Genomic DNA, 144,179 nt, shown 5'->3' with positions numbered 1-144,179 from the left:
GGATTTTGCCTCTTTGTGCTTTACTAGCAGAAGGTTTATGGAAGAACATGGGTCTTTATCACGACCGTACTTTTCACTAGTTCAAAATTTTGTAAGATTATCTAAGTGCCCACTAGCTAAGAACTTTATATCACGTTAGATATACCAAAAACAGCTTTTTTGTTCCTTTAAAGCCATTTTAAAACATTTTAAGTTTTTAATATACATTCTAAACTGAATAGTTATTCAACTAGATTCGTTAAAAACTATATCATCTAATGACATCGACAATCACGGTATATTTATTGTTGGCATTCTACAGGCATAACAATATCAACAATATTTATTATCATCAATACTACAATTGTTATGTATTACGTATCCCTTTATTCAGTTCACTGCCGGCTAACATATAGTACAAGGAATTAGAATGTATTAGAAAATGTACAAAGGGAAAATAGAAAATATCCGATATTCGAAGTGAATAAGATGGAAGATATTAACGATTATTTCCAATTCATGTGGGACCGTAATCCATTTTGAGGGTGAAAATTCTATTCGATGTCTCGATGGCCCTTCAGTGATTTTTATTTGTTAGGTCATGTATTTGTTTAACGGCCCTTGGGGAGTGTTCTTCATTTTACGACTTAAAATTCACATTTGTATCGAGACGTACGATCGTAGACTCAATTAAGTAATATTCTAGAAAGTTTTTATTTGGTAAAGATGTTACGAGTAATAAATTAGGAAGTTAAGAAAAAATTAGATTAAAAGACAAGGAAAATAATTGTCGTTTCTAGTTTAGTATATTCGAGAATGCATTTATTTTAACTAACGCATTTGGCCAAATCTTATTTATTTATTTACACTTCGTTACACTACAATATAAAAAATTGAACATAATTAAATCAAAAGAAGGGCAACTGGCGGCCTTATCGCATACGAGCGATTTCTTCCAGGCAACCACTTCCCCATATCCAAATTGAGCATTCTGGTAAACGAGCAAGGTCCTGATATCAATTGTATTTATTTTTTCGTGTCTCAGTGTGCCAAGAATGTGCAAGATTTAAATTATTTAAAAAAAAACGGTTTTATATGTTGAATAATAAATTGTATTTATTAAATCAAACGATTTGATGCCCTAACTAACCAGCAAACATCCTTAAAGTAGATAATTTTTTAATTAGATTTAATTTTGGTTTTATGTTTAAAAAGTTATACAATATGATCACCAAAATCATCGCAACTACAGATTTATAATACAATAAACAATTTCTATTCCAATAGCTATTCATTCGAAAGCTTATGTAAAATCACTGAACCGTACAAAACATATTGCGTTTAAATTCTATTGTAGGCTTTAATCCGGTACGAAAGAGATATTGGTCGCCCCCTCTAAGTGGTTGTTTAATTTTATTGGTGAATTAATTGTCCGGCGTAGAGAGTGCAAATAGACGCAGCAAATAAACTGGTTAGAGGCTCAAGTGTCATTTGCACAGCTCTGGATTAAACTTAGGGTATAGCTTTGTTTAATTAAATTATAATCACATAAAGGGGTTGCTATAATCGATGTCGTGGCTTCGTACGGCTAAAAATTGATATTAAATAAATTTATTTAAACTGTAGTTAATAGTGTAATTAAAATAGGTTTAGTAGATTTAAAGTATTCGTTATAAATACAAATGTTATCGATTTATAATATTAGTATATATTACGTCTTTCCATACATATAGTAGTAAATAAAAACTATATAAGTTCTGTTAAAACACACGAGACGCTAATCATATTTTCCATATATTAGTGTAATTGCTAAATAATAACTTTGGACATACCTATTGAAAATCCTGTCACCAATAGATACTGAATGCAACGTGGATTTTGCAGACCTATTTCTGCGGAAGTTCAGAAGGAACTTAGATTGACACAATGTTCACCTTTTTTAAAGGTCAGATCATATGAACTTTTGTGTTAACTGTGTGTATATTTAATATTAATTTGATAACATAATAATATTTTTTAATCGTGTAATGACGTAGTGATAAGAATTGAGTATAAAGATATGATTCATAATGTAATATGTAATTTACACTATGTAAAATTCTATCAATTAAGACAAATTTGCAGGCAGCATTATGTGAGGCCATAAATGGTAACTTTAGATTGTACCGCCATGACAATTTTGTACCATTTATTTATAATAAATAATTTATTATAATTTTTAAATTATTTTATTTACCAGCTAAGAAAATTTATACCTGCAGACTCTGAGATGGACGCAACTGTGTACAGCAAAAAGCAGCCTCTATTTTACCCCATATTATTTACGCTTTTACGCAATCGCCTCTGTAAAATCCTTTCACACGTGACAAAGGACAACTATTATTACCGCACATTAACAGAACATCTTCTCATCAAAGACTCATCTAGTTTCAAATAAAAAATTGCGTCATATTACTCATCCTAGACAATACTTCATTAACTTTCTTTCAATAAAACTGCACATCGCTGAAGGAACGTGAATTGCATAAATTATTTACAAAGTCGCTCCGATTCACCCTTCGCTCCCCTGTGTTTACATATACATATAAATCTTTAGTTAATAACAATAAGGACAATCGCTCTCACCTCAGTTATAAGTAATATGTTAATTTATATTTAATGTAATAAATTCGTGAGTGAACAGAGAAATGTCCGGGCACAAGGGATATTGTAGTTGACACACAATGTTTAAGCCTTCAATTGGTTTAATCCATTTTATTTCGTGTCACGAGCAGCTTTTATAATTTTTTTGTAGTATTTTAACTATTACTTGTACTGAGTACTGGATTTTTACGCCGTCAATGTTAATATTAATTTGCTTAAATAGATTGAGTATTGGAATGTTACCTATACCTATTTTTATGAAGCGAATGTTACTTCAAACAGCGTACGTATAAACGTACAGTTAATTAAATATACTATATATATGTCACTGTTAATACCAGTCGTAATTTTTAACAAGTGGATTTTAAACAAAAATAAACAAAACTTTCACGAAATGACCAACACTTTTCAATTGCATATGGAAATATATTCGTCTTCCATGAAATTCCCGTTAAGTTTTTACCGGGACCCATACATCACCTTGGCTCATAAAACTTGCATACATGTCCCCTAAATCAAATTTAATTGTCATAGAAAAATCAGATCTCATGTAAATAAGGCCTAGGTGGGATTAGCTCACATTGAATACTTGTAATTAGGAGATTTATATGCAAAGCTCCGTTGTGGTACCTTATAATAATGCAGTGAAAAGATGGTGACCATACACTAATGGTAGCTTGAGTGGGCCATTGTGATACCAAATTTGTGGGTCACACCCATTGCAATAGATTTATGACGCGTAATGATTTAATAAGTACATGAAAAAGGATTAAATTTATGGGATGACATATTCTCAAGGATTAGCCGTTGGTCAAGCATAATTTTGCTGCATCTGTTCTATCTTTGTATTAACGAAGATGCTGTCTCATTTTATCATAAAACTCTGCCCAATAACTCGATTTATTGGTGTAGAACCGTCCGTTTTCCTTATGTTTTTTATTGCCGTAAACAAAAAATTTAATAACAATTACAATCCATTCGTAATGAAGCAGCATAACTGAGCAGTGTTCGTTCGTAGGTCGTAGGTTCGATCGCCGGCTGTGCAACAATGGACTTTCCTTCTATGTGCGCATTTAACATTCGCTCGAACAGTGAAGGAAATTACCGTGAGGAAACCTGCTGCCTTAGACCCAAACGATGGCCTAAGTTCCCTATTAAATTGACAAATGATCATAAAACAGATACAGAAATCTGAGGCCCAGAACTGAAAAGGTTGTCACTGATTTAATTATTATTACCTACTGCAGCAATGTGCCGCTTTCTCAGAATACGTTACGAAAGAAAAAATAACATGGGTATGATTGACAGAGATTCTGGCATTGTTGCTAAAACACCCAAGTTCATAGGTCGACGTGGACCGAGCCGCGTCTTTGATGTTTCTTTGTGATCATGAATACTCGATGTCAGCCGTGATGGCTAAACAAAAGGAGCATTGTAAGTTCCTTCTTTGTGATCTTTGATAGTGTCCTGATTTCACGGCATTCATGTATTTTAATTTCCATGATGTGCAAAAAATTACTCAGTATGCATTACAAGGGTTTTGATTTAAGTTTTTCATCATTTCATTTCAATAACAGCTAACGAAACGAAATCTCACGAGCCAGAAAAACAATCTGCATTTTCCTAAAGCATTTTCCAACTGTTCTTAGCTAAGGCATTTCTTCTAACTTTAGATTACGTAGCGAAGTTCATCAAGCGGAACCAATACTCCAATGTTTGCAGAGCGAAATTAACAGAAAAAGATCTAGAAACAAAAAAGTAAAATAATGAAAACTTCGCCAGCGCAGCTAAGACTGCAACATTTAAGTACAAAACTTTACGGCTGCTAAATTATGCTTTTTGGAGTCAGATGTATTTTACCTTTTTAGCCTTAGTAACTTTGTTCAGCTTTGTTTTCAGTATGCAACAGCTTTTATTTATTTAGTTACACTTCGTTACATTATACAAAATCGTACGTATAAAGTGGGCGGGCGGTAAACAAATAACGTTACACATACAAATAATAAGGCTTGTATTTGCGAACTTATCCCTTCCAGGCAACGCTAGTATGGAAAAATAAAAAAATAATCACCTACAGAAGGTAAAGTACAAATGCATAAATAATTAACATAAAATAATAATAATAATACATATTTTGTATTACATGTTACAAATGAATCCGTGAGATAAGCTTATTAGTTTTTGTATGTTTTTAGATTAAGGTGATGCTTTTTTTTATAAAATTTGGTTATGTACTTCACCCATCATATTTTTATCCCTACTAGGCTTGTCTGGCAGAGATCGCTTGTTAGCGATAATGGCGCACGTTGCATCCCTTATAATATTTATATATAACGTTATTTGTTTTCCTATAAATATGTAGAAGTGTTAATAAATTTACATGTAACATTATAACTAAAATAAAATAACTAAATTAAAATTAATGACCAAAAATGTATATAATTTATACAAGTATCTAATTAGCTTCTGCGTATCGAGATGTATTCAGCAGGTATATATATATTATACGTTTACAAAAAATATGTAAGTATTTAGTATGTTTGGTTATTATGTATTAAAATGTTTGATTTAATTATAAAGTACATACAATGAGTGGAATCGACTGTATACTTTTAAACAATCATAATATATCAAATATTAATATTATATACTAAATTTTACTACAACATTTCAAAAGTCTAGAAGGCGCGCTAGCCCTTTTAAGAATTGGTACACTATTTTCTTGTAGGACCCTAAGTCGAATAGGCTCGGAAAAAATCTTCACTGGGCAGCTGGTTCCATATGATTGTAGTGATACAGATAGTATTTTGAGTTCTGCCTTGACAAAATGCTAGTATTTAATTACGTACGTATATGTTCAGTGATGGTCTTATTGCGTGTCTTTATTGTACACAATTTCATTATGAAAATATAAATTACATTCGTGTGCTATTAATACGATAATAATTTATCGTATTTTGAAGGATTTCCTCATTCCAAATAAGATCTTAATGATCAAGATGGGTCTGGTCCATATTCGAAGACGTATATTGATAATAAGTCATCGGGTATTTAAATAATAAAAATAACAATTCAATTCTATATTTCTTTAAACTAATACAGACATTTTCTGTTAAAAATTTGTAAAGCATAGACAAACAAGCAACCCTTCCTCAAATATCTAAAATCAGTGTACCCTAACGGAGTGTGATCACAAAGACCATTTTATCGAGGTCTCTTGAAATGTAAAGCATTTCTCTTTAGTAGTGCTATTTGAATACTGGTGACAGACGAGTGGAGGGCTCAGAGATACTGGTCCAGGTTCAATCTATTTGTCTTCAGGCCGTGTACGTACCTGAGACAGGAAATTAGGTTTCGATGTTTGAATGTGGTGCCCCACGTAACTATTGAACGGTTGTATGCGTCAGGTATCAAATATTAGATTCCATTTTTGAGTGTTTAGATTTCAACCCGATTTAATAAATAATTTGTTAAGTAACATTACATAGCAACGAAACATTCAAAAACTATTAATATTTCTTATAAATTTCCCTTAATTATTTCAGATGAAATAGATTTTGAAAAAAAACGAAGCAAACATTTGACTATACAATATTTAATATACTGTAGAATTATTAGCCACAGAGTACAGGATGGTTGCACAAAGAAAAAAGTTGACAACAGACAAAGAAATTACTCTGGCTAACAATTAAGGGAATTTACTAAATTAAAGATATGATCAAATAAGATGCAAATAAATGTAACGTAATACAATAATATAAAGTATTTGCAAAAAAAACAAAATACAAAATTAAGCAATCCGTTTGACCTACAATTATTTAGAAAATATGTTTATCATTGACCTGCGTTATTAGTTCACTAAAACAGTAATATCTTTGAATTATTTCCCCACAGACTACTTGCTACAGATTACTGCGTGTTTACATAATTTTATAATAATTCTATTTTGGTATGGTTTGGTTTAGTTTGCTATGCACTTATAAACAAGATAAATCGCTTGTTTATAATAATAAGACACACACCTCCAATACGCACCTAAAAGACATAAAACTAAATGAAAAGAAATTACTGTAGAAGTTCTTTAAAGTTTTTAGTTAACTTTTCTTTGGATTTAAGTTGGCGATAGATAGTACCCCTGAAGCTGGTGTTTTCCTTAAGGAATATATCGCAATACAGCGAGGAAATGCTGCCAGCTTTAAAAGTACACAATGTTTTGATTGGCACAGGGACCAAACTTTTTAAATTCAATAAATATTTTTTCATTTCATCCATTTTAATAATTATTAATATGCAGGTTAAGAATATTGTAAATAATTTATATTGTCTATAATGGTGAGCATTGCGTGGGAATGTTTACCCCTAAGGATTTTTTGGTTGTTGTGCATTACAGCATACAGCCATTCACTACATATTCGGTCACCGTCTTTTCATTCACAGTGGTTTTCCCGAGATAAGCACAGACGTTGGCAGAACCAATGGAATGTCTGATGTGATAGAATTGGTCGGTGATGTTTATATAAAGGAAATAATTTTCTCACAGTTTTCTTTAATAATTAAAATGGATTATTGTGAAAGAAATATCAATCTTCATAGACGAGACCTACATAGAATCGACGTTTCATTTTCCTCCAACGTCTTCCCTACACTCTCACCAGGTCATCTGTACACCTATTGGGATGCCATCCAGTGCTACACAAAAAAATACATAACAAATTATAATATTCAATTTTTAATTTTTCACGCCTCTGAAATAATTTCTTAATTTTAACTACTTACTATTATTAAAATCTTACCGACATGGCCTCCTTAATATGTTTCCAGTATTGTCTTCCTTTGACGGCTTCCGTGAGTCAGCATTAATATTGTTCTGATGTGTTATTCAGTGTAATTAATAGGTGCTAAATAATTTCATAATTTCACGCATTTTAGGAAATCATTAAGATATACAAAAAAACTAAGCTTTATGGTAGTGTGTCGATGGGCGTTTATACCAGCCTCTTGCCCAAATTATTTTAGTGAAAATTCAGTCATTAAAATTCAGGTGATATAGTTTTTCGATTAAAATTGTATGGTATTAATTGATCATAAAATTGATGATTTTTTTATAACTCAGGATGGTCACAGTCACAGATTATAAAAATGGTTCTTATACTATAGAATTATCCGCCACATAGTATATGACGGTTCTACAACTAATAAGATTTGTAAAAACAGACAATTAAATTACTTTTCCTAAAAAAGAATTGAATTTCAATCAATTTCATCAAATCTTCATGACTGTTGATGTACTAATAACAATGTTGTTTTCAAATATTTTTAACTTATTTAACGAGTTAATAATATCTAAAACTGGCAACACTTTAGTATAGTTTTTTTCAATAAGTGACACCCTGCACTCACGCTTTGCCACGATCTATAATCGCTATAGAATTTTAAATATGGAATTATACCTAGTGATGTCCACATCAGCGTGAAGTGACGCTCGTCGACAATCAGTGTCTCCGCGGGGCGTCCCACGTGGCTACCGCGTACCGGGGCGCGCATCGACGCGAGAAAATCGAATGATTGACAACCAACTCTATTCGTTCTGAAATCACCTTTATTGTAATAGTTAGAAAATCTAAAATTCACCGTTTAAGTTAAATGTTTTGAACACAGACGGATAGAGATCCTGAGTTTTCCGCTAATTATGATGCTAATATGGTTTCATTGCACACGCTCAGTGATTTTTAATTTAAGAGGCTCATCTCGACCAACAGATTTTAAAGCTTGTTTAATTCAAATTATAACGTATTAAGAAGAATTTTATTATTAAATTACAATATGTATAAAAATTATTCAAGCAACGACACAGGTTTCATAAGAACAGGTTTGCTGATCAGACAGTGTATTAATGATATGACAAAATCAAATCACAATGCCATTGTTTCGATTACTAGGCGGTATACAGTAGATGTAGAGTGCTCAATCATTCATAGCAACGTCTACATGAAGTGGAACAAAAGTATTTGCAAGTAATGCACCTAATAAACTAACTGATTACTATTTTCCTTTCACAAAGCGAAATAATCTACAAGAATAGAAGGGGCCAAAGAATGCTATTAACGGTACAATAATAGGATATAAAAGCCTGCCGATACAACAGGAGCAATCGAGATAATTCTAATTACACACAGTTCTATTCGTTGTAGTCGATCGATTCTGTAGCATTATGCATAGCGACGGGCGGTCTCGATTGTGACTGGCGCATCACTACCGAGCGGTGCGCGCTAAAATTCAAATGTCATCGTTCCAATTCGAAATTCAATTAGGTGTAATTAATGCACGGAACCGGAGGTGTTTGAAAACAATGATGGCGGCTGCTCAAAGTGCTCGCCCGGAATGCAACTCACGATTTTTTCTTTCTTTTTTTGATTTGTTTCAATGATTGTGGTAACGGAATATTACTAATAATATTATCGCATTAAATAAGTAAAATTGTTATTTTTAAAAGTAGATAAATCTGGACAAATATATATACAATGGACAAACCTTCATTACTTCGTTAAAAAATACGTAATAATTAACTATTTCTAATTTAATATTATTAACTTAAAAGTTATTTTCGCGTTTAGCCGCAGATAGCCGTTTGATCTTTGCACCCATCGATATAAGGGGGTTGTTGCATAATTTATTTTTATTTTTTATTAATTATGACCTAACCTAACATAAGACTAATAAGTAATTTAAAACTAACCTAATTTACTAAAAAAATTGTTAAGAAAGTATCCTGTAACCCTACAGTTAAGGGAAAGAGAGAGAAAGTTTGTTTTTGAGTTCTATTTTGTTGTATAAATTAGATAATGTTCAAACTCTGTCTAAATCTCTATTTCTATATCTTAAAGAAAGCTATATTTCAATCTCCCGGAAGAACATACGTTTTATCAGTGGCTAGCAATAAAATATATAAATAAGAAAACTATTACTGTTACGCAACAAATATTGAAAACAATGTTTCATTGTGTTTAACAAGAGACACACATTATACGACACGATATTGCTTATACAGAAATACATAGGTAATATGATGGAAGGACTTTGAATTAATATTTCAAAATAGCACTAATACTACATACAATCAGTGCATGACAAACTATTATTTTACGTTGTTCGTATTTTTTTGCACGTATCTTTGTATATCATATGGAGTGGCTTTCCATTGGAAGCATCTTCTCATCTGCTACCAAGAGCTACTGCTGGTCTTCTAGCTCTAGAATATGGCGTTTTAGTCGTCTCACATACTGTTCTATGGTGAGTTGACAAGCCAGTTTGTTCGGGTGACAGATTAACCGATAAACCTTTTTATTTTTTTGTCTCCGTATTTCCTCCTAAAACAAAACTAGTTACTAAAGCTACCAGAGCTCCTGAGATAACACTACAATGTTTCTAAACAACATCTTATCACCCTTCTAATAGTCCATGTAATATTTAAATTTCTATTTATAACTGATCTAAACTCTATCTATAAATGATGTCATCGATACGATTCAATGAAGAAAATATCGTATGATTTAAAATCAAAGTAGCCAGTAGCCAAAGTGAGCATACGTAATTAGTTCGTGGGCGACTTATTATGCCTGACAATGTGAGGGCGGGGCCTCAGCATCCGTCGGTGTTCAGGTGTTAGAACCATTGTTCGAAGCTTTTTTTGGTCAATATTGTAATGAAAACAGTGTTCGAGTGGGTTAAAGCCTTCTGAGTCGCTCTTTGTTTTAAACTGCATTCCAAGCGGGAATAATAAACATCATACATTTTTCGCATTATATTTTAAAGCTTTTCTAAAATGTTATTTGAGCTTTCTAGGTAACAAGTGAGGTTATGCAAGAATAATTGTTGGTCGAATTAAAAAAGAAATTTAAGTAAGTGGGTAGGTAAAAAAACTGCGAAACGGAACACTATTTTGTAAAAAACCTACCTTATAAATGAAACATCTTAATTATGCGTCGTACTTGAAGTCAGCGATGACAGATCCCATAGAAGTGAGAAATCGATATGAAAAAGGCTTGTTCCGCACAACGGGTCGCAAGCAAACATTCACGCTTCTGAATCGCTTAAGCCCTCAAAGACGGCTTTAGGTACAAAGCATCTCAGCGTTCAACATCACACCTACCTTGAAAGTGCCTTATTAACAGCTATGTAGTGTGGCTTATCAAGCCCAAAGGCTTTTTTGAAAAACTTCAAAGGCTGCTGGGAAATGTTTTGAGCCGGGGTTTCGCCTTTTTTCAATGGCAATTAGTTAGCGTTTCTGCCGACGCCTGCTCTTACGCGTTATGCAATTATGCTGTCGAGTAGTTGGGACCACGATCTGCGATATTTAGAGGTGGCAAATACTACTTTGGGGACTTGAATCAAAACTTTATGTCACTTGTACAAAGGTCTCAGAAAAGTATCAAAATTGAAGATAAATATTTTATGATGATTTATGATATATTTGATAAAATATCTCTTAGCTAATTAACATACTTGTTATTTAGTGTGACTGATTTTATTCTAATTTAAGAAAAACATCCAGATCGTTACATGTTAAGTGTAAATATCGAGGTCACATATTACATGAAGCAAATTTTGGAATTATTCTTTCAATTTATTTATATTCCTAATTATATTAGTTAAAATCGAATTGTAATCGGACGTCAAGGCAGAATATGCAATTCCATCGTATTCACTTCGACGATCGTTCCAGAACTCATCGTGTTTTAAAGCAATTTTTGCCACTCACTATGTGGAACCTAGTGCCCACTGAAGTATTTCCGAACCAATTCCACTTATAATTCTTCTAGAAGAGATCGAACGAATTCTTAAAAAGCCGGCAATGCACTCGCGGCTGTGTTACTTACTTAATATCAGATTAGTTTCCTGTCCGTTTGCCGCCTGTAAAAAATAATTACAATATAAAAAGTCATCCAAGGAAAAGCCATACAAATTACTCCATCAGAACATCCAACTCGATGTTTCGTAGCTACCTGTTATGAGTGAGGGTGTCTTAAACTAAAAATATTGATATAGAGGTCGTGTTAATTAAGCTTTTCACTTATTTAATTTTTTACTCAGTTGACTTTAACCTTTGGTTAGTGCCAATTTATTCAGCAATTAATTAGCAATCGCTGGTTTGATCGTCCAAGCGGCAGAGTATTGTGGCCGATTTCAATGTTATGAAATTATTCTACACCTGGACGGTTACAAAATTGAGCCATTTTGATTAAATATTAAATGGTGGCTTAATACATCTTAAGCGTTAAAAATTTATGGTGTGCGAGAAAGACAAAAAATATACACACTTCTACAATTGAATACGTACTGATTCATGTATCAGTATGTATTCAACTGAGCAATATTTGATAATTTAAAAACATGTCTTGAACTTCTTTTGCCAAAGTTATTGTATCGTAGTTATAACACAGGCTCCGGCTCGAAGGACCAAAGTGTACGGATCATCGGTTGATTTATATAATAGAGGACAATGGAATATATGCGAAGTAATGAAACGTTAATTGCTAAGACATGTATGAATGTAATTAAACTGTTGAAGAGAGTGCATGCGTCGTCGACAATTTAGGAAATCGCCACGCTTATAAAACTTTTTAAGAGACGGGATTTTTTTATAATAATTTTTTTTATAATGTGTGGTATGAATAGTAGTTTCACTAATTATTTATGGTAATTAGAGAACTTCTGTAGGTCAAAACAAATGTTTCATTTGCCGGAAATAGGACCCAAAACTTCCAACCTTAGCGCATTGCATAACCTGAGCTCGATTAACTCAACTTCATTAGAAGAATTAAAAACTTTTATGAAATTTCCACGTAACCATGGATTTTGCTACCAGTACGTGAAACAAATGTAAAAAAATAAAACTCTTTAAATTAATTGCTAGTAAAATGAAACATTTTGTTATTGCACTAACAGTTGAAACTTGCAATGATTAATACGATTTTAAATATACAACCGACTCGTTGGTTCGTCCCATAAGTCTTAGTTTTCCTCCAGGATAAAAATAAATTAAGTTTTATGGAAGCCGCAGTACCAATAGACTTACTTGACTTAATGTCCTTTAACCTCTAGATGGGGCAGTAGGCGTCAAGAGAGAGTCTTCATCGCTTACTTCAAGTCTTACCGCTCTCTTTGCCTCAACTGCATTCTGCTGTGTACGACGCCAGATTTACCACGCTTTGGCTTTTATTGCGGTTTCCAATCATGCTTAGGTATGTGATTGGGATCCCAGCAGAGAGTTCCATTTGCGTCGCTCGATCTACTGGCTAGTCGGGGTTTTTCGGCAGCGCTTCACACCACTAGTAATTCATTAAAATTAATATTATTTTAGTGGTGTGAATGATGATATGAATGATAATGAATTACGAATTAGGAATTTGTGATACATTTTTATGAAGTTGCGTCTGATCTTACGATGTTATCGTCGAGTCGGACATTTAGACGTCCGGAGTGTAAGAGTTATTTAATTGATATTTTCTTAGTATCCCTGCGTGTATCATAATAAATCTTACGTACATGGAATGTCTCATAAAGACAAATCAGACTGGAGCTATTATTGTTTAAATAAAAAATGCTGTTGCCATTTGAACCCACACTGGCTGTTGCTCCTGTATGATACCTATATAGTACATATGTAACAGTATAGAGTTAGTGGTGTATATATTTTCTATCTGCAGTAATATTAAATCATGGTTACAGACTAGACTTAGAGGTTCTCGAAAAAAAAACAGATTTAAATGAGACTTGCAATTACAGTTAACATAAATGTTTCCAAAAAATACCGCAAAGTATTATGATATCAAAAGAGAATCTCCAAAACCTTGTCAACACCTACAAAGTAATTAAAACACCAAAAGGTTTACATCAATTAAGTCTTTATGGAACAACGCCCCTAAAGCCCTCATTAAAATTGTACAAACTAACCATGAACTAATCGGTAAAGCACAAAATACCTTGAAACAGTATTCAATTCTAATTAATGTTATTCATCTCGCAGCTTTCAGGCAATTCTGGTGCCTTTGTCGTTGGCTTAAAAGGCAGTATTGTGTAATTCGTTTTAGCTAGAAGTTGATAGCTAGTATACCTAGGGCAGGAGGCTCACCTGATGTTAAGTGATACCATAGGGAGTTTCCAGCCTAATAAGAATTGGTACTTTCTTTCCTTTGGAATTGATTCGGAAATACTTCAGTGGCAAGCTGGTTCCACATGTTGGCGGTGCGCAAAAACTGCCTTAAATTACGCTCAGTTGTGGAACGACTATACTCCTCATAAAATTTTACTTTTCGTTAAAATGTTAAACGTTATTATGTAACGTATTATGCTTTTTTGCAGCGAAATGTTAAATAACATAATTTCCTTTTAATATAAGCTTTGTGTGTGACATAATAAAAACATTTGAAGTCATAATTGAGTCCTTTTAGGGAATCATTACAAAAATTAAAAACTCTTATATAAGTTATAATCCTTGTAAAACAAGGCATTATTTGAAACAAAACACTTCAAACAAAGATGAAGTAAATTGTGTTTTTTTTTTGTTTTAAACTTACGTAATAATGAGTAAGAAGTAACAAACAAATAAATGGAAAAGTTTCATAAAAAAAGTTTAAACATTACACAATACAATGATTACATTTTTCATGAAAATTGAAAGGTGAAGAAACCTTATAACTTTTAAAACTGTCAACTTAAGCTCGAGACGAGGGCTTTTTTACTTTTTAGTCGTCAGTCAGTTTTAAAAGATGCATAATAATTTAATGTGAGAATAGTAACAAAGACCGATGAACGAAGGTAGCAGGAGGTAAATAAATATACGCGTAGGTTACAGAACAATTTTGAACTAAATAATTTGACTTTGATGTTATTATATTATAATGACAATGGCAAATGGCACTGCCATTGCTCCGACATATATAGTATTTATATTATATTTTTTTAAAGAAATACTGTCATTTCTTTAGATTGGTAAGTTTTATAATTTTATTCTATGAATATTGTTGTTTCCGCGCTATTGGATTGAATGTTATTATTATTAATGATATTCGTTTCTTTGAGTTTTTCCTCAGTTTCCTCCAATTTAAATTAATTTATTATTATAGTTTGTAAGTATGAAATTTAAGTCCTAATATTATTAATTTTCTTTAGGTGTAACGGTAATATTATGAGAGGAATCCGTCGTATCCCATACTCAGATGGTGAAAGCAGAGAACAGAGCGTCAAAGGCTCAAATCAGTTGGAGACAAACCTGTAATTCTAGTAGCGCCATAATGCACAGTGAGATAAGCCGTAAAAACCACTTCCTTCCTTTTCTCACGCGCTTTTTACACATTACATCCTCGTAAAATTCGCTATAAAATCTACAGTGTCAGAGCAAGCTTACCATGAAACTTAGCGTTTTTGATATAATAACCGACTTGTGTTAAAGAGTGACAAGATGTATTTCCTATAAAGAGTAGCGTATTTAGTTGTATTTATAAACTATAAATTCCATGATTTAGGCTAAAGTTTTAATAATATTGTAATTGCAGACATGTTCGGTGCTAGTAACTAATTACACAATATGCATAAATTAAAAATGATTACAATGAGCATGTCATTTCACAGCCTCTCTCAACAATGCCTCCAAAGTACCATGTCAACGAAAAACATTTTGTACGACAAGATTAACGGATAACTTAGAGGTTAAATTCGATTTCATAATGCTCAATTCACTAAATTTATTTTAAAAACATGAATAGACACATCAACAAGCATCATTTGGCATTTCGCAGCGTGAGTAAGCTACTAGAAATGAGCTATACTTTCAAGTTTATAAGTCTCTATATAACACAAATGATTTATGACTGCGCGGACACAACAAAAACGAATGAATGGAAGATGTAAACGAATGGTTACAATACTTATAATTGTTTAGACAATGGATATATCACAATAATGCACTAACTAACATTGACGAAGTTATCGATAATGAAGCTTAAAATAGTCAACTATACTTTATCATTGTCTTTGACATATTCAAATTTATTACTAATGGAAGCGTTGTCATCCTTCACCCTCAAAGACGCCGCCAAGTTAATTCCTATGACAGCTTGACAATTGACATTTAAGGAGAAAGGACATTCTATAGTTCCTAACTCTATTATTCTAACTGTTGTCTTAAGAACAAAATCTATTGAATTTTATACGGTCACGCTTCGTTTTATGACCTGGCCATATTTATATTATTTCCACCATTATGTACGCATAATGGCTGTTTGTGGACATTTTTAATTGTTTAACTGTAGTTTTGTAAATGCATGACGCAATGCATGGTCCGTACGTTCGAGCCGAAAAGATTATTTTGTTTTCTGAGTCACGCTGTTTCGGAACCACACTAATGATACGCTTTGAAACTGAAAGTGCTATTTGGTTCTTAGACAAATACAATGACTGCTAGTTACTTAAAAACTATAACAGAATCGAGAACCCATTCGTTAAGTTGGACATTGACAAGTTTATAAACAGCAAGTGAAAATATTAGTAGCCAAATATTTTTACTATATATATGCCACTTAATTTTAATCTGTATTTGGTAGGATTACAGTATTGTTGGCTTATTGGCTTCAGCATGTGACTCTCATCCCTGAGGTCGTAGGGTCGAGCCTCGGCTTTGCACCAATGGACTTTCTTTCTACGAGCGCATTTAACATTCACTGCAAAAGTTTTAGAAAAACAAATCAATAAGTCATAATTAATATATGTACTACGAGTATAACTACGATGCAGAAGATAAATGTTCAAAAAGAAGATTCTTAAGTAAATTTAAAGACTAATAGTTCCAAAGCAGGATACTTTGTACAGTAAAGGATGAGAAATAGAAGCCAGTTTTATGAGTTAGTTTTTAAGAATTACATTGTCAAGAAAACAGCTGAAACTAAAATGTGATTATATTTGTCCAATTTCTTCGACTGACGTAACCAAGAATGGCTTAAAGAACTATTATAGAACTTCAATTAGTATTGAGACGCCTCCCGAAGCAATTGATACCCCAATCAAAAGTTGGGAAAAGTTCGACGAGTCGATTTTAAACCGAGATCGGAAAATAAAAAACAATCAATTAGGAAAACTGTCAACGGCAGGCGAGGGAGACCTTCGGAGGGATTGGAACGGTTCAAGATCTGATTAGAGAGAAATTATGCTCAAGTGTGGTAAAGAGATTGTCAAAGATGAGTACAAATATGACAGGGATTACGTAATGCATACGTATCGTTTGTTGTGCTTAGAAGTGTCCATCAATTGCTCTCAGGTGACCTTCCTACCCATTATAACAAATAATATAAACGGTAATTTTTGATTGTTACAAAATAGTATTATAGTTAAATATTTAGTTTTTATGGATGTTTCGAGATTCGTTGATTGTTGTAAATCGAGGGTACTTTCTTTGAGTGTGTCCGTGGGCGGTAGTATCACTCAGGTGAGCTGTCCGTTTGCCGCCTGTTACTAAACAGTTATCTTATTTTTACGGACGATACAATGTATGTCCTTAATTGTAAATCGAGGGTAGTTTTGCTAGTTGTTTTCAATGTTTCTGATATCAATCAAAAACTCAATAAAGCCAACAAAACATTGGATCTGGATTCACACCCTAATCTTTAGAGCTAATTGCACAAAAAGCGCCCTCGGTTTGTTACAAAACAAACATACAAACACAAAAGACAGATTAGGGAAGATCCTGATCGTATTTAAGATAAATATATCTTGCTAAGTGTACGGCCGGCTTTAGATCGACTGATAAGGGGCAGCTGTGACGTCATTGATACGGAAGGTAATCCTCCTTTTTTTGAAGGCGGATTGAATTGAACGTTTGGTGGTTTTGTTAACAATACTGAATGTTTATACTGTACTTTTGATAATTAGTTAAAATTGAACTTCCAAAGTTACCGTTAAACACTAATTGTGTTTTTTATACATTTAAGTACTACGTAGTATTTGACTGACTTTGCTGATGCAATATATAGGCAGAATACAACTACAATAATTAAAATAGACTGCTTAATATCTACCCGCTGACCGTCCACTAAACTGCTTCCTGAACTAATCTCACCCAGAGTTGGAGATGCTTCTTAGATCTGACTCACCTGATGATAAGCGATACCGCCACATGGACTCACATTGCCAGAAGGCTTGCAAGTGCGTTGCCGGCCTTTTAAGAATTGGTACACTCTATTCTTGAAGGACCCTAAGTCATATTGGTTCGAAAATACTTCAGTGGGCAGCTGATTCCACATAGTGGTGGTGCGTGGCAAAAACTGCCTTAGAAAACGCTCAGTTGTGGAACGACGGACGTCGAGGTGTAAGGAGACTGGTACTGGGGAGCTCCCGCCCAGAGGTGTTCCATGTGGGGAGAACAGTATTCCATGTGCAGAACAGTATTCTTCAATTTTAAGATGCTTCTTTCCATTGCATGCTGGCAATACATGAATTTTCTTGTTGTTTTCTTGCTGAATCCAGTTTGCCTTGCGGACAAGGTAGAATATTTTAATCCATTATTATCTTCTTGTGTTGTAGACTGTACTTTAATTGCAGACTTTCCTTGTGGGTTGATGATGTTCTTCCTTGTACTAATTATATTAACTAATTACATCTTTAACTTTTGGGAATGGAACCAAAAATCACAAGTTTTAATTTACACAAACAAAATTATGAGTATTAATATTATAAAAATGGCCCGGGCTATTTTACATTCAAAGGTGAGTACATATTTTTCATAAGTCCTTTAATATGCCATATGTTCCACAAAAAATGACCCAATTTATATCATAATGTCCGAACAATAAATTCAAACGTTTTATTATAGAAGTTCAACAATACGTAGAGGATTAAGCTCTACCTTCGTCGCTTAATTGCTGACAATGGGCGGCCATTTTGGATTATAATGTTCGATATTTAAAATTTACACGAGGTATTATGGCAAGAAACTTCAATAGAAAAAATATTACACAATTGTTACGGCAAATTTAAGTTTATATGTAAAAGTAAGTATTGAACAACGGTTTCTGTCTAGTGCCTCTCTTGTTACAGTTTTGAGGATGATGAGCCTTTCACTGGATTGGTCCATCCATCTGGTTAGTCAATAACCACGTGAGCTTATGCCTTGCGTCTTACCAACCACGATCAGTTTCTCCAAGTTCTGATCGCCTCTGCGCATTGTACGGCCGAAATATGGTCGGCATGTATACAGGCGAGTCCATGCCGTCGTCTATATATACTAAACAGACACACAGTTAAATATTAAAAAAGAGTATAAAATAATGTGTTTCATTATATCTACCATCTGCGCTAACAAAGCGACGTCGTCCTGAAACGCGCTATCGAAGTATTTCTCGCTAAGGACTTATAGAAATGCTTGACCTTGGCTACGATCTCCTTTGATCCTGTCAGTGGTAAGACTGGCCGAGGACCCTCCCTCTAGATTGGAGGAGGAGATCTTTCTTCCTCCACAATTTTCATTAGATATTACAAATAAGACGCACAAACAGCGCACAAAATACAGTAGTAATAAAAATATTAAAATTATTTACCTATGATACGTAATTCTTTAATAACTTTCGTTTAAAATCATATTCGAAAGTCTTAAACATATTCATCCCCCTCTCGCATCACCTCTCTCTCACTCACCTTCGTATTTTTAGTTATTATGATCGCACACACGTTGTTGTGAGATTATCCAACATGAATACAAAATGGGTATTATGTACAGCTGTAACAAACAATGGAGCGTTCGCGAATCGACTGGCTTTTAATAAGTTGTAAATCGTATTGATGCTGTATTAATTTGCGTTTTAATCGTCTGTATCTGTGAACGTAGGGAATTGTATAAAGGTCTAGAGTCGCGACGGAACTCGAATAATAGACTCGGCGCTAAGTCATACGACGTTAGAGAAACATTTAAAGATAAATTTAAAATTAGTTTAATTAATGTAACTAAGTGTTGGCCTAGTGGCTTCTGCGTCCGACTTTGATGTCGTAGGGTGCACCAATGGACTGTTCTCTCTATGTGAGCATGTAACACGTATGATTAAGGAAAACATCGCGAGGAAACTAGCATGCCTTAGACGCAAACGAAAGCGTGTGTCAGGGACAAAAGGCTGATCATTTACTTACCTATTAGTAAAAGCAGACCACGAATCTGAAGACAAAACTACTGATTGTAGCACCACTGTTACCTTTACACTTCTTTACTATAAGAGACTGGACACAAGATTAGTAAATTTGCGTTAGTGGCTTTTACAATCTGCCCTTTTTAGCGGCGAAAGCGTAGTTTTATTCGACTATTTATGTATTGTATCGTAAATTGTCTCACAATCAATGTGTTTGTACACTTACTGTTCCCTTTCTCTCAGAACCATAAAACCATACAATAGCAAATTAAACGTTAACCCGTACAAATATAAAAAAATGTACGCTCAACCATAAATCATGGTTGACAAGAATTTTTTGAATAAAATTCAGACAAATATCACCCTTTCGGACCTTAAAATAAGGTGTGTTTTACCAGTTATGTTTAAAATAAGGTTGTCAAAATACCGCCCCGTCGTTCGGCATCTGGTTTAGTGAAAATTATGGGACATGGAACAATAGAAAAAAGCTTCATTCGCTAATTGATATTTTCAAATATTAATTTAGGGTACTTACACGATGTGGCAACCCTAAAGACTAATTTCAATGAGCGGATAATGTGAGATTTTGCTGCATTTATTGTGTTAATATTATCATTTAATAATGATTAGATAAACTGTGGCGTTATTTAAACTTTATAAAGAATATTTTTATCGATACTAAGCAAAGGACATATTAAAAAAAATCCTGTAGGTATAAACTTTTTAGTGTGTGTTCTTTTGTAAAGATTTATGTTTCAAGGAATAAATGCGGCTACATTATTATTATTCTCTGTATCTTTGATTCATTAATCACCACCACGTCCGTCGTTCAAACTCAGCGTTTCTTAAGGCAGTCTGCCGCGCACCAACACTTTGTGGAACCAGCTGCCTTCTGAAGTATTCCGAACCAATTCGACTTAGTGTACATCAAGAAAAGAGTCCGGCAACGCTCGCGAGCAGCTTTCTGGCTTTGTGAGTGTTCATGGGTGAAGATATCACACATCAGATGAGTTTCCTGCCCGTTGGTCTCCTGTTACATAAAATAAACTTCTTTTTAGTAAAGTAATGTAATATTATTGTAATGAACATCAACGCTTCATTGGACAGAGAAATTTTGACCAATTTGTGTTATAATACATCAACGTATGTTTTATATTTATATTCCAATGTATCGAATAAGAGTTTTTATAGAATTATCTAGTTTCAAGTTTTTTTTACCTTTTAAAGGTTCCTAGCAACACAACCTAAGGGAGCCAAATCACCGACTGGGGTGAAGTGTCATTGTCTAACCCCATTCAACTTTCTAATTTATTAACTAAAGGGTTTGTGTCGTAAAAATATTGTATTATTCTAAACGACGTTTCGGCCTACGTGATAACAATTACTGTCTTATAAATATAATTTTTAAACCACCAGCATACTTTGAGCTCTGTAATCAAACTAATTCCTCGTTAGCCAACCTTCCTAAACTGGTCAGAGTCAAGTGCTTCTTGTAATAAATTTTTATGTACTGTTAAAGGTTGTAGTGAGACAAAAGAACCTGTTTTCTTCAATTAGAAATGATTTAATGTAATGGGAATCGTGATTTTAAACAGTGTTGCCAGAACAATAAATTTTATAACGTTTTATTTTTTGTGGTTACTCCAAGGGATCTAAGGTTGCTAAAAGTTTAATCGTAGATATAAATGTATGTATGTAAATGATTATTATGCTAATAATATTAGCCGCCAATAATGAATACATAGAATACTTCTCGTCCTCATCCACTAAAGTGTGCCATGCTCCACTTTAGCCTTACTAAAATTAGTATGCTCTTTCCCTATTCAACATACATAACTTATAATTTAAAAAAAAAACATTTAATTAAAGAAACATAAATGATACCTATCGTATTTTCCTTTTTCGGAAGATATTACTAGGAATTTGTTAACAAAGTAAGTACAAGGTATAATGAAACACTCAAATACTAATTCCAAATAACTTCACAGAATTTTTGAATAGCTTAACAATCCAATGCCCCCCCTGTGGGGCGTGCGCCCCACGTTGGGGTTCACTGCACTAAAGCTTACGGGCTAGCCGGTCTGCGGTGGCCGGTGGTCCTGCGCCTAGACTGGTCGTGGATACTCCTTAGGCCGGTAGAACAGTACATTTCCTGCACTCTTCATTCTTCATTTAATTCTTATATCTATATGGTTATTCTTCTTAAGGTCAACTATCAATTTTCTTGTAGAATTCTATAGCTACACCTTCAGTATCTATGGAATATCTAAACTGATATATTGATAACCTTTATGTTGTGCATTTATCAATATACAGTAGTACTACAGATACTATATGTAGAATTCTTATTATAGTAATCTCACACCTGACACATATTATGAAAGAAAACGCATAGACAATGCAAAACCAAAACAGATTACATTGAACAAAATGTACGACAGAAAACATATGTACATTAATAGATACAAAAAAGAAAACTGAAATTACAGAATATTTTAAAGAAAAAACTAAATCGTTACGTCTTCTTATAATATTTCCTCACATCCTCTTCGGTAAGGTGGACACAACATCTTTAAAATTAGTGTCATAGCTAAAACCCGAAACATTGGCGAATTACACACATAATTCGTGTTATATGAAACAATATTATCTTATCGCATACGGTAGAGGGATTTTTCGAAATGGTGTGTGTAGTTTAGTAGCAGGAGTAAGATTTTTCTCCCTGACAACGATTACATAACCACTCGAACTCAGCGTTTTCAGTTTTATTCAAAGGTGTCGCTACTCGCGTCTTGACGTAATCTCGAATAACACCTAGATGGGACAGAGGGGGTCTATAGTGAGTCTCTATCACGTTCAGTCTTGAGCCTCGGAGATCACCTCTGGTCTGGAGTACGTTTGTCAATCTAATAGGCTAATAGGTGATCAACCTTCTGTGCCTAACACACACCGTCGACTTTTTGAGTCTAAGGCAAATGGGTTTCATCACGATGTTTGCCTTCACCGTCGGAGCCAATATTAAATGCGCACATAGAAAGAAATTCCATTGGTGTACCAGCTGAGGATCAATCCTACGACCTCAGGGATGAGAGTCACAAGATGGAGCCGATAACACTGCTATAATCCTATCAAATACTGATTTTAAATAATGTTAACGCTTAGCGACAAAGATTTTCATTTGCTGTTAATAAACCTGTCAATTACCAACTTAACGGTACGTTTCTCGATTCTGTTATAGGTTCTAAGTATATTGCGATTCTTGTAATTCTTTATCTAAGAACCAATTCCATTTCAACCAGTTTCATAATAGGTTTAAAAAAATCGTTGAAATAACTTCGATAAATAAAACTCACACAATAGTACGAATCGACCTACCCCTTCAAGGAATAACAATATTTAACTTTTCCGCAGTGAATGGATGTTGGGAAGTTTGGTAAACTAAATTTTACTTGGTATTCAAATGCGGTGTATTATAAGAGGGGAAAACATTATCGAAATCGCGACAGCTCTCCACGGAGGCCGTGTGTTGATTCTATCAAAAATCTACTTGAAATTGTAGCAGTTATTGTTAGGAGAACGGATTTGATACTGATATTTTGACATTAGAACCGTAAGCAAGTAGAGAAAGATTATTTGGAACATACCATAAAAAGTTATTCAGTAATTATAGTTAATAATGTTAAGACTTATTAGTGAAAGACAGTTTACACCTTTTTAATTAATAATTATTGCCTAGTAATAATAATAGGGATTAAAAATTGACAAATACATAGAAAATTCAATCAAATTAAAAAAAAATGGAAGCGAGGAAATCGCAAGCTCTAGGGCCACCGGCCATTTACCAGGCGCCAACTTACATCTTTCATGTGCACTTGAATCCTACAACCCAGGAGTATTCTTTACTTAAGAACATTTCAATGTTATTAGAACTATTAGCAACAATGACTTATACAAAATTTATTTTACAATATTTTTGTAATGGTGACGATCATCGTCGAAATGCATAATTTTATACGAAAGATTTTCTATGTAAAAGTCTAAATTTTTCAACAAGTGCGTAATCATTAACAAGAATAGCGGTTTATAAGCCCTGAACGTTCTCGTCTTGAAAAAGGTCAGGATACAGGTCTCAGGGTGGTTGTGGGGATATTTTTTATGTCGATAAATATTGAACTCGTGGACATTTACATTTGGCGAATTTAATTGAATAATCAACCTTTTTCTGGTGACAATGTAATGTAAACAGTATAGTTTTACTTAAAACGATCTTTCGTTTAAATAACTCAGTATTAAATAATTTATACAAAAAAATATCTTAAAAGCTGCAATATTTTCTATATACTGAAGAAAAAAAACCGAAAACAAATGCTACTAAAACCTGCGTTTAATGAGATTTGAAAATAGATTATTATATATAAATTGTATTTATAATGACAGTCCAAAATGTTCTAGTTATAACTAGTCGCTTTGTAACAATACAAATGTAAAAAACAAGACATTCCAGGAACAATTAGGCACAGTGGACAGGCACAAAGACGAGAATTTATTGTACACCACAAATGTTTCACGCACAATATACTTAAAACACTAAAATTTACAATACAAGTACCTTATTCAATGCCTTTACCGGCCCGAGTTCCCGCTAAACTCTCCCGAAGCGCCCGCAGTGTCACCAAATGCGTGAAATTATCCAACAATACACGGTAATGATCCTTCACGGTTCAAAAATAAAAATAAATACATGAAACATCGCCACAAACTTAACGAGGACTTCGCCACACCATTCTAAACCTTAATCTTTCCCGTCAGCTGCATTTGCAGCATTAAATCGATTGCACCAAATAATTTCCGAGTAACAAACTTGTTTAACCAGTCAGTAAATATTTTTTATGAGCTGTGACAGAAATATAAGAGTACCAAAATCGGCATTGGAAAGGAAACACCTTTACCGGAACCGTGGGGGGCTTAGTGTCTGGTTGTTTAAATTTTTGGGATATGCTCAAATTCGTGTATTGTATAAAAATCTTACCTATTATCACATACAAAAGGATTGCTTCTGCTAAGTTGTATTGTTAATAAAAAGCGTAAAAGTGCGGGCGTGCTTGCGGGCGCAATTTTTGGACACGCATTATTCCTTTGTTACATTATTGGCACTTTTGTTAAAAACAAAGCGATGTAATTCTCTTAAAACTAACGTCTTTACTTACTTTTATGACAATTGAAAGAATGGCCGTTTAGCGTTTTGTTTGTGGTACGAAGTGTGATTTATGTTTGATCATAAATCCAGCTATTTGAAATAGAATCGCATGCATATCGCAGGCTTAACGTCGTCGTGTTGAGATTAGAATAATTATGCACGTAAATGCATATTTATGGGCTGGTTAAACATCATTTGATGTACTCCTACGAGTTCAATGAACATAAGCTATCACCGTGCTCGAGGATTTTAATATTTAATTCAATTATGTAGTATTGTTGTTAAATAAATCATGATGATGGTTTCTTATACTACAATGTTCGTTCGAAGGATTGCTCCTAGTAGCTATAGATTGAAATTGTATTGTATTTACGCGAGTGCCACCTAAAAGAATTACTCCCACACGTCTTACAATCAATTAAATTGAAAGGCATCTATCCAACATAGGCTTAGACTATAGAATACATCACAAGCGGTAAAAATACACAGGAATTCAAAATGTCCCTCCAAATACCTGAATGAAACACATGACGGTATAAATAAAAAACACCTAAATATTAATCAATAGAATCCCGGCGACGTCCCGTCTGCCCCGACCGCTCTGGAATGCGGTCCTATCAGGTACCAAGCTCGTATCAGGATGTCTTTTCGATACTATCTACATCGATGGCATTGTATAAGAAAATTTAAATAATTCATACAGTAGGCCGCAATGTATGGCGAGATGGTTGCTACTATCAGCTATAAGAATTTTAATATACTTGTTAGAATATCAGAAAAATGCAATTGTGCTTCATGATTATTAGGTTACAAACGAATGTTGGAATTTGTTTTCAAGTAATATTTGATATATGGAAATTAGATTTTTAATTGAAGTCGATTTAACGCAATAAAATAGTTATAACTAATTTAAAGTCAATATTCGTTTGCAAAATCGTATTAGCATAAGTTAATATTCATGAATTGAATAATCGAGTCGCAAATCATCACGTTCATGTAGACTAAACTAATAACTATGATAATTTAATTATTTAGTTCTAAACTAATGTGTCTTGCATTAATTATCTTATAATTCATAAATAAATCGAATTTGAGACGTCAGTTTTTCAGTTTTAATTATATTTTTATTTTTAATCAGAAAAATCTGATACACTAATATTTTATCCCATAAAAGAAAAAGTCAACAATTACGTTACCTCCGTGACTTAGTTGGTCATTCACCTTACAACATATAACCAACTCAAATACTGCGTGCTTACCTATTTACAAAACTATGCAACGCAGAAATTTATCAGTCCTCGATCTTATGAGTGTATGTCAATTGAAAATTCTTTAACACTTATGTAAACACATTACTTTGGATTAGGCACAGTTGTCTTGACAGTTACTAAGAAAACAATTTTATACTTACTTCTTTACACAGAATAGGCTGTGATCATCCCACACACTGCACTCAAATGTCATTATTAAAGTACTATAACATTACAATCGTATTCATTAAGATTAAACATTAAAATAGCTTCTTCGACTGTTGTAATAAGAGTCACTGAACTGGAAGTCAACGGTATAAATGTTTGTGTATTAAAATATATATTTTTAAGCGTCTTTGTCGTTTGATCACCATTCAAAGAGTTACAATGAAGCATCGAATGCCTATAACACATAGATTTATATAACATCCTGTCATGGAAAGAAATGCTTCCAATTATTTGAGTCGGTGTCGATTGTGAGTCAGGCTGTATTGTGACAATTGGTGATGCATTCATACCGAATATATTAATTGCGTAATAGTATATAGGAACAGAGCAGTGATGGTCTCATGACTGATGCCATAGGTTCGATCCCCGTCTGTGCACCCATGAAATTTTACACTATTTGCGTATTTAACATTCACTCTAACGGTGATGGAAAATATCGTAAGGAAACCGGCTGGCCTTAGATCCAAAAAGTCGACGGCTCGAACATCTGAGGCCCAGATTTAAAAGGTTGTAGGGGCACTGATTTATTTTAGTGTATAGATACCGCCTTATAAAAATATCACCCAGCTGTGAATTTAGCTAGGTATATCACGGCGAGGTAATTTTATGTAGGTAACAATGCATTATAACGAGTAAGATTTGGAAACACTTTTAAGTAAAATCCTGTGTCAAGGTTCCCAGCTCTTCCATTACAAACTTAATAGTGAATGATTTAGATTTAATTCGGGAACCGGCCTTACGTTAACAATACGTGAGCCAGTTTGCCACCCTGATCTATAAAAAAGAAGTTACAGTGCTCTAAGCCTAGTAGAATCTTAGAACACCAAACTTTTGATTTGTTTAATAGAATTTTAAAAGATTTTTTGTACTAGAGATACGTTTCATGGACAAATTAATATGAACTGATATATATAGAAATGAAAATTTAATTGTTATTTTGCCTCTCAGGCCCTTTTAACACGAAACTGTTGTATTTTATAATAAGTTTTTAGAAGAATTAGCCTATTTGCGTTTCTTGTTTGGCTTAGATTAGAACTTTTAACTTTAAATAGAATTAAAGAAACGTCACATTCACTCTTATTGTATACTAATAACATTTAAAATATAATAATAAAGCCATATCGAAAAAGGTTCATACGAAGCGTGATATTTCACGCCGGTCATCAGATAATAGTAAATTACTCAAAAAGCCAAGATAACATCGTTCGGGCAAAGTTTGTCAATAAAGCTTAGTGGGCATTGTCTTGCTTTGCTATCGAAACATCTCACGACTCGTGAAATTTAAAGAGATTTATATTGAAGTATTTTTTTTATATTGTAGTACTTTTTAAAGAACATGATGTCTATATGTATGTGCGTGACATAAAATAAAACAAAAAATAGCGTATATTCAATTAATACAGAATTAGGATTACAACATTTCCATGCAATGCTTAACATACACGACCTCCGACGGAGTGAAGTCCCTCCTCCAAATTCATCCTCGCCACCATTTTGCAAACCTTCCCCGCTATTTAACACTTTTATCCCATCTTCCCAGGTTTTTGGACGTCTTTTATTTTTTCTTCCCATTGGGTCATTTCAAGTAAGAATCTTGTGACTCATCAGTCGTCAAAAACGTGAACAAAAATTTTTATAACACTTTCTACGTTTTTACGACAGAACAGATTACCTAGAAGTAATAAAGGTAATAACAGTTAAAAAAAATAACCTACCGACTGTATATATTCGTGCCTGGTTCGATCGATTGCTTTGTCGTAATCGATCACGTTGGACCGTGCGCGTTGTAATTTTCATTTAAATTTATTTATAACAACATATGGAACATTTTGCTTTTGGATCATATAGTTTACACTTCTACTGTATTTGTTGTGTAGTTTTTAAAACTTTTATCTTCATAAAAACCTTTTTCAATGAATAAATATAGAAAAATACACAAATTGGTCCAACCGTCTTTCGTCTTGTGATTAGCGATAAATTTACGATATGTTTTTTATTTATATGGATTATATTGCTTCACGTAAATTATATACACTAATGGCGCTAAAACCTTTTAGGTCTGGGTTTCAGATTTCTGTATCTGTTCCGTGATCATATCTTATAGGCAAGTAGGTGCAAACCTTATGTGCCTGACTTTTAGAGTGTTTACGTGTTTTCCTTCACCGTACGAGCGAGTCTCAATTGCGCTCATAGAAAGTCGATTGGTGCACAGCCGAGAATCAAACTTTGAACACAATAAAGGCATTTAATGTATCACGAATAAACAAAATATATTAAATAATGTAAGCATTCCGTTTTTCGAATAAAAGCACAGTGTGTCAGAGATAGAACAACAGATTTATTATAAAAAAAGAATAATATTGGATATATGAACATCAATAGGACCGCACCTTAAGTTGATAAGTTAAACTTAAGATTCAGTTATTGTCCGAGGCCGCTCTTGAGATGCACCGATAAACTTGATGTTGACAAAGGGACTGCGGCTACAGACGTCATATTTTGGAGATCGCGCGATATTTCTTTTATAAATCGAATGTCAGAAAACAAAAGTCATTATGTTATTGCGAAAGTGAATAGGTGAACTTTGGAAAGCTTTTCATACCAATTCTGCTCAAATCACACATGAACGAAATAACTGTCTTTATCTGGCTGAATAAATACAATTTTTAAAATGTTTTGTTACGTCCATAGTGGGTGGGCACGGCGGTCATATGTTCAATTATTTGCGAAACTATTATTTCTGATCAACAACTTGCCTAGTATGTATCAATATAATACTGCAGTATGCCTGGAAGTCAAACAACCACAAATACGGTCATGGTATTTATTATTTTCATGACTGAATCTTTTTACATTTAATTCTTATCTTAAATGTTATGGAATATATCCTAATAATTTGTTGTAGCTCCTGTGATATTTACAGTATAGATTGGGTTGGGTTGACACGCGAAACAATTGAACATTATATAAATACCTCATAAGGTCATCTTGACGAAGATTTTTAGAGGTGTCACTGAGTCAGCATTAATAGCCGTGTCATTAAAGAACCCTTTTCAGAGTTAATCCGTAACCAAAACAAACCGATTCTGTGAACTAAAATAAATAAAATGAACAACCGTCTACATTTATTTCGGAAATCGCCTCTTAACCTTGGTTAATATTTTTATATTTATCTGTGTTGATACAAATTTAAGTAACCAACCAGTTCCAAATCTAAGGTCAAACAGGACATTAAGTAAAAACCTATTATGGGTGTTAAGTTTCTAGCACAGCCATAATCCTAAAGTCCTTATTTATCGCAAAAAATGGTAAATTCATTAAAATAAAAATGTGTGCGTCTCGGGACGCCCGACAGAAGTGTTAACTTCCACTAATCGAAGTTGAACTATTTAATGTTCTAAGGACCATCTTCTGATTTCTTCACCATATTTATTATAAACACTTTCAAAAACGGTGATAGTTTGAGGTTCTATACTCACTGTAAATGTCTAACCCACACGAAACACAGTGTGTGCGGGAAAGCGTTTGTTCGAAGTACTGCTAGCGCTGCGAGTTAGAGAGAGAGGACGAGCCTGTATACCGATGCTACATGCGTGAGAGAAAGGAAAGCTAGACAGACTGGCGCCGTAACGCGTTACGTAACGAAGCAGTTTACCCTCCCATAAAAAGTTATTACTTAAAAAAATAAAAATAATCAATATTCGAATACTATTATAATTACAACATTACGTTTATTTTACATAATAATACACGATCTCCGACGGAGCGAAGGCGTCCTCTAAATTCTACCACTTGTCTCTCATCTACTATTTACCAATATCTTCCTGCTATTTTTATCTTCCCACTGGACCAATTACAGAAGATACCACAACATTTTAATATGAATCCAAACCATTTATTACATTTTTGCTATAAAAATATAATAAGAATTATTTACACGGTTATTAAACGAATAAAGGTGTCACTCTGGTATGTGGGAGACGTTCGTTTTTTGTTTCACCTTAGATTAGTCATCTGTGATTTGAACAACGCCGCCGTACAAAGCTTTGTTTATAAGATATATGATTTATTTGCGTTCCTTCGAGATAACTAGAAAAAATATATGGGTCGAAAATATATGGAAAATTAAACTAAAAACTTTTTTATAACTAGTTATAAAAAATTCAATTCTTGTGAATTCAGCCAGTGCAAGTATATATATTATATATCAGTCTCACATGGAATATTCGGGGCCAAATAGTTGCACAATAACGTCCATGCCCATGTGTTGAACTGACACGAGTGAAGTAGTATTTTTTTGATATAATAACTGTACAATACCTTGACTTACTGGCCTTTGAATTTGCGAAATCACTAGTAAACAATAATAGTAAAACTGCACATAAGAAGGAAGACTATAGTAAAAACCAATAAAGTAATACAAGTTTAGTGTCAGTGAGATATAGAAGTAACTCGCACGCAGCTTATTGTGCTAATTGGAACAAGAAAGGGGTCGTAAATTTCCCGCGGCGAGCCGATGATGTGGTTCGAGCCTTAATTAAAAACCGTTTACGATGCTGTAAACGTGTCTAAGAGATCCATAGAATTAAAAAGTCTAGACACGAATACAAAACATAAAATGAAATATTCGGTGTTTATTTATTCGAGTTACGTTATTTATGTAAGCATATATTACAAAAAAATATAATTAAAATAATATAATAATAATGCTAATAGCTGGTATCACTAACTAGTAATAATGACAACCGATGTCAGGTGACAATTGTCATGTCAGTCAATCCGTGATCCAGTCAATGTAGGTTGTGGTATATGTCTCATCTATGATGTAAAAATTCATACTTTTATAAAACCTTAAATTAAGTTCAGATAATCTGTAACAAACGGGCAGGAGGCTCATCTGGTATTTAGTGATACCGCCGCCCATGAATGTTCACGCCAAAAGCCTCGCAAGTGGGTTGCCGGCCTCTTTTCTTGAAGGTCCCTAAGTCGAACTGGTTCGGAGATACTTCAGGTGGCAGCCTGTTCCACATACTGGTAGTCGGGCGGTACCAAGGTCCCATAATAGTTAATTTTTGTTGTTATTTCACTATAATATAATTAAATTAATTTTTATTCACTTCAAAATGAGATACATGTAAAAATTAATTCCAAACATTCGTAAGTCTACGGTCGGCAGTCAGTAGCTCGTCATTAGGGCTGCAAACTAACGACACCGGTATAATTGGCCCCATATATCAAACTGGCCACTTTATTGTGCCACAGTAGCTGCTATAAAATTGGGAAATGGAAATTATTCTATCTGTATTTTACCAATTGGTATCGCTTATATGTGATTACATGCAAAACAGGTTTTCGTTTTAATTAAAGTCTTTTCTATGGTAGGATTTCATTTATGTTTAGGCTACGCCCAATAATAATTTGAACAACGCGTTTTTCACATACCTTCTTAACAAACGCTTTCGTAGTGGTTAACGCATTTGTCGGGTTCGATTTCTGGTGAAAATATTTATTTCGATTCAGCAGGATCAACTCTTTAATAATTACGTATATGCTCTGTGTTAACGGCTGTTGTTTGTTCTTATAAATAAGTAAGCATTTACCAATCCGAGCTATACCCATGTCGTGGGCCAAATGTTGCCTTCCTCGCGATGGTGGAAGCGAAACCTTTGCTTCAGGTGTGATTCGAACTATCGACTTAGAGGGTTTGATAATTAAAATTAATAATATAATAACTATGTATCGCCTTAATCGATATAACTATTTTGCGAAACCGCAACTGAATTTAAAATTACAAAGCCACAGTTTTAACAAATCGATTATTTAAGGTATCGCTGTAGGTTCCAATAAAGTGACCGGCGAACAACAAAAGACAAATATTCATATCTTACCGGATACGAGTGACATGATAAAACCCTTTTTCGAGTGTTAATACCGTGACAAATGTTGAATTTATGCGAACTGGTGGCTCTCAGCTCTCCCGCTGTGGCGCTCCTGACCTTTGGGGAAACAAACATACTCCGAGACTTTTAATATTCCTAGGCTTACAATATATTTGTTCGGCTTAGACTTAATTTGAATGCATCAGAGGCGGATCCAGAATTGCTGTCAGCGACTGGAAAAGGGCAAAATTTAATTAAATTAAACTATTTTCTAATAAAAGCTATTTTGTAATTTAAATTTGTGATACAGCGTCAGTTTTTTCCATACCCCAAGGGGGGACCATCACCGCCATGCACCTGGATTATGCGCGTGGCATGCTCTCATGATACTCCGATCGTGTCAGATATTTTATCAGAGTATTAGAGTAATGGAATAGTTCAATTGCGTCTCAACACATAGGTACCTACTACATACATTTATATCCCGTGTGAATTTACCGCCTTGGCGGTAGGCCTTAGGCCCGGAGAACATTATACACGTATAGTTTTTATCAGTAAATTTTTTAGTTCTTATCTCTCAGTTTTCTTATGGAAAATTGTTACCAAGTACAGAATATCGAGCCTTCGATCAGACTCAAAAAGCGCTTTGGAATTAATTAAATGCAAAACTTTAATCAAGTGACGTCCGAACGAAATAGATAAATGACTGTAAACTCCGAATCTGCGGGAGATTTTCTTGTTAACTTTACAAATGAAACAAAACTAACGTTGACACATTGAATTGTTTCTAATACTAACTAAAATGTGTCTTAATGCATTGAAAAAGAGTCCTTTTTCGTATAGAAAGTTTGGCATATAAATTTGTTTTCCAATCCAGTGGCCGAGTTTTTTATTGGCAATTCTTTAATTTAATTTGTTCAGAATCTTTTGATTAATAAAGAAACCAAAGTATTTTTTATTCAAATGCAGAAAAGGTGACAAGATGATTTATATTTTCATTAATTATGTCAACTCTTTGAGCGTGTTTTGCGTGTTTAATATTTGTTTTGTATTAACATTTCTTTCTAGTGAAATATAATAGTTCTATGGCGCATTAATTTAGCTGTTAAAAAACTTATATAAATAAATTTTTATTTTTATCTTTTAACATCCTCCTGGAATACCTCATTTAATCTTCGAATTATTTGTCATAACAATGAAAACCAATGTCAGCCTAATGGGTATTAAACATATAATATTTGTTCGGTGAAGAATAAGATAATAAGAAATGGCGTTTTAAAACCAAGAAATGAAGTTTACGTTTAACCAAGTGACGTTACGTGGAGTTTACATTCGATTAAAAGGAAATCGAATAGAAGGAATCCTATACTTAGGGAAGTAAGAAAAATTATCAAGAGTCAACAATCAAAGACATAGCACAAATGTAAGCCCAATATATACATATATATAGTGAACTTGTGAGATTCATTGTATTTTCATGGGATGACCAAGTCAATGTGTTTATTTAAAACATAATAGATTTTTAATATTGATATGGTCACTATAAGATATTGTTAGGTTAGCTAATTAAATTTATAAACTTAAAACAGAAGGTTTGATCCGACCGATTGGATCTTTACTATAGAACTGCGCTGTGAGGTTTTTACAAGTAATGTTTTTGATGGCATACCTAAGATAGGTACTTGTAATATATAAGCTTTCTAAACTCTAAAACAGTAAGCAACATAACAAATCCGGTAGCAACAAACGGGCACAAAAGATTTTTAATATTGATATGGTCACTATAAGATATTGTTAGGTTAGCTAATTAAATTTATAAACTTAAAACAGAAGGTTTGATCCGACCGATTGGATCTTTACTATAGAACTGCGCTGTGAGGTTTTTACAAGTAATGTTTTTGATGGCATACCTAAGATAGGTACTTGTAATATATATGCTTTCTAAACTCTAAAACAGTAAGCAACATAACAAATCCGGTAGCAACAAACGGGCACAATGACTCATTTATTGATAGAGATCTTTTCAATTAAAATTCCATATCCGATGCTCTACCAAATGTCAGCCTTATCTTGAATCTGGAGCATTGTTTTTGATACAGTTGTTCAGTGGTTAGTTATTCGGATTATACAGAGGTTTTGCAGTGCGTCAAGTATGATTGCCCAGACTCGAACTGCTTTAAATAAATTTTAATGCTATCATTCGGAAGGATATCCTAGATGCATCGAAGGCATGGTATCCTGAATGTGTTAACCTTACAAAAGACTTTTTGTTTTGTTTACTAACCTAAACTAACATAGCATCTAAGAGCGAATTATTACTATCTCTTAATTAAAATATGACCATAATCTGAAATAAAGAAGAAATTATTATTATTGAACAATCACTCGAAGATATGTCGTCATAATGTTTTCATACGTATTGCATATTAAACAGTTATATCATTTGTAACCAAAACTATGTGGAAATCAATCCGTTGAAAAAGTGTTTTCTTTAAATGTGTAAAAGTTATTTTAATAAAAGATAATACTATGAGGTTTATTGATGCCTGTATTTTTAATCGACTTTTTAACTGTCGTTTAAACTCGACATACAAGTATATTTTTCGTTCCACGACTGAGCGTTTCGCCGCGCTGTGTGGAATCAGCTGCCTACTGAAGTATTTCCAAACCAATTCAATATATTCTAGGAAAGAACGTACCAATTCTTAAAAGGCCGTCAACGCACTAGCCCAGAGGGCTATTGAGAGTGTACATCAGGTAACATTAGATGAGCCTCCTGCCTGATGGCCCCCTGTTCTATAAAAAAAACGTTTTCTGAAGGATGAATCATTGACCACACAATAATCGTCCGAGAAAACTAAATACATGAATAGTTTTCGTGTTTTATCCTAGTTCGATGGGCTATCATCATCTGGTATATCGCAGTTTGCGATAAGTTAAGTCTATAGATAACCAGTGCTACAATTAACCTATGTTTTGAAACACAATAACATCGCAACAAAAAACGATTTGTTCCATTATACACACGTACAGACAGCAATATGATTTATTTACTAATATTAACCATTGACAAAGCTAATGAAACTTCCACACTAACAAACATACATTGTAGCGAAATGAATAAAATGGTGTTAAAAATATTATAAAAGCCGTCGTTTGAGTAAAACTATTGTTCATTTCGATACACTAAATGGGGCGGAAACCGTTTGCGAATACTGCCTAATGACTTAGAAAACATTTACATTATCACCTTTATTGCGTAAATATTAAAGTCGTTTTTGATACGATTTATTTTTTGAGCTTTTTCGGATCCATAGATCTTTGCGTAAATCAAATCATGCGCATATAAGTGGCATAATTTGGATTTATTGAATTTAATGTTATGATATGGGATTTCCGTTTCGGCTCCTTTTAGTTTGTTGTATTTCCTATTTTTTTACCATCGGCCTTGCTTTAAAGCTATGAAGAAACGTTTTAGTATGATCAACATAATTTAATAGCACTCGTACGAATAAAAATTATTATGCGTATGAGTGGAAATAGCTGGTGGTTGTGAGAATAGGGAATGTAAACGCTTTAATATTTATTCCTCGTTATTGCTCGCAGGCAAGTATAATTTCAACAGTAACATATGTTCGGACGAACCAGATACATTTGATATTTGATGAACTATAAAAAACAACTAAACGTTTTTAAGACTGACGATAATTAAACTATAAAGCGGTTAATTAGAAGAGACTAATAAAATCAAAAACGTTATCAGACACTTTTATTAACATTCAATCAGGGTCTTACTAAAATAAAAACAAAATAGTGTTAAAACAGATGTAAAAATACATTTCAAGTCTTTGTGAGTTGTTAAATGAAATGTTACTTTAGTGTAAAGTCATAAGAGCCCATTTTAATTACAAAGTAAAAAAGTAACACCTTTTTGTTAGTGTACATTGTTTGTCTTGTGATCAATTTGTATATGATCAATCTAAATAGAAGAAGCAATATATGTACAAATAGTTTTAATGATAATAAAATTATGTTCTTATCTGTTAATGAAGGACATAATACCTACTTCTACACAAGTAAGTATAATGATTTAATAAATGTCGTAGTATTCTTGAAATATAATTAATTTTATTCCAACCACAATAACACTGTACCGGTGTAAAGGGGACGGTCGGCGTCGCTGTGTCTGCCGAGGACAGATAAAAACTGATCCATATTGTATTTCATTTTACCCTCGTTTAATTGGATGCATCACAAAAATATCTTCTATTGTTGTAAAAGGATTGAAAAAGGTTTTATATAAATATTTTCTACTCATACCAATGAGAAATATATCTTGCTACTAGCGGACCCGACAAACGTTGTCCTGTCTTAACTATGAATATTGATTTCGAATTGGTATAATTACTTTAAAAATGCTTTTTGATATACAACATATTTTGTTTATTTTTCTGGCGCGTATATATAGTTTTGTTGGTATTCCGACATGGGAACAGGATACATATTTTTAATGTGTAACTGTTGGGCATGGATCTGATACAAAGTCCATGATTCAGAAGAAATATTTAAGAAGCCAGTTAACGACGGGAGGGTGCCAATTTCCATCAGTGAATGTCAACAGGCTGAATCGAGACGTAAAATAATGTGTTGCATCGTTTATTAATTAGTATTCGTATGTATTGTGTGATACCCTATACGATGGATTTAATTCAGAGCCTAAGTTGCCCATGGACATATATTTTGGTAAGTGCTTTGCCAAACATTAAGGGAGAAATATGCTCTCTTTTATCTCTCATCTCCCAGATCCCAGAGAGTCTATTCCACAATCTGCTAGTTTTAGTGGCCATGAAGTGACCACTGACGTGCCATCAGAGATCAGACATATCAAACTATTCAAATAAATTAATCAATCATTTATTATGACATATTCTAATCTAAGAATGACATTATAGAAGCACATTTACACTGAAATAATAATGTAACGCTTGTAGATAGATTTACCTCTTACACTTCTAAGCTTGCGCAAGCGATTTACAAAACACACACTTAACAAACAATCATCCACGTGTAATTACAACTGCTCCGAGGTCGACAATTTATCTGACAAACTTTAACCGTCAAATTTAAATAACGATTCTTTTATAGTATATCAAACAATATTAACCAAAGCGGTCACCAAAGAACTTATAATCAAAGCGATAAAGGCTGTTATCGTCCAATACAATGATATAGAAATAAAAATTAAAGTCAAAACTGAGACCATTAAAATGTAATGAGTGGCCGATAAAGTGGTCCTTTACAACCACGTGCCAGTCACCAAATGTGAATACAAAGAAACAAACTACCGTACAAATGTAACAAAAGCCAAAGAAATAATTGTACAATTAATGTCTCAAATCAGAATGGCACTTGAAACAGACGAGTAATTGGAAGTCAAGATTCTTAAGAAACTGCTTTTCTAATTGCTACTTCAATAAGTCAATAACTTTTCAAACTCCAATGTTATTAATACAATACACTACTATGTAATGCCTATATTGCCGTGTTAATTTTATATTTAGTTATTAAACTAAAAAAAACATCTAAAACGTCATAATTTACTATAGACAAATGATTATTTGTGATCTAATACAATAAAATAATATTAATAAGCCACTTTAAACATAGACAATAGTATTACTAAAACTATGTAAGGTGTATGTGTAACAGTGGTATTTGGTATATTTAATTAAATTTACTATCCTACTCCTTCAGGTATTTATGTGTTGAAACTAAGTTACTCATCAGATAAAAATTATATCGTAAATAATAATAATGCAATAGTAATTCTGTATTTGTATCAAAATAATTCCAAAGGAATTAAAATCTAATTCATCTTTCTTTGTTATCTGACCACAATCGCGAAAGACAAGGGGCAGTTATACTAAAAAAGCAAAGGGTGGTATTTATAACTTATTCAAAGCTTCACTTGGCATTATGGCTCTTATTACGGGACAATACGTATCACTCATTATCTTTCTATGTAAACGGAAAATAAATCCAAGATATCGCATGAGTTAATTTTTCCATTCTAATGCCTCTATTGAATAGAATGCTCTAATTATAAGGGCGACAATCTGCTAGATCTTCTCACGTTTTTATAATTCCTTACTAGAAATAACACCTCAATTGACAAATGTATTGTTGACAATTGAAAATGAAAGATAAATTTTTGTAACAAACAGTTTTTAGATAGATCTTTAATGATTTAAATCAACCAATATTGATCGTGATAAAATATATTAAGCTATAGACAGAGAGAAACACGAAACGGCAAAGCACAAATATGATATATGTAAAGCTAAAAGCAATTGTACACATGAACTAAGAACTAGTCCAACAACAGACACGTTCATAATTGCTGATGTTTGTATAACAGGAGCCATTCAACACACAGAAGCCGAAAAGAGATTTAAAAATACAAACCTTAGAAATTCGTCTTTACTTGTCTCAGCAAACAAAAGCGTTGCTTTTCAAGTGGGCGAACCGACCAGTGACAAAGAGCAGGTTACGAGGAAACCAAATATTATCACGCACAAGAAGCTAACTGTGCTCAACAATGTGGTGAATGAATTACTGGACATTCTTGCTGCTGTTTGTTCTGAACTCGTTTTTTCATTTTTCAGTAAGCAAATGGTCGTTCGTCCATTATTGACGTAGATTATTGGTCTATTAACTTTTGTTGTCGTAAAGTGTGTAACTCCTCTTAGACAATAGTAAAGTATATTACGTAGTTTTAGTGATTCATGTTTTCAATTTAAAAGTTATGGACATTACGTTTTCATATATTTTTACAAACGTTACTGTTTAATTGTATACATTTATTTTGCTTAACACCACTGACAATAACATACGTTATTTAACGTGGATAATTAAAGAATCCAAATAAATTTTCTATATAAGAGCGATACTATAATTTTTCTGTCGATCCAAATCCTTGGGGAAGAGATTGTCAGCACGGGCCTTGAGACAATTCCAGTTTTGAGAATTCACTAGCATCGCAACAATGAGGCATTGTCATAAATGGCCAATAGCGAAAATGACGGGTTATCTTTGTGAGGAGTTAGCTATTATTCTTTTTCTCATTGTTAACCGTATCCTCGGGGAATTCAAGACGTGATCAACAATGCCACCGTGAAATGTATTTATAAACGTTATGATATGATAATATGCGAGACGGTATTGTCTGGACATTGTGCGCAAATCACAACCTTGGGCTTGTACAATTCGGGAATTAGCTTGTTTTGAAATTAAAATGCTTTTGTTAAAGTCTAAAGAGCACAAGCGATGGTAAAAGAGCTTATTGAGACTGAACTTTGTTGTCAGGACAGTCGAAAACATTTTTTGTGATAAGACAAAAGTATCTCTCTATCTCTGTATATTGTGGTCAGTGGCAGAACTGCATCCGCACCAGTTTCCGCTCTACGCTTCTTTTTTATTTTAAAGAAGACTTAATTTGTCTATTTCCTTACTAAACAGTACTAATCGATACATATGACACCTATTTGCTATTAATAATCTGATACACACAAAGTTTGTAACAATAAAAATAATTGAACGAATATATATTAACCACAGCCGGCCATTGTGATCTCGTATAAAAGCGAAAGATAAAGGAAACAAAAAAGATTGTCTCGTTTTTCTGTTTGAACAATGCGCCGTGTCACAGCCATGCTGCGAGCTGGGCCAATGGCGGAATAGAAAATCGAAATTGGTCCGTTCTTTGACGCTCCAATGTTGAATGGCTGATTAAAATCTGGTTATATGAGATTTCTAATGACTTCGAAACGCATGTTTCTATAAAATTTAGTTTTTTCTCACTATCATTTGAGAGTGTCGATGTATTTTGTAATAAAAATATTAAAGTGATTGGATACAAAACAGCTGGTTTTAAATGGGAATTAGAAAACTAAACGTCATGATAATAAACTGCTTAAATATAAGTTTCTCCTCCGACTTTGTTCCCTTTGGAGTAGAGTAGTGCTCAAGAGATAATTAAAGATTAATAAGTAATTAAATGGGGCGCTTAGTAGGTACATAGTATCGGTGAACACATAACTGGTACTTTCCTCGCTCAATGAATAATTATCGCAATATAGAAATTCTGCCAGTATTAAAGGTACACTGCCACAGGGACCTTTTAAACCTGTTTTAATTTGCTATTTATCAATTTATTGTTAAATACATTCATGATTAATAAAATTCATGAAAACATCAAATAGCTAATTAAGTAATAAATAAATCGCTCACTATTAACAGGTTACCTTCCAGTATTACGCGACCCAGAGTATGTCTTGCAATTTATGAGGCAAAAGCATAGGCAAGTTTACATAAGATAAATTTCTTTATTAACGAACCATTTTTATTAAGCTTTTATACAATCCTAGAAAACAATAGAGAATCAAACCAACTTAGCACTGAAGACTGTGGGAAAGTATCTACGAATCAAAATAACTGCGTTTGTTATCATAAGTAGAGAAAATTAATCGACTTTCCTGTAAGCCTAAAATAACAAAATTCCAATGTCAACGATATTGGATACGATATCAATTGTTATTTTTTGTCACTTGCGACTTGATACGCTGACGGATATCTTTTGAAACACTTTTTGACACCTGAATCTAAGTGCGGGGTATAATCGGGACTTTTGTAGTCCACCGGACGTCCATAGATGTAAAGGTGTGTAAGTCAATTATTTTGAATTTATCACTCCATACATTGAATAGGGGTAACAAATATATGTTGTAGTACCATACAAATACAAAATTAATGATAAAATTGAATAGGTTGTGTCAGAGTCACTAGGCTGATTGGTGACCACGCACGCTGTAAAGCACGCGAAACGTCGGAAAAAAATATAACTATGTAAAATAATCATAAGTTTATATATTAATAAGAATATACATAGCTTCAATCCGATAAAAAGTGTTTCCTTTCAATGTGTGAAAGCTATGTTAACAAAAGACAACTACTATTACAAACTTTGTCTCCCAATAAAACAGACACATTTCTGGGTCGTATATGTCATTCATAATACTTAAAACAAACAGTTCTGTTAAAGGTTTTTTTTACTTTGTTGCTGTGTATAATTTTAATAAATATTGTCCAAGTATTTTATTTCAAAACGGCGTTATTACCTTCGTAGTCAAGTACTCTTAATATCAATATTAAAAAAATTCTTAAAGTAATTAATAATACCTAAACACCCTGAGAAGTAGCAATGTTTAACAATAAATTAATACGCCGGTTCCACCTTCGCTCCGGGAGGTCTGGTTAGGCGGGCTTGTCCTGCTGAGGGCACGCCCTCTAGGCCACTGAGGGAATGCAAACGTTCACACGATTGCGAATAATATCACAGTAATGTTTTGTATTTAAATTTAATTATAATAAATAAGATGTTCAGGTGTATACGTATAAATCAACGGACGTTTATACGACAAAATTTAACCGTCTTTAAAAAAGAGAATGAAGAAGTCATCAAAAGCGTAGCTCTACCGTCCGTGGCCCGATCGGGATGATCGAGGTGACAAATGGTCTGGGTTTGCAGCAGATAAGTTCTATACACAGGATTTTGTAATCAAATTAATAGTTTTCATGATATTTACTAAAAAGTCTCATGAAAACTCCAACGCAGCGTATTGATAAAATATCTTTATTCATATAAGTAAATAAGTAAACTTATGAACGTCAAAAGAAATTAAAATAATTGTAAATTTACATTAACTACCAAAACTTAAATGAAACAGGTTTTAGAAAAAAAGCCTGATATGTATATAAATAAATTAATTTTCGTTTTAAAAAAACGATTTCTTTTATTTCTTTTATTAGACCATTAACAAAATAAGAAATATGATTATTGTGTGAATTTTGTAATCGGTTTTAACTTAACTCAAAACCTCCAGTTTAACAAACAGTTCGGCGAACAAAGATAAATTCCCGCTTTCCACTGCGAGCGGAACGGACCCATTACGGACTCCGCTATACTCATAACGACGACTTCCATACATGCCGACCCCGCTTTGATGGAAGCATATGTATGTAAAAGCGTTTAAACATATCCTTTCAAAACCGTCTAGTAGTTTTCGGGTTAAAGTTGTCAAGTAAGTCCAATAGAACAAATGTGGTAGTAAAAACTAGCATTCCCATACTAAAAATTCGAGTTTATTTCTAAATTCTCATACTATCGAGATCTCCGCCCATATTTCTCATACTAAATCTTCAATCATCGCAGCATGCGCTGCCGCCCATCCGCGACTAAGGCGGCGCCCTACGGCTCGTACGAAGTCGCAATACAATGTTTATTATTAGTTGAATACAAATTCAATATGTCTAGTGTGAATTCTTTGTAATTCAATCTAAGTCTGTTCACACATTCTGTGAATATTGTATTCTTATTGCAATACAACAGCATTAAGTATCGTTTAATAACGTTTTAAAATGGAGGTTATTTTGGCCTAGAAGCTTCTTCACTGAGGTCGTAGGTCCGATCTCCAGCACTGTGTCCTGTGCACCAACGGATTTAGTTCTGTGTGCGCATTTAACATTCGCTCGAACGGTGAAGGAAAACATCGTGAGGAAACCGGCGTGCCTTAGATCCAAAAAGTCGACGTGTGTCAATCGACGCTGATCAACTTGCCTTTTAGATTGACAAATGATAATGCACAGATACAGAAATCGGAGGCCTATACCTAAAAAGGTTGTAGCGCCACTGATTTTTTATTTTTATTTTAAATTGCATACAGTGTACACTTTCTGAAATCTACTACTATTTTAACGTTTATTTATTTACAACAAACACAATATTGTATAAATAAAAAACATGCATTTTGAAAATTAACAAACAAAATAAATTAGGTATAATATGTGCCCTATATACTCGTAGTAACCGACTACGAGCCGTCTAGCCTAGAGCACCTACAGCACGTCGGACGATGTCGCCTCCTGACGTTCCCGTCAGACACACCGTAGTACTGTTGAGGTACTCTTCGTGCCATGTACAAACTGTATTAATTGCGTTACTAACTAACACATACATCGCAAGAGCGAATTCTTAGCGCACGCTGACCTCACTACATCTGTGCCTTAATCCAAAAATGTATTCATTATTAACTCCAGTTACACATTTGTGCTACTAGATAATTGTTAAAACTTAATATTAACTTAACGACTACGACTACAAACACAGGACGATGTTTTGTTGTTTTTTTTACATTAGATTTCAAAAATAAAATTATTACTTAGGAGGCTACAAAATTGTATTTTAAGAATTTTCTCATGCCATATTAATTATACATTCATACACAATGTAAACAGGGCTTTGTCCCACTTATGGTACGCTTCTATTTGTCCAAAACCCAAAGGCAAAGTACGGAATAATAGCTAATATGTAGATTTAATGTATAATTTTAGAAGTCTCCAGTGTCTCTTATGAGAATTTGAATGAGATTAACGTCAGAGTGTGAAGAATGTTGTACTTTAAATTTATTATGCGTGTGTGGAGACGAAGGGTGCAACGAGATTTCTGGAATTGTGATGATTTAGTGAGTGAAACAATTGTCCAAATCTTTACTTTGTATGAAAGCAGTCAGCTGTGTGTTGCTGTGTGTAATGTTTCCTGCAATCAATCAAATAAATATACAGTCAACTCTCGATAACTTGAAACTCGTTCATTTTAATCTCTCGATATTTAAAAAAATCCTTGAAACATAATCGATAAAATAAAATAAATGGTACTCGGTAATATATCGGATTATAATTTGAAGCGTTTTATACACAGACATGTCAATTGTTTATAAGTTGTTTGGCCAATAATCGAAGTCGCTTACTCAAAAACAGATTCGACTTAAATAAAAAATTGTGAATTGTATTTATAGAAACAATAAATTACTTGACTCCCCCCTCCCCTCGTGGTTATTTAAACCCTTGTTATTTTGAACTCTTGGTAATTTAAAATTTATCTCCAGTTTTGAGCTCCAAATTATCGCAACTCGACTTGTTTTTAGATTTTTACTGTTTTATATCATGTATTAAATAATTATATTTAATTAGTTACATTAAGAATAAACTTCCGATTCAATGCATATGTTTTGAAATAAAATTGTTTGATTATTCTGAATATATCACTATAAACACTGGACATATTTGAATGAAACATTTCTCACAATATTTCCTTCGTATAATGAACACAGCGTGGAAGCAGTGAAAAGACCAACCCATCTTTTATCGACCTCTATTAATGTTATTTAACCCTTGATAATACATCACCGTTGCTTCAAAATTTTACTAAATCCCTTTTTGCCTTATAAAATAATTATAACGATCGTTAGAAGTAGTATATGAAAGGTATTCTGCAACAGACACAAAACATTTTAAATTTGTTTTAATTTTCTATTCATCAAGTTTTAATTATTATTATTTTTACTATGTTATAATGTATGATTTGTAGTGTGTTTTATTTGTTAATTGTATTTATTAGTAGTTGCTGTTGTTTCTTTGAATTGTGTTATCTTGTTTTCTTTTTGCGTTGTGTAACTGTTAAAAGGTATCCAATATGCGTGTAAGTGAATGTTATAATGTTCTTAAAGATAAAAAAATCTTAAACCGTATTTGTTTATGTCAATCGATTGTATATTTTAAGTACTATAAACGCTTAAAATATTTAATATTTATTATTAATTATGAGTTCCACCTGGTAACAAAAATAAGTCGACTAGTAAATACTCCTGAGCACTAAGTTTATTGATTAACACGAACAGCTTCACGGCTTTCAGCTCACGAAACGGCGCAACAAAATACTGAATTATGTTCAATAGCCAAAGAGTCAATCACTTGACTTCGAAATTCTAAAGGAATCTATTCAATTATACAAATCTCGTGTAATTTACGTGGTGTAGAGACTAGTTTTTTATCGTATAGTCTCAATATTTTTCTACATTGATAACATTATAAAAATACATATTTATAACAGATTAAGACGAAAATTAGAAGAAGAACGTATATTGCTTTTAATATACGTATTCCGTATATTAAAAGCAATCATAAAACTAGTATTGTGTTTTGTTAACATAGCTTTTACGCATTGAAAGAAAACACTTTTTTACCGGATTGAAGCTATGTATTAATTAACTTATAATTATTGTACATAATTTTTTTTCCGACGTTTCGCGTGCTTTACAGCGTGCATGGTCAACAAGTGTTTTCTTTCAATTATAATACTGCTAACATTTCAACAATGAAAACGTATTTAAGTTTACGTCCTTTTATTTATTTACTGTTTCCGTTCACTAGAATTCCTTAAAGGTCAACTTCCATAGTGTACTCTTGTGTCATCCAACATCAAACTAAATACAGCAACAAAAAAACTGTGAAATTCCTCTCTTAGACTAGTAATGTTACAATGTGCAATCAATAACAATTTGAGTACGAAGCGATTCTGATTTGTTGTCGTACGTTTGTCGCGACATGGCAACATTGCCAGCTCTATACGCCCCAAGATTAATTGCCTATGCAAAAAATTCAATTATACTTAATATTATTTATTAATTTGAGTCATCGCATTCTGTGTGTCAGAATTTTAATTAGCGTTTAACATTTTTGAGCAATATTGGGCTAGCTTCGAACCCTGGCTGTGCTCCAATGGACTATTGCAACACTCGCTTGTAAGGAAGCCAGCATGCCTTAGATTTAAATCGATAGCATATCCACCACATATAAGAATGGTCTAATTGGTCTAATAAAACAAATGATTACGAAACAGACTCTAGATCTGTCTTACCCTAGGTTCTAAGATGGTGATGGAAGGTACTAATCTAACTATTAAGTTAAATCGAAATTTATCAATTGAAATTCACTCTTTTGAAGTAGATATCCAAAGGTGCCACACTGCGCGAGTCCTATTGCTCAATAGAAAAAAACAGCCAAGCGACGAGTACATAGGCTTTGCCAGTCTTGGATTCCATAAGGCGACAGAGAAATTGTTGTAAGTGCGGTGTTCCTCCTCCATAACTCGCATTAACCTCGCATTAACTCCTCCCAATTTTCTTAATTCAACACCAGATCTACATACGGCAAGCTGTTCTCTTTTCAGAGTTTAGTTTATTTATTGAAGTGAAACTTTTTTATTGGCATTGTAAAAAAAATACCGTCACATTTTTCGGTTACGCGTCACATTTTTCCGTTAGGCACCATCTTTTTCGTGGACCTACCACGGTTGATTAGAAAGAGATTCGAAGCCATTAACAAAAATATATAATAACGATAACAATGACAGCAATAATTCTATTACAATAAACGAAATTATGTAATAATCTTAGTAGTATTAAGGTATAATGAGATAATTGTATTATTTGTCTTCATGTCTATGATAATAAAAGCCTTTTGTTAAACTTTATCTAATTTAACTTTATTAAACCAATTTCTGTAAAGTTGCAAATAGTAGATCACTTTTCGAAAAATAATGTCATAAATAAGTTTCATGGAAGCTACCCATTTGCTTATACTCCAGGGCCGTTGACTTACCGGGGTGATTCTCCTCTTTGTATATATATTTGGAACACGGTTTACGTTAATTTTGTATTAAATTTCGATTTCAATGGTTTGATATTTCTTTACCGCATCCATCGTGACCTGTATTCAGTAGCAAACTAAAAGTTGATTTACCACCTAGAAACAAAGAAGTCTCTCTTTAATCGGCAGCTCATGTTAGCGTCAAAAACACCTAAAGCGGACTATCTGTTCCCACCGGTTTCTGTCCTCTTATGACACTACAGTTTTGAGGACATTGAGTGTTTTACTGCAACGGTCCATCTGGTTGGTAAACGGCCACATGATCTTTTTCCTTCTGTGTTACCAACGGCAATCAGTTTCTCCAAGTTCTCATCGCATTGCGCATTGTATGGCCGTAATAAGATACAATTGCCTTTGGCTATGGTAGGTAGGAGAGTCCGTATGAGTTGGGTCAGGATCGATGTATTAGTACGCTTTGCAGTCCACGGTAATCTGAGCATTCGCCGCCAGCACCACATCTCAAAGCATCGATCCTTTACCTTTCTCGAGCCAGGATAGTCCAGGTTTCTACTGCGTACGTATCGGTTTTTTTTTGGTTTTGATACCACTTCTTCTTTTCTTTAAGCAAGCATTACCACAACAAATAAAGGTAACAAATACTCGTGCATTCATTTTATAGTGATATGGTGGCGGATTTTCTGTATAAATAACATTCAAACGAGTCTCGGGCTGAGGATAATCCTGATTTACAGCGCAACCCGCGGCGCGTTCGCTTGCGTGAGGAATGTCGCCTAATTGGGGAAATAACTTGTAAATATTGTACCTGCTTCACAAAGACACGTAGGTTTACTAGTTATGTCAAATACTAGCGATATTTTTCATATTAATAACATTTTAACACGAGATTGGTGTTAATATTTTTTTATCGACACGTATTCAAAGTCGTTTTGTTAAATGTCTCTGGTCCATTACGAATTAATTTTGTACGATTTTCACTAATTGAGTGTGATCTAAGAAAAGTTTTTGTTGATGATTGTATTACTGTTGTTGTTAAATTGCATGAAATAAAATATCGTTTTTATTTTAAAATCGTACATAAACCTTGAAAAACTTAAATGGTGTTATAAAAGTCTAGACGGTATTTAATTTTGAAAACAAATCAATAGAAGATTTATCACACGTCCGTCGCGCTAGCACCCGAATGGAAAAGAGAGGAATACCTCTTGCTCCTGTACGCCAATGTCCCTAACAAAAGTTCATATTTCACAAAAAAATATTCAATTATTATTAGAGGGTCAAGAGATATATTATAGAAAAAAACTTCATATATTGTCTCGACAGTATTTTCCATAAAAATTGGTTTAAAAGTCAAAAATGTGTACAAGTGTGTGTAAACAAACGAATTTATGCTAATTTTATTTGTAAAACTGATAATAATCCTTTGCTTTTGCTATGAATAATTTAAATTCAATTTCAGAGATTGAAAGCAAGTCGCCTGAAGGGAAAATTAAGTTGATAAAGAAAACAGATGGTGTAACAAATAGTAACAAAACCCCCCATTGTTTATTATGTTTGCAAATTACAATAAATATCACAAAGCGTTGGAAAAGACCGTAGTTTACTAGCGGAAGCGGTTGAAAGAACCATTTCGGAATATAATATAGCAAATGTAATTTAAAGAACTATAAAATATGAGTACTACAATCAAAAAAACCTATTTTATTTGTAATTCTACTAAAAAAGGATATAGTTTAGAATTCGAGTTTTCTCATGGAGATGCACCGCAAGTGTTATCAGTGCACTGTGATAAAAAAAATCTTGCTTAACTAGTATAATAGTAAAAGGAAAGGTTGGCAAAGCGGTTTATTTTGTTTCTAGCACAAAATCGACCAAAACCCTACTTTAAAAAGCATTTTGGCAAGCCCAAATTTACATATATTTACTGGTCAAGTCGCGCCAGTCTTTACTGCTCGACGGCATTGAATCTTGTACGCTGACAGAGACTATCAAAGTTCAAAAAACCTGGAAGCCTTTGAGATCTGGCTTTCTCGATGTATCCTAACAATGTCTTGGACGGCTCCACACCACAGCAGACACACGTCTTAGTTGATCTTAGACAATGGTTTGGTTAAAGCACTAAATCATTGTTTAGAAGCGCGACATCCAAAATTAAACTAGCCATGATGATTGCCAACATTTAAAAGGAGATGGCACTATAATAAGAAGAACCTTACTTATATACACTGTTCTCCATCATAAATTACCATTCCAATCGGCCAATACTTTATCTGTCCCGCCTCAGCCTTCAACTTACGCCCGATACCCCGAAGCACTACACATGGCTTTTTAAACGTTTTACAGACAATCGGTTTTTAAGTTATTGTTGAAATTAGCGTTAATGTATTGTAAGGGGAGACAAAGAGAATACTTCCTCTTTGGTGACAAAACGTAGGGAAAGTCTATTTCAGGGTTTGAAGGTTAGGGCAGGTGGATATATACTTTATATAGTTTAACGACACTTTATACAATTTTGATAGAAGACAGAATTCTTCTTCTACGTGAAAAATTATACTACTCCATGTGCACGTAAAATACTAAACTACTGTAAAATAACAGATATGTCTCAATATCTGTAGTAGGTACCTTAGTGTTAATACTATTAATTCGGGAACGAATCAGTAGGTATTGTGAGTTACAGTATATTGGTGCTTTTATATATAATTCATTCAAGGGCGTAAAACTATCGATTCCCTGGGAATCCGACCTCCAATTCTTTAAAACATATTACTCCCTAAAAGGTCGGCTGACTAAAATGGATGACCGTGGTCAGCGATTCCCATATCGGTTGACCCGTAAGTTTGTTTTCCGTTAGGCCTATTTAAAAAAAACTCGCTAAAAGAAATCAAAACAAATCTTAAAAGCCAGTAGAAGTGAAGAAAATAGTGTTAATATTTGTTTTTTAAAGTAAACTCCAGATTGCTTAAGTGCCCTTCATTACAAATAATTGTATTTATGCAATTTACAAAGCCATAGATAACATTTTGGACATCTTCGTTCAATACCGGACGCAATCCTTCTAAGCAAAATGCGACATCTATTGTAAAGAATAGTCTTGAATTACACAATTTAGCAGAATCCGAGGTAACAATGAACTTTTATTTCATGCAGGCCGGATGCGTTTGTCTAATACCAGAATACAATAAATGTGGAGACAGTATTCCAATAAATAGTGATCGTGGGTGGAACAGAGATTGCGTGGAGATGAAATGTTAAATTGCAGCTTGAAATCCATTAAAACGTTTTAAATGTTAAAAAAGTTGTTATTAATTTAATAAAAATCACATTTAGCTTAAAGAAGCTGTTAAATGGAAGGTTTGTGATAATAATTTCCCTACTCAGGTAGTAATCTAATCAAAATTATAATAATAAATATATTTAAGAAAAAAACCTTCTAGGGCCTCTGATTTCTGTAAATGTTCCGTGATTATATTATTTAATAGGCAAGTAGGTGATCAACCTTATGTGCCTTCCTCAGTAGTTTCCTTACAGCGATTGTTAAAAAAAAAAACCTTCTAGAGCCTCTGATTTCTGTAAATATTCCGTGATTATTTTTAATAGGCAAGTAGGTGTTCAGCCTTCTGTGCCTTCCTCAGTAGTTTCCTTACAGCGAGTGTTAAATGCGTATAGAAATTCCATTGGTGCAGCTTAGTCGAACATAAGGCTTTAGGGATGAGAAACGTTTCCTTACAAAATCTGATGTATCTAACGATATTTTTTAAATTTAGTCATCTCCATGTATTTTATTCCAACACGTAATGCGCGGAAGACGTTTATAATTTCATAATATTAAAATGTTTCGCATTGATCCGTCCAACAATAGTGAACAATTACAACAATAGGTGTATATAACAATGATTCTATGGCAAACATGTGAAATGTCATTGGTACCAATGATTTGTTAACGGTGTAAGTTCCGCGCAGCATTTGGGGGAATTTATTCTTTATGTTCATTGTGAATGGGGCGTTTATAGTATGTCAAGAATAATTTTGGTAGTCTGTTCGTGGCTCAGGTGCTAAAAATTGTTAGTTAGCGAAGAATGTGGACAAAGGCAGCTAAGGATGGGCGATTGTAGGCATTGTGTTGGGTGTGTGTGCACAATGAATCACGTTTAGAATTTTTGGACAATTTTTGGCTTTTTGCAACGGGTTGCACCTTGATACCAGGGCCGAATCATAAACAATTTTATGGGGGTTTTGTCGAAGATATTGCATAACGCAATTTAAGCTTATAAGAATGCCTTGAATTATTAATTAAATTATAAGTTTCTTACATTTATACTCACAAATGTTTTAAGGCCTATTGTTTTATCAAGATACATCTTGCCAATTAAGGAATATTTTTTATGTAAATGTGATTTTTGATATATTACAGAAAAATGTACTGTGCAGGTATATATAATATACCCATTACAAAAAGAGACCTAGTGAGACGATTTAAAAACAAAACATCATTCGAATACGTCAGTTAGTGTAAGTGGAAAAAAAGTTCTTATAATTCTTGATAATTTCTTAGGTTAAATATCCTTTTCAAGTAAATTAGGTTAGACTTTAAGTACTAATTAGTCTTCGGTTAGGTGAAATCGTAATTTTCTATGATCTCTCAGTGTAAACTGACAATAACAGTAATAGTCCGGACCTGGACAAATTAGCGAAACACCGGGGTGGCATACATTCGGAAACTACTTGTCATCCACAATGGGACAGTTGTCGAGCCTGGACACAAAACGGGGGCAGACACGCGAAAAATAGTCCATTCGACCGAATATACCCTACAATGAGACTCATTAAAATTGTTAACATAATATTCAAAAAAATTTAAACTATAATCTTACACTTAAAACAAATGAATTTGATGAAGACTGAAGAAAGAATCAAGCACTTATACTTGTCATGTCAAAAGTTTCGTTTATGCAATTAATTTTACAACTATGTCTTTATACATTATATAAACATTAATATTTATTATCATTATCAAGGTTAATAATATTGTAAATACTATTTTTGTGTTGGAAATAACTAATCAAAATTACGGAGTCATAGTTTATAATATAAATATATTTTATTAATTACTAACTGTAATGAGCCTCGTATTTCACCTCGCTCCAAGTCTTTCCGGCTCTCTTTGCCTCATCTGCAAGTGTGCAAGTGGTTTCTCAGCAGAATATATTATATAGAAACTTAGAATTAATATGTTGGAAGTATGGTCTTCAATTCACGCGACCAGTACACAAATAAAACTCTTTGTTTGTATATTTTGTATTTATTTCTTTTCAATAAATTTTCAATCCCGTTTCAAACGTTTGGCCCAATTCCTATCAATCTATTAACCAGCTATATATAGTATCTATCTCTAAGGCTAATTGAATGTCTCTTTTGCTATTTTAACAAGAAACGACGATCGTGCAGCACTACTCTTGGGGATATCAACAAAGAAAGAATAAAGTGTTCTTCTTGGCAGGAAGACAGTACCAGTTCTAAGGAATATTGACCGTAGACTATAGAAAACTACGCTTAAATGTAGGCTCTTAATTTGTATGAAAGTAACGTCTTATCCCAGTTTCATTCACAAATATTTACAACGGGCTAAGCCATCAAATGCGCCGATTTCATTGAAAGCTATTGTTGAAAATGCAGCCTCTCACAATCATTGTTCTGTTTATTCTATAAAATGCTATTGTGAGAAAGAATAGATATTTTTATACAAAAATAACGTGAAAGTTACGGCCTAATTAACTTAATTGTGCGTTCGTTTCTTAACCATATCAATGATATTTATTTATTAATTAAACTTGTTAACAGATGCGTCGTAAAACCATGTTAGATTGCGTTCTATACTCATAATACTAGTCGATACTACAAGTGTAGTAGTAGTAGTCCGTTAATTACTGTATAAACGACGACCCACACTACAATTGTTATTAAATAGACACTAGGCACCCTGTACAGGAGGCTTGCTTACAATTACTAAAGCTAATTTATGTCTCTAACATTAGAATTAGTATATTCTAGTTGGATATTAAAAATTACTATTCTGATAAGAAGTTTATTTATTATTGTAATGGAATAACTTTTCTTTTGTATCCTTACTTGTTTATAGTTAAAAGAGATGTTACACTATTGCCTTAAGCCTGCGACTTTGACCCCTGTCGTAGGTTGTAATTATCACTCGCTTGTACGTTAAAGGAAAACATCGTTATGAGGATCATGTCTACCAAACGGTTGACGTCGTGTGTCAGGCACAAGGCTGATCTACTTGCCTATTAGACAAAACAAATGATCACGAAACAGACAACGGTATCGCAGGCCAAGACTAAGGTGCACAGTCACCTACAAGAAATTATCCATGACGTTATAAACCGCTTTAAAAGTCTTCTAGGCCAACAACTTTTGAGTGATTTTTAAATAGAAGAGTTAAATATTAAAAACAAAATTCGTCTTTTGTTAACTCAAGATACATTTGCGGATATTTATTGAGCAAAGGTATACAGTTGTGTTTGTTTAAATACGCTACAACCTTTTGATGTCTGGGCCTCCTATTCCTGTATCTGTTTCATGATATGTCAATCTAACAGGCTAGTAGATAATCAGCCTCTGTGCCTAACACACGCCGTCGACTTTTTGTGTCTAGGCCGCATATATCTGTATCTGTTTTATGATATGTCAATCTAATAGAATAGGTCATCTGTGCTATGCTTGACACACGTCGACTTTCAAGTTCTAAGGCAAGCCGGTTTCCTGACCTGATCTTTCCAACCAGCGAATGTTATATACGCACATAGTAAGTCCATTGGTGCACAGCCGGGGATCGAACCTACGACTTTAGGGATAAAAGCTGCTCGCTAAAGCCACTACAACACTGCTTAAATTATTTGATATAGTAAAATTGGTTAATTTCGATTTATAGTTGTTATATTTCAAATATCCCTTAGCAACTTAAACCTACAATAACTTAACATTAACAGTGGTTAGTATTTATGCCTTTTAAACATAATTTCATTCAAATCATTTCACCATTCATTTCCACTTCATCCACTATGTTTCCACTTAACTTCATTTACACTCATTCAAATTAAATATTCTATTAATATACAATACATATATTATTTAGTTCGCCCATTCACAAAACACCTTACCGAGCCTTAAGCCGGAAAGATCGACAACTGACTTATAACATAGTAATGCTTTGAAACGAACCGACTTTGGTATTAACCATTTTGTATAAAGGGTTATTAAAGACGAGGCGTTAAACGCGCCGGTACTGGCGTTGTTAGGATTTTAACTGATTATGTTTTTTTTTGTAATTTATTGATTGCCAATTGTCATGTGATAAGTGATACATATTAATTATTATCAGATGTTGTAGCTTATAATAGATGTATATTTTTTTAGGTATTTACCTACAATAGTCGAAATGAAAAGTATTCATCCATAACTGAATAAATAAAAATTTGATTGTAAAGCGGACATATATATATTTTTAGGTTTGAAACGAATAAACTAAAATCTAATACTCCATTAACATAGGCTATACTTATTTCCAAAATATTAAAAAAATATTCAACCGTGCCACACAGCACACCCACACACACACCACTTTAAAAATACTCTGTGATTAATCCAGGCTTTAACGTTACACTAATTGCTTAGCCCTATACCGTACCTATTCGCTTAGCTCCTACTGTATCTTTCCTTAAATCTCTACAGTACAAACATTACCTGTCCACATACTATCCCTAACTTTCGTATTAACTGATGTGAAGCTGGTGTAAAATTGTTGTGATGTTCAACTTGTGATTCTTTTTTTGTCCTTGTTTTAATATTGCCCTGATCACAGTTTACGTAAGTTTTAATTGTTTTGTTTTGTTGCATTAGTTTTGTCTAGAAATTTATACGTCTTATGTAATTTTGAACTTATTGCTTATGTCATCTAATTTTTTTTCTCACAGCGGTTGCCTCGAAGGGATCGCTCGAAAACGTTTCGTACGCCAGTTGCTTGTTATGACAATTGTATTATACTTCTACATCAAACTGGTAATAAATAAATCATTGTTAGATTCCAGATACAGACAATTTATTAATATTTTTTTTAAGTAAACGTTAATAGAATATTTGAAGTTTGCCTATTACGCTCGTGTATAATCAGCCTTTGCTATAACCGGCAGACAGTAAGGCACCGAGATTAACATTGATCGAGCATTTCATTAACCAGTCTGACATTGTTAGCATTTTTAGAGGATTCATTGTTATTTGGAAACGCTTTAAGTGGGATTATCTCAGTGAAAAGCTACCGATGGTCATTGTACCTAAGTATGAATGAAATTTCTATGTATTTACTAAATAAAATACTTATTTTTTGTTGTGTCGTAAGGTTTCATTCAAGATTTGTGGTATTTTTTATGTAATACTAGGCAAATGCGCAGGAGGGAGTGATACCCATCGCCCAGAGTCACACATAATAATAATATATATAATACTTTACCCGTAGTGTAAGATAATATAATATATGTTAGATGAAGACAACATTCTTAGTATTTTTTAATTCTTTTTTAGTTGCACGATGATAATGATAAATTATTTTTTTAAACTCTAAAATTAAGAATTATTTAATAAATAGGTGTACGATATTAAATGATACCGCCATGGACACTCTTAATGGCAGAAGGCTCGCAAGAGCGTTGCCGGCCTTTAAAGAATTGATACGCTCTTTTCTTGATCTATCCTAAGTCGAATTGCTTCGGAAATACTTCAGTCGGCAGGTGGTTCCACATACTAGTGGTGCGCGGCAAAAACTGCCTTATCAGGCTCAGTTCTCTAACGAAGTTCCACTACAATCTGATTAGTCATTAAGAGGTAGAGGATGAACTACATATATATTTGAGCCAAAGAAATGTCATGTTAACCTGGAATTAGAAGGTTGTCTGATGTGTCTGTTTGTTTGTGTGTATGGTAGGATAGATAGTTCATTTCTTCCGGCATTCCAAGGGAGAAATCGGGAACTCGAAAAGTTTTTGGGGGCTACCTTACATTAAAATTAGTAAAAATACCAATTTTTATTCCAACCACATTCATATAGTTGGTAGTATTTATTTTCAACAGATATGAATTTATCCTCAATGTAATAAATAAATATATCAGTGGAACCTTTTTCGATCTAGGCCTCAGATTTATGTACCTGTGTCATGATAATCTGTCAATCTGATAGGCAAGTAGGTGAACAGCCTCCTGTGCCTGACACGCCGTCGACTTTATGGGTCTAAGGCAAGCCGGTTTCCTCGCGATGTTTTCCTTCACCGTTCGAGCGAACGTTTAATACGCACATACACAGATAGTCTATTGGTGCACAGCCGAGAAACGAACTTACGACCTCAGTGATGAGAGTCGCACGCTGAAGCCACGACGTAAAATTGCTGGCCATAGCATTGGCTACAATTTAATACGAAATCAAATATTTTATTGTCACGTGAAGCGTGAAACACAAAGCCTATCTCACACATGAGGTGATGTCAACGAGTATCAAATCTGGGATTATCTAACGCTACCAATTCACTCCATGAGACTGAACATTTATAGCAATTAAAATAACCAATTTCATCAAAAGGGTTTAGAGTTTAGATTTAAAATCAATTTAGTTCAAAATACCATCCGTCGTTCCACAACTGAGTTATGTTGTTAAGTTTATGTATTTATAAATAACGCAGTAACTTTTACTACAATATATATTTTAATTATAATTCGTCAACACCTAGGTAATATTGGTAATATTATTTATTTTTATTTTCTCCCACCCCATGCCTGGTTAAGTCAAATCCAAGGTTAATAATTATTGATGGATACGGTCTCAATGTAACTTTTACGAAATAGATCTTCCCTTATTTTATTTCAAAGAGATAAAATAACACCCGAGAATTGGTACGATTTTAGCCATTCTGGGATGTGATAACTTAACTTAACTTAACTTAACATAGATTAAATATAATATTAGGTCCTTACATATGAAATTGGCGTTTTGTATGGGAGGAACAAAAAGTCGAATATTTTTAAATATAATATATTTAATTAATCAAAGTATGAACCATTGTTTTCTATGCACTTTTGCCATCTCATAGGTAGTTCATTGATCACTTTACTAAAAAAAAACAGTCGGACGGGAATCAATAAAATCTGTGAAGGCGATTTGGACTGCCCCATCAGAGTTAATTTTTTTCCCTTGCAAGAAGTTGTCCAAATTTCGAAAAAAATGGTAATCTGTTGGAGCAAGGTCTGGGGAGTACGGAGGATGTCTTAGACATTCCAATTGAAGCTCTTCTTATTTCGTAGCCATCTGTTGTGCAGTGTGTGGTCTAGCGTTGTCGTGAAGTAGCAGTGGCGTGGAGCGATTGACCAGCCTAGGTTGTTTAGCCGCTAGCTTTTCCATCATGGTTTGCAATTGCTGACAATAGACATCAGCCGTAATAGTCTGGCCAGATTTGAGAAAACTGCAATGAACAATACCGGCACTAGTCCACCAAACGCTTACAAGTAACTTTTTTGGGGTTAATTTTCGCTTGGGGCAGGATTTGGCTGGCTGGCCAGGATCCAACCATTGCGCTGAACGCTTCCGATTATTGTAAAGAATCCATTTTTCATCACAGGTAATGATTCGGTTTAAAATACCTTCATTATTGTGTCGGTTCAGTAATGTAAGGCAGCATTCCACGCGCGTTTGCCGGTTTGCTTCAGTCAATTCGTGAGGTACCCACCTTTCAAGCTTTTTAATCTTCCCAATTTGCTTCAAGTGAATTAAAACACTTTTATCACTAACGCCGCAGCCTGCAGCTAACTCGGACGTGGTTTGCGATGGATCCGCTTCCACAATAGCCTTCAATACTTCATTATCAACTTGGGTCTCAGGCCGTCCACGGGGCTCGTTCTGCAGGTCGAAATTTCCAGAACGAAAACGTTGGAACCAAAAACGAACTGTGTTTTCTTTTGCAACATGACCGCCATACACATCATTCACCCTTCGAGTCGTTTCCGCAGCACTAGTGCCACGGCGGAACTCGTACTCGTAAATAATGCAATACTTTAAGATTTCCATTTTGTAAAATGAGTGACGCAAACAGAAAAAAACAGAAGAAGAAAACAAATGAATGACTGTCATCGAAGCACAAATACATGAGTAAATAGCTGTACAAATTTTAATTTGAAATTCCTAACCAAAGATGAGGTATTTGAGGTCAAAGTGGCCAGTACGACAAAACGCCAATTTCATATGTAAGGACCTAATATTTGAGATATAAAGATGTTTTCTTTTCTCTTTGTTTCCGTTTCGGTTTTTGTATTACTTGTATTTATTATATAGAGATATTTTATTGTTTTCCGTACTTTTAGAATAATAATAAATAATAATATAATATAGGCATTAAACTTTCAGAAGTAAAAGAAAAACATATAATTTCAATGGATAAATTTAATATATCAATCCAAAATAGGCTGTACTGGAGCTGCTATCATCATATTGATGCAGTTGACGCCTCTCTCGATTCGAACATAGCCATCTTCACCCCAAGCCGGACCCCAAGAATTTTTCACGATCCAGTACGGAATACCATTTTCTAGAAAGTTTCAAGATATTAGCTTTGGCTTGTTTAACCTATCGCGGAATATAGTTAAAATGATTAAGAACATCCATAGCGCACCTGCATCATCTGCTTTTACACCATAATTTTGATGTTTTTTTTCCCTTTCGTAAATTATTGAACCTTTTTGTAGGTAAATATTATGTATTCCAACTCTGGTTAGTGTAATTACTTTATAGTATATAGTATTTACTAGCTGACCCGGTAAACCTCGTTTTGCCATGTATATTATTTATAGGAAACATTTTTTTACTTCAATAAAAATAACCTATCTATATAAATAAAAATTTCAGGTGACACCCCTAATCACTTAGGGGTTTGAAATATAGATAGTAGCCGATTCTCAGACTTACTGAATATGCATAAAAAATTTCATAAGAATCGGTCTAGCCTTTACGGGAACGAACATAGTGAAACGAGAATTGTATATATAAATGGAGTTATTACGAAATAAATAATTAAATATTATGTATGATTAAAACAGATTGGCTGGTTCTCCACTACTACTTAGAACATTAGAAAAACTTCAAAGCCTTTGAAACCGTTACTTTAGTCCCGAGTGGAAAGATTTTTTTCCTTCCCCTGAGAGATAAATTATGGTAATATACAAAGAAGGTTATAAAAACCTGTTCCATATCCAACAAGCAGCACAGCGTGGTTAATAGTTTTACTCTTACATTCTGAAGATTTGACAATTCCATTTATATATTTGCTGAGTGGAGTAGCATCGAGCGCTATTGAAAGACACAGTTTATATTAATAATAATCCAGTGGTGCTGTAACTCTATATGGAATTGGGAATAATTTTTATATCATAGACAATCAGCCTGACGCATTCCACACGTTTTTCTTTACCGTAGTACTGCACATAGACAGCAAATCACGTTGGTCGCACAGTCGGGGATCGGGCTTGCGAATGATGAAGTCGCAAGCCACTAGGCGAACACAGCTCTTGCTGGATACATGATTGTTATTAAAAAAAAGAGTGCTGAAAAGATTTTCTTTCCAGTTCTTTCATCGTTCTACAACCTTTATTTGAGTAGGCAGTAATTTTAATTACAAATAATTTAATTTAAATGTATTGCCGTTTATAATTATAAGAGTTTGAGATAACATGTCATCAGCTTCATACTATTAATCAATTTTTTTTGTTTATTAGATTCAAAACCGCCACTAATACACTATGAGTGTGTAATGAAATTATAGTAACTAATATTCGAAAGATTATAAACTTTTTGTAGTAATTGTAATATATATATATATATTGTAATTTAATATTAATAAAATGTTTTATAATTATATCTACAATTGAATAAAAAAAATTACCAATCGTTGTGGGGCCATTTTGGTGTAATAATTTCTTTAATTTTTCCTCATCTCTACCAACATCCAAATTTCTGCAACCCTTTACTGTAACCTTCACTTTTTCCTTCTCAAATCGACATTTAGTATGGTGTTTCGATTCATATGGGTAGTCTTTTTCTGACATTGCTCCATTTTCTATAAAATATCTTAAAAAGAAATGTACTATAACGTAAACGTTCACTAGCGATATTTAAAGATATGTATACAGTCAAAATAACCAAGTCGGGCCTCAATTACTTCACCGAACACTCTCCATGGCACACGCGGTATAAAACCTGCAGAGACCCCACATAACTACGTCATACCTAGGGATCAAGCTATTCATAAAGGTTATCGATACTTCGAATGGCTCTCAAATACGGTTAAGTGCAAGACCTACTAAGGAGCTACTGTACTCCTAGTGGCTTTTCTTTTTTTTTTTTGAAGAAGGAATCTCGCTGTTGGCCTTAAGGGCCTTTACAGCTCAGCTCGGGCTGTTTTGGCGAGCGTAGCTCGGCCAGAATGGCGTTTTATCCCGCGGCTAGCGCAAGGGCGTCTCCTGTGAGACTCCAACCTCGGCTTGGGCCGTCGCGGGGCGGTCAATCGCCTGATGGGCAGGACGGAAGTGCGAAGTAAAGGTCCTCGCCTTCCCCGGTGAAGGCGGTTTTTTACCCTAGTCTGTGAATTTCTATTTTTATTATTGGCCGCGCGGGCGGCATTTAATTTATTGTTTGCTACAGTAATTGGATCGTCCGGATCCGTTAGTATGTGTCGGGGCCTCCTACGAGCCCTTTTTGTCGGGAAGGGGTAATAGTTGATGCTATTACGCACCAGCGGATTGGGATGGTGTTTAGCCTTGTCAAAGTGGCGTGTGGACGCCAACTTCATACATTGGGCTATGGTAGGGAGCTCCAGGTCGTGGTGGAGATCGACGTTTCTCACATAGAAGGGCGCACCGGTCGCGATTCTCATGAATCGCGACTGGAGCACCTGTAACCGGTGAATATGGGAGGGGGCACAATGTGCAAAGACAACGCTAGCGTATGTCATGCACGGTCGGATGCAGGCCTTGTACAGGGTGACCTTGTGTCTGAGAGACATGTGACTCCTTTTATTTAGGAGGAAATGAAGGCGAGAGAGGACAAAATAGGCCTTCTTGCGAACGGCGGCTATGTGCTTTCGGAAAGACATGCCGCTATCGAGCGTGACTCCTTGTGGGGCTGAACTTGCCCTCTATATAGGTGCAAGTGGCGCGGAGAGAAGTACAGTCTCGCCTTGGTAGCATACTAAGCTCCTTAAGAGTAAAAAAACCTAACATATTGCGTTATTTACATTTGAGAATTAATTTATATATAGTATGTGCATTAGGAGTGATTTGGTTTTATTAATAAATTAGTTTAAATTAACTGAAGCCAAACTTACAAGAATGGATTGTCCAAACTATTTGTTCCTCCACATCCCGAGGATCTCTGGTCGCAATCGACCAGCTGCTGTTCGGACACTTCTTGAATTGTCTTGTGCTTTATTGCATATTGACTCTCGACAGCTCCTTTAATATTTTAATTATTGACGTAGGTACATCCGTCGGTAAAATAAATGTTTCAGTGATATAAAACTGAGATTTTTTTTCTGGGTATTTAATGTTAATCAATTGTGCGTGGCCAAAAGACAATAGTAGTGAATTAGGACTTAAATGGCCTTTTTATTCGTAATTTATAAAAAAATAATTAATAAAATAAAATATTACATTCAAAATAAACATTGCAATATCACCAATAAAGCTTTGTATCATTATTAACATTAATAATTTTCATTACAAGAGACCAGGTCTTCCACTAGTAATATTTCTTTTTCTGCTTTACCTGTAGCTGCAAAAGCCCAGCAGGAACCACATATTTGCTGATCCTTGACTCGGCTGACAACGTTCTCCGTCCTCCAGTCGAATGAATCAGGTGCTATTATTGAGGAGTTGACTTGGCTAATTGAAGAAGAGCATTTTGGGTCACCCGTACCGTTCAGCCCCGTAGCATACTTGAGGAACTCTTCATAGGTCAAATCACAAAACAGTGTTATACCTGAAAATACATTTTATATAAGCATTATTCGGCCTAGCAAAAGATTTTTTTTTAATATTTTAAGTGATACAATTTGTCTCTGTGTTGAATTGTGTTTGTTTTTGATTGACTTGACATTGACATTTCACAGTGTTTGAATTTAGATTATCAACAATTACGATGTTCAGTTATTTAAAATGCGTTTGGTATTATTATATACATGAAAATTAATGTTGAAAATGAAATTTATTATGAGAAATAACTTTGAACCTTTAATGAAATGAATTCAGTAGAGCACATAGTTCAAAAGGTAATAGGTAATCAAGCGTTAAATATACATACATACAAACATTTCATGTATTTTCGTTCATGCAAAAAACCAATTGAAAAACAGACACTTAACTCGAAAAGCTAGAAAATGCATATCTGATCATGATGTATAAAAAATATAAAGACAATACCATAAACAGCGTGTGTACTCTCTGCATTCTTCCGATTAATTTCCACAAGGTTTACAGAGAATATCAGGAATCGTGTAAACTTTTCTACTTCATTTCTGTACTGCTTATTATAAGTGATAATAAACTCATTAAAATGACTCGTGGCTTCTGCGAGGTCATAGTAATTCTTACTCTCAACGAGAAAGAAGTTAACAAACAATAAGCAAATAGCGAACATAATTAAAAATATACATCGGTTCCTTGCTTTTATATATCTGATTCGCAAACATTCCTAATAAATATGTATTTGTGATATTCTGAGAATTTATACTTTTATCGCAAATAGAATAACTTTGATGTCATAAATTTAAATGCGCATAGTTGAGGTGTTTGTGCAAAATGTTTAACAATCTCGTGTTTTATCACTTGTTGCTTACGACCACTTATAATTTTATTCTCTTTGTTTAGTCGCACTCTTTATTTCTAAATGTCGTGTTAGTGGCTCCCCACAACTTCCTGCACTTTCACCTATCTTTCGGCAAACCTCTGCGCCTGGCCGATGTTGAGGCCTTTACTTAATCGGTCCAGGAGTAGGGGCTTGGATCAAGTTTTCCTAAACCGTCTGGGTCCTCTGCGTGTAACATGTCCAAAATAACTCAGGATGCGTTGGTAACAAAGTGTTGATTATTTAATTATTTAATGTATTTTTTTTTACTTTTTGCCTTTTATCAGCATTCTTTAGAACTTACCTGCATAGGTTTAAAATTAGGACAAGCCCAACATGTGCCTGCAGTGATGAAGAGCAAACAGTGGAACATGTGCTTTTACACTGCCCTATATTCGCATCGTCCAGGCACGACCTGGAGCAACAAATGCAGATGACTGTAGACCGTGGCGGCCTAAAGGACATGTTAATAAAGCACAGACCGTGCCTGGAACGGTTCTGCGAAAAAATTATTAAATATTTAAAGGAGGCAAACAAAACCGAAAGAGTGGGTCTCGCGAGGAATTGCGCCCCGGCTCGCCCATGATTATTGTAAATAAAAATATTACCGATGTAGCCGGGGCGTATTTCGCGACGCCTGCCATTCGCGAACTAGTAGAATTAATTAAATGTATATTGTTTTTATTTTTGGAAAAAATGTGGTGTAAAAAGTCCCTGGACAATATGGCAGGGGAGTAGAGGGTTATAAATTAAAAAAAAAATCTTATATAAACAAAACTAAAAAAAAGAAGTTGTATAATTTTATTTCTTCTTGAGGCTTGTTGCTTTAATAAATACATATGCATCAATAAACCAAGAACTTGACCTATAACAGTTTAACGATCGTCGTGATGTAACGTCGGCTTTCTTGTTAAATAACCTGACCTTTTTAGATTATATTATATCAATCATTTTCGTAGGTTTATTAAAAATAATTCCACGTTCTCATTTCTTAAAGATTACATAAGATTTCTTGATAATTTAAATCCAACCTAAAACGAATTCTAAGTTTAATTTCACATAAAAATACCTATTCATCGTGTCGCCATTATATAGAGAATTGTCCAAAGAATGTCTTTGTGAATTTCATTTGATATTTCCATTAAATTTCAATTCCCGAACTCATCACAACCACAATGAAGTCTCTGACAATAGCAACTCTCAACACCGTTACTTCTATATTTTATAATTGTCTCATTTTAATATTATGTTTTAGGTTTTATTGATATCTACCGACACTGTTGTTCGAGTAATTAATTTAGTTAGACATTTTGAGATACTTTCATATATTTACTAACTAAAATCTAATTTAACTATTATAGATTTGTTTATATATTTAAGGCTTTATACTCTACTCTGAAGTATTTGTAACATTGGCATTACTAGGACATTATTTTTATGTATATTTTTAATGTAATGTTTATAAATTAGACCAATAATATTGAATAGCAATAGATAAGTCAACGTAGTAGCTAAAATATATTGTTTTAAGTTTACTCCAAAAAATATTTAAAATAAGCCAATATTATCGAGCAAAAAATCTTTCATTATTTTTGTAATTTTTATTGTATGGCATAATATAATTATTATATAAATGATTATTTGCGTGAAACATTACAAAATTATAAAAAAATGATAATGTAATCATTTTAATAATGTGATGATGTGTGTAGTGATGACATAATATAAGAATTGACTACAATAATATTCATAATGTATGTAATTTCTATGAAAATTCCTTTTAAGACAAATTTGCACGTTATGTTTGGCAGATTCTGCTAAGTTTAGATTGTACCAACATAACATTTTTGTATCATATTCTTGCAAAAAAATTGTAATTATTATCATGGCAGTTTCCTATGGATTTTGCACTTAAGACTCGGATGAAGGATGATCTCGTAGAGAAAATGTCAAGAATTCACACGATTCGAAGAAAAATGCAAATCGAAGAAGTGTCACGCACTCCGGTGATCAGCCTGATCATCTAGAAAATAATCAATAAAATATACGCATGTTTATTTAAGGTTCTTATAATGTTCAAATCTATTGAAACATAATTTTAAACGGCTTTTCTACGCCAAAGTTAGCTGGAGTTAAAATATAATCAAAAGCTTCATAATTGTTTCAAACCTTCGAAATTTGAATTTAATCAAACATTGGCTTTTCAAATTCAGAACCTTTTGCCCGTGCCTTTGACATTTGTTACCAAACCATGAATGGGGAGTATTCATATTGTCCGGCACTAGACAAGATGGAACCATTCATTCAAGGTATTATTTATGCTCGCGTGTTCAATATTAAAATAGGGACAAGCATTGTTGAAAGATAGAGTTTGTGGTAATTTATATCTAGTATACAAAAGATGATGAAAAAACTGTCAAAAGCAAAGGTGTTCGAAGAAGTATCGGGGGCTTACGTTTGTGTCGTAACGTAGAGGTTTAACATATCAATTATATTATTTATTATGGAAAACTTAGATTTAATGGGCCAATTAATATTGTGTTTTTTAACTGGATCGCAACATATGGAGGCGTAGACATAGCGATGTGTGCGAACATAGCTACATAGCTATGTTACCTATATATGAAACTTTAATCTGTCGCTTATTTGGTAATGCAATTGTATTATACCTACCGATATCTGAAATAATAATGTAAAATTGAATACTTCAAGAAAATAGAGTACCAATTATTAATGGGCCGGCATCGCACTAGCGAGCCCTTTGGCGATGTGACTGTTTATGAGTGTCTATCACAAAAAAAAACCGTTATTAGTATTTTAAAATATAGTTTTTTTTTAGTAGCGTAAAAAAATTTTTGAATGAAAATATTAAATAAGTTTTATTAAAAAACTTTTCCGTGTTAAAGATATGCTATTCAGTCATCACATTTGAATTAAAAACAATTATTTTTACCTTTAGTAAAATTATTCATAACACGAAAATATTAGGCGCGATGTATAAACTTAAAAGAATGCTATAAAGAACATTAATATTCATGTTGCAATTAAAAACTTACTTAAAAGGTGGTATAGTTATCGTGCGGTTTTATCGCCCCCTGTATATGCGTTGGAGCGTGACGAACTAAAACTAGTTTATACCTATCCCCTTTCACCATAGTAGGGATAGACAAGGATAAATATACCGGGAACACGTTTTAATGTTGTCTAACAACTGGTATGTGGATGAACTTTTTATTCGATTGTAAAACGCCCATGAGTTTTTTATGGTGGCCAGGTCCTTTGACTATTTCGAAAAGTTTTATATATTCTAATCGGATTTTTATTCATATAAGAGATATATGAAGCTAATATATAAAGAGAAATTATCGCTATCGTTGCTACAAGGGTTACTAAGAAGCTGGTGGAGCTTGGAAGACGTGAAGAATATTAAAATTATACAAAAAAAAATCTCTTGTATTATGAATTAAAATAAACCAATCAAACCACCGATTTAGGTCTGGACCTCAGATTTTTGTATCTGTTTCATGATCATATGTCAATCTAATAGGCAAGTAGGTGATCAGTCTCCTGTGCCTGACACACCGTTGACTTTTTAGGTCTAAGGGAAGCCAGTTTCCTCACGATTGTGAAATGCTGATTCTAGGGCATATTGTTAACAGATCGTTTGGATCACATTCCCATACACACAAGATACAGTGCGAATTTTCTCACCTTAAATAAAGGAATCCTGAACTGGTCAATCGCATCACATTAGATTAAAATCTTATTTAGAAATATATTCTGAAAGCTGAAATCAAAGAGCACAATTGAGCTATTAACATGTATCGCCAGTCATAAAACCAATTGGCTAGTCAAAGCGAGTTGAGTAGCCACTTACCTTTGATCTGGTAAATCAGGATTTTTGGAACAACCTCCCCTTTTATCAGATGAGGGCTCTTGACTCGGATTTCGCTCGGTCAAAGGGATGTTTATGCTCAAAGTAACGTTATTTTATAATATATAGCTTAGGTAACAAGGATTTGAAAAGACGTTCTGATCTGAGGGAGCAAATATGTGAATCTAGAAAATGTATATAGCGGGAAATCTCATGTTTCTCTTCCCAATAGTGTGTGTTTGTCATACAAAACGTCTTGATCGATATCGGTATTCCTATTTGGAAGTTACAGATCCAGAACAATTGAATTAGGACAACCAAACTTAACCGTAAATCTACGGTGGCACAAATGTACGAAAAAATATATGCATCGAAAGTTAATTTAAATGTAAGTACAAAAAACTTAGAAAAATATATCTTAATCGAATCATAAATTGAAAAATATGATAAATTGCCAAAAGACGCCAACAGCGTCGTCGTCGAGGCAGAACACGAAATCCACTATGTGGAACCAGCTGCTCACTGAAGTATTTCCGAACCAATTCGACTTAGGGTCCTTCAAAAAACCACCTGAGCGTACCAATTCTTATACTACGTACTCGCGAGGCCTCTAGCACTGAGTGTCCATGAGTGGTATCACTTAGGTACTATCTGATGCCTGAGCCTCCTCCTCGTTTTACCCTGTTTTTTAAAAAAAAAACCTTGATTATGCTGGTTTTAGTTATGTGAGTCCCAGCCGAGTTTCGGGCAGATTTTGGTTACTACATTTGACTTTTAAAACCAAGGGAGTTATGTAAACCTCATAATAATAAAGCCTAATATACATTCTCTTGTAATTAGATATCCTATCTTCCGAACCATTTATTGGAACCCCTTCGGGGTAACAGCCTCCTCCAGCTTTTTTCAAATATATCCATGGCTTTCTTTCTCCGTTCCTGGTAACGCTTCTATATCTTCTATCCTCATTTTTTAGGGCGCCCTCTTCTCCTTTTTCCCGACAGCCCTATTCAAGTAAGTCACATATGTCAACGTAATATTCTAATATATTGACTCAGGTGGCAGTAATTTGAAACGTTTCTAATAATAGATGACGAACTGACATATGGGGATGTCACCGTGTCAAGTGTAATCGTCCGGATATAATTTGATTTTCATAGAGCAATATGTTCGATTGACCATACTTCCGAGTTTGGCGTTTATAATGCTTAATTGAGATCCAACCTGTCCCTTGAATATTTTTAAAGGATTTATTAGATAATGGACATTTTAAATTAATAACGTAATCGAATTGGTAAATTATTTTACCGTATAGAAGGGCTCAATACTAATATTAACAGGTAGGTACATGTGTCACTTACATCCTACAGATAAAAGAAATACCGCCGAAGCCACAAGCTGGAGAAGACCTCCAGAGGGTGGCTGAAAATGAAACGTAGGAAGACCACAAAAGTGATGGGCTGAGAATTGGTTGGAGGAAGCAAAGAATAGATCCAAATAATAAATTTTCAGGTGGAGGTCTTTAATCAACAGGGCTCCATACTGCAGGACATAAAGTAATGGAAATAACAATAACTAAGTGTATAATAATAAAACTAACACCATGCATATTATATATAATATAATATACAGTATGTTGCTTATACATTAAGATCCAAGTCCTTTTTTGGTGTGGTTAAATTTATATGTAAAGAATTAATAAATGAAAAAACAAACTGGATTACTTAATCCTTTAATACAGTAAAAAGATACAGTAGCAAATATAAGGTTTACCGATTGCATTGAAACTACTATCCCTTGACAATGACATTGGCAAAGTAGAACCTTAGTTAAAATGAATGAAACTCTTTCTTTAAAAGCTGTAACAGGTAACATTTTTTCAATTCATAAGGACAATCAAAAATGCATCGCTTAAATACCACAAATGGTGCCTATCTGTCTGGAGATACCAGACACTCTGGCACCTACCTGGCACCTGTCTCTTTCTCAAAGCAACCGATCACACAAGAAAGAAAGAGAGGACCATCAAATACCTTTTCCCTTTGAATGAAAAAAGATGGTGCGTACGATGTTTGTTCTAGCCGCTGACCCACGCCACATCATTAAAGTGTGTTATCTTCGATACGTTTTTTTTACTTTTATAAGTGTTAGGAATGATATTTTTAAATGTATGATAGTATAGGTACAAATCAGATAAAGCAAATCAATTACATAGTCGACTAAAAATGCTCTGACGAAACTTTAATACTAGAAAATAATAAATGCCACCAATATAACAGTCTTTCCTTCAACTTCGATTTTGTTCCGTTTGGAGTAGAGACTTTTGGACCGTAGGATTCAAGAGCACAGGCGCTAATTAAAGATTAAAGTTGGCAATCGGTTACCGCAGAGCTGGTGCTTTGGAGGAAATGCTGCCAGCATTGTACCTTACCAGCCTGTGGCAGTGTACCTTACACTGCCACAGGGACCAAACATTTTATTAGTATGTAGGTTAAGAATATTGTAAAAACTGTATATTTGTGTGTTGTTGTTACTAGTTATATTTATCATTCGAGGTTATAAAACTAACAACGTGGCTCCCATCGCCTGTAACCCAAGTTTTTTAAACTAAGTTTTGTTTCCATGTTAACATAAAATTAAAAGTGTTTATAACAATGCATTATGATGTCTAAGATTTTGAATCTTTTTATCCTCCCTGGGAACCCAACTCGTCTATAATAAACTTAAATAGTATGGTTACTACAATGACAGCACTCACTTAATATTTATTGACTTATGAATAAAATTCAAGTTTAAAAATCATGACTCGTCAGGCAAACAAGCTGTAAGCAAAAGCTTAAAAGTCACTGTTTTCCTTTAAAGCATCTGCTTGTTTTATCTGATAGATGGGATACTAACCTGCGCCCGCGCAATGCGATCAGGCTTCTTTATTAAGGATTTTATAACGCAGAGTGGTTCGAAGGCGTTTTTATTCGCTCCTGCATTGTCGTGGGAACGAACACAGTGACGTATCGAAATTTTTCAATGTGTGAGCGGTATTTTATTTATTCTCGACCCGATTCATTATTTTTACTTATACTATGTCTTGAATGTTGCTGAACAGTTTTGGCCTAGAGGTTTCAACGTGCGACTCACATCTGTGGGTACTAGGTTCGATCATCGGCTGTGCACCAATGGACTGTCTATGTGCGAATTTGGTGAAGGCAAACATTAGGAAACCCTACGTTGGTAAGTCTGTCTTGAAAGTAGCTTTGGTGGACAGGAAACTCATAAGATAAAAACCTACCTTCTGGCCATGATAACGGAAAATAATCTGCGAGATAGATTTCAAGACTAAAAGATCTTACTAAATAAATTCAAAACCTAATGGTATAGTCATGTATTAATTATTAGAATTAAACTGAACAAAACACGACATGTAATGTTACCAGTAAAAAGGTACGAGAATTAATATTTTAAATAAATTTAAAAGTTTTAGTTACAGTTATTTTCTTCATAAAACTTAGGTTTCTGGCAACATTTAGTTGGCATTAACGATATTTGATAAAACAAAAAAAATGGCCGTCTTACAAATGGTTTTTTATTGCGTTTTCGATTTTCTATTGTAAGTAAATGTAAAATTATATTTTTAATGTTTAAATTATTGATATAATGAAGTTCTTTATTGGTTAAATCTGGCTGGGTTTTAGCAAGCAAAATTAACAAAAGATTGTAGATTTTGATAACAAATATAAAAACATCTTTTCTTGTATTCATCGGCTCTCATACAAAACAGAACCATTCAGGAAATAGAATAAATGTTTATACCTTCAAAATCAAGTACTTAATATACTTAATAAAAAAGCAGTGCGAACCGGTTGGCACCGCGTCGAACCGGCACCTGCACCACAGTTCCCATAAAAAGAGATTTAAAACACGCATCATAAATAATGTTTACTTATTGTCGCATTGTATGAAGCGATTTAATTAGGCATGGTTTGTGTCCACCTTAAGCTGGGGACCACTGGACGTGACCCTGATATATTCATATTGTGTGCTATTGAAAGGAACTAAGTAGAAGTAGAAACCATATATATAAATTCACCCTTACAACCTTTTTAGGTCAGGGCCTCAGATTTCTGAATCTGTTTCATAATAATTCGTCTAATAGGCAAGAAGAAGATCACTTAGATCAGCCTCCTGACAGTCGCCGTCGACTTTTTGGGTTAAGGAAGACAGTTTCTTCACAATGTTTTCATCGTTCTGGGATGAGAGTCACACGCTAAAGTTACTAAACCTACACTGCTCAATAATATACGTTATATTATTAAATTAGACACTAGACATTGATGTCTAGAAAAACGTAATGATAAGGATACGAAAAGGAATACTTAGTCGGATTGGCCATGTAGCCCATGTAGGTATAGGCATGGCCATGGTATATAGGAAATCCATGGTGACTTCGGGTCGGGAAGCCTTGATCTGGACCAAATCCAGGTCTAGAAGGGACTAAAGTAAGCAATAGGCTGATACTTAGACAACAGATGGATATTACAGACAACAATGGATGGGACCATCCTGGAAATGAAGGGCAGGCCAAAAAGAAGGTGGGCTGATGATTTGATAGATATTTAGAATGGAATTAATAAATACTTTATATTTATTATTATTGATAATACCAATAACTTAACAGGCTTTCAATTTCAATGCTTAATATTAATGATATAAAATAAATTCATTTCTACATTTGAACATAAATAACGACACTTCCTCCCAACAAATGGGAATAAAAGCTAATATTTGTAGTCTTCCAAGTAATTTGTTAAATCTGACGTGATACGCCCACTTTCCCCTAATATTATCACATCTTAACCATTAACTTCTTCACCCTTTCCATGTCCCTACGATATAAATAAAAGAGATGACATCCCTATCTATGTATTTGTTATTGCGTAATTATACAGATTTAGTTTTTACTGCTAACTGTAATGTTTTGTTATTGTTAAATGTAACTGGTATTGTGTTAATAAACTAAATGACAAGGTCAGTCAGATAAAGTAATTAAAAATGTTGTTGTATTCTGTCTCACGATCATTGGTCAATCTAATAAGCAAGTAGGTGATCAGCCTCCTGACACACGCCGTCGACTTTTTGGCTCTAAGGCTAGCTGGTTTCCTCAAGATTTTTTCCTTGTTAAATGCGCACATAGACAGAAATTCCATTTGTGCACATCCGGATCAAACCTACCAGGCCACCTCTGCTCTCATAGACATGTATACTATAAAATTTGAATGTACAACAAGGCATTAAAATCTTAGTTAATAACGCACGTAGCGTCTCTGATGTCAATTCCTGGCGTAACAAGAATATCATAGGCACATACAGCTTATCCACCTTCAGTGTGTATTCAAGCTTAGCCCCACTATGCGTGGAGCAATCTGGATGATGCAGGCAAATGAAAGTATATGTCTCCAAGTACACATTAGTGTATTTTGGAGTCGGCCACATTTTTTAAAGCATTGTATTATTTTTTGGTTCAAGCTTTTACGAACTGTGAAAAAACGAAGCTTTTCAGATAATTTACTTATAATTATTAGATTATGATAAAAAGGGTACCTATCTAACAATTTTGCCCTTATCGTACATACCTGGATCGAATCTAGGAGGTACTAGAGAAGAGACTAGTTAAAAGTACCAAGTAATGGTGAAAGTGGATGAAGCGAGAAAGATTTGTCTGGTGGCAGGTGGAGATCAGTGGTATCTGCCCATCCCTTCGGGAAAAAGTAATGATAATATAAATAAATACATTACCGCTAATTAAGCCTTGACTTATTTAAGCTATTTCGGAATACGTATAGAATATCCATAGCGCCAAATCAACTGCACATCCATCACACAAAACAGCCGAATTAGGTATTACTTAGTACAATGCTTTTATTTATCTTGAACCTTTTTGTATACATCATGTATTTAATCTTTGCCATCATCTTTAGCATAATTGTTTTAAGTTATGTATAATTTATGTATGTAAATAATAATTCAATATCAAATATAAATTAAAAATAAACCAGGAAACGCACACTTCAAAGCATAACAGCGAATTTGCTTTTCTAAAGCGAAATTATCAATGAGACAAAAAATGCAATCCGTCACCAAACGTCTGCGAACAATCGCCAAAAAGTGCAGAAATTCTGGCGATTGTCTCTCATTCAACCCCAATACCCCAGCTATATTAAATTTAAAAACCCTTTAAATACAATTGTATGATATTTATTGGATTTTTTTGTCGATCGATTCATACCGTGTAATGCTATTGACAATTGGAGAATCGTATAGGGTGCGATTGTAACTTGAGGTCATACTCACACCCCTGTACTTCCTGATTGCAATTGCTGAGGGCTGTCACGAAATACATCTTGCGATATTGCTGTGAGACGTAGATTTTCTGTACACAGTATTTTTCTCTAAAGAATCAACTTCAAATAACGTCTGTGTTTTAGTTATAGAAGTCTCTTCTAAATTTTAGTAGCTCTTCCAGATTGTAAACACCTTTCTTAATATGTACAATGTTATCATTATATGTGTTTACATTAATTTTAAATTATTCCGAGGATAACATTGTTTACTTTACATATTTTTTCATTAAAAGTCACTCAAACCGTAATTTATACGTTTCTATATGTATTCAATCCAAATACAATATTATCCTAGGAATTATTGGTAAGACACATTTTTGAACTAGCGCCAACCCTGGGCGACGTAAAATCTTCATATGACAGGTCATAGTACAAATAAGTTCCGTGAGAACAACTATCGGACAGCTGACGAACTACTTGCTGACAGTCGGTTATATTCTTGTCTTTAATAAGCGTGCGAGAGAAAAAATAATACTATGATAGGAGATGTAAAAATCAGAATCTAGCAGCAACAACGCGAAAAAGATCACAGACCGCGTGGGTCGTTCAGAATATTACATCTTTAATCCACGATCTTCATTCGCTGGTGGTATATGACCAGGCGTGTGGGTGACATTGTGAGAGACAATTGCCTACGAGAGAAAAAAGAAAAGTTTTCAATATGTGTATTTGGCCATGTTTGTTGTACCGGTGTCAGAGCTGGGCATTGACAGTACACCTGAGAAATATGATAAAAACATGGTCAAAACAGTATGGAAAGAAGTACAAAAGGAGTGAAAAAAATGGCGCATACCGACAACTAATGTGGAGATGGACAGGTCATACGATGAGAGAACAGAAGCAAAAAGTGTGTGGAAGTGAGAAACGAAAGAGAGACAGGCAGATAATATGGGAGGACCGACAAACCGCTAGAAAACGATTGGAAAAGTTTAGAGGCCTCTGACGAAGGACAAGCTGTTCATAAATAAAGAAGATGTACTATTATATAACTTTAGGCATATTTACTTTATATTTAGAATGAAGGCTACATAGCATTAAAGGTTTTATTTTTATTTTTTTAGGTACTGTTTAAATGTATACCTACCTTATTTCTCGAACTATTGTAAATATATGAAACAAGCAAAAAAAGGCGTTAAAAATACAAATATAAATGATCATAATGAGCACGCCTGACCCCTAAGTACAGTTTTACTCTGATGATTAATATTTGAAACTTATAATAAGTCATATTTTTTATTTCTTTGATAATTATGACCTTGGGCGAACGTGTCGCCGCCAATGATCTACATGATGACAGTGTTAAGGTCTGAAGGGCATTAAAATGTTTTTGTATGAAGACGTATATGAAGAAATGAAAGAAAGAAAGTAAATAGAAGAAAAACCTCTGGTGGTATCGGATAACTAAAAATATTTTTCTATATTAAAATCCGACTCATGTTACTAATATATTAAAAAAATTCTTCTACTCTATAAACATATTTTATATTGTTGTCTAAAACGAAGAAAACTTTACCTACCATAAAACGTTTAGGAGTAAAATTCTATTATAAAAATATCATAATATCATTTAACCACAAAAACCGCTTTACAAACTAATCTGTACATACAGACGACATACTCTTAATTTATTACAATTAACCATACTTAATTGGACAATGTGGTGCTTAAACTTCAAAAGAAGACCTTTTCCAGTATTCACCATTCGAAAACATTTCCGTTCGGAATTAAATGTACTCTACAAATAGACAACTTATGGGAACCAGACTAATAATCCTCTTTATTTAAACAAACTACGCACAGATGAAAAAAGAATTCCCGCCTTTTTTTAAATTTACAAAAGCAACCACATTACTTGTCTATGCCACAGAATCTGCATTTCTGATTGTTATCTTCGTTAATACGATTTAAATGGCCAGTATTTTTTTTATATCCGGTTGGCTATTTTGTCAAATAAAACCTTATTTCTTACCAATAAGGTTGGAAATGATAGTCTGTTTCTTGAGTAAGTGATACAATGTTTATTGTGTCGCGACAAAACCACTTAAACGGAAGAAAGTGTGATTCTGTCCAGTGATAGCATTTTTTTAATGAAGTGTGTTTAAGTGTATTGAAAATTTACAGTCTGTGGATTAAATTGCATAAAGGATAACAGTAAATGGGAATTATTGGATTTCGAATTGAAGGATTACGGTACTTAACAGATGTCTAGGCTAGGCCTGTGAAAAATTAACGGTTTATTGGGCGAGAGGCAGTTAGCGATAGTATATAAACTTTACATAATAAACATTTTATTTATCATCACTACTACTACGTAGAGGCTACCACCAAAAAGGTTGATTGGGGCTCCCGAAATCAGCTGTTTTAATCCTCTATATCTTAATCACGCCGTTCCTTCTGACGTTCTCTGGTTTTCTTTTACCAAATGACTCAGCAGTTTATTGCTCGACTAACCGGTGGTTTACACAAATGCCCATACACACTAGCCAGTTATAAGTAATTGCCATTTTCGAGGTCTTCTGGGAGCTTTAGGCATTCTACCCAGGCACGCTGCTGGTCCATTCAGATTTAACATTTAAACCTAACTCTTATTAGATATTTGATAATAAGACATATTGCGAGTAACGTTTATTCAAACTAAAGCATATCTCTTGTTAATAGAAATCATTTTTGAAGTTTTTCTCTTTTATTTCAGTGCAATTGGCTAGATGAAAATCAATCTAACGAAACGCTTCAGCTGTTTTTAATATCCACGCCAGTTAAATATTTTGATAAAAATTGTAACTCTAACAAGACTTTTCTGTTTAAAAATGCAATTGAGGCCTTTAAATTTAATAGCTTATTTGTATAACGATATGTCTACTACGACAAATAATTGACGACGATTTTTTGGCTGCACAGTAGCTTTTTGGCGAATTTATTTCGCACAAAGACGAGATAATACCATGATATCATTGCACCTAAACAAATAAATTAGATTTAAGCAAAAGTACATCTTATTACGTACCAATAAGGTTTTCAATTATATTTTCGCAAGTATTGTAAGACTTCATTACTGACTCCTTCAGGGTTATATTAGTTCATAGGTTGTAGCGATTTGATTTATATTATTAAATGCTTTCAAGTAAATTTAGGTTCACTTTTGAAGACAAACTTTCGTTGAGTAGCTTTTATAATTGAAGAATCCAATAATATATTAACATATATGGAATATATATAATAATAATCACATTAATATGGCCAACAAATAAATACCATAAAATATTTTTTTCTATATTATTTTTTTAACACCTATTTAAATTATCTCAAATGTCGTCGCAGTAATTGACTAACGTATATTAATATTTTATTATATCATTTATACATAATAAAGTTAGTTATACTTTTTGTGATAACCCGATGTTTCAACTTAACAAAAGTCATGAGCCCACGATACAATAATGTTGCGTGTATATGAGAAAATTTATTTGAAAAGTTGCTATATAAAACGCTGAGTTATATTAACTTAATCCACCAAACAAAATCCCAAAATGATCAAGGTGGATTAAGCGACGCTTCTTACGCTCTATTGACGATCAAAAGGTGTAACCAACCCAGGGGTATTAACAGACATATGAATATTTGTGGTAATGTTTTTTACTTCTAATTGTATTTGTATGGCTTCTAATAGCACATACATACGGGATTAAGCTATTTTGGAATGAAAAATCTCTCTTTAGTTTTTATATTATCGGTTTATTTTTTTTCTATAAATCCGGTTTTGTTCTCAAACGTATTACAATCAGGCGTAGATTGATTGAAAATTTACAGTTTCTTACAAAATTGATTTACAAAAATTAATTTTATCACAACATAGAAATATACGAAAAAACACTCAAATTCTCGCTTACGTGACCTATCATTATCCATTTTAAACGACAAAATCGGTATATTATGTCTTCGAGTGGACTAAAAAGCATTAACTTTTTTTGGAGTTTACTCCTTAAGAAACGATTTGAGTTATAAGGCCCGGTACGGAAATTTTATGAGGAGTAAATTCAAGTGTAACACGAAAAGTTGAGGCGTTACGTACAAAGAGACAAACATATATATCTGTAGGATTGAACGTGTAAAAGAATGATTCCATCTCATTCTCTCTCTAAAATTGGATTTGTATAAAATTGAATACAATTATTATTGTTATTATTATTATTATTTATATTGTTTTGTAACATACTTTATGTAATACGATTTATTGAAGTAATATAAATAATCCGAATAATTACAGATATTTGTTTGTTTCTCTTATCATTTTAGCAGATGCGTTCATTTACCCTTTTTTTCTATTCGATATATATCATAATTATCGTTCGTAAGGAGTAAACTCCAATCGTCGTAGCTGACACACACACACATTTTTTTGTGTTTTTGTCTTGCTTGTATAAATAATAGAATCTAATAAATTAACCACTCTGACAACATTGACCGTTATCAGCTGAGGCACTTTAGTTGACACCTCATGAAGATCGGAGCAAAGAACAAAAGCATCGCCATTGCATCCCCACAAAAAGGCCTAAAACATAAATATCACGTCATCATATACGTAGAACAATTCAAACACCTGAAGTTGTGTTGAAATTAAGGCTAACTGACAAATTATCGATCTTTTGTGTATCACGCTCTTAATGAGTTTAAGTTTCTGATTATTACCTGTTATTTTTTGCTGTTACCTTGTGTTTAATTATATATTCATAGGTTAAAATAATTGATGCATGCATCAGCGAGACATCGCAAAATAGCAGAAGCGATAAGATTAACGGCCAAAGTAAAGGAGAACTTAAAGAAAATAAAGCATTTGAAATGGCGCTGGACCAGGCTCATGTCGAAAGATAGCAGGTTGATATGTACCAATATTATTACGGAATGGCAACAACGAGATAGAAAATCGAACAAAAAATGAAAGAGATGGGAGAATAGAAGGCAAAACTTGGTCAAGAAGCTAAGATTAAAAAATAATGGAAACAGCTGGAAAATGCATAGGTATGTGTCACAGAACGCTGATCAAAACCAGCACATCTTATGAATTAGATTAAGTTAGGTTATGTAACTTAAACAAGTGTTTATATACTGGGTGTCAGCAATAAAGGCTTAATAATAATAATTGATACGTATGTGTATGTGTGTAAAATTTGTGAAGTCGTATTTTCTTGTATACTTTAAGCATACATGTTGTTTTAGGACTTATAAATAACGTACTGCGTCTGAATCTTACTTATAGCGTTTCGACGATCATACACTGTGTCCCTCGGTGTCAGTTACACAACAATAACATTCCTAAGGGAGCATACAATTGTGTTAAAAAAATCAATTTAATTGTAAAAATATTCTTATTGAATAAACGATTGATTCGTCACACTTTGCATAACACAAAAATATTTTAAGAAGCAACTATTGAAATACATGAATGGATACAATCGAACGGTTATTGAAGAAAAACATCTTTCAATCGATTCCTTCAATTGCTAACGGTTCACATTGTAATCAGAGTGAAATATTAACATATGTCTATCATCCATATGATCCAATTTAAAATTCATGCAAATTTGAAAACGATATTCCACATGGCTACCGTAAAAATTGACAATTGCGCGAGGGCAACTCGCGCCCCCTAGGTGTTGCCAACAATGCACAAAGTGCGGTCTACTATGCGCCATACGCAAATTAACTGTGTATCCATTGAAGTTTTATTGCCAATAAAAAAATATCCATTCATACGCCATTCATCGATTCGTTACCCGTACATGCGCGGTTATAATAGAAATTTAAATATCGCTAAATGATTTTTGCATATGACAACCCAATAATCCCATACACATGCAGATTTGTAGGCAGGTAGTTAAACCAATTGTTAAATTAACAAGGGAACTTAACAGACCGTTACATATTCGTTTATTGATAAAATCAATAAATTTGCATCAGAACGTTGGTAATAAAAAATAATTTCGTTATAAATAAAATTACGATTTTTGTACCGTTAATGAGGCGTTAAAATATAGCACTTAAGAAGTTAATTGCCTGTGAAATATTGTATTTACAGGATTTTTTTGTTAGTGTTGTATACAGGCCTGTTTCATGGTCATTTGTGAATCGAATAGGCAAGTAGGTTATCAGCCTTCTGTGCCTGACACACGCCGTCGACTTTTTGGGTCTAATCAAGTCGGTTTCCTCACGATGTTTTCCTTCACCGTTTGATTTATTAAATGCGCACATAGAAAGAAAATTCGTTGGTGCACAGCCGGGGATCGAACCTACGACCTCGAGAGATGAGAGTCGCACGCTGTAGCCACTAAGGCAACACTGCTCAATTCAATTTACAAATAATCAAATCAGAAACAGATACATACAGATCTACAAAGTGCCATTGATTTTTTTTTGTATACAGGCCTATCTTGTATCTATCCTAATTTTACTTATAAATACTGTTTAAATAAAACTTCGCTTTGCTTGAAGTAACATTCCATTAAGCTATGTACCTAATTAAGAAATTTAGTAACAATTTTATTTAACATATATACCACATACAACATATATACATTATATTATTTAAACGTAACCTGAGTTTACATGGATTTTAGAGATGTCTTTTTTTATAGAACAGGTGTCAAACGGATTTACCTGATGTTAAGTTATACCGCCCATGGACACTCTCAATGCTAAAAGGCTCACGAGTGCGTTGCCGACTTATTAATAATTGGGACCCTGTGTCACATACTGGTAGTGCGTAGCACAAATGATGGACGTCGTAGTTGTACAGGTGGAATATGTGATGATAAAACTCATCTGCATGTATTAATCCGAACAACTCCTCTGAACAGTCACCGTGGTAAATGCGGTAGAAAATGCAGAATGACCTCACATCTCTACATCTCTTTATAATATTTGTGAACGATAGGTCCTGGGTTCGAATTCTATGTACTAAATAATAAAATGCAGAAAATTGTAAAGCTTCTTATAATATCACATAGCGCCGTAGATGATAATAAAACGCTACCCATCGGTCCTTAGCCGAGCAAGGCTCTCCATCACTGTTCTGTTTTCTTTCGGACACAAACATTTCAAGATTCTGACTGTAAATTAATGATTGAAAGCATTTGTATAAATCACGTTAAAAGAAGAATTACAATTTCCTATTTACTACTTTATGTTTATAATTTTATCCGAATTCTAAGCAATGGCTAAATTGCCAAAAATTAGGGAACTTTATTGACATTTCTCCCAAGTGAATGCAATTATCGATTATCAAGTATCGAATGCTCGCATTTGACATGGAGTGTGTCTGTCTCTGATGTGTTGTATGCTTTGTCAAGTTACTTATCTGTGTATAGTTGGGAAATTTGAAGATCAATCGATGCAATTCAATCAAGTCAGGAGAGACTGGAGGACAAGAGAAAATGGATGCGCTTTTTATGAGAATCTAGAGATTATAACTCAACGTTTATTTATTTGTTATAGACTATGATTAGTATCATTTACTAATGTAAGCGTTTTCCTTTTCGGAAGGTTTCGATTGTAGATCAGCAACGCAGCTGAAGTTGATTCTCTCGAAACACTTTCTTGTCTTTCTATCAAATATTTATGATGAGATCACCCAATTTCGTAGATATAGAAGGATAAACTAGATCTAGAAAAGGTACCGGTCATTCAAAGAACTACTTGACTAGACTTTGTTGAACATACCGAAGCGTGACATATGGAAGACCACAAAAATAAGGAAAAGGACAAAAATTTAACTGAAATAGACTTGGACTAGGCATATAGAGGTCAACAATAGACGAAAAACGTCATAGAAGTCATCTCAGCGATGGAAGAAAGAAAAGAGGCTGTCAAATAAAGAGATTGAAAGGCGATCTTCCGGGAGAATGGAGAAAGCAGTTCGTTAAAGAGACTAGTGGAAACAGCAAGGAAGGGAGACGAGAGGAAGAGGAATACAACCTAACCAACTGGCTGCTGTATAGTTAAATATATGTTGTCGCTCAGGTTAAAAATTATCAAAACGTATATTTGGTTAATTAATAAAGGATTTAATCATTATTATTAACCCCATTTCGAAGTGGTTATTTCATTTTATCGAACATGTGGCGATTTCATTATAGATATATTCGTTGCGCGGATGCCGTAAACTTAGTTATTGCCATGCTACTAACCATCCCAGTAGGCGTGAAGCCTGCGAGGTGAGGAAACTTCTGAACGTCTGGAAAGAGCTTGGCTGGCTTACGCACCATATGGGCGTCTAAGTAAACTGAGTTCCACATTACATACACTAAAACCAAAACCAAAACTCAATTTTGACGTTGGAAGTACGGAGTAAGACTACTGTTTATATTAATACATATATATTATTTAATACTCAAACCTACAAGGCATGGTTTAAATATTACTATTTGTTCAGACAAAACAAAGCATCATTATGTTAGTATAAACTTACAGACTAGTGTTAATTTATTATTTAAAAAAACTAAACATAAAGCTCATGAAAAAGTCTATTCATTCGCTTGTCGATCTAAACGCCTCATGATGAGTACCACAGCATTCCTATAGGACAAAGGTGTGGTAACTCCAATGTGGTACACTGTTAACTATAAAAATTGAATTCACTATAATATACAAAATAACTATCAATATTTTTTTACATTATTTGATACGCAGAGCGGCATTATTTTTACAGGCTAAGCTAGCTAATTAGTAAATAACTTAAATTCATTTATAAGGTTAACTTTACTAAGGCAAAGTTTATGGTCCAAAGATTTACGTAGTATTCAAGGAAGTGTTATGTTTAAATTTAAAACTATTAACTTTAATAATACCTATTAATGGCCCAGTGGGAAGAAAAGAAGAGTGGACCAGAAACTTGGGGAGAGCCTTCACTCCGTCGGAGGCCGAAGACTAGTGTAAAACAAAATGACATGGACTTAATGTAGTGTACTCGAATAAAGGCTATTTTTATATCTATAAAATAATTCTCCTAAATATATTTATCTGTTATATATCCCGTAGCCTCATATCAATGTAATTTATAATTAACATTATCTTCAATATTTACATACAGGTGTTGCATTTATACCCGTTGATTAGGCAATTATAACTGTCATATCAACCAAAATAATCTTCAGTTACAACTTGCAAACAAAAGCAAAAACAGTGCATACCACACAGCGCGCGACCAATTTGCATTGTGACTGGGCTGGTAAACGCTTAAATTCTTATGAATTTCGAGGCTCTTCTGCATAATAACATCCGTAAGGTAATGGCAGTTGCTTGGCCAATCAGAAATCGCAGTCAGCTCTCGTGGGCGTAATGCCGCGCCGTGATTCGCCGAGAGCCCTGAGTTTTATCACTCGATTTGTGTCGACGCATGCCGCGCTCGCCGCATTATTTGTCGCCATTGTAAGCCACGGCAGGCGCTCGACGGTCGCGATTTGTGTTATTTGAGTATTCTAACGTTTGTCGATTGTTTTCGCTGTGTTGTGTTGTGTTTAGGCGATTAAACGAAGGTCACACTGGATCTTGACCTACACCACCGTGCCAGCGGTCACCTAATGAGGTAATGGGAAAGATACGTCCTTGAACAATGTGGTGTCAGCGAACCTGTCACCAATTGATTCGCTATGGGGCTGTGTTTTTCTATTTTGCTTTAATGTTTTAGAATTTTCCTTGTAGGTTTGATCTCATTTGTCTTATAGTGTTTAATGAAGCGTGAGCGATTATACAATTGTTAATCTCGAAATGTGAGCGATCAGCTGATTTGTCTGTAAACAAATAAGGTATGTCTAAAAGGAGGATTTGCTATTGTTTTTTCGATCCCGTCATAGTCCGATTACATTATATATAATATTTCGAGACAATATTGCCGTGAAGATATGTGAAGTATGTTAAATTAAATTCTTATAAGACAACACTTCATGTCGGTAACGAAGCAATATGTTACATCCTTTTCTTCTTTTCTTCTTTTATTACCTAGGAGATGTACTTACATGTTCCGCCGGTTTTTTGACCTGCAACTCCTCTAGAAACCAGGAAAACCAGGTGTTTGCGATTGTTTTATGGTTCTTACAATAGTAGCTTTTAACCATAAAGCAAGTTCTTAATATATATGAATTATTACTATGTAGGTTAAGAAAATTGTTAATACTGTTTATTTTATTGTTTTGTTTTGTTAGATGAATAAAATATTTATTTTAACAAACAATTTATGTTTCTATGCAGACGCGTGGACAATTATTTAGGTATATTTTGCAATATATAATCGTACCCTATTTTAATAAAATAATATAAAACAATATTTATTCATCTAATCTCGATTTCACAGAAATATATATTTACGTACTCATAAATACCGTATCACTCTGAATAGTTAATTCATATTAAACTTACAATTTTGTACGTCCATCGAAGTATATGATACAAAACCTACTTATTAAGTGCTTATCAGAAAGCGGGAGGTGGCTTTCTAGTTAACACAAGGCCCAAAACAGTTCTAAGAACGACTCCCGTGAAACTCTCGTTTTAAGCACAAGAATTCCAAGATGTTTATTTCGTATTGGATGTTAACTAAATGTAAATCAGACAAAGGTATTGAATTTACAGATAACTAAAATAAAATACCGTAATAATCGTGAATATAAATTATAGTTTATTAAAGAAAATTGAGCATTGTTGACCACGCATATGTTGACCGACGGTAACATTTGATAAAATAAATATAAATCTGTGGTATTACAATCTTTTTTAGGTTTCGGCCTCAGATTTATGTATCTGTTTCATGATCAGCCTCCTATGCCTGACATACACCGTTCGAGCGAATGTTAAAATGCGCATATGAAGAAAGTCCATTGGTGCATAGCCGGGTATCGAACCTACGACCTCTAACTCTAGCCCAAAACTACTCAGCAGTAGCATTTGATAACCATACATATACCATTATATACGTCATATACACTGTGTTCTGTACTTATTATTGGATATAAAGTGGAAGTAAAATTTTATGAAATAATTATGTATTGTTCCAGTTGGGCTTACAATATATTTTATTTAATATATAAAGAAATTAAATTAATGAATCAATTATTTTATTATTTCGTTAATACAATACAAATTATACATGACTACAGGATCTGACATGACATTCAAAGAAGGCCGGCAACGCACCCACTAAAAATGCGTGTCTATGGGCTGCTTGAACTGCCGTTTTCCTAGCATTCTTTCGTGTTAATTTGGCTATTTCGTTATGCTAACACGTTTTTATTATAAACTAGCGGACCCGCCAGAGGTTGTCCTGTATTAACTATGAATATTGATTTCGAATTGGTATAACTAACTAAAAATACTTTATGATATATCTACAACATTTTTTGCTTGTTTTTCTGGCGCGTATATAAATAGTTCTTATATACGCGTAATGATATACCTATATATAAATAGTTTCGACAGAAAACTGGCCATGTGAAAAACATGGATTTTCAAGATTAATGCCACAAACAATTACCGACTGTAATTATTTTATCAATATAATAACTCCGTACAAAGTATTTGTTTTAAACGATTCATTTTTCTTACATCCCCTTTGACGATATTTGCAGCACGCATTCTGTCAATGTCAATGTAATATTATATCAAACGCCATAAGGTTACATGAAAAAACTTTGAATTGTAAAAGCGCTATGCAGTGAAAAAGAATTTGCTATCGTAACAAAAGTCTTGATTACTTAATATGGTGGTTAAGTATTCTTAAATTTTCCAATTCTAGGTGCACTTTTCTTATTTTTTTCTTTCATAATAACCTTCTCCTGACAATAGCAAACACAACCAAAAAAGAATTAGCGAAATCGGGCCAGCCGTTCACGTGTGATGCCGTGACCAAGGGAAATAGGGATTCATATATGTATAAATACAAACAAACATATATTTCCGCAGTCTTCGTGCGATAGTTCAAGGGTCCTATTACCCAACAATTCGGTTACAAGAACCTCTCAATGATCCCAATTGGCAAACATCTCAATTAGTGCGAAGGCCCAATAAAGCCCTTTACAACTATAATAAAATTTATACACTTTTACAATAGCGGCCTGCCTTTGATGGATATTTTGTTTGATCGTTTAGGGTTTAATTATTAAAAAGGCTATTATTTAAAAGTCATTTTATGTTTCCGAAGATATTGATAAATTACAGAATCTTAAAATTTTACAAGTCTCATTGAAAGTTGGTGGTTTGGTTTTGATTTTAATGGAATTAGATTCATGTTCTTTTAGTGGCTGGTATGATGTATAGTAAAGTATAGGTAGTAATAGTATTTATTTAATGTATAGTATTTACGTAAAATACATTAATTGTAATAATCATAATTGATGCGAAGTTCTTGCTCCTATTTTTGAAAAAGCTAATAAATTTAGGAAAATAATCTATGTGATGATGTCAGGGATGAGAGTCACAGATACTCTCATCCCTGACGTCGTAGGTTCGATCTCTAGCTATGCACCAATGGACTTTCTTTCTATGTGTGCATTTAACATTCGCTCGAACAGTGAAGGAAAACATCGTGCGGAAACCGGCCAGCCTTAGACCGAAAACGTCGACGGCGCGTCAGGCAGAGGAGGCTGGTCAGAAATCTGGGCCAAGACCTAAAAACGATGTAACGCTACTGATTTATTACATTTTATGCTATAGATATAATAATGATATTAATCTGATTATCAATTATCTTTTATTTAATTTACTTTTTTCCTAAACATAATCACCGTTATTTCAATTATTACGTTCATTTATTTAGTGTACATATACGTTAAATAGTACATATTTTTTAGATTTGCATTAATATCGCATGCATGGCATCCTAGGAAATGAAATTCATGGCGAAAATTATCTTAAAAATTGACGATGTCTAAGAAGAATCTTATAGGCATTTGTTTAAAGGGAAATATTTCCGGTACGAAATGTAACTAACACATGGCACTACAATTATAGTTTATTGTATAAATAATTTAATTTGCTTCGAAAGTTTATACGTTTGCAATACGCGGTGGCTGACTTTATAATAAAATTTAAACAAATTTTATGATTTATTAGATTTTTCATTATCGGTTCGAATGGTTGACGACCAATCCCTTTTCGAGTGGCTTGATCCCTTGGCGTTGCTTAGAGATGAGGGGTTACTCTGCATCTTCCACCGCATTTAAGTTATTTAAGGCAGGCCACTATGTGGAACCAGCTGTCCACTGAAGTATTTCCGATCCAATTCGACTCAGGGTCCTTCAAGAAAAGAGCTTACCAATTCTTAAAAGGTCGGCAATGTTTCCATGAGCAGTTACCACTTAACATCAAGTGAGGCTCCTGCATGTTTGCACTCTGTTGGATAAAAAATACCTTACATTATCACAGGCGATCCTAGCAGCCGGATTCATGATAATAATTTTGACGTCATTTTCTATTTATTTATTTTTGATACACGCATACAGATACTAATCGCATTTGCAGAGATTGATTGAGATAGTATGATGTTAGGTATTTTGTCTTTTTTAGGTATTAGAATAAAGAATTTAGGTATATTAGAAAATAAAATTAAAATAAAAACAACCGGGTTTTAAATAAATTTTATTTATGTTTAACCGTTGCTTTTCAGTTTGCATATTGACGTTAAAATTTATTAGTGTGTAGAGGTTTTGAAACAATCCGCCCTTTGGAAGATGCCGACGCAAACAGAGGATGATGTGCGTGTGCGCAGCTAGTTAGCGATGCCTTCACTAGAACTTCACTTGACGTTGTCAATAGTCGGTTTTTAACGTTTCATGTTGTCGTACTTTGAATTATGTGTTTCGTTCATGGTAGGTACTTAAAGTTTTTCCGGAATGATATGCGCAGAGATACAATATTTATTTAAATTAACTCTTTAACACACCTTTACACATATTCACACACTCACAATCACTTATGCTTTAGTTTAATTTGGTTTATTACTTTAGTTTAGTCATAGTATGTAGTCAATTAATTTTTTAAATATTTTCTGATGCGATGGATATCTAGTGAACCAGGACCCCTATAATATTTTAATTACCTTCAGCTGAGGTTCATCATTGAGCGTTAAGGTAGAATTCAATATGAGGTCGCCAAGGAAACATCTGGAGGTGACAATTTGTTTCCACCGGCTACTGTGCAGCTCCTTTCTCATGACAGTATATAATTTCCATCTGGAACGGTCACGTAATCTTTTCCCTTCTGGGTTACCTACGCTCAGTTTCTCCAAGTTCTCGTCGTCTCTGGGCATTGTATGGCCGAAATAAGATATAATTCGCTATCAGCATAAACAGGCTAATACTAGCCATATATACAGAGTTGGGTCGATCTATTGTGTGTACCTAAGTTTTTTTTACCGTATATGTTATTCATGAAACGCAAAGTTAAAATTATATTACACAAGCTTTTAAAGTTAAATGGCAATGGACTGGTTATGTATAACGATATCTAGACAATTAAAGACAACACAATGGAATCAGGTGAGCTGATGATTTGATATAATAGCGGGAAAAGACAGGCAGACTATTGGCAAAAATAGAGACATCTGAAAGGGTTAGAGTTGTTGAAGGAGGCCGTCCAAGAGCCGTTTATGTACTATTAGCTATAAGTTTACTGATTTGAACGGAACATTTGAAACGGAAATTAAGGATATAAAAAAACTTTATTATTACAAAAGAAAGAAAAGAACGTGTTACAGAAGACTGATCACCTCCTCCTCCTCCTCCACCTCCTGATTACCTAAATATAATATAACTATGGTGTAATGGTTGTCGCGTCTTACAAGTACATATCTTATAAGACAGAGATCTTTATACTCTTTTAATTAGAAAGATCTCTGTCTTATAAGATTTTTACTGTCTTAATATAAATCTAAATTATGTTACAATTTTAAAAAAATATTTAATTTGATATGACTTTTAATTTCAAAGCTAACAAGTTTAAAATCGATTGATATTTGAACAGGGAGTTGACATGCCACTGTGAAGTTGTTACGCCTTTCAAAAAACACAGAAATTCGAGGTATTTCTAACCTTTTTTTACGCAAACACGATACTACTTTCACTTTGTTATTTAAGTTTCCTTAAAATCCTCATGATATCTTTATCACACACTTACACACTTTGAGGTACTCAGATGTTTTAAATACTTCTAATAATTGGTGACCAGCCGGGTGTAGTTCGTTTAGACGCTCATGCGACTAGTCCAACATTTATCTATATACATACTCAATGTTTTCAGTGTCCCCGGAGATATTTATATTTTTTTAATTACTAAAATACGTTGATACCGTAATTACCGCGTGATTAAACTTGATACATTTTGTGTTAAACTTCATTTTCTCTGTTATGTTTAAGGCTGCTAATAGCGTATTCTCGTGAAGGCTACCTTGTTAGAATTGCACAGGCGGCGACAAATATTGACTCAGCCACCCCTCAAAGCCTTTTTGACCCAAATATAATATTCTCGGAAACAAATCCGGGAAAAACGTGAGCTGGACAACAAACTTATTTGTTGTCGGGTTTCATTAAGAGGAGTTTTGGTTAAAGTATAAGTTAGAAACGCGTGACAAAAATAGGTAGCTGTAGTTGGTTGTTACTTATTAAATTAATTAAGTTATTTACTTATTTATTTATTTTTTAATATTTATAATTCAATTAAGATAAGGATTAACTGTTTTTATTGTAGGCATTTTATTGGATTAATTTTAAAGTAATATAAACTTCAGCTTATAAAATATGTGCTTCGATAATAAACAAAAAATACGTTTCACAGTATCTGTTTTAAATAAGAAATTGGCGGTGTACCTACTTTTGAAAAAATTATTACGATTTTTGACATATTGCATGGCACAGATTTTAAATCCTTTTAACTGAAAATGATATACAGCTAATAAGTATACACATATAAAAAGATGTATGTAGCGACTATATATAGGCAAAATATGAAAAATCTATTATTCAAAAAATATTTTTTCTTATGTTCATTTTGTGTGTTTATTCCCGCTGTATTTCAACACAGTATGTATTTAGCTATTGTACGCAAACATTATAGGTGATATTGAAGTAGACCGATATTACAAACACAGCGTATATACTCACGATATAATTTATATGGAAATTATTGCCTTTATTGTCATCTGTAAATGGGAAATTTAATAGACTAGAAGATACGACTTCCAACTATTTTAAAAGCATACTCCTCTCGCAAAGGTCGACAACGCACCCATTAAAATGGTGTCCATGTGCTGCGATGACTGCCCTTTTGGGTGTTACGTCGGCTCGTTAATCTATACAATATATAATATAACAATAATCAAACACACAACAAAAATGCCAATTCAGCTAGTTGCTATAAGCGTCATTATTGGAAATTCTAATAGGTTTTTGGAGAATAAACAAAAAAAACAAAAAAAAAACGTTCCTATTATATAAAAGTCACCGCATGTGCTACATCATTTTCACATGAATTTTTTTAATATTTTTATTCATAAACTCCAATAAGAACTAAGCCCGTATAGGTGGATTGTGTACCACGTGTCTCGTTGGGACAATTATTGCGGCTACGGGAGCGGAAAATATGAGAGGGACCCAAATTGGCTGCTTATGACACGACACTTGTTCCCCTTTTTAATGATGTATTAAAGTATTTTAAGATTTCTCTGTAATTGGTTGGAAACTGGAGTTATATAATCCTTAAGATTAGGATCTTTAGCTGTATACCAAGTGGTACCAAATTTTATATTTACCTTGATTTTTAATACTGCCATCATGCTTTAGCATGCCTGCAACTCTCATCTCTCAGGTCGACCAATATCAGTATTTTCGAACCCTGGCTGTGAATCAATAGATTCACCATTTCTTCATATGTTTGTATTTGATATATTTAGGCCCAGAACTAAAAAGGTTGTATTGCTACTAATTTATTTTATAATAATGTATGCTATACATATAATACATATATCAAATCACCGTTATTTACGTTAATTTGTTTAGTTATTACATAGTAGGTACAGTATATATTTTGTATAAAAATCGCTTCAACATTATGTTAATTTACAAAAAGTTCCTAAACTCGATTTCCTGCGGTAGTAAAAATAATTTCGGGTTTGAAGACAAATTCGAAATATATTTGTACAAGTAGGTAACTTTTTGATAAAAAACACAGTAATAAATAGCAGTTATTTAATAATTTATTTGTTATCTATATTATACAATAATTATAATACATTAGTATCTTCACATTTAGTTTACTCAGTATACTAACAGATTCAATTGAAAGATCAAACTCTATCCTTCCCTTGTATTAATTAAAATTAATAACCATTTATACCCCACAATTAATTACTCAACAAATTCTCTCTCAGGGGATTACAAAATATTTTGTCACCCCAACCCCAGGTCATGCAATTTCAGGCCTTATGGTCTTTAATTTTGTTCTCAATATTAAATATTACAAAGTCCTATATTTTTATTTTTCTAAAGAATTATAACAAAGAGAAAATATTGTTAGTACTTTTGCTTGTAATTGACTGAATCGATTTTAAACGTAAAACCAAAACAATGTTACTGCTTGTAGTCGTTTATGGATTGTCTATGTTTATATAGCCTATAGTTTACAATAATCATTTGATTCATTTAGACATAAATAATAGTGTTTTAATTTTGTAATCAAAAATATTTTAAGAAACACAGAAATATCTGTTCGTTTTTTTATAAATATTTATAGTTTTGTTGAGGGTATTCAATAATTTTGACACGGACGGTAGCCACGTTACGTTCCAATTCTCTTGTTGCCACCGCGAACCGCTCTTTGTGGTATAACTCTAAAAATTGTATTTGTCCTTCGCATCATGAAATTTAAATTAAATTTATCAAAACCCTGCAATTAAAATCTACGACAAATTTATGTGTTGCGTACTATAGCCGTTGTCGTTCTATAGCTAACAGTGACTATTTAGATTTAGGTAAATTAAAATTAGATCATTTATTCAATGTTTCCTTAAGTAGTCGAGCATTTTTGACTTTATTTAATCTAGTTTAATAGACCACTCTGAATCATATATACATTTTATTTTTATTCCAGGATTGCCTTCTGATTGCATTGCACATAAAGTCATGTGGATTTATATGTATATATATATATATATATATATATATATATATAGTATATAAACTCCAAAGCCGACATTACTTTCCACTATAGAGGTAGCACTTTTGTTGATAAGTAATATTGAAGAAAGAAAATTTGGATACAATTATTAACTCTGGCATAACTTTAGGTGATTGATTTGGGCCATGATTGTCTTTAATACCCCGCTGGGAATGTATCGGCAGGCGTATTACAGTTGCACACAAATAATACTCGCCATTGAGCATCTTTCATCGTTATTTTCGAGATACCTTAGATATTTAACCAGTCCAGAATTTAATTAGTGTTGTAACTCTTTCTTGGAATCAGCACGCGGACTGGGATATCTAAGGCGGAAAATGTTTGTCTGTCAGGTATAGGACAGCCTCCTCAAATATTTTTTTTATTTTTAATCATATAAATAATCGAATAATGTGGTAGTATCAGTCATTATCTCTTTAGACCGTTCTATTCCATTATCTTTTTTATTCAATATTTTTACTATTAATAATCAAAGATATTGGTCTATATGAAGAAATTCGTGGTTATTGACGGGTTCTATTATTAAGTAATTTATGTTTGGTAACAATATTTATAAAAATAAATTACTTCAATCATTGAAACATTTAAGAATATATCCAAACATACTACACATTTTTATAAATGTTTCGATGAGGCATAGCTCTCTCGTAACTTCATTGTTTTTGGAGTATATCCATTCAAATATAATTCCCAATTGAAATTATACTAAACCTATCCACACTTTAAGTTTAGCCTTGAACTTAAACTTAAATGCTCGGTTCATTGACCTGCGAAATGCGCACGATTCACAATGACCAAATAAAAATTGTATTTATATTATTGAAATAGACTTGCATTTAAAAATATATAGTTTAAATTTACAAGCTGTGTTGACCTAGTGGGTTCACCATGCATCCCTGAGGTTGAAGGATTGATTCCTGGGTGCCCCGCTCGCTCGAACGGTGAAGGAAAAGACCGTGAGGAAACCGGCTTGCTTTAGACCCAAAAAGTTGAAGGCGTGTGTGAGGCACAGAAGGCTAATCACCTACTTGCCTATTAGATCGACAAATTATCATGAAACAGATACAGAAACCAGTGGCCCAGTCCTTTATTTTTACGAACGTATTTGTTTCAAAACCGTATAATTTCTTGGAGTTGTCAATTACCTTTATATCGATACTTTTATCCAATTATATAATTGTTTACAGTGCCGCTGGTGCAATGTGCGACAGGGGCTACAGCGTGAGCCACTTTCCCATGGCGCCTATGTCCATGAGCATTGGCAGCATGGAGGCTGTCATGAGCAAGAAGGGTCAGGAGGAGCATATCAAACGACCCATGAACGCCTTCATGGTCTGGTCGAGGCTTCAAAGGCGGAAAATCGCCCAGGATAACCCCAAGATGCACAACTCGGAGATCTCTAAGCGATTAGGTAAGATAATATTCTTTAAAACGTAAATCAGACTGAAAGCTTTCTTTAAGATCAGTGGTTAGCCACTAAACCATATAAAACGCAAGCCTAATAATCTTAACTAAATCTTAATCAAACTACGTAAAGCGCAAATAATGTTTTATGAGTAAAGTCATTGTAAGTAACTTGTTGCTGAATTGTTTAGTAAGTAGGTCCTTAAATGTACATGTTTTTGTACATATGGGGCTAAGTTAAGCTATTTCGATTATAAAAAAATAAAATAAATCACTGGTGCTACACCCTAAAAGGTTGCAAGTTGGTCAACTTCCTAAATTGACACAGGCTGTCGACTTTTAGTGTCAAGGGACAGACTGCTTCTTCCAGTTCCTTCAACGTTCGAGCGAATGTTAACGCGTGCGTATTCGGAAAGTCTATTGGTGCACATCCGGAGCTCGAATCTACAATCTTTAGGATGAAACTCACTAAAGCCACTAGGCTAACTCTGATATCAGACTGCTTCGATTATAAAGACAGTATATATAAGCTGTGGTGGTAATTACAAGTGATTTATCGAACACAAAAACAATTTCAATCCGTACCAGATTTCCTGAGATTAGCGCGTTTAACTAAACGACACACTCATTAACTGTTCAAAATTGTCCATAAAAAATTTATTTACTCTTATTAGACCGAAATACAGCAAAAATCCTTGACAATTTAAACGCATCAGTGACTCTTAATCAAAACATGAATCACATAAAATTGAAGCGCGGTGTTTTTGGTAAAAAATCGCTTTAAAAAGGTTGCCAAAAAGTTGTGTCCTTTAAAAAAACAGTCCCGCAATCAAGCGACGGGGCTTCGCAGCGGGTGTCCTGCCACCGAATTAATCAACGGACGTAAGCAAACGCTAGCCGAGATTTTAAAGCTAAGTGTGTTGCTGTATAATATTTTAAATAAGAAATAACGATTTATACATCGCTCCTATAACACGGTAGACACGGTTGTTCTGCGTTTATAGGAAACGTGTTGTAGCAGTATTCTGGCATATAACGCTGGTATGACCCCGTATAACGCGTTATTTAGATATGACTCACATTTAACTTTTCTCGTCTCGGGATTAAAATCGAATTGCATTATAAATGTGCCGAAATATAACTTGTGCAATCCTCGCTTAATCCTCGAAATCGCGTAAAATGAAAATGCGTTATAAGAGTACCGTGTTATAAGAAGGTTTACTGTACCTTTCTTCTATTATAGAATACGTCCTTATGAAAGCTCCCTTGCCTGTTTTGCGTACCGGTGTATACTTAATAAAACGGAATTGTTATATATCTTTTAAAGATGACCCAGTCTAACCTTTTTAGTAAATATCACACATGTTATTTCAGTTTATTACTATATGTTATGTATAAAATAACGCTTAAAATGATGAACGACTACGCGTATAATCTGCATAGTGGTTCTCAATTAAACCTAACGTGGGTCACCACATCTAAATCCGTTTTTAGATAGAAAAGGCTCTTATAAAGAAAAAATCGTCAAGAAAAATCTCAGACAAAACGACGATTAGGATTGATCACCTTCTCCTATACAATATGAATTTTCAAATAAGTACGGAATCTGGGCCCTAATCCATGATTTAACTGACAAGTAGCTAGATGTGCAGCCTTGTCTGGCATATTACATTATGCCGCCAAACTTAGCTTTAACATAACAATAGCACAGATCATGTCAATTGGTGCATAGAGTTTCAGAACAGAACAGAAAGTAAAAAATATTTCAGAATATGCTAGAATTTATGATAATACATTTTAGAACCCCATCCCTTAAACCCTCTAAAAACGAGACACGAAACTCGTAAAAGTAACAAAACCTGCGCCATTCTGTCTGTGACGCGGAGGAAGCGCCATTTTCTATTTTTCCCGCCCATTTTTCGCGCTATGGCTCTATAAATGCTTCAGTTTAGAGCTTAGCTCTTTGTTAGGGATCCATTGTCTAACTTTTCTAAATTAAAATTGTTCTGTCTTGTTATTTTTAGATCTTTTGTTAGTTGTGTGTTGCATAGTGCAATTGTATAGGTTGATACACTATATTATTTACTTTGGGAAAACTCTTTTTATTTAGGATATTTTTTAGTATGTTATGTACTTCTTAAGGGCTCTTCTTTTATAACAAACTGCTTTAAAAAGCTAATTCCTACTGTTGAAAAATATAGGTGAAACACTTATTCGGTTAGAATTGTTGGTAAATATTACTATCATAAAAAAAGGTAAATATTAATACAATAAATTCTACTTTAAAGCGTACGTACCTACAGTTTAGAATTATATTGAAAATTCTATACCACTAGAGCAGTCGCAGCAAAATCTAATTGATTGCATCGTGACAGTTGTCAGCCATTGTACCGTAAACAATGAACAAACAAACGTACCTGTCGATAATTGAGGTGGCTGCTTTTGTTTAAATGCATTAATAAATCGACAACAAAACGACAGTTGACAATCTGTTGTGCGACAAATGCGTGACTCGGCTCGCTTTTGAATTAAGCTCGTTTTATGTAGGCTTTGGTTTTCGTAGATAGGTAATCGAATTTTTAATAGATTTACTTTCACCCATATTAGTATTTTTAATAAAATTCTACATTTGGAGATCTTAGTTAATAGTAACTATAATTTAAAAACTATGCACTAACGTAGACAATATCTCGTTTAAAAATAGTTACCACCGCGATCTAAATGAAGTAAAAAATAAATAACTACAAAATTAAACAATTAAATAAAAATTAATTTAATTATATTTGCTTTAACTTTCTAGTTTGGTGTTTCGTTGTGTTTATTAATAAGGGTTATAATTGTTTTATTTTATTATTAAATATATTCTTACACATTTTTCTTTATTTTATTTGATTTGAGATTGCTTGAAGCGATAAGGCCTCCCAATGCTTAATGATAATTGTTTTATTATTACCAGTATATGTAATAAAGGGTAAATAATAAAGTTAAATTAATGTATAAATACCATTTACGTTACCTAAATTAACAATAATACAATCTTTAGTAACAGTCGTTTTAATTAATTACATTTTTCTTTATAGAATTTCATTTGATTATCCATATCATTATCGATATCGAGACCGATATAATGATTATAGCGGTCATACAATTTTCATTTGTCATTAGCCTTAAAATACGCTTCAATAGACTACCTCTTTATGAGCGCGAAATTTCTATTCTCCAAATCTGGAATAAGGTGGATTCTGAACCAATGTTATACGTACCTGTACCATTTATAATAAAAATAATAAACAAAACACATTATAAATAAATTAATAAAAAAATATTTTGCGAAGACTAATTTTAAAGTCAGTATTATATAACCAAAAATAATTTTAAATACAACAATTAAATACATCTATGGTAACATATCCCAAATATAATCGTCAGTGAAACTACTGTATGTTAATGTTTATTTTGAGGCACCCTCCAAGTGTCGAGGGCGGCGCTAGTCCGCTTAATATTAATTAAGACGGGGCGGGCATTGTACACGGTTTGATTGCTTTCTCTTATCAAACCTGCTACGTCTTAAAACTTCAGCATTTTAGTATCGCTTTATGCTCTAATTAAAACCATACAATAGTAGGTATTATAGTTACTTCTAAACTATGATTTAATAACTACCACATTTTTACTACCATTGCGTGAATTTTCAGTAGATTGTTTACTACCTCTAGAACAGCAGTTGTTATGTTTGCCGAGTCCGAATAATGTTTATCAAACCAAACCTTGCCAATCAATAGTATTTTACGCCAAAAAGCAATGCCTTATTAACACACACACATTCATTTTTATCTATCTAACAAAAGTTCCTTTACTCAGAATACTATATCTCACAACATAATAGTAAGACAGTTGTTAGATTTATATACGTGATTAGATATATATTTTGAAGGTTAGAGCTACCTAAAAACTATTAATTTAATACTAGTAGCGACATCTATGAACTTTTCAGCCCACATAATGTTTACATTAAACTAAAATGGTACATAACTAAATTTTCCTCGAGGAACACAGTATGTATTAATGAAAATCGTACAAAAGCTCGGTAGTTTTTGTATCTAAATTTATATTATTTAAGGATATAAGAATATTAAATATATATATAACTCGCATTCACTTAGACTTATGAGTCTTAGTAACTGCGATTGAGTCGATTAAAAAAGTACGAACTTACGCAGAGCATTGCTGTGAACTCTCTCCGAGAATATATGAAAAAAAACGACCACTTTTAGTATTTTTATTGCTTTTGGGAATCTATACTAAGTTTGTTACTGCCGCCACGAAATCAGTCTGAAGTTAGTGACAGCAATATAATAATGTATAATTAGCTGATTTTACAACGTCACCAATAAAGGTTTTCAAAAGTAAAACGTAAAAACACATTAATCAACGAACTAATAATTGTATTGTAACGAATTATATATATATTCCAATCATATACACTCTGTATAACACCCTCACACAAAATTAATTAACCATTTTCGATTCCCTCCTTCCTGACATATGCTAGATTCTAATTTAAACCGATTTTCCTCGCTCGCCTTATGTACCTTTTTGTATCATTTTTTGTTCGGTAATTAAACCTCCTATTGGGTAATCCAAGGGGCAACTGATACGTTTTTTATTCATAATAAGTAGCCATGACTCGGTTCAGTTAAAGAAGGCTTTGTGAGCCATTTTTAAATGAGCTTTTATTTACTGAAACGGAATCTCGTTTTTGTGGTGAAGGCTTTTTATATGGCTTACAATAATCTACACAATGACGATCTAATAGGAAAAGTTATCTTAAAAATGTAACCGTCAGTAAAATTTATTTCCAACACTAATATACAGTATTTTTAACCTACATAGATAGTAGTTATAATAATAAAAAAATTGACGAATAGAAAATTTAAACAAATTTAAAAATATCATTCCCTGTGGCAGTAGGTATATCTTTTAAGCCGGCAGAATTACCTCGCTGTAATTAATTATTATTTAATTACTTATTTGTACAATGAAGTAATTACTTTTAATACATGCATAGGAGACAAATAAACGCATGAATGTGTGGAATTATATGTCGACATTTCGATGTGTTTTTGTTATATACATCGGTTGAATGTTGAAAGAATAACGAACGACGGGGTTTTGTCGTCCTAATATACGATTTTGGTCCGGAGAGTCAACTTCATCTTATAGCCCCATGGGAAGTAAATTACTAACAGGATTGGATTATCGGGGGACCTGGTGCAAGACTGACAACATTACATGTAGATCAAGCGCAGGTTATACACCAGCTTACTAATTAAAATCTTCATAGATAAGGTTCTTATTAGAACAACCGCAGCCACTTTCAGTATTCAAACCATGTTCATCTTCAGTCACGAAACCATTAAGAATGTCAGAGTGGGTAATGTGTAGGTATCAAAAACGAATATATACTGTAAAGGTATGTACACCGCTTATCGCAGCCAGCCAGTTCTGTCAGGGGCACACAAAAATACTGTTGTTTTGTTGTTCTATTGTAGTTGTTGTTATACCTTGTCGTCTGTTGTCGAAGGGCCCATTCGTTGTTTAATTACTACAGCCTTTTGTGCCTTTCTGTTACAAAGTTTTTTCATATTTTACGCTCGGGTGTGTTCGTGCTATGCGTTTTGTTGGCCGATCAGTTGCCCGATTTATCGTGGTTTCTAACTATATTTGTTATGTCCAAATATATTATAAAATCTTTATATACAGTGGAAATAAGAACTTGAATCAAATTAACCTTTTTTAAATTTGTTTCTTTTTTTTAATTATATCTCGTTCATTAATTTAAGTGGAGTAAGTTAGTGCCGGGACCAAAAAGCTGGCTAGCTGAACGATTAAGTATCGCAATAACAAAATATATATTTTTTTTTAGTTTTCTATTTATCCATTCTTCATTATTATTGTAATAACTATGTAGGTTATGAATATTGTAAATACTGTATATACAAATAAAAATTGTATTTTCCATACCCAATGACATGAAATATTAATTTTAAAAACTAAAAGACGTTTAAACATTCTACATTTCCCATACTTATAAAAATAAGGAAACTCGTTTTACATTAGCTTTATACTTAAAGCTCCTAGAACTTCATGTTCTCATATAAATTATTATAAAGCTAAAACAATATCTCTTCAGAACATTCTATCCATAAATTGTACTTGTTTAAGTTGTTTATTGTTCAGAGCTTATGCGACAACATAATAACATGTTGAAGAATAAAATTGTCATATATATACGTTATTAATTATAATTGTGTTACATAACTGACGCTCAGTGGCCACGAGGATTGAGTGTACACAATTCTATACCATTTTTACAATTTAGATTAATGTGATAGACGTGAATGTCTTCCCCGATTGCTTTAACACTTGCCTTAAACTCGAATGCATCTTTAAAGTGATATTTGTTTTGTTTTTATTTAATGTAAAATACTAAGTCTATGCTTTCTTATATTGTTTTTGGACTGGGAATGCCTAAAGAAGTACAAATCTTGTGTTAATTAATGAGAATTTAGACTTAGGTTTGAGACCTTAACAAAACACTTATAATATTTATCTATGGTTAATGTAACTTTCGTCCAAAATTAGTGACCTCAGAACGCGTTAATAGAACCGTAATACCAAAACATCGAGAAGCTAAAAGATACTATTAAAATTTAATAAAATCGTGACCCAAATAACATCTTGGCATTTCAATTTTCCGGACGAAAGGGTGGGCTCCTTCGGCTTTGTGAGAGCGCCCCCCTCCCCCCATTGTCGCGCAGGCTTTCAGAGTAATGAAGAGCATTTTCGTCCGATTTCGAGTACAATGCACGTTTTAATACAAGGCAGAGAGGAAACTCTTTGTCGCTCGCGCGTTACATACGACTCTTGTGAGCTTTGTCTATCGTTTTTGTTCAACGATTGTTCCACAAAGCTGTGTAGAGCATTGTGTATTAACAATTTTGTTAATTGGAACATGTTGGGATGATTTTTGAAGTTAACCCTGTCAACACCATTGATAAATTGGTATTGCAACACCAATTCAGCGTTGCTCGCTAATTGTTTAATTTTATTTATGTTTATCCACTTATGTACAATTATTAACCTGTAAATATATATTTCTGTAAATTGTTGAGAAAATATTTGAGGCTTAATAAATTATTTGTTTACTACCCCATACGTCTACATAGTTTCTCAAATACATGACAATTATGGTACAAAAATTCAAAAGTAAAAAAAATAAAATGACTGTTCTGATTATAGCACTAATTATGCACTTTTAAAAAATACTAGCAAAACAGCGGATTAGGTACAGTAGTACAGATATCGGTTAGCTTATACGTTTCACTTTGTTCCCTTCAAGTACCTAAGTGTTTCATAGTAGGAGCCGCGTGCGATCATTATTCAATGTTGCCATTGTTCTCACTAGCTGCAGGAAATAATTACTGTATGTCGTGTTGGCAACACTGAAGACACGTGCGCGATTGTTAATTAAAATCGTATCAATGGTTCTATTTGTTGGTATTTTTGAGATAAATTAATTATTTCATTCTATATGACGGAATTTTTTATATTAAAAAAACTCGTTGGTTACACACGGTTAGGTTCGCGAGTGTCTTGCCGGCCTTTTAAAAATTGGTAAGCTCTTTTCTAGAAGGGCCCTTAGTCGAATTGATTTGGATGTACTTCAGATGGATGGATTTGCTGAAACGCTCATTTGTGGAACGGCGGACGGTGATGAAAAAGTATTGAAAGATTTTTTTAGTGAAAAACTACATTCAAGATATTCCAACAATGTCGGCTATATATATTTTACCACGACCTGCAATAGATGTTACTGATAAACTGACAATTGTTGTATTTCGTAAACGTCGTACAAATTAGCAACTTAACACCACTAAAAACAATGAGTAATTTATTCGAGAAAACGTATTTATTATGCAAATGCATGCATTAATAGCATCCAATGTCATTAAGATTCTGTATTTACATTACAATTGTAAGAGTCTTTGTTGTGAGACACAAAAGACGGGGAAAAATTTCTTAGTCGCAAACCGAGTATTGTCATGAAAGAATATTAGTTAGAAAATGCTTTTTACGAGATAAATAGACATTTCTCAACATTGTATAAGACTTTTATTTCAAATAATTGCTATCAAAGCATTTAAAAACTTTAAAACGTTCTCGTACATATTCACAAAACGTATCTATAAAAAAACATTATACCAGTTAAGCAATGTTTTTTCACGTTCATTCATTTCCAACACAGGAGAGTTTTTATAATAACATGATTTTCAGTAGTGTTGCAGGCCTATTGGAAATTTCCAAATTCCGCATGGAGCCTAGCGTTCATTTCCTGAAGGCTTTCCTATCTGTAAGGCTCGACCGGGGTCCTTAATAGTTAGTGAATCGTTAAACCGATTTCGCCACAGAATCACTTGAATTCCTTGCGAATGTAAAAGTTAAATAATTTAAATTGAAAATCGTAAAATTTAATAAAATACATGTATACTTTCGATTGTACAGGAAATAAGCAAGGTATACGGACTCCATTTTGACATAACAGTAGCAAAATACGATTCTTATCGAGACGCGTCGACAAAAGACGAAATACCCTCCCAAGTATCAGCAATAATGAGGAACCGGGAAAAACTTCTGTAGCGGAATGAAAAGCGCAAATTCGTCATTAGGCGTCGCTTTCCGCCATTGTTGTCGCCGTCTCGCTTACACTTGCGTGCGGTCGCGTGGGACGGAACAAGAGAGCGGATGGTCCTTCGACGGGATTGTTCCTTTCTATGTCGGCGACATTGTTTTCGCTTTATACCCGCCTGAATCAGAATTGTCTTGTCTGTTTCAATGGCCGGTCCCCTCCACGGTATCAATACAGCCTCCTATAAATGGGGGGACACAAAGGGTTGGTTCTCTTGAATCGAGTTGGGAGACAGGTCGTTCGATTATTGTATCGATTCAAAGGCATTGTTGCTGCAATGGAGAATGGTTAGCGCAAATTACTTTTCTCATTTTGTCGTTGTTATAGTTTGAAATGAGAATTTATACTGCCTTTTGTTTGACTCGATGGATTAGTTTAATACTTGTTGCTGTATGATATAAAGAATACTATGTTGACTCCATGTAACATATACCTTTGCTTTTTATGTTATCATAAAGAAACTTAAACGATATTATGGTTTTTAGGTTTACTTTAAACATTATTATCTTTAACATAGCCATTTTCCACCTTACCAAAGAGTGACAATTTAGTTTTTTCTTTAAAACATTAAGTATTTATTGTCGTTTGTTTAAGGTTTAATTTCAGTTTTCTTTTTTTGTCTATTAATGTTTCGTATGTTTTGTTTCACAATCTGTTTTATTTAAGTGTAGCTAATTACTTAAAAACAAATAAATTAAAAAAAAACCTTTTAAACGTATAGAATTGCAAATGTATTACATTATTTGTACTTTTGACGTTAATTCAGAGTGAGATACCTCATCAGAACTTTTCAAATTATGAGTTATAATAAAAATTAAACGAAATAATTAAAGTTTTTATATTCTAGGTGCGGAATGGAAGTTACTCACAGAGGACGAGAAAAGACCGTTTATAGATGAGGCAAAGAGGCTTAGAGCGATTCACATGAAAGAACACCCGGACTACAAGTACAGACCACGAAGAAAACCCAAGACCTTAAGAAAGGAGGGCTACCCATACTCGATACCATATCCAAGTGTGCCTATGGATGCGCTAAGAGCTGGTAAGTTGTAATATTTTTTGTTATTAGAAAATATTTTATTTATTTTACCAAAAATATAGCCAAAAATGGAATACATATCATATACCTATATGTATCTGTATATATAACTAAAAGTGTGTAATACGTCATTTGGCTGTGTTTTGTAATGGTGTGAAAGTGTGCGTATGTTTGTACGTGTGTATGTGGGTGGTTTTCATGAAGCTGGTGATTTAGGTGGTGGTGCTTAGGATATTCTTCATTCTCCTCTTAAGCATATTCTGCCATAGCATAAACAAATCAAGGCTGGTATAAAAATTACATTTGCATAGTCCTTGCATTGGCCCGAATGCTTTCATGTGAAGTATAATATAAATATATAAAAAAAATACAATTTAAGGCCTAAAACAACTATAACATTATTAAACTCCAAAACTAAGCGTTGATGACACTAAAAAACTTGTGGATTTTACTGATAGCATAAATATACTTTGACAGTAACAGTGGCCATCTTTGTTTAGAATGGTAATTTGGCGGTAATCGCCCGATCGACTGTCATTACGCGTTGTAAACCCACAGCTAATATTAGTGAATGACTAAAGATAATAGAGTATCGAGACAACAATGTAGGTTTTATTGCGGTACGTACATTGTTGCCGAATAAGTTATTTAATTTTCATAGCGTTTATAAGCCCTTTCTAGAACGAATATATATAAAAGTAAAACGCAATGAAATGGGAAGTAGTTATATTTGGTCTTGACAGTATTGACGTTTTCCTTAAAAAATCAACTAAAGAATTACTTGTAAAACTTAACTATTATTATTTAAGTTGACAAATATTGTCTTCGTTATACATACATACACTTTATAAAATTCCTTTAATGATTTGTTCTGATACGCACTTATATTAAAATGTTCTATAACCTGCGACCAGTGTCATTCGGCTACAATTCGAGACTCGCAGACCGTCTTATTCAATAAATGTCATCCTTTTTTGTCCACTACTAGTGGGATGGCATATTTCGACTGAGCACCGTTTAACACAAATGTTTTAATTGCGTCAGCTACTTGCAAACCTTAATTTTTTTGCTACAATCTTATAAAATAACTTAAGGAAAACTGTTGAACTATGAAAGTAATTTTTATATTTTTTTTCACACTAGCCGATTAGTAGTAGGTAATGACATTGAGACTGACGTATTTTCGTGATTTATGTTTACGTCCATGTGTCTTAGAATAGGCAAAAGTGTGTTAAATTATTAAAAAAAACATTCCGTTAGTTTTACAACTAGAAATTCTTAAGGCAATTTCTGCCCCGCACCACCACTATGCTGCCCACTGAAGTATTTCCGACGAAATTAGACTTAAAGTCCTTCAAGAAAAGAGCATAGCAATTCTTAAAAGGCCGGCAGCGCGCTTGAGTATACATGGGCAGCGGTTTGATTTAAACTTAATATCAGATAAGCCTTCTGTCTGTTTATGACTACGTTTTTCAATACACATTGTTTTCGGTCAGCTTCCATTATGTGAAATGAATAAGTTGTGTATTATAGTGTAACTATGCTGAAAATATAATGTCTTATATTGAAATATTATATCTTAAATAATCAAAATTAGTCAATCAGAACCAAGGTTTATTAGCTAATCCTTTTGCCGCAATAAACGAAGGCTGCTGGACATGGTTAAGCATAGTCCAACAAATAGTTCATATATAGTTGAGTGAATGAAGCGTTATTCGTAAAAAGTGTACTTAAATGATTTTTAGAATGATTCGTCGTCATATCTTTATTTGTAAAAAGCACAAACAGTGCTCCATATACATAGACAAAGCGACTTTGATCAGTCATATAGTCTATGGACAATAGACGCATTTGAAAATGGAAAACATAAAATCGTAATGGAATTGTACAGTAATCGATAGTTCACACACACAATGAAAATAGTGCACACAAAAGATCCCAAATATGAAAAGCGTTTGAAAATGGAACGCATAGTTTAAACCGTCTTGGCTGCTTTTGACAGTTGACAGTTTTCACTGTCAAAGGTGACAATGGGGTTTAGGGGTGCGTCAAACTTAGGGGTTATTACATGCGATTGTGGCTATTGAAGGATGTAAAGGGTATGTTATTGAATTTTTCATTTCGGACTCTGTTATTATGTTAATGGTCTTTATAACACTTTTAATTCAAGAAAAATATGGCAATTTTAGGCGTTTGATTTATTACTAATATATTATAAAGATCACCGAACAAGTTGTGAACTGTATTTTAAAACTTACTTGTGTGTCTCTTAAACAATAGACAGTGGCCATTTACCAGCAGGAGCCTAGGGCGGCAGATTTTTGGGGCGGCAAATTTGGGAATCATTTTTTTTTGCTTTCATAGTTTTTTGATATTTTACACATAGAAGTCTGCAATACATTTTGCCGATGACTTTCCTCTCTAGTGTAAAACAGATAGTTCGCTGTCCACCAACTAGTTATAGACCTTTACAGTCTCACGAGTTTGAGCGAAATTGCAGAAAAATGAATTTCCCTCTTTATCAACTGAATGGCTTGTGTATCAAAAATCAAATCCAACTTTTTACGTTCAATTCCAACGAAATTGTTGGATTATAGAAATAATCTTGGATATGACAATTGTAGAGGCAAGGGCGGCAAAAACTTCACAGCGGATTTGTAAAATCACCACTGACAATAGATGCGTAAATCAAATTTAGTATGTAAAGAAACATCAATTAAAATCGTCAGGACTTTTGGATGAAGCGGCCGTTAAACATGCATCTCCTGGACAGGCGTGCACGCCAATAGGCCACATCTCACCTAACATCATGTGGAATTGTGGCCAAACGTCTGTCCAGTACTGTATAAAAAAATTGTACTATACAATATTGGTCCTACCATTGCATTTGTTAGCCTGTCATTTATATTTTTTAATAATTATTATTATTAACCAACAAAGGCAATTCAAAAGCAGAACATTCAAAAATCTGTGTCCAAACTTTTGTGTATTTTCTCAAATAAATGAGATTTATAATAGTGATTAGTCAAAGTGCGGTTCTGCGGTGGGCGTTGCCGACACGTGTGTCGACGCCCTTAGCTAAGGGTCGCGACACACTAAAGTAGCTTTCAAGTTAATTGCAAGCCTGGGGTGGTTTATTGAGATTACGTAATGGGTTTATGTAAATTGCGGGTAGATGTCATCAGTACAATATAGTCGTCAATACAAAATATTTTAATTAGTAAATACTAAAAAATTTAATCAATCCAATTGGTATATTGTTTCTTAAACATTAACTAAACAGTTAAATTAATATAACGTCTCGTATTCGCTTTGAAATAAAAGTTTAATTCTTCTTAAATATTCTGCTTCTGGAAGCATTGGAGACCTGGGTTTATCGACGTATGCTCAAAATATCTTGGTCCGCAGACCACATACGAGATACAGCCGTGCTGGACAGAACAAAGAAGTGCTTATGACGGTTACAAGGAAATTGACTGGAAGACTTGAGTACTTCGTACACGTCTTTCGTAATATTAAAAAAAATATGCAGTGGCGGGTAAGAAGACCTGGCCGGAGACGCACGTCTTAGTTTAAGAATGACACAATGATTTGGTCAAAGCACCAAGTCATTGTACAAAAGCACTACATCAAAAATAAAGCCATGATGATCGGCAACCTTCGAATAGAGATGGCACTTTAAGACGAAAAAACTCTTAAAAGAACACACTGGTGATACTTATGACAGCTTCTGCCATTCAGTTCCATAAAAAATACTATCAATTAACATCTTTTGGTGTTATCTGACGTAATTTTTCAGTATAGGAACAAATGTTGATTGCGCAATAAGTATCAACTCGTATTCCACAGCTGGGTCTGAGAACGTTCCAATTAACCATTGCTAAGTAGAACTAAATAATTTCTAAATACAATTCTTTGATCTTCATCAAAGTTGAAAATAATCAATATCTTCTTTATGTAAATCAGTTAAAAGCTCAGTTAAGAGTATTGACACACGATGCCACGTGTCACTAGGGTGGAAACACACTTGGCCTCTTGGGGTGATTTGACCGAAATTAATATGTTTTCGCCACTAATTTGCGTAACGGCAATTGTAAACAAAATGGCGCTGCGGTTTTTCTACTCTCAGTTAAAAAGATTTTAACTATTCGTATAGTAATACATTTAAACTTCTACTTTACTTGAAACAATATATTGTTAGTACCGTCAATTAACCCTTAGGAAATTAGCCTTCATCCACGGTCTAACAAAATTCATTACACAGATAATCACACCGATTTTGGTAAGTAATATTCCAGAGAGTTGTTCGGTCTAATACTTGCAGCTGAGTTTCATTATCGGACGTCATGGCAGAAAACAAAATACCATCCATAACACCTCGACGTCCGTCGTTCCGCTGAACTTTTTTTAAAGGCAGTTTTTGCCGCGCACCGCCGCTATGTGGAACCAGCTGCCCACTGAAGTATTTCCGAACCCCTTAAGGTCTTTCAAGAATTCTTGAAAGGTCGGCAACGCAGCACATCCTCCTGGCAATGTCAGCGTCCATGGGCGGCGGTAACATTTAACATCAGGTGAGCCTCCTGCCAATTTGCCTCCTATTACATACAAAAAAAACATTGAACCATGGATGGAGACTATTGTAGGCACTATACTATGTTTTTTTATACATTGTCAAATTATAAAACGTCATAGAACAATACGATCTAGCCTTATTTAATACTAATAAGTAATTTAAGTCTAATTTACTAAAGAGCATTTTTAACATGCTTAGAGTCTCTATTAAAAGCAAGACACTCTGTTCTTGTATTCTATTTTTTCACTTACCACTACTTAGCACGAAAGCTGGCGTTTTAAGGGGGTTAAAAACCGATTTTATTGATAAAAAACTTAGCAAATAATATGCTCTTAAACCAAAACAAATATATTAGAAACACTTTATTGAAATTTTAATAACATACATTAATATTATATATTTGCGACATATATTCTCATTAATATGCTAATTATATCATTAATAAACGTTGCTTACACAACAAAAACGCTTGAAATATGTTTCATTGTGTAAGACCGTCTCCAAATATTTGATGAATTCCTTTAGTTTCATTGTTCAATTAAACATGGTTTTATGAAACATAACAATCTTAAATATATTTTTACTATTTAGTATTCTTATAATAATCAATGGTGTTACCTAGCTTTTAACCGTGATATCAGATTGCATTTGTTTCTTTAATTATTTATTTTATTACGGTAACCATAGCTTTAAAAAAATAACGAAAGCAAATGTATAATAATCAACAAGCCATAGCCGGGGATCGAACCTACGACCTCAAGGATGAGATTCGCACGCTGAAGCCACTAGGCCAACACTGTTTACTTTGCCCACTTAGGCTTAGTCAACACAAAATTTGTGCATTTCGCGATTACGATTATTACCAAACATTTATTTATTTTCGTTTAAATTATGATCTTTATTAGATTCGCAGGTAACGGAATAAATGTCTCCTATATATATGTTAGTATATATAATATAGAGACATGTTGTCCTCTCTTCGTCTAAATATGTATTTATAAATCAAATAGGTAATTTTTAAATTACATATTGGTGAATTTAAATCCTTTATGTTATTATTTGGGTATATACATATCGACTGCACTATATGTTGTTCTAAATTTGTATATGCACAGGTGTTAATAGAACGAAATAGACGTTTAGTCTGTATTGTTACAGCTACGCAAATGATTATTGTTCCGTTGACAATGCTAATTTAATAAAGTAAATGGCCATTTAATTCATCGTGCTACAAGTGTTACATAGATAATAAATTTCGTATTGGATTTTCTTTTGTGCGTAAAATTTGTTGATACATTTTGATATAACTAATTTTTTTAAGATTTAAGATTTTACATTTGGGAGCCATATTTAGCGCTAAATAACACATAGATTCAAATGTTTTCTCTTACTGTCCGTACACCTTTATTCCAAGTCAAGTCAATAATCATTAATTCATATAGGTAACACAATGTACAGTTACGAACGTCAATAAAAAATAAATATACATTAATACTTCTAATTTTACATTTACTTCCAGTTCTCAAATCAAGGGCGTAGAAGGGAAGAGAACTGGCAATAAACTCTCCGCCAATCTTTTTAATCGCCAAGTTTTTTTTTTGTATTACACAACGTTTGTAAGGAGCTGCAACCATTACACCGTGTTCCACATAACATCTTAAGTAATAAATATTAATAAAATAAATTAAGAAACAAAGATTTGTATGAGATTGTCAAAGAGTATCAGACTAAAACTTTGTCAAATAAGTTTAGTATTACATTTTTGACAGTGTCGAGGCAAGTGTATGATTTGAGACATTTTATTTATACAGGTCTTGAGCGTTTTAACGCTTTTCCTTAACACAACGCGAACAATACCTAATATTATAAAAATGCGTTTTTTCCGTATATAAATTCCAGTATGAAATAGCTTTGTTTTCATAAATTAAGTCATGAAAATCCGTGCCAAGCTACTGTTTTGATAAAATCAAACCTGAATTTTCGCAATCAAAAACTAGATTAACGTAATTCTTTCCGTGACAAAATTAATACGTAAAATGTTTTTTCTTCGTAAAAATGCTGTATCATTAGCATAATGTCGGTAGAACGGAAGTGACCAATAGTATGCGTTACCGGATGCCCCACCCCGCGGCAAACTGCTGCCGGTCACGTGACGTCATTTATATGACAGATGACATCGTGCCGGCGTATAGATAGAACGTGCTGTTGTTTACGGAAATGAAATGCACTTTTAGCTTAGGGGCCATTACAGTTATGTAAGTTTAACACTTTCGTTTACAATATAATATGAACAGCAATTTATAATATCCTTTAACAAAATATTCCGAAACTAACTTTAGTATATTTGAAAGTTCAATAAAAAAACTGATAACTAAAAGCTCGATTAAGCATCAATCTTTGCCCAAATCTTAGTAAAAGATACCGCTCTTAAGTAGCCTCTAAGTTGTTAGGGTAAACTATGATAGCGTGATTTGCAGAAGCATAGCTAATCTATCACTTTAAGCACGGTTTGTTAGTTTCGTCAGCCGGGGGTGCTTGTGTGAAATGGCTGAAATTTCGCTCCGTCATTTTGTTGAGATGTTTTAGGCGTGGATAATCGAATCCGATTATGCAAAAGCTGGACGGTTCCGGTATTCTAATACGTGTTTTTTCGATTACTTTAACATCAACGCCAGCACGTCAATAATCTAAGAATGCGGCAAAATATTCACAATTGTTCCACGTACGAACGATTTAGCTATGACAAATTATGAAGATGCCGATATTTTCCATTGCTTAATTGACTTTTAGCAGTTTAGTTTTATTATTAATTGTCGTTTGTTTAAGGTTGGTATATTTTATTTGTTTATCAATGTAATCTGTATTGGCTTTGTATATTGTCTAAGTTTTTTCTTTAATATGGATATGTGTTAGCAGTAAGATTGCTTATAAATTAATAATTTTTGAAACCTCGATAAAGTGTTATGAAACAAATTTGCAACTGTAAGAGAGATATGAAACAAAATTATTATTCTCAATACTGTTTCCTCGTTTCAAAGTAAATTTTCTTTTAATCTCAACGAAATCTTACACAAATGGCTGTCTCGTACTTGACCCTTTTACATCAAAGGGAAAGTAATAAATAGAGGTAAGGGTTAATTGGTGAAACCGTACAATATAAGGATACTTACTAAAATATTCTGGCGTTATTTGACTTTGTGTAATTTAGTCATTAATAGCAGAGAAAAACTTTGGCATGCGACAGGTCACGTTTTTTTTATGGGACACGAGGCCAACAAGGTGGCGATTGAAATCTAATAAAGCCTGTCATGAACACTAACGGATGTGTTGGCAGCCTTTAAGTGAATGTTTACCTTATCTAATATAATTTTATCTCACAGTGGTTGCCTGAAATAGATCGCTCGCTGTGTATTACAACGAAGTGAAAATAAATAAATCAATTTAATCGGAGACAGAAAGCTCTAAGCTTAAAGCTTAAGCTAAATTAGTCCCTCCATTTTCTTGTGTTGCTATAAGGAATTATTAAGGTAATTATTAGTGATCATTCCATAGCCGTGAGTACTAACCGTTAGTAGAAATAAATGTTGTATAGAAATAGAAGCAAACTTATATCTTAGTATCATTACGTGTTCCTTTTTTAGAAAGCGAATTTCCATTTAAGCCCCACAAATCACCATAGCATAAAAAACACCTGACGGCTCAGAAAATGGCCACTTTTCCGTGAAATTTAACACATTGAAGCCGGAAGCCCGGTGAAAATCCTTCGCGACCTTTTCCGAATCGATGGACTCGAACTATATTTACGTATTAACATATTGTAGGAAGCTGGTCATTATTGTACCTGAATGCGGCCGGCGAAAATGGACCCATTGTGTCCAAGTTGGGGGCCGAAATTGTTAGTGAGGGTGTATCGAATCTTGTGGGGTCTGCGTGCTTTTTTGTTGGTTGTAATTGAAAATCTAATAGGTTTTACGGCAAGCTTTTCTACATATAAATTTGCAGTATTTCTTTTTAAACTTAAAATACTTGTAATTCTACAAATTCTTGTAAAAATCGCAATAGACACTATCTAATTCTAGCTCGTTCTAGGTATGCCTTCCAATAGGCATATCTGTCCAAGCACCTGGACATGCTGGATCATGTTAAAAGCACATTAACATTATGTACTTTAAATAAATGCAATCACCTCGTAACTCACAATTCGATTTGACACCTGAGAAGGAGAATAAATCAAAAATATTATTGACATCGGTTAATTAAATAAATTCTAAATAATGCTCTTCGAGTTCGAGGAGATTTTCATCGTTATTCACGCCAATACCAGATGAAGACAGAATGGCGAATTGACAACGAATTTAATTATAAAATATAATAAAAATACGTCCCTTTTTATCGAGGGACCACAGAATTTTCCGCTTTATCCAGCTTATTTACAGACTATATTAGCATTTGAGAATTAAATTCAAGAGGGTGTAATAATTTAAAAATTTTGGAAGAGTCGAGCGATAATGCGTACTGGGACATTGATGTGTCATAGATCTAGAGGCTTCATTTTCGAAGGGTTTTTATTAAAATCTCTGAATTGCTCTTAGATTACGTAAGTGATGTATTCGATTCTATATTGAGATATGATCCATATGGCGTATGATCCTTATCTCATTGTAATATCTGTTTAGGCTTTTTTTTAATATTTACAGATATATACATTTGTTTGTTTTATAAGCAAGACGGCCTAGTTGCAAGCAAGACGTCTTTGTCCTAATAATTCGATTCACATGTAAAAAATAAATTAATAAATCATATTCCTTTTAAATATTGTGTAAAAGTGTAATATTTTTACCATTTTCTAACATTTATTCTGACCATTATTGTCGTGTTATGAAAAGATATCTTGTAACAAATATAATGTGTTGAACCTTATTACAATACTTAAGTCGTAACAATATTGTTGAATCCAAACAATATTCACCCATAACAAGTTAATGAAACCCTTCTCTACACTATCAAACCCTGAACTGTGTTTAATAAACACCCAAGGAACTGGCCGTTAATCGCACTCGAGGGTCCAGTTCACAATGAAATAATTAATTGGTGCTCAAGTCTGAGGTCTCGCCTTACTATTGTGGCCCTGAATGCCTCTGTCCATAAGCTGTCTTGGCATACAACACGGTGAATGGACTTCGGAATGGATTGCATTTTGATTAAGATTGAAACTGGAATTGTTTTGCGAAATTATGATTAAATTGGATTAGTTTTTTTAATTTAACTATAGGCAATCTTACAGCTAACATATATAAAGGAAAACACTCAGACAATATAGAAGGAAAACAGATTACATTGATGAACAAAATATAGTAAACATAAATACATTAACAGATAAAAAATGAAAACTGAAATTAAACTTTTTTTTACAATTATACAATTTTTCTGAAAAACTTAATTGTCACTGCTAAATTAAATCACATGTCCTCCCGGTCTTATATGTTGGTTTTGCATTCAAGACACGATTATTTATAACATAATTATAAGGAAAAAACTATTCCAAGTGCAGTTTTTTATTATTGTAGTTTAAAACTCTTCCATTATAACCTCCTCCTCTAATAGAATTTTAAAATATAAGAAAACATTACAAATAAGTGTTCTTTTTTGCAATAGGTATGGCAAGTGGAGGTATGAGCCAAGCGATGTCTGGGTACTACGGGGCGGCATATGGTCCTCTGGGAGCCAGCATGGCGGCGGCGGCAGCAGCAGCCGCACAGCAAAATGCCATATCAGCAGCACTCACACCTAATGCACAGGTAATTTCGTTGTTTTTTAAAATAAATATATGATAAAATTAGGACAAAATCGCAAATAAAAACGTAGTTACAAATTTAAACACAATTTCATCTTATGGTTTGTCCTTTCTTTTATTTAATTTATGGTTAATCATAGCTAATAGAGTGACCTCCACGATCTTAACGTGAATTTAATTGTCTTTGGCAACCATTATTTTTGAAATTATTTTTTTTATTATAAGAGCTTTTATTCTATATACACTTATATGCATATATTGTTATACGAACAATATTTCTTATAACTTAAGATATTTAATCAATATATCGTTTATTAAAACTAAAATATAACAATCAAATACACAGTATTTACAATTTTTTACCCTACATAACCAATTACAAATTAATCAAAAGGAAATTAAAACAAATTGAAAAAGTGATCACTGTGGCAGTATCAGTTAACCTTTAACGCAGGCAAAAGTAGTAGTTAGTTTCTTATGTTCAAAAACTTACTACGCTTTGTTAGTAACTTAGTATACTTAAGTTACGTGCATACAAATCGTAAACATACTTGATTAGTAGCTATACTGTTAATAATGAAGCGGAACGCTATAACAAATTTAAATCGATACTATTTTGGAGTTAGTTCCTTAGAAATATAATACAAATAAAACATTTTCTCTTAATAAATAACATCGTAAGGCAGACATAGGAAAATAAACTTTAGAAAAATCCCTTAAAAGAAAACGTATGGGTAAGTACAGATATGGGTCGGAAAAAAGCTAAAGCGAAAAGCCTACCAGTATGCCACTTTACTAATGCGCATAATTTTTTAACGAATTGTAGCGCCTCTCTAATATAAAGAGTAAACTCATTCCCTGTTCATTACACGCTATTTAGTTTTTTTTTCCATTTTTTATCGACGCGAATCAGGTAAAATTAGATCATATGTTTTCGACGCTTCATTAAGTTAAAGTGCTGAGTCAACATGGTTTTACATCTTAAGTATCATTTACGCTTTGTTATCATAATTTAACGAATCTTCAGTTTTCGGTCAAAAAGGTCTTACTAAAGAGCGCCTATTTTTTTTTTGTATAGAAGTTTTGTTTTAGTATTCAAATATAATTATCAAATTAATATATACAAAATATGTATTGGAAAAACTATTTAAAGAAAGTAAGTACGGTTCCTTGCTCTTTCCTCTCCATATGAAACTACCTTTTGGAAGGGGAGCCCAGAGGTATTTTTTTTATTTTTAACTTGACTATCAAAAGTGCCTTGTTCATAGGCCTAATTCAAAAATATTGTTTTCCTTTTTTATTTTTTTGGAGTTTACTCCTTAAGAAACGATTTGAGTTATTAGTACCCGGTACGGAAATTTTATGAGGAGTAAAATCAAGTGTAACACGAAAAGTTGAGGCGTTACGTAGAAAGAGACAAACATATATATCTGTAGGATTGAACTCATTCTCTCTCTAAAATTGGATTTGTATAAATTGAACACAATTATTATTGTTATTATTTTTATTTATTATTATTATTTATATTGTTTTGTAACATACTTTATGTATTACGCTTTATTGAAGTAATATAAATAATCCGAATAATTACAGATATATGTTTGTTTCTCTTATCATTTTAGCAGATGCGTTCATTTACCCTTTTTTTCTATTCGATATATATCATAATTATCGTTCGTAAGGAGTAAACTCCAATCGTGCGTCGTAGCTGACACACAAACACATTTTTTTGAGTGTGTACAAGGTACAATTAGGCTTGATTACTTATGGGGTACACAGCCGATAGTTCCATTACAAATTAAATATAATAAAAAATAATACAGCAAAACTTTAGACACTCGCTCTTTTTATTTATAATTATATAACTATGGTATCGCGAACTTAACCACACACAAAAAATCATAAAAAAAATCAGAAATTTTAAGTATTTTTAGTAGTAATTAAAACATTTTGTCGTGTCTTAATTAATGTCATGACGACACATTTTGAATAAAAATTCTTTAATACTGCAATTGGCATAACAATAATACCAATTAAAGGCAAGCTGTTACCAATTCGAGGTGTTAAAATAAACACTTGCTTATAAGCCAGCCCTCGCCAATTTGAACGTAAAAAGTTGTATTTTTTACCGTAAGCATTTCTTAATTTGACACACCTTTAATGTATTGCGAACCTCTTAAATCAGTTTATAAAACGTCAAACATCGGACATATCCAAAATGGTTTTATTTTTAATCTGCAAATTAATTTCAATACACAAATATACAGTATTACCAATATTCTTAACCTACATAATAATAATTCAAAATTGATAAATAAGAAATGAAACCAATTTGGTCAATGTGGTACCTACCTTTACTTGCGATAGTTATACGTGAAGCGAAGAAAGCACCAGCTCTGGGGTCACCGATAGGTGCTGTCTACCAGGCGCCAACTTAAATCTTTAGTTAGCGCATGAACCCCACGGCCCAAGAGGTTACTAAGTTACCTTACTAATTTGACGATATGCTCTTCTAACCCATTTCGATCAGAAATCAACGCACAAAACAACTTCGGGGCAGATTTAAATCAATTTAGATCGATGTTTTCACAATAATTAAACTCGAGTTGATGTTTTCACCCTCGCGAGGGCGCGAGATTATATGAGTGAGTGGATGTTGGATGGGGTCGAAAGATTAAAGTCAATCTGAGAGGAAAAACGGTTTACGCGTGAAAGTATAGCAAACAAATTTGCATTTACTATATACTACTATTTGTGATAGTAGAACGTGTTAAACTAACTACTGAACCTAATTAACGGTTAAGGTAACAAATGACTATATTCCAGTCATATTTGCGTGTTGTTCCCACAAGAATGTAAGTGCTTGCTGATATCATGTGGAAGATGGTGTGATGGTTGCAGCACCTTACAAACGTGTAATACAAAAAGAAGAGTGGCGGAGAGGTTATTGCCAGTTCTTCTTATCCGTTCTACGCTCTTGATTTGAGAACTGTCGGTCAAATTGTTCAGTCTCTACTTAAGGGACCTTTTGACTTATGTAACCTAAAAACATCTTATAGTGATCATATCAATTTAAAAAATCTTTTATTCTCGCATAAATAGTCTAATTTGATATAATATGTATTACTGGTAATATTCATACATGTGTTTCCATGCAATGGCCAAGTCATTGTATTTTAAACAAAATATTTGTAATATTGATATGGTCAGTATACGATGTTCTTAGGTTAGCTAATTACGTAATAACTTAAGGAGGTCCTTTGAGTAGGGATATATACTGAATAAATTTACCGACTTGCTATTACATGGATATCACAACTTTTACGGTTGAAGAACTGCGTTGTTAGATTTGCGAGAGTGATTTTTATGCAGTTAATACTATAGACGAACTAAATAAACCTACACTGTCCTGCGTAGTTATTTACTTGATTCACACAAGGGTTGAGGTAATCAGTGGCAAACAATACTACTACATACTTTTGCTTTCATCGATTCATTAATACGAGAGAAAGTTTTAATTCGGTAGCCGTCTCTCGGGAATTAGGGTTGCCATTCTCAATGTCACCCCTAGTTTCGTGTAATCAGGAGTTTGAGTATGTGAATTCCAGCAAAAAGTATCTTAAATGGTATCGTAATACAATAACGGATATGTTCAAAATAAATTCACACATTCATTGCATTATTTAAAAACAATAATATATAAATAAACTTTAAAAATATTAAAAAATTCTATTAGTACTCGTAAAAAATTGAAATGATTGTAGTGTTTGTACGTAAGCTATGATAATATTTCAATACACGTAATTATGTTAAAACTAAAACATGTGTCTATTGCCGTTTCAACGTTAGCTCACCATAACTTCTTTCCGTAATTATTATATAAAACTAACTCAATAACATACCTACATTTATTTCCAACATATAATTGAGAACTAAAAATACAAATTTAAAAAGTTTGGTTCCTGGCTTTAATGCTGGCGTATTGTGATGGCATGGAGCGAGGAAAGCACCAGCTCTGAGGTCAGTATTAAAATATAGTTTCTAAAAAACAAACGCTGGCACCCCTAACTCCACTCCCCAACGCATTGTGCCGTCTTAATAGACTCGACTATCGAATGATCGATTTTTTCGATTAACGTATCGAATCGTGCCCTAAACATCGGAAACAATATAATCAGCTACCATTGAGGGGATATTAAAAACGGTGATATTGCGTTTTAGCAGGTACCGGTAACGATCCATTGTAACTTTTGTTAATCGAATATATTGATCGATGCGTCTGGCTAAGTTTTCATGGTTAATTAGGGTTGTTATTGAATTTATTTTATTACGTTTATTGGAACGTTTCATTGACGCGCTAAACATCTCCTAATACATATTGGTAAAATGTTCCGCAAGTATTTATAATAATCATGGTCATGTCCTAGTGGTTTCAGCGTGTGATTCTCATCCCTAAGGTTGTATGTTCGATCTCCTTACACCAATGGTCTTTCTGTGGGCCGTTAAAATTCGCTCGAACGGTGAAAGAAAACATCGTGAGGAAACTGGCTTGGCTTAGATCCAAAAGTCGATGGCATGTGTCAGGATGTTCGCTAGTGCCTATTAGTTTAAGACAATTTTTTTTTTAAATAGTAACTATGTAAAAAACTTCTACTTCCACTTCTACTTCACTCAGTAGGTATTTATTTTTTTACTTTTCCTAATGTCAGGTACATATGTATATATAAAAACACATGTAAATAAATAAATAGGTTTGCATTTAAAAATATTCCTATAAACATTGTATACAATACTATTGAAGCTGTATAACTTTAACTAAAAAATCTATAAAGTGTATGAAATATGTGTCATATTGAATGCGGTAAGCACAGGGCAGTAAAGTCGATGTCTCGGTGTCTGACTAATCCTGATTTAACACCGACTCTCGACCATAGGTTATACCTTAACGCGATAGGACTCACGGCTATAAAGATTGGACAACAAGTGTTTTCTTACGGGCTTTAATATAAAGCTCATATATGTGTTTTTGAACGAAATATGTTACTATAGTAACGCATTAGTAGGTAGATACTCTAAATTTAAAAGCATTATCATTATCATTTGCTCGAACGATGAAAACATTGTAAGTTAACCGGCTTATCTTTAGACCCTAAAAGCGGACGGCATGTATCAGGCACAGGAGCCTGATCAACTACGTATATTAGATTTACAAATGGTCATGAAACATATACAGAAATCTGAGGGCCAGACTTGATAATAGTAGTGCCGCAGAGTGACTATTTGTACTGTAAATGAAGAGCATTTACAATATAATATTTTAAAGGTACACTGCCACAGACAGGGATAAAAACTTTTTTATTTTTATGTCAGTTTTTTTTATCTATTTTTAATTATTACTGTGTAGGTTAAGAAAGTTTCTAATACTGTATTATGTGTTATTTAATATAATTACTGTATGTGGTCGTGATAAAAATGAGCACATTCATATTGATAAATATATCAATAACTTAGTAAAATAGCTTTATATGACATACAAAAACGTATTTTTTATAATAGTTCAATCGATTGCAAACTTTATAACACTGTATCACACAAACGGCTATTTACCTCACGATATTGTGCGGCTCACTACTTCATTAAAAAATTTAAAACTCGTAGCTTTATTCGAGCGCTTTGTTAACTTTGATTTGTTACACAATACATCATTTATCAAAGGATTTTCAATTCTATTCAATTCGTATAGAGCTTTATTTTAAATGAGATGTGTGAGAATGGTTTTTTCTGTATTCTTTCATAGATTACAAACGATAATCCGCTTATGAAATTAATGTTAGGTGCTGATTTGACAATATTTTGATTTTGTATATGAAGACTAAATTATAATTATTCGTAGCTCGTATTTAACTATTTAGCAGTGTGTATAGCCAGCGAGACAAATCCCTAAATTTGAAGTAATAATCGTGCGTTGTAGTTTCAATTTTTAAAAAATAAATTATAGATTTAAAATGTTCTTAAAGTATTTTAGAAGATCTGTAATCTTATTTGATCTGTCTTATTTTTAAAATCGGATAGCTAGATACTTTAGTTTATATTCCTAAAACCATAGATTTGTGTAGAATTTGGTCCAAGTATTTTTTTTTAATATTATTACAATAACGATTTTTTTGAATACTGATACATCATGGAACATTATAATCTAGCCTTACTTAAGACTAATAAGTAATTTAAGTCTAATTACTAAAAAGGATATTTAACATTAGAACGTGTCCAATAAGACTACTTACAGTCTCTGTGACTCTATTTTACTAATTCAAATGGTTTTGTGTTTTTAAATCTTGTAACAAGCGTACAACAGAAGTGAATTGTTAATATAATATTTTTACTTCAGTAAAATTAATTCAAAATTTCGATTTCAAAAAAAATTAATAGGTTATCAATTCCAAGTGTTATTTTTTTATTTTCAAATTGTGTTATAAGATATTTATAAGAAAATATCTAGTAATTAAAAATTTAAGCTACATACGTTAAATTAAAATATCAAAGACATCCAATTTATGTCTGATGCTCCGGATCATCAAAGTCAAATAGTAAACACACTGCGCCTACGCATATCGACACAATTATGGTAAACCGTAGGCTTAATCCATACATTTATTTACATTTTTCTTGTCAAAATAACTACATTAGATTACAACGATATTTTTATCAATCAAATTTTTGTGATAAATATATGTCACCTGTACAAAACCTCCATACTTTAATACTGAATTTTTATTTCTGTTACTAGCTGGAACAAATGGTTCCCTCAAAATCGCCTAAAATATTTATTTATTTAAAATATAGTATCCATACAAACTAAGCCGATACCATAATGTCGAATTATGATGTGTTTTCATGGTATAAATAATTGATTTCCTCCGTTACAGGTGGGTAGTACGATGGACATGTCAAAATATTCCATAGAAGACAAATACAGAAGCTACAGCATGTATCCCGACCCTGCTAGAGGATACCTCGATTCCGCGGCCTTGTCTAAAGCCTACATGTACATGGATCAACAACAACAACGGTATCCAATGGACATCAGCAAGATGTACTCAGAGGCGTCAGCTGCCGCGATGGCTGGGTTAAGCGTACCTCCAAGTATCTCTCCACGCTCTACTGAATCCCCTGACGTAATACCGAAGCACGATCGCCCAGAGGGCAGCTCGTCCACTGGGTCTAATCCCTCGCCGTCTTTGCCCTATTATCAGTCACCTGGGCTTCTCATGCCGCAGTACCCGAGTCAGTACGCGCAGAGTACCCAAAGTGGAGAGTTTCGGAGGCCACTCACTGTAATTTTCTGACCCGACAGCTAAGCTTGTAAATATGGACATAATATAATATAGGACAATCTGGATCACGTTTTATGAGAATGTAAATAGATATTTATCATGCATTTTTAAGTATATATATTTTACCTTATATGTGAGGATTTTTTAATTATTGCATTTATATTATGTTGTTTATTTGTCGTTCCTCTATATTAATCTATTGGTGATAGACGTATAAATTAGGTTTAGGAATGTATTAGAATGAATCTATGTTATTTCTGAGTTTTTGTTTCTATTTTGTCTAGAAAGTTCGTATGAATCGTCATAGATAGGAACAGTTTTGGACGTTTTGTGTTGTCATAAAACTCAAGAAATAAGATTGGTTATTTTAATCGATTGTCCCTCTCAAGCAACGAAATATATTGTAAATAATGTAGAAAATTAGACATAATTTATAATTAAAATTAATATAAGATCTTGAAGAATTATCTGTTATAATTGTTATTTTACTGTGCCACAACATAGTACAATTAATTATTGAATGAATTTGAACTTTAATGACAAATTCAATCATATTTTTTTGGCTATGTATGAAACAATTGCATTTACTTTGTTGCCATACCACATTTATGACAGTAACGCACCAATAATTATATAATATACTTTCGGGAATGTTTTAAAATAGATAAATTTTATATCTCTGACATTTCAAATTAAAAAATAAATTATTTGAATAACGAATGCACATTGAATGTGTTTGAAATGGCAACATTGCCCACCACCGCTATCGTGTTAGACGGTGTTACTGAGCGCGATAAATAGTCAAACTTTCAAAATATAACTTATAAAAACGAGCTAAAAAATATTTTATGCGCTGAAGATGTTTTCATACAATATGGCTGGTAATTATGTATCTTTGATAAGTTAAAGATAGTGGCGCTACAATCCTAGATCGTGGTCCAAAGTTTCTGTATCTTATGATAATTTTCCTAATAATAAGACATAATAGGCAAGTAGGTGATCAGCCTTCTGCGTCTGACACTTGCCGTTAACTTCTTTGGGCTTAAGGCATGCTAGTCCTCCTTTTACTAAGGAGTATGTATGCACACTCAAGTTAATTGGTTCGGGATTCGAACCTACGACCTCAGGAACAAGAATCGCATGTTGAAGCCACTATATCTGTTGCAGGCCAACAGAGGCCACCTTAAATGTTGTTTGTAATAATTTAAGACATCCGATAATTTCTGCGGAAAATTAACAATACGGCATGTACGCCACATGTACTTATATCTTATATCTAAGTAAAATTATAATGTATATAAAATATTGTCTTTGTTTTATGCAAAAACATATGGAAATAAAAACATATAAATACGACATCTTCAAGGCTTGCAGTAGTCATGGTCAGCGAAAGTTTGTTTTAATTAAATGTATACGTATGTTTGTTTGTCAGAATGAGCCTTTTGACCATGCAAAACATCCATATGTTAAAAGGAAATTACCCATTTTACAGGATATCTGTCAACTAAATTTGAAGAATATTGTAAAAATTTTAAGGTTAATTGTATAGTTAAATCTAGTTTCGAAAGATATTACTCAAAATAAATCGTTAGAAAATTTCACAAAATATTTTATTTTAAACCCCCTATTTTTGTATTAGTTATACTAATACTAACACAATTAACTGATTATTGTTTGGTTAAATACGTAATTATTATACATGTACAAAGATCTTATATATCTTCCATATAGACAAAATTTATAGTCAATTCGACTTGTCTTGTTCATCAATTCATACCCAATATGTCCCATACATCCCATGACGTTCATGTTTTTTATGATTTACTTTACTTTTAAACCTGTTGACAATCAGCCACTTCTTGTCAAATGTTTTAATATACAAACATCTTAATAATTCAGACAGAAATCTTTTGTTTAGCCATTTGAAATCACGACCCTCGCTAATAATTTAATTACTCACTTATCTATTTGCTAAGTGCACAAATGTAACCCTCTAAATTTGGAAATCTCTTAAAAAGGGTATCCAAAATAAACTTTTCAAATAAAACGCTATAATAATAAATGATAAAACATTATAACACTATGAACCCTTTAAAAAAACAAATAATTTTTAATATTATGAGTCTGATATAATACTGCAATTAATTTGGCATTATACACACGAACGTTTCCGATAAAATGTGTCTGTATATAAATCTGTACAGATTTATTTACATTAAGACATATCATAGTTTAATAGTTTTATAATTTATTAGCGGCCTGTCCCGGCCCCATATGGCTACAGAGGAGTTTTTGTATTTGTCAGGAACGTACAAAAATAGAGATATTTATAATATGAATATAGATTGAGATGTAGCTATATAGGCCCGACAAAAAAATATCAAACCAAATGAAAATGTACTTTGGTCTGACCTTATAATATGGACACACAGTACTTTCTGGAATATGGCTTGTATCAGCAAGTTTTTAAACGTTAGAATACTCAAAATAAATATGTGTTACTGCGACCTTTTCAGATCTGGACTCCAGATTTCTATATCTGCTTCATGATCATTTGTCAATCTGATAAGCACTGAGATGATCATCCTCTTGTGCTTGACACAAGCAGACTTTTTGGGTCTAAGTCAAGCCAGATTTCTCACGATGTTTTTCTTCACCGTTTGAAATGTTCAACGCGCATATAGAAAGAAATTCTATTGGTGCCCAGCCAGGACTCGAACCTATGACCTCAGGGATGAGAGCCGCACGCTAAATTTACCACGCGAACACTGCTTAGAAAGCTCAATTTATATTACTTTTCAGCTACAAGAAATTAGATTGTACCCACGAAAGCAAAGCACAATTGGATAAACCTGACGCGTTTTACACTTCCATGTACAGCACGCCTTACGGTAGCCCCCATTCTCATTGAAATATGCAAGTTGATAGATATCACTGGCAGGGTAGTGATTTTGTAAGAAAACAAGCGCAACCATTGTGGGGCAAAATATGTTGAAATAACATAAACAATTGTGCGGGCCCTCTTGTGTAGGTGAGCTTATACAGGCTGATTAATTTACATTAGAACATTACATTCACAAGAATTCCTTTTATGTTATGCTGTTCAGTTATGTTGACTATTTTTTATAGAAACTACAACACTACTAACACTGCCAGAAGGCTCGCAAGTGCGAAGCCAGCATTTTCAGAATGTACGCTCTTATCTTGAAGAACCTTAAGTCGAATTGGTTCGGAAATACTTCTATGGGCAGCTGGTTCCACATAGTGGTGGTACGGCAAGTGCCTGAGTTGTGGAACGACGGACGTCGTGGTGATTCGTTTTAATTTTGTGCTTTCCGGACATATATACATTTTTGGTTCGCTTTGGTTGGAACTAAACGAAATCAACATAAACATTCATTTCCAACACACAATTATACAGTACTTATAATATTCATAACCCACAATGTAAAAATAATATATCAACATTAATTTCCGTTCATTTATTTATTTTATTATTTACACTTTACATTTACCTATAGAAAAACATAATACATAAAAATTATAAGGAATGCAACGGGTGACCTTAACGCTAACAAGCGATCTCATCCATGCAACCCTAGTAAGGAAAAAATCGAATAAAAGAAATTGTGTCATACAAAATATTAATAAAATAAACTAAAATGTTCGTAGATTCATGAATTGCGATGCAACACAAAACAAAAAGGTTTTTGCGTAATTATAATATGGTAATTTATATAGCGTTTCATATTAAAATATGAAACGCTATATAAATTACTAATTATGCTGTTAAAATAGATCAGCATGTATAATAAACACCTTCTCCCCTATCAATGCGCATTATTATGACAAAACGAGGCAAAATAAATACGAGCGTCGGATGCAGGATTGTTTTTACAGCAAACACAATCAATACTAATAAATACACCACGATACGTATGACTGCATTACAAAGGACTACTTTTTATGCCATTTTATAGTTAGCTAACTCTATCTATAGTGTTGTCGTAAGGGGAATATTTATTTAATCAGCTAAGAGATTTGTACCTTAAACAATAGGTCTTTTTCATTATAAGGTGCAGATACAGTTGCAGGCTGACTCAGCTTGCGCTTGATAAGACACATTAAGACCTTCCACGGCACCGAAAATCTTCAGCCGAACCACGGCCAACGTCATGCGTCTGTATCACAGGCGTTGCACGGTGTAGTCCACCCTGAGCCCACGAAAAGTCTGTTTGCTGTAGAAATGATACTGTTGTAACTCAAGTTCTAGAAACCTTAACAAAGAACAAATAATTGATTTGTATAGAGCATTGTTTATAGGAAAGATAATTGTTTTTTTTTTAAATTAATCTTAATCTCTCAGTTGGCTTTATGTACATAAAAATAACCAATATTTTAAAAATGCTAAGATAACGCCTGGTATAGTGTTAATGGGCGTTTTATAGTCAAAATTGTGATTTGTTGCTACCATCTCATTCAATTCATTTATGGACATAGTACAGAAAAATTATGTATTTACTACTGACATATAAAATATTAAAATATGAAAAAGCTTCAATAATATAAATGAGCAATGTTGGCCTAGTGGCTTCATCGTGAGAGTCATCACTGACGTCGTAAGATCGATCCACCGCTTTCTTGAAGGAAACTAAGGAATGGTTTGGTCAAAGCACCAAGACATTGTTTAGAAGCGCGGCATCTAAAATTAAACATGAACTAGACATGATGATCGCCAACCATCGCAAGGAGATGACACTTTAAAAAGAAGGTAAAGGGAAACATCGAGAGGAAACCGGCTTGCCTTAGATCCAAAAGTCGACGATGTATGTCAGGCTTACTTTTCTGTTAGATTGACAAATCATCTTGAAACAGATTATGAGATCTGAGGCCCAGACCTAAATAGATTCTACCGCCACAGATTGAAATATTATATATTAATGCCTAATAATAATAAAGTAGCATACGTAGAAAATTGCACTCCTAGCCTTTGATGTCAAACATGTCTCTAATGTAGACTTCTGAAGCAATTAGCTCGAACTGTAATTACATTTAATAATCAAATTATCATAACGCTACAAAACCTTCACTCCTGGCACGTGTTGGTTCACATTTTATGAAAACTGCAATTACGTTGTACTACAGACTATCGGTTATGTAGAAATGTGAAAACAATAATTAGACAGTAAGGAAAATTTATATAATTTCTTGTATCTGTTGCTGAGTTCATAGTATCTGTAATATTTGTATATATAGTTCAAATATATATTTAAATCATCTATTAAACGAGGTGTTAAGCTTCACCCCACCTTAGTCACTTTTGTTACTAATGTAACTTTAAGTAATTCACATAGAAAGTCAAATTAAAGTATAATAATTCCTGTCGTTACGCTAATTCCGAAACGTACGCTACGTTACGAAATTTTATATTATTCGTTCATATTAGATATATAGGTAAGTGGTTGTCAGTATAAAATATTGCAACCCTAGGCAACCTTAAACCGAAGACTACCGGAAATCTGTAGACCTATGCAATTATGTTTTATTGTGTTTAACACACTTGACCCCACGTAAAGGAAACAAAACGGTGACCGCCGTCCACACTGTCACAGTGACATTTGACACGTCAGCTGTCAAATGTCAGACGCCACGTGCCGCCGCGTGCGTTCTCAAATGAGTTTAAACTGTAATCGCGGTTGTGACAGCCATCTTTCAAACATTGTGGTTACGGATATGAAGTTAAGGGCGAATGTTATTTTGAAATTGCATTTATATGCTTTCATTATTAATAGACCTATACTGTTGTAGTCATACCAAATCAGGCATAGCTGTGGTAGGCATTTGAGAGTTTCTTTTATGTTTTTTATTTAAGATTACATGTCCTACTCAATTAGTGATTCACAGATAATCAAACCTAATTATTGTTTTACATATAGAATTAACTGAATGTTTGGCCACGAATATTTCAGTTTATAAGATATTAAAATAAAACCTCTGTAGATATAAACTTGAATTGATCGTGGTCAAACAGTGTGTGTTCTGACACACTGTGTTCTTACACACACACATAATCGCATGGTCTAGAGTCTATTAAAATACATAGCAGCATACAACAGAGCAGACAAAAATTGAATCAAAATAATAAATACCTTCATTAGAATGTCCTGTGACTCAGAATAGGAAAAGCTTCAAAACGTAACATAGTGCACTTACTATGAGAACATTACGAAATGATATATGACACTTGTTTTCTTTGAAGCCAAATAGAAAAATACGTAGGTAACAAAATAACTAAATCAAAGTCAAAACTTCACAAAACAGACGCTAATAAATTATTAAACGTCGGAAAACTTCAAATTTCGCCTGGAAGTCAGTCCGAGTTTTGGAAAAACACATATTTTACTGTCAACAAGGGGATGTTTATATGAAAAACACCTATTGTACTCACCCCCAAGGAGTTTAGCCCCTCTAAGATTATACCCTCGGTAATATTGATTACTTATTGTCTGATCGACGTTTGTTTTGTCATTGAAAAGTTGGATTTAAAATGACGTTTATTTTAAAATTGTAATGACGTGATGTTGACGTATCCTGGTGAATATCATTTGTAGCCTTTAGTAATAATATTAGTCTTGTTCATATATATGTAGGAATGCGTGGCCGATTCAATGAATTTGGTTTGTAAGGTACATTGTAGTTGTATTTTATTGCTGCCACTATAAATGCATTGCTTCAGAGCAAGCAGAATTATTATAGTCTAACTATCGAATAATTTTATTATCATAGTTATTAATAATGCAGCAGTGTTGACCTAGTGGCCCATCGATCCCCGGCTTTACTATTTGTGCATTTAACATTCGCTCGAACAGTGAAGAAAAACATCGTGAGTAAACCGGCTTACCATAGACTCAAATTCGATGGCGTGTTTCAGGCATAGATACCTATCTGCCTATTACATTGACAAACATGCAATAGATCAGAAATATGAAACCAGACCAGACGTTGTAGCGCCAATTATAATTTCATTTTATTTATAAGTATGAACTCTTGTGTTCAACACATTTAAAATCGGAATTAATTATATCGTATGAACCTAATATTTATTTTTGTAATTTCCCTTCAAGCAAATAAAAATCATACATCATTAAATAGCGAAATTCGGATTCAAATAAGACGAGAGGATATTACCTACATTTTCCATTATACGTGAGCACAGTGTTCACAAAATCCCCGTATTGTGCTCATACACGTACAGTATACACATATAGAAAACAGCCATTCTTGTTACATATTCCTATTTGATATAGGATGTATGCTCACGGATGTTTAACACTAGATATGATAATTGTATTTGTAAAATACTTCACGTTTGATTATCTTGCTTTGCTATTTGCGTTCTTTTAATGAAATTGTGATGAAAAATGACTCGATATTTTCAGCAATTCCATGGAAACTCGTCGAGTCGTTTTATATATAACCCTTATGTGTAAATTTTTTGCTATTATTATTATCGTTATTGCTACCCTAATTTTGTATTTAGTGTAGACGAATGCTTGGCGGACGGCTATTCGATTGTGAGGAAGTTGTATGGTTAGCGCTACGCCCTCTTAAGTTTACGTAATTTTTACAAATGTATATCCTTTCTATAACATATATCAAATATCTGAGTGTAATTTTTATTATCTATTTTGTAATTATTTTGTGTGTGATTTTTAATCGAAGTATCGCTAATTATGTATAACTTAGATGTGTCTAAGTTTAATAAGATGTATTTAGGGAAACTGTTAAATCATTATAGACTGTAACCGAGAGACATTCTTTGCTGTAATCTCTTGTTTAAAAAAACACAGTAGAGAATGTCCCGTTTAAGAGGGCTATGTATGAATAACATTATTTTATTGAGCCCATCCAGCATTATTTATCTACGTTAAGCTATAGAGAGAATGTGACAGTTTGAAAACGTATCTGTAATGGTCGTATTGTGTATTGTATTAACTACTGTTTGTTTTGTTGTAGTAATGTCTGCAAGATTCATTTCAGATTAAGCTTCATATTTGATAAGCTTTTCATTTTCTACGACTGTGTTTAATTTTATGACAATTAATACACATACGCTTACGTGGTTTATATCCCAAGGACAATTGTTCATAATCACGCTCCAATCTTGCATTTCTTTCTTTGTAAATTTGTAGATATTGACAAGTAGCATTCAGGTCTGCATTCTGTGCCTGACACACTGACGTTGTTTGGTGTTTTATGTTCTTCACCATACTGACAAGTCTTAATTCCGCATATATCCAAATATCTTATAAATTCTCTTGTCAACTGTTCATCTTAAGATGCTGCACCCATTGTTCCGTCTCTAATAAGTGAGTTAACTCCGGGGAAATAAATACAGATAACACAACTTTCTCTTCAGCTGTGATACTTTTGACATTCAACACCTTTTGTCTTCAGTTACCGTGACCACGCACGCTGTAAATCACGCGAAACGTCGGGAAAAATTTAAAATTATGTAAAATAATTATAAGTTTATAATTATACATAGCTTCAATATAATTTACGTAATAAAATGGCCGGCAACGCACTTGCGAGCCTTCTGGCAATGTAATAGTCCATGGGCGGTATCAATTAACGTCAGATGAGCCTCCTGTCCATTTGCCTCCTTTTCATATATTGTACATACATGAGTAGATACAGAACAGAACAGAGTTACTTTCCCTGAATAGAGACTGTAAGTGTTATTGGACAGTTTGTATGTTAAATATCCTTTTAGTAATTAGACTTACATTACCCACTTATTAGTCACAAGTCAGGCTAGGCTAGGCAATTCATACAAAATAATACAATTAAAATAAAGGTGTGTTAAAGGTATATTATATAAATTGTGTGAAATGAAATATGGCTAGAATAATAAACAGTAGAATTCTAATTAATCTAAATTTAATTAGTGCTTTTAGCTGAGATTTAAAAAAATGCAATTCAGAATCACTTGAATATTTTTTTGATTAAGGCTAAATGTGGTTGAACAAGGTGGCAAACATAATAAAACACGATTTACCTTACTTCCGCAGTCAATTAAATATTTCAAACGCCTCTAAATTACGATTTTAATACATGAATAAATTAACACCGAAGCTTCACTCGGAAATGTAATTATTATGTTAATCTCAATTTCATAGTTTCATTTCATTTTATTGAATAGATTAATAAAATGAATTTCATTAAATGATTGTATAATAAATTTGTAATTGGCTACTTTCATTACACACACAGGTACATATATGTCTTCGAAAGCTAGGTTTGTGTGTGTGTGTATCAAAAAGAACACTAGTTATTATAATCACCATCTATGAGGAACCAGCTGCCCATTGTAGTTTTTCCGAATCAATTCGACTTAGGGTCCTTCACAAAAAGAGCTTACAAATTCTTAAAAGGCCGGCAACGCACTCGCGGTTAGGTTAGGTTATTTTCCAACACTGAGCGGTTCTTAAGATAGTTTTTGCCGCGACCCTCTGGAATTTCAGTGAACTTGCAAAAAAAAACAATTTACGAACCAATTCGACTCAGGTTCAAGAAAATATTATACCAATTAGTAAAAGGCCGGCAACGCACTCGCGAGCACTCTGTAATTGAGAGTATCCATGGGCGGCGGTATAACTAACATCAGATGAGCCTTCTGCCCGTTTGTCCCCTGTTCTATAAAAAAATATTAATATTGAGCCTATTAAAAGCCCATTTCGTGGACTTACTTCTCTAGGGGGAGTGGAGGGAGACAATGGCCGTCAAACAAAGCCCGTGGGACGTATTAATTAAATTTAAAATCTCTCTCGCGATCATTATAACTATTATTCCATGTGTTTCAGTAAATGAGTAGATTCTGAAAGCTTCAGGTCCAATTGTGTTTTTAAAGTCCTCTCAGCGTTTCTGAATAGTAATTATAAATAAAGAATGGTTATTGTATTGCGTGAAATTTAAATAGCGTTTTGTTTTATTGTATTTTGAGCTCATCACAATCATGGTATCGTCAGCCATAGTTGAAAAATATTCGTGTTTTCAATAATATATTTTTTAATTTATCAAAGACGAAATTTATATTTGTCCACAAATGTTCTACTTAAATAACTGGTTCCAATTAGGTATTATTTTAAGTATTATGGTGTCTGATTGACGATAGGAGTAGAAAAAACATTTTTTTTATAGGACTGGGGCAGGAGACTCACCTTATGTTAAGTGATACCGAAGCCCTTGGACACTCACATTGCCAGAAGGCTCGCAAGTGCGTTTCGGCCTTTTAAGAATTAGTACATTATTTTCTTGAAAGACCCTCAGTCGAATTGGTTCCTAAATACTCTTTTCGGAAGTTCACTGAATTTCCAACTGGTGCGTGGAAAAACTGTCATAAGAAACGCTCAGTTGTGGAAAATAACCTTTCCCTCCAAATGACCGCTAAATTGATCGTCGTTCAATATGTCAACGCCAAGTATTAATTTCTTTGATTTCACGTCTATAAGAATGGAAATATTGTAAGTAAAAACATGTTTAATAATAACAAATAAGCAGTATAATCTCAAAAATGATTGCAGCACTGAATTCATCTTGAGTCTGACTAAATCGTAAGCCTGGACCTGTTGTTTCCTAAAAGCTCGAAGTAAAGTTGAAGACAGTAGAGTACATAATGTGTTCTTCGAAACAAGCATGATTCTCTGAAATGACTTTAGAAAAATAATAATTTCCAAAACGTGTCATGCCTTTTTTTTTTTAAATAAGTCGTCATCCACTAATAGCTAAGTAGGTAGTAAAAAGCTCAATCATCCCAACAAAATTCCTCATTTAAATACAACAGGATTCTATAAAAACTAAACTGCCTCAAAAATATGGCGGTGTTATAAAGAGCATTGACAAAAACCTGTGCCTAATCATTGGGTTACAAAATAGCACCTGTTCATTTATTATCGCAACCTAAAAAATATTGAATGAAGAGGAAGTTATAAAAACTTTTTTCTGAACACTGGCCGGTTGGTTTTAATTCATTGACACTGAAATATTTGAATTTCGAATTAGGTTTTGATAGGCGATTTGGCGGGAACGTTGTTGCATTGTTGATGTGAAATCTGACACTTGTATTGTTAACAATATTTATATATTTCTAGGTTAATGTAATGTGGCAACTGTAAGTTTAATTGATGGTTAGACAATTAATTATGATACAATACGTAGCAATAAAACGATATTCCCAAATATGATGAAGCTTCTTTAACGGATTCAAATGCGAACGGAGGTTTCAAGAGCTATAATAAACTAAAATATCTTAAATATCTTCGTTTTTATTTCCCGTGCGAATGCTCCTCGGCAAAATGAAACAAGAGGTAAAAATCACTATTTTGAAAACAAATTGTGCCCTTAGCCAGTTCCAGTTCTAGTTCCAGTGCCAGTTCAATAACGCGCTCAGGATTCTGATAGGGGCTACAATGCAGCATGTTTACAATGCTTGGGTGTGCATGTGTGGACTGTTCTTACGCCACGCAAGCGAGCTGTATCTCTGGTAAGGCGTGCAAGGGAGTCCTAACAGCAAGCAGGCAGTAAAAGCGGGAACCCTAACATAGGTCATTGCAATGGACGGTATGTTCCCTTATTATTTTTTTAGCTAACTTATATAATAATTAGGACAATATTGTAACTAACACTTGACAACTGATTGAATAAATAAATTATTATTATTAAACCAAATTCTAAGTTTCACTGTGCACGATGTCACCCAACCTTCCCGAAAATACGATTTAAAAACAATTTAGAATCGAGTATCGTGCCCGAACTAGAACAAACCAATTAATTAAAAAGCAAATCGAACCGTCTCGAGTTTAATTATTCGCGGAGGCTGCCGGTGACGGTTCCCTACAATAAAACTTCCTAGAATTGTATAATTGGCACTCTATTTCCATTTAATTGGCTCTATTCTGCGGGAAGGCTTCCAATCCAAGTTTTCGGTGACAATGGCTTTTCTAAATAACTACCTGGAGCTAGGAGTGGACAAGTTGGTTTAGTAGTGTATTGTTTTGGGGAAGTTTTTCATGTCCCTAATACTTACACGTATCTATTGGCTACTTATTGCACTCTTGTAATTCATACGTTTTCGTCTCTTTCTGTACAATTGTGTTTACGCTGCGATGAAACGAGACAGATGAATATCTACTTTAAATTAAAAGAGTGAATGTATACCGTTATTAAATTTATATTATTGTCATGTAGGTCTAGTTGATCATCATCCCTGGGGTCGTAGGTTCGATCAGCTGTGCACCAATGGACGTCCTATGTACCTATGCCTTTAACACGCGCTCGTACGGTGAATGATAACATCGTGAAACAGGCATGCCGGCAGAAGGTTGACTTGTCTTTTAAACGGATTGTAGCTATGTATTATTATTATAAACTTATAATTATTTACATAATTTTAAATTTTCACGGTGACTGAAGACAAAAGGTGTTGAATGTCAAAAGTATTACCGCTGTAGAGAAAGTTGTGTTATCTGTAATTATTTCCCCGGAGTTGTTATCGACTAAAAGATGATGGGTTGGGTAATGAATCACGGTGTGCTCAATTTTCGCGGAATAGTTGTATAATTATAATTTAAGTTTATAATAAACATAGCTTCAATCCATTTAAAAAGTGTTTTCTTAATGTGTAAAATCTATGTTAACAAAAGACAATACTATTAGAAAGCATCTCGGAATAGATACAGAACTTTGAGGCCCGGTCCTCAAAGGTTGAAGGCTCAAGTAGGTATCGAATAATGATACTTAGGTACGTCTAGTCGGGTCAAGTTCTTATTAAGAATTTGTTATTACAGATTTAAAAGTAGCAATAAACACACAATAGCGTGTGGGATAGGACGAGACAATGTTATCGATCCAGCGTCCCTTGCGATCGGGTATTCTATAGAGGTAGGTTCATATGTCTGACGAGAATACTTGGCTCATGAAAGGAATTCAAACATACGATCTTTTATATCAAGTTATATCATATATACGTCATATTTAAGTCTAGAACATCGATAGTCTAGTAGATAGGCGAGGCCTCTGAACCCGTAGGTTGTATATACATAGTCCTAATGTTGGTAAGGAAGCCTAATTCGTTTGGAAATACTTCAGTAGGCAGCTGGTGTAATGCGGAAAGAAATGCCTTAAACCACTCAGTTGTAGAATGACATCGAGGTGATACGGGTGGAATTTCACATTTTGTCTGGACGTCCAATGATGTAACTAATCGGAACAATTTCAATCAGGATAAAACCTTCTAGAACATAACTTAAATTATGTACCAACAGCCTTACTAAAGAGATTTCATGCGCACTAATCCGGAATGGAGCTTTAACGGTATTATCAATGTAAACTCTACACGAAATGGCCTTTCGATATATATTCAATAAATTTCTCAAAGATAAGCTTGCCAAGGCTTATAAAAAAATGTGAAAAATTGACTTCATATAAAACCGGGCCGAGTTTCTAAACTTTACGAGCAATTCAGGTGAAACAAATGATTGTTATTTTATAGAATCTAACCTAACAAACAACACGTGTTCAACAAGCCAAAGATTACCTTTCAATGTCAATTTCTTAATCAAATAAAAGATACCAATTGAGTACTATCGCACTTTTTTCTGTTTAGAAAAAATTGCTCCTCAAGCCGCTACATATCGTAAGCCAATCGCAGGCGTTTGAGATGAAACAAAGCGGTCTTTTGTTGTGGGTGGGGCCCATTGTCCCGTACAATGGGAAGACAGGAGACGCCATTTGTTGGCATTGTGTGGGGCGATTATATTATATCTATATATGCGCGCTGAAAACGATTCTGCCTAAGCGATATGATTGGTGTTTTTGGATGAAATTCGTGTCTTATATAAATATATATTCTGTTGAATTTTATACTGTTAAAATTGTTTATAGAATAATTTATATGTGTTTTAATGTTTCTAAACAACACGCTTGTGTAATATATTTTACTACCAATTAATTTTTTTTAACAAGTATTTGTGTTTGGTGATCAAAACTAAAGAACGAGATGGATGTTATATTGTCACGAAGACGGGTCGACTGCAATGTTTCTAGATTTTTCCACTACTTAGAGAACTTTTCAGCAGGCTGTAATATGATTTCTGACCGTTTCAGGAGAGGGTCAATCACATATTAGAAAATTGTAATTTCCATAATGTTACCCTAGTTTTCAGGAAGCTGAAACCTTCTTTCAGTCGGTTTCAGAACATGTGTAGTCGAGTGGTGCAGTTTTCAGGAGACCCGTTTTCAGGCGTTTTCAGGCCTAGGTATACCCTGATGAAGGAATATTCTAGACCGAACTTTCTAGGTGTGAGACAAGGACGAAATGATACGAGGGAGAGAGAGAGAAGATCAGAACTTTCTCGAAACTAGACTGAGCACTCTAGAACGCCGTACGACAAGGACGGAGCAACGTGCGAAAGAGACAAAGAGTGCGGACGTTCTAGAATTGTGCAATCGCTATCGCAATCAGTAGCAAGCCCGCCTAGAAAGTTCTCGAATATTGTTTAGAATTATTCCCAGGGATATATAAGCGAGCCGAAACGCGACTAGTGACCTTTAGTTTTGAATGCGATAACACGAGAGAAACACCGAAGCGATAAAGTGCGAATAAAGTGAATACAAGTGATAAAGTACTGTGTGAAGTGTGTATAAGTGATTGTTTTTGTGTGCTATAAGTGCATTTCTGCAAGTAATTTGTGCTCATAAATTCCTCATTGATTTATCAAGAAATAAACTCTTGAAGAAATCTACGGCATTTTCTATCCGATCCCCTAGGTCGTAACAATATTTTGACCAGGGCCCTTATTCTGTAACTTGCATTAGCGATGCAGAGTTTCTTTTTCTTTTCTTTTCTCACCTGATGTTAAGCGATACCGCCGCCCATGGACACTCACATAGCCAGAAGGCTCGCAAGTGCGTTGCCGGGCTTTCAAGAATCGGTACGCTCTTTTCTTGAAGGACCGTAAGTCGAATTTGTTCGGAAATACTTCAGTGGGCAGCTGGTTCCACATAGTGGTGGTGCGCGGCAAAAACTGCCTGTGAAAACTCTCAGTGGTGAGGTGATACGGATGTTACACCTGAGATAGCGAACCTGATCTCAATAATGAGTTTTTCCTTGTGAGACAGAAATACATCACACGTGACACGTACAGAACAAGGTTGATAGGTAGGTATTCAATTGCGAGCAGTGTTGGCCTAGTGGCTTCAGCGTGCGACTTTCATCCTTGGTTGTAGGTTTGATCCCCGGGTGTGTACAAAAGTACTTTCTCTCTATGTAGGTACGCATTTAACATTCGCTTTTGAACGTCGTGAGAAAACCGTCTTGCCTTAGTGGGTCTGAAAGTCGACAGCGCGTGTCAGGCACAGGAGGCTTATCATCTTCTTGCATATTAAATTGACAAATGATCATTAAAGACCTAAAAAGGTTGGAGCCCCACTGATATTTTCATTTATAAGACAAGATTTTTAATAAGAATAATTTTATTTTTATTTATTTATAATAATTGATTCTTTGTAGAAAAAAAATATTTCTTATACTATACGATTTTACATAATGTACCTACTTTTAAAATGTGTATATAATAATTTAAACGAGAAAGTTGGCAGACGCACACTTCAGAATTAGATCTTTAAAAAAAAACATACATTTATCACAAAATGATTTGTGATAGGTGTGATACCTATCCCAACATAATAAATATTCTGAACTTATCCCATTTGACAGAAACGAATAATCAAACTACATTAGTTTAGAATAACGGTTTCTGTATTAACAAACTGAAAGACAGGGACTAATTTGTAAATACTTTAGTTAAAACTGTGTTCAAAGTCAAAGTCAAAATCATTGGTACATTTAGGTAACACAATGTACACTTATGAACGTCAGTAAATAAATACATATTAAATGCTTCAAATTTCACATTTACTGCCAGTTCTCAGAAAGGAACTGCGTAGAACGGAAGAGAAGAACTGGCAATAAACTCTCCGCCATTATTTTTTTTTGTTATAATACTTATTTAGTTTTATGAAAATGCCTCCCTTGGCAAGTTCTGTATATGTATAGTTCCGGCGTCCCGGGTAACCGCTGGAAACTGTATAAAATATATATAAATAAATAAATATAAAAATATGTTTATTCATTTCAAGTACAATGTGTAAGATTTGGAAACCCTTTTAAGTAAACAATACATGTGTCAGGGTTTCCAGCTCTTTCATAACAAACTTAATTATACACTCATTAAAATATATTTATATATAGTTATATAAATATATGTATAATATATGTCATATGATGATATTTCTCGTCGATTTTTACTTTACTTTTTCGCCACCTTTCTGGTCTAGGCGTGTAGAAAACCGCACGTCAAAAGGTCCCTTGATTCGACTACAAGGAGTAGTAGCACCTAACCTAGCAACTAAGCCAATACTCTCAAACTATGTTAAGCAAAGTATACATATGCCTTGTTAGGTATTAAACCAATAGTTAGAATATAGGTACACTCGTGGCCACAGAAAACCGCACTCGAAAATGGCAAAATTGCAGAGTGCCAGTCGAAGGGGCAAACATTTAGTGGAGTGTTTCGTACAAATTGGCACTCGACTCGACGACTTAGGCCGGTGACTTGTCGCCTAATGATTTTGACTTTATATTTCGAGTTTGACGATAAATAACAATAAAACATTAGGCTTACTGAATGCTTAGAAATTCCGTAGAGCATTGTTTGACTTTACAATTTTATATTATAATTATGTTAAATTTTTCGAATCACTGCAGAAACAGGTCAAAAAAATTTCCATCGTTAGGTTAGGTTAGTCATATTAAAGAAGCTTATGGTTTTCGCCCCTTAAAATAACTCATAATATAACACGCATGATGTAAATGATATTGTCTCAGTTCCCAGTAAATTATTAGGTTAGGTATTTATAACACCAACTGGCGTTTGTGATCAGGTTAGGTTAAAGACAAATTTGTACCTTCTTTCATTAGTTTCACAAATCATGATGTTTTAATTGATTTCAATGGGTTTTAAAGAGCATGCGCCACCACATTATTGCATGGTTCAGCATTGCCGAGTGATGAGAATATGTAGAAACAAAAACGAATAGAACAACACTGTAATTTTAAAATATACGAACACACGATAAAAAGAGAAAATGTAATTGATAAAATTAATAATAAAATAAACGTTTTTTTTTATTCTTATGCCGTTTCAGTCATTAAAAGTGGCCGTGAGGCAGGCTTAGATACTGTAAATTGTTTTCGTGGAGGATATTATTTAAAAAAAATCCGAGATATATAATATTTATCGAAATTATTACACGAATAATTATAATTATGACATAGATAGCTGTTTCTAAGCAACTAATGTAATAACTATGGTGTATATTATCCTAGATATATTAGTGTAATTAAACGTTTAACAAATGTACCATGAATGCTATTATCTTGTACATCAAATTCGTATTAACAATGCAGCTAACGCTATCTATCGAGTTGTTATATAATGAAGATCTTAAATAAGTATAGCTCACGCGTCGACAGCGACATCGGAATCATACGTAAACTACTTGGATATTTTATCTTATCTTACTTTCAACCTTTGCTACTAGGCGGCGCTAAAATAACATATTAAAAATAATAATATTTTCATTTATTGTTTTATTTCTACATTACTTTAAGATATTTATAATTTTCTTTACATTTATTTATTATTCAAATATTTATACGTACTATTTACGAATTTATAATGTCAAATAGTTTTACAGAAATCCTGCCACCTAGCCATAAAAATTAAATACTTACAGCGTTGTTAGTACAACTATCAACTACTGGTATACCTTTCACAATATTTTCAAAGAGGGCTCTTTATTGTACATACATATTACAATAATTAAATTGTTAGGTATTATAACTAAAACATTAATATACTATCAAGTACTACGCTTCGAACAACTGCAGATTTACTTTAATACTTTTAATTTTATTTGTTGCAAACATACAAAATATAAGCATATAGTAAAACTAATATTTGGTGTCTTGATTGAAATAAAAAGGTCTTAATTATTTATTTAATACAATAGATAACATCGCCAGATTCTAACGCTCTATGCATTGTGAATTCAAAGAACATTTTAAGTATTAACATACATAATCTGATTAAACTATAGGTTATGCATATTTTTGTTTATTAAAAAAAGTATTTTCTTTGAAAATACAATAATCAATGCTTATTATATTTATACATTATTTTCAACTTATTTACCAGCGACCGTGTGGCCTAATGGATAAGGCGTCGGACTTCGGATCCGAAGATTGCAGGTTCGAGTCCTGTCACGGTCGACAATAATTCATTTTTGAGGATTGTTCATATTTAAATTTGTTTGTATTATATGCCAATGTTATCAAGTATTATTATTATTTTTTAGCTTAGTTTCGCGTTTGTTTGTATAATTATGGCGATGCTTTGCAGCTAAATACGGCCGCTCGTTTTCGACATTTCTTTGAATTGTTAATAATATATTGTTTATTTTTCCTGCCAACTAAAGTTTTTTAGTAACAGGGATTATAGTTCATTTTCGTTTTTCTATATTAAACTTTTAAGGTACGAGGGGTCGTGTCAATTAGCCTGCTGAATGAGGTTTGGTAATAATTTACGTTGACATGCCTAGCAAATATGCTAGGCATGTCAACGTAAATTATTTTTTCTTAGCAAATGAAGACGTTTCTATCTTTCAACAATTAAAAGTAAGTAACTTTTAAAACAGTTCTTCATTAAGAACAATTCATTAAATTCGGAAATATTTATTTTATTAAACTTTCCAATTAATACAACGAACCTCCTAATATCTTAAAGTTAAATTCAATGTGAATTAGACATACATTTATTGATTTGAATTTAACTCTAAACAAATAAAAATGAAAGACGGAATCATATAGGAAAATTATACCAGTGTACACTTTATTGAGCATTTTTCCATCAGAGTGTAATATGCTTGACCTGGTCCACCCGGGCATACCCAGGTCCACCCAGCCCGGATATGAGCGCCTTTTGACTGAACACACGGTTCAGCGGACCGCGAGCCTCTACTACCCTTCGGTATTACGAGATTAACTACTGACAATGTTTCCTTTTTATTCAAACGTTATTGATACGAAATACAAGAACTCTATAAATAAATTATATTTGACTAACGATACGTCAATAAGTCATAGTGCAATTGTTTGTTTAAAATCTTTAAACAGTAAGAATTACGCAATGAATATTTAAATCAAATGTAATTTGCAGCGTTATAATAGAAGGTTTAAGCGTGAACCCCAATATGGGGCTTTAGAGAGCGCTTATGTTGAATGAATTTCGGGCTCCTTTATTGGTCCGCGGTGGGCTTATACCACAAGCATTTCCTATGCTAATTTTAATCATATACCTTATATTAATAGAAGAAACGGTAATTTGTAGTATACATATAATTTGTGTGGGGTGAGCAACCTAATAGTTCTCCAAGAATTCAGTTACTTTGTACCTAGGTCATATTTGGGACGGCTAAGGGCCAGAGCCAGTCTGTTGTAGAGCCCCGTTTACGGAATTTATATGTTCGGAGAGTTAGTTCACAGTAGCGATATTGTGTATCTTATTATAATATTACATATGTATGTTTTGTATTTTTGTCATTAAATAAATGTTTATATCGTATGTGTGTACGTTTCATAGCTGAATGGAGTATGGGGCATATTTGTAAACAGCTATAGATCAACCTTTTGATGTAGGTAAGGGTCAAATCTTCGCGCTAAGTATGACTCATGAGCGTCAAAAACATATTGCATTTGATATATGCAATTCGTAGTTAGCTGTAAGTGATAGCCACTTTGTGACATCCATAATGACGCTTATAAAACCACTTAAGACTCTTTGAAGCTGTTCCTTTTGTTTGAAGCTGAGTTTCAACTGGCTTTAAGTGTTTAAAACATGAGCTTACAACTAATATATAATTAGGGGTAGTGAGGTTGCGAAACTAGACTAACAAAAAACTATTTTAAGGGTTCTAAGTCACACATTCATTATAAGAGTAGTTGACATTTTAAACATTATCGGAAAGAAATTTTATATTACAATTTATAAGTATGAAATCTAAAATGCTCATAATGGCTTCAACTGTGCGATAATTGCTAACATTTGGTTTACACTTATAATTATTAACTAAAATATATGTGTAACTTAGCTAATGTGAACATTTTCCAATATAATATAATCTCATACAACAAACATAAACCGAAAACCTGAATAACACGATATACAAAATATTTGAAACATCTTTATGAAGTTAATACAATAACCATGTACCTGGACACGAACGGAATATTGTGCTAAGGGTAACGAACAGCGGTTATGCCCTAATATTATAAGTTGGGCACGTCTCGGCAAAAATTCAGAATTCTCAGATCAACACAGATCTCGCTAAAATCATCGAGGCGAAAAAACATACTGCGCGTATGTGCTGCAAGCTTTTGGGAATCAGCGGATAGGTTTTATTTATTTATTTTTTAACAAAATAAGCTACCATTATTCCAATGTGACAACTATTTACAGTTATATACACATAGAAATAACAACACAACATTGGAGAGTAATAAACAATTTACAAAAATGATAAAATATTTCTTACAGTATAGAAACTGACAGCAGCTGACTTTTGTCAGTTGAGTGAACAATTAAAAAAGTCTGTTAATCTTTCCGTACATTGTGTCACGTGTGCCGTTTTCGAAAGGTTCGTTTTCGCTAATATCAACGGCTGTCGATGTCGCCAGTCACCCTGAGCCCTAGTGCTCCAGGATTGTTTTTGTTAGAGCAAATTCTCGGCGCACTGAGTTCATATATACACATTATTGAAGTAGTTCATTATGGTGTTCCAAATATATTTATACAGTATTTTATTGAAGGAAATATCTTTTATGAGTTTTAATTTTACTGAAATTTAAAGTGCATATACAAAAATACCACCACCAATATACCGATCCTGACCCAACTCCGCAAAGGGTGAGTCCCTGTCTACCATATAACGACAGCGAATTATATCTCATTTCCGTCATACGTTGCGCAGAGGCGATGAGAACATGGAGAAACTGATCGTGGTTGTTACCAACCAGATGGACCGATAGAGTAAAACAGATTGTCGGCTCCAGATGTATCTTTGCTGACCACGACGCACAAACATGAGCTACCGACTGAAGAGAGATAGGAATATACACCTATACACGATATACTTTCGAGGATAGGGTCTGTGGAGTGGAGTACAGTACCTAAGTCTAAGTCCTTAAAGCTTTTGGCTTAGACCGTAAGTCTTTATTCAGATCACGTGCGTAGAGGTATCCCGGTCAAAAGTTAACTCGTGCGATGCGTTCCGTAGAGTCCTGACAAACATCCCTTTGAGAAATCATGGATTTTTTACTTTCCCCATCTCTAGGGCGATTGAGGGTATAAAACTAGGTGTGAATGCTAATGAAAAACATGTGGTCACCAAATAACCAACTGACACCCTTTTACTTTCCTGCTCGAAGATTTCCAGGGTTCTGAAAATAGTTTTATATAACACGAAATACATTATATACAACAATTTTGAAGTTTTTAAGGCAATATCATCTCCGATAAGAAGCCGCTTTATGATATGAAACTGCTTAAGTGACCATAGTAAAAATAAATGAATATATAAAAAATGAACTTAGTACTTATATAATATTAAATGTTTGTAACAAATACAGTCATTTATTTCCAATACACAAATATACAGTATTTACAATATTGTTAAGCTACATTTTAATAATAATAATAATTAATAAATAGAAAATTAAAACAAATTTAAAAAGTTTGGTCGTTGTGGCAGTGTAGCTTTATCTCGGCAGTATTTCCTCGCTGTATTGCGATACTTATTCGTTGAGCAAAGAAAGCACCAGCTTTGGAGTCACTGGTACTATCTACCAGACTACAACTTAACTCTAAAGCGCGTCTGTACAAACCCCCTGTATGAACCCCAAGGCCCAAGAGTCTCTACTCCGAAGAGAACAAAATCAAAGTTGGAAAAATAAAAAAAAAGTTTAAAATGGTTTATAAATTCATTTATAAGCCCCTTTATTTTACTTGCCTTAAATGTTGGATAATATCTAAATTATAAAACAACTAGCTGCCCCCGCGAACTTCGTTTCTCCTTAATGTGGTTTTAGTTAGCCTTAATACCGTGACACGAAATAATATTTTCACTGTATTATCGTCACTATAATTTGAATTTAATTTAAACTTCGGTCTAAGTAACACGTGGTTGGCTATGCTAACACCAAAAATTAAATAAGTAGAAATAATTCAATTTCACGGTATTTCGTTTACTACAAAATTAATTTAATTTATACTTTAGCCTCAATCACACATGGTAATCATGATATTGAATTGTAGCTTATATGACACGTTTGTCGGTTTCCCATAGCAGTGCCGTGCCATCTATTGATTACTTACTCAATCCAGTCGAAAAGTATCGACATTCTTTACGTTCTTGCTGTGAATGGAAGCCTGGTTATCCATATCACAGGTTCTTACCTAGTTTGGAAACCAGTCTCCCAATACCTTCTCAACTGTAGTCTTATTTATTGTTGTAAATGTTATATGGGAGAAAAAAAATACTACTATTTTAATTAAAAGTGCAAAGTGCTCAACAGCAGGGCAACTTGATGCTGCGCATGTTTGCTCTCTTACACATCAACATTATATCTAACAGTCTTTATTACATCGGGGAAAGAGACACCATAGAACCACTGGTACTTAGTGTAACTAAAGATACACATAACAAGCTGTATGAGAATTTATAGATTTTATTAATTTTTACAGGTTTTATTCAAACAAGAAACAATCAGTTTTTGTGTACTTGAAGTAAGTTAAGCCGTCATTCACGAACCACGTAATAGATAATCCTAACCTTCGATTTAAAACCCTTACGCCAATAAATGAGGGTAGTCCGTATAATTAATTGTCGCGGTCACAGGCGTTACCAGAAATCATCAGTCTAACTTCGACCGTCTAAGAGGTCAGACCTGAGGATTGCAAGGGATTAAAAATTAAGCCTCGGCGCTGGGCGACGTGTAAATTTATTGCATGTACTCTGGTTTGTTTATGGTTAAGCGAGGCTTTTAGGTAATTGCGGATCTTCGGCTTAGGCAAATCGAATGTTTGGTTGGTGAGCTTTATTATGCAAGCGGTTTTGAGAGGAAAATAATTCTTATAATCCGCTATCCTTACAATTTAACTAATGGCTAATGAAAATAAAACTTTTTTTTACTCCGTTCATGTTAGGCAAAGAATTTCCCATCTCAATAGGTGTAAATATTTACATTATTATTAGGTGTTACGTATTATTAATAAACATTTAGGACTCTAAATCAGTTGGACTGTGATCCAACGGAATTTTCTTTTATGTGGGCAATTATACTTGCTCGTACGGATAAGGGAGAAATTGTCTAACGTGATTTAACATGCTAAAAATTTAAAGATTGTAGCAAAAATCTGACACCAGGATCTGAGGTGATGTAGCGTCACTGTTTTATTGTTGGGCCAGGTAACTTTTTAGGGCCTGAATTATTTTCTTGAATTCAATCTAGATATTTTTGTACTCCGTCAACGTCAACGCCCACCATATTGAATGTAGTAGCGGAGAAAATTGGACGTAATCTGTAACACGACCGTTTCGCTGAAATACGACCCTCAAGGATCGTAAGCGCAATCGACGCTCGCGATACTATGTTGTAGAGTTTCTCTCAAAGAGTAAATATATTTTACAAATTTGGTTTTAATGAAACTAAGGAGTCTTGATTATTTTGGAATTAGTAGCATGAACAAACAAAAACATAGTTAAAACTTATAGTTATTCACATAA

The 144,179-nt window shown here is 33.5% G+C and overlaps 2 protein-coding genes, 1 long non-coding RNA gene and 1 other non-coding gene across 4 annotated transcripts; 3 read left to right on the top strand and 1 right to left on the bottom strand.

The window, feature by feature from the left end:
- Nucleotides 1-58,379: 58,379 nt before the first annotated feature.
- LOC123707751 (procathepsin L-like) lies at nt 58,380-62,764 on the bottom strand. Its single transcript, XM_045658084.1, has 7 exons — nt 62,754-62,764; nt 62,423-62,676; nt 61,770-61,982; nt 61,330-61,456; nt 59,890-60,074; nt 59,190-59,297; nt 58,380-58,539 (listed from the first exon to the last, which is right to left on the bottom strand). The coding sequence occupies exons 1-7, from the start codon at nt 62,762-62,764 to the stop codon at nt 58,403-58,405; spliced, it is 1,035 nt and encodes a 344-aa protein (XP_045514040.1). The 3' UTR covers nt 58,380-58,402.
- Nucleotides 62,765-62,803: 39 nt separating this feature from the next.
- On the top strand, nt 62,804-64,903 carry LOC123707223. Its single transcript, XR_006753465.1, has 2 exons — nt 62,804-63,070; nt 64,739-64,903. It is a non-coding gene; the product is annotated as an uncharacterized LOC123707223 (long non-coding RNA).
- Nucleotides 64,904-82,543: 17,640 nt separating this feature from the next.
- Nucleotides 82,544-120,703, top strand: LOC123707554 (transcription factor Sox-21-like). Its single transcript, XM_045657683.1, has 5 exons — nt 82,544-82,689; nt 92,510-92,733; nt 102,323-102,517; nt 112,743-112,885; nt 119,808-120,703. Exons 1-5 carry the CDS (start codon nt 82,685-82,687, stop codon nt 120,225-120,227), a joined length of 987 nt encoding a protein of 328 aa, XP_045513639.1. The 5' UTR covers nt 82,544-82,684; the 3' UTR covers nt 120,228-120,703.
- A 17,833-nt stretch (nt 120,704-138,536) lies between these two features.
- Nucleotides 138,537-138,609, top strand: Trnar-ucg. The gene has a single exon. It is a non-coding gene; the product is annotated as a tRNA-Arg (tRNA).
- The last annotated feature ends 5,570 nt before the right edge of the window (nt 138,610-144,179 follow it).

Source organism: Pieris brassicae, chromosome 3, assembly GCF_905147105.1.
Source record: "Pieris brassicae chromosome 3, ilPieBrab1.1, whole genome shotgun sequence".
NCBI lineage: Eukaryota > Metazoa > Arthropoda > Insecta > Lepidoptera > Pieridae > Pieris > Pieris brassicae.
Note: the sequence above shows the minus strand (reverse complement) of the source record. Positions and strands in the feature narration are given on the sequence as shown.

Coding starts and splice junctions, on each gene's coding strand:
- LOC123707554 (XM_045657683.1), top strand. Junction 102,518..112,742: donor TATGGATGCGCTAAGAGCTG/GTAAGTTGTAAT, acceptor TTTTTGCAATAG/GTATGGCAAGTGGAGGTATG. Junction 112,886..119,807: donor CACTCACACCTAATGCACAG/GTAATTTCGTTG, acceptor CCTCCGTTACAG/GTGGGTAGTACGATGGACAT.
- LOC123707751 (XM_045658084.1), bottom strand. Junction 61,457..61,769: donor CTGGGCTTTTGCAGCTACAG/GTAAAGCAGAAA, acceptor AAAATATTAAAG/GAGCTGTCGAGAGTCAATAT. Junction 58,540..59,189: donor GCTTGTTGGATATGGAACAG/GTTTTTATAACC, acceptor GAAACTTTCTAG/AAAATGGTATTCCGTACTGG.